Source organism: Prunus persica, chromosome G4 (genome assembly GCF_000346465.2).
Source record: "Prunus persica cultivar Lovell chromosome G4, Prunus_persica_NCBIv2, whole genome shotgun sequence".
Taxonomy (NCBI): Eukaryota; Viridiplantae; Streptophyta; class Magnoliopsida; order Rosales; family Rosaceae; genus Prunus; species Prunus persica.
In genome coordinates this window covers 3423488-3528017 of record NC_034012.1, presented here as the reverse complement: position 1 = coordinate 3528017, position 104530 = coordinate 3423488, and the positions used below count along the sequence as shown (strand labels likewise).

At 36.8% G+C, this 104530-nt stretch overlaps 19 protein-coding genes and 1 pseudogene across 23 annotated transcripts in view; 10 read left to right on the top strand and 10 right to left on the bottom strand.

Moving 5' to 3' along the window:
• Nucleotides 3989-4735, bottom strand: LOC18779701. The gene has a single exon (XM_020562214.1). The coding sequence runs from the start codon at nt 4601-4603 to the stop codon at nt 4175-4177; it is 429 nt and encodes a 142-aa protein (XP_020417803.1). The 5' UTR covers nt 4604-4735; the 3' UTR covers nt 3989-4174.
• On the bottom strand, nt 8325-9097 carry LOC18780606 (annotated as a pseudogene).
• LOC18780250 lies at nt 9632-10492 on the top strand. The gene has a single exon (XM_007213808.2). It carries the CDS (start codon nt 9632-9634, stop codon nt 10490-10492), a length of 861 nt encoding a protein of 286 aa, XP_007213870.2.
• Nucleotides 10652-13796, top strand: LOC18780387 (pentatricopeptide repeat-containing protein At4g18975, chloroplastic). Of its 2 annotated transcripts, none has more exons than XM_020562116.1 (8): nt 10652-11141; nt 11266-11404; nt 11506-11577; nt 11714-11814; nt 12032-12128; nt 12321-12464; nt 12997-13209; nt 13377-13796. In XM_020562116.1, the coding sequence occupies exons 2-8, from the start codon at nt 11345-11347 to the stop codon at nt 13584-13586; spliced, it is 897 nt and encodes a 298-aa protein (XP_020417705.1). In that variant the 5' UTR covers nt 10652-11141; nt 11266-11344; the 3' UTR covers nt 13587-13796. The 2 variants fall into 2 exon arrangements, with proteins under 2 accessions (XP_020417705.1, XP_007211999.2); XM_007211937.2 differs by having other exon boundaries at nt 10652-11164.
• On the bottom strand, nt 13888-19831 carry LOC18781277 (subtilisin-like protease SBT5.6). Its single transcript, XM_007213578.2, has 9 exons — nt 19603-19831; nt 19312-19504; nt 19014-19202; nt 18592-18703; nt 15792-16353; nt 15578-15678; nt 15100-15457; nt 14799-15015; nt 13888-14663 (listed from the first exon to the last, which is right to left on the bottom strand). The coding sequence occupies exons 1-9, from the start codon at nt 19669-19671 to the stop codon at nt 14125-14127; spliced, it is 2340 nt and encodes a 779-aa protein (XP_007213640.1). The 5' UTR covers nt 19672-19831; the 3' UTR covers nt 13888-14124.
• Nucleotides 21342-30124, bottom strand: LOC18780844 (alpha,alpha-trehalose-phosphate synthase [UDP-forming] 1). Of its 2 annotated transcripts, none has more exons than XM_020561266.1 (18): nt 29984-30124; nt 28695-29091; nt 28381-28478; nt 27740-28128; nt 27116-27230; nt 26860-26961; nt 26375-26525; nt 25643-25731; nt 25288-25336; nt 24550-24650; nt 23912-24099; nt 23561-23678; nt 22963-23139; nt 22761-22883; nt 22582-22669; nt 22331-22461; nt 22136-22234; nt 21342-22038 (listed from the first exon to the last, which is right to left on the bottom strand). In XM_020561266.1, the coding sequence occupies exons 2-18, from the start codon at nt 29068-29070 to the stop codon at nt 21652-21654; spliced, it is 2781 nt and encodes a 926-aa protein (XP_020416855.1). In that variant the 5' UTR covers nt 29071-29091; nt 29984-30124; the 3' UTR covers nt 21342-21651. The 2 variants fall into 2 exon arrangements, with proteins under 2 accessions (XP_020416855.1, XP_020416854.1); XM_020561265.1 differs by lacking the exon at nt 29984-30124 and adding an exon at nt 29338-29970.
• LOC18781120 lies at nt 31939-33394 on the top strand. Its single transcript, XM_007214051.2, has 2 exons — nt 31939-32846; nt 32972-33394. Exons 1-2 carry the CDS (start codon nt 32376-32378, stop codon nt 33134-33136), a joined length of 636 nt encoding a protein of 211 aa, XP_007214113.1. The 5' UTR covers nt 31939-32375; the 3' UTR covers nt 33137-33394.
• LOC18778273 (pescadillo homolog) lies at nt 33796-38394 on the top strand. Its single transcript, XM_007214328.2, has 13 exons — nt 33796-34501; nt 34618-34703; nt 34926-35174; nt 35284-35406; nt 35533-35617; nt 35731-35841; nt 36050-36143; nt 36271-36557; nt 36727-36834; nt 36997-37118; nt 37312-37423; nt 37529-37735; nt 38083-38394. Exons 1-13 carry the CDS (start codon nt 34478-34480, stop codon nt 38152-38154), a joined length of 1680 nt encoding a protein of 559 aa, XP_007214390.1. The 5' UTR covers nt 33796-34477; the 3' UTR covers nt 38155-38394.
• Nucleotides 40907-43915, top strand: LOC18779850 (GDSL esterase/lipase At5g45670). Its single transcript, XM_007211409.2, has 5 exons — nt 40907-41401; nt 41948-42072; nt 42174-42419; nt 42823-43078; nt 43417-43915. The coding sequence occupies exons 1-5, from the start codon at nt 41158-41160 to the stop codon at nt 43638-43640; spliced, it is 1095 nt and encodes a 364-aa protein (XP_007211471.1). The 5' UTR covers nt 40907-41157; the 3' UTR covers nt 43641-43915.
• Nucleotides 47264-49466, top strand: LOC18780199 (GDSL esterase/lipase At1g29670). Its single transcript, XM_007213038.2, has 5 exons — nt 47264-47723; nt 47965-48089; nt 48181-48426; nt 48560-48806; nt 49029-49466. The coding sequence occupies exons 1-5, from the start codon at nt 47462-47464 to the stop codon at nt 49268-49270; spliced, it is 1122 nt and encodes a 373-aa protein (XP_007213100.2). The 5' UTR covers nt 47264-47461; the 3' UTR covers nt 49271-49466.
• LOC18779342 (GDSL esterase/lipase At1g29670) lies at nt 49961-51667 on the top strand. The gene is made up of 5 exons (XM_007213389.2): nt 49961-50210; nt 50540-50664; nt 50755-51000; nt 51091-51337; nt 51435-51667. Exons 1-5 carry the CDS (start codon nt 49961-49963, stop codon nt 51665-51667), a joined length of 1101 nt encoding a protein of 366 aa, XP_007213451.2.
• LOC18779729 (GDSL esterase/lipase At1g29670) lies at nt 57136-59112 on the top strand. Its single transcript, XM_020561780.1, has 5 exons — nt 57136-57385; nt 57867-57994; nt 58082-58330; nt 58440-58689; nt 58892-59112. The coding sequence occupies exons 1-5, from the start codon at nt 57136-57138 to the stop codon at nt 59110-59112; spliced, it is 1098 nt and encodes a 365-aa protein (XP_020417369.1).
• Nucleotides 62257-64122, top strand: LOC18778706 (GDSL esterase/lipase At1g29670). Its single transcript, XM_007212917.2, has 5 exons — nt 62257-62527; nt 62928-63052; nt 63177-63422; nt 63546-63717; nt 63902-64122. The coding sequence occupies exons 1-5, from the start codon at nt 62257-62259 to the stop codon at nt 64120-64122; spliced, it is 1035 nt and encodes a 344-aa protein (XP_007212979.2).
• Nucleotides 64243-71583, bottom strand: LOC18778628 (floral homeotic protein AGAMOUS). Of its 3 annotated transcripts, none has more exons than XM_020561781.1 (9): nt 71321-71581; nt 70620-70858; nt 66675-66756; nt 66060-66121; nt 65872-65971; nt 65688-65729; nt 65050-65094; nt 64732-64901; nt 64243-64595 (listed from the first exon to the last, which is right to left on the bottom strand). In XM_020561781.1, exons 2-9 carry the CDS (start codon nt 70847-70849, stop codon nt 64592-64594), a joined length of 735 nt encoding a protein of 244 aa, XP_020417370.1. In that variant the 5' UTR covers nt 70850-70858; nt 71321-71581; the 3' UTR covers nt 64243-64591. The 3 variants fall into 3 exon arrangements, with proteins under 3 accessions (XP_020417370.1, XP_007211925.1, XP_020417372.1); XM_007211863.2 differs by having other exon boundaries at nt 65050-65091; nt 71321-71577; XM_020561783.1 differs by lacking the exon at nt 64243-64595 and having other exon boundaries at nt 64728-64901; nt 65050-65091; nt 71321-71583.
• LOC18778874 (serine/threonine-protein kinase TNNI3K) lies at nt 79590-84892 on the bottom strand. The gene is made up of 12 exons (XM_020561779.1): nt 84431-84892; nt 84270-84344; nt 84025-84120; nt 83553-83638; nt 83338-83458; nt 82711-82790; nt 82043-82105; nt 81669-81775; nt 81352-81437; nt 80967-81088; nt 80477-80588; nt 79590-80087 (listed from the first exon to the last, which is right to left on the bottom strand). Exons 1-12 carry the CDS (start codon nt 84755-84757, stop codon nt 79983-79985), a joined length of 1380 nt encoding a protein of 459 aa, XP_020417368.1. The 5' UTR covers nt 84758-84892; the 3' UTR covers nt 79590-79982.
• LOC18778582 (cyclic phosphodiesterase) lies at nt 86512-87892 on the bottom strand. The gene is made up of 3 exons (XM_007212048.2): nt 87435-87892; nt 87300-87354; nt 86512-86894 (listed from the first exon to the last, which is right to left on the bottom strand). The coding sequence occupies exons 1-3, from the start codon at nt 87747-87749 to the stop codon at nt 86689-86691; spliced, it is 576 nt and encodes a 191-aa protein (XP_007212110.1). The 5' UTR covers nt 87750-87892; the 3' UTR covers nt 86512-86688.
• LOC18780343 (oil body-associated protein 2C) lies at nt 89042-90378 on the bottom strand. The gene is made up of 3 exons (XM_007211737.2): nt 89839-90378; nt 89559-89756; nt 89042-89418 (listed from the first exon to the last, which is right to left on the bottom strand). The coding sequence occupies exons 1-3, from the start codon at nt 90293-90295 to the stop codon at nt 89162-89164; spliced, it is 912 nt and encodes a 303-aa protein (XP_007211799.2). The 5' UTR covers nt 90296-90378; the 3' UTR covers nt 89042-89161.
• On the bottom strand, nt 90554-93771 carry LOC18780679 (protein NRT1/ PTR FAMILY 4.5). Its single transcript, XM_007213533.2, has 6 exons — nt 93455-93771; nt 93253-93349; nt 92945-93162; nt 92407-92850; nt 91802-91929; nt 90554-91632 (listed from the first exon to the last, which is right to left on the bottom strand). Exons 1-6 carry the CDS (start codon nt 93692-93694, stop codon nt 90747-90749), a joined length of 2013 nt encoding a protein of 670 aa, XP_007213595.1. The 5' UTR covers nt 93695-93771; the 3' UTR covers nt 90554-90746.
• Nucleotides 95475-100938, bottom strand: LOC18780843 (MACPF domain-containing protein CAD1). The gene is made up of 6 exons (XM_007213884.2): nt 100388-100938; nt 99046-99284; nt 98147-98342; nt 97769-97952; nt 96982-97136; nt 95475-96399 (listed from the first exon to the last, which is right to left on the bottom strand). Exons 1-6 carry the CDS (start codon nt 100661-100663, stop codon nt 95746-95748), a joined length of 1704 nt encoding a protein of 567 aa, XP_007213946.1. The 5' UTR covers nt 100664-100938; the 3' UTR covers nt 95475-95745.
• Nucleotides 102174-104530, top strand: part of LOC18780766 (pollen-specific leucine-rich repeat extensin-like protein 1) — a 7812-nt gene continuing 5455 nt past the window's right edge. Inside the window, exon 1 of the mRNA XM_007214050.2 lies at nt 102174-104514. Coding sequence (XP_007214112.2) covers nt 102214-104514 — 2301 coding nt within the window. The 5' untranslated portion in view covers nt 102174-102213. The remainder of the gene's footprint in view (nt 104515-104530) is intronic.

Genomic DNA, 104530 nt, shown 5'->3' with positions numbered 1-104530 from the left:
GAGCAGTGTAACTTTTGGGCATGTATAAAGGAGTTAACTTAAGTCAATTGAGATTCAAAGTATCGGGGTGTATTCTTCAAAGTATTGAAGCCTGTGAATTGATATTCATATTAAAGCGAGGGATATAAAGCCAATTGCCAATTATTTATTTGGGTAGTTGTTAATTAATTTAGAAAAGTGGAAAGTTTGCTAGGTTAATAAGGGTAAATAAGGAAAAATCTTATTGAAGTATTGTTTCTCTCTCATAATAATGTTATCAAATAAATAAAAAATAAAGAATTAACTATAGTTAAACCCATGGACATGTGTCAACTTTTGAAAGGGGTGGTGAGGGTACACCTAGGGTTAAGGTGGTGAGCAAAAATGCACCCTTCTTTAGTTCTCTCTAGGTGTAACGAGTAGCGCAAACCTTGGGGAAATTTAACTCTTGACCACATGTAATCCTCTCTGTAGAGTGTATGTATATTGTCACTTTCTTCTTCATCTCAATGTAAGTGACCATTACCACATTTATACTTTCTTCTTTTAGCTGATAGCAACAAGAACCCTATTACCAAGGATAAGGCAGGCAGATTAAGCATTCTTGTACACTTGAAAAAGCACCATATCCAAATGATTAAAGGCACTCAATCTGATTATATATATCTGCATGTTGGGTTTGTGCTTTTCTCTTCCACTCTTTCAAGTTTCATTCATGCCATTAATGGAAATGGAATGCAAGATTTCTTTTTGTAAAAGGAAAATTGCAAGTCATTGTCATAGAGCCTATAGAGTTGTAAATTTAGACTTACGCGTCCACAATTCAAACCTTCTTCAAGCATGTTTAAAACATTCGAATTTACTTAATACATGTTTATTTATGATTTGCACATATTCATAGTTGTCTTAAAAAAGTAAGAATAATCTAACTGGATTTTTAGGGCAAAGATCATATGAATGTGTTTGAACTAAAGCATATTAAAGAAAATACCAGTATGGTCAATTAATGTCGGCTTTGCTACTATATTAGCATTTAGCACCTTTGTTCTTCCATTTGGACAAATACACGAAAACAACTTCTGTTACGTATAGCTTTCAAGTCTCATAAAATATTGCTTATATACCATCTAATATATGTTGACTCGAACGTGCCCCATAGATTAACTTGGTATCTATTTTAATTTTAAGTAGAGTTCCTACCTAACTAAGTTTGACAACTTTTTAGAAGATAAACGAACCATTTGCATCCCAACAACAACCACTCATTTTGTTCAATTTATCCAAACACTTTCTTTAATTAATACTTGGATTTGCTCAAGTGTTAAAGTCATCAAGAATTTTATTATTATTTAAAAGAGAGCATCCGCAGAATTTGCTTAACTTCTCTGCTTCCCATCCCATGCCATTTTTAATTCCATAATAAATCCCTTTTTCTGGACTCTTTTATAATTTGTCGGTTTTTGAAGTCTGGAAACCACGATGCTAAGGAACAAAACCTACACGTTAACGAACTCAAGCACCATTATTAACATTTAGTTTCCTTGGGAAAGCAAGCCCCGACAGCCACTGTGAGATCTGATTTGGTTATGATTTTAAGAATCTGAGGCTCTGATGTGATCCGCGTCATTGGTTCATGAGCTGACATTGTCAGGTTTCTTCTGACATGTTGATCTCAACCATCCATGTGTCTCTGATGTTCTGATGCACACGTGGCCTCGGTGTCATGCCTCTTGTTTTTTATTTGGTTTCTTCTTTTTGGTACCAATATTTTTAGTCGGATTCGAATTACTAGTACAACCTTTTCTTTAATTAATTGAGATCAATAGATAATACTATCGAGTAATCATTTTTTCTTTTCGAAATAATCTTGGGTCATATGAAAATTGTAGGTACCATTACATTGGGAGTTATTTTTGTGTTAGAAGTTGAAGCTTTTTTCCCCTTCAAATATGATATGGGCTAAACGTTTAGGTTTATTTACCATATCAGGCATATTTTTCGTGAATGTAATATGGTGGCAGATGCTATTGCAAATCATGGACATCAACTTCCAAATATTTGTGTTTGGTTCAATCATGTTCCTCATTTGATAGCTCGTAAGATGTTGTTTGCTAATAAATCTCTTGAGATTTCTAAATGACTTTCTTTGCAATTTCCTTTTGTGTCAAATAAAGAAACCGTTTGATTTTGTTTTCTTTTTTCAATTTTAGTCATCGAAACATGTCATGTCATATTGTTAATTTAATGGTTTTTGGATATCAAACTGATCACAATCAATACATCGTTCTCACATCTATGTGCGTTTAGCTTGACATCTTCTCCAATCAAATAAAGACATAGGTGATTACTATGTATTATTGAACATGAGGTATTGATTTGAATAATAATAATGAACAATAATAATGTAATAATATTGGGGGCCGATCGTTGAAACACATGGACTGCAGGGTCGTATGGGTAGGGAACAAGATCGGCTGAGCACAGAGCTTTCATGGCCATGGTGGGGGCTGCTCTACTTTTGTGCTTGATAAGATATTGAGTTTTGGAGAAGTGGATGAGGCCATGGGGAGGGACCCCCTTGCTCCTCATTCTTAAAAGTTAGACTCACATGCTCATCATCACAACCACCAACTATGCATGAGAACAATACGAAAGGGTTTGAATCAATCCAATTCTGGGAATAAGTTTCATACTTTTATTTCTGTCACGCTAATTAATCTGATCATATGTTATATAGTCAAATAAATAGGGTAATTAAAAACAACAACATGGCAAAGAGTTTTCAATTATGTAATTTTAGGTTCACACGTTCTTTGGTTTTACATTTTTTTTTTTTTAATTAGAACACAATTGACTATGCTTGTTGTCATAAACAATGCAAGGTACGTAAAAAAAAAAAAATATATATATATAAATTATTGGTTTGAAAAAAACGGTACGGAACAAAAATTTCTCTCCTTTTATTCAATTAAGTGACTAGATCACACATGTGTTCATGTATGTAATGAGGTTATTTTCATTGCAAGGATGAGAAGACTGACTTTACACTTTGTATTCTGTTTTTATTTATAATATTTTGATTAGTCAATTGTGGGAAACGAATTATGGGAGGATCTGAATAAGTCAATCCCCCTCTCTACCCTATTGTTTAACTCTTTCCATGTTTTCAAACAAATTATGTAGCTCAATTGGTTAATATCAGTTCGTCTACACTTAGCGTGTTTGAATCCTATTCACAAAAAAAACAAAAAAAAAAAACAAAAAAACTCAAATAGTTAATCCTCTATTTGGATGAGGAAAAATAACTCGGAATTTAGTTAAAAGTATGGAATTTAAAAGGAAAAATTAACAATTCCCTTGTTTGGCGATTTTAGCACACAATTTATTAAATGATGTGCGGAAAAAAATCGTAAAAATTGGGCATCAAATTCCCAAGTTTAATTTCCACCAAAATATGTGTCATTTTACAATTTTTATAGTGCCATTTACAAAATTCAACAAATATAAATCCAAACACTGAAATATTCCATTGCTAGAAATTGAAATGTTTGAAATCTAAATTATGTCATTTTAGAATTCTATGTAATTTTCAATTCCTTTATCCAAACAGAGGGTAAAGATCTTGTGTTCAAATCTTTCCTCCTTCATTATCGCTTATATCAAAAAATAATAATAAATACACTGCGAAAGAAACAAAAGTGACAACATATATTTTCATGACCGCTACCAAATACCTGTCTGTCTCTCTCTCTTAAATTCTCACCGGAACCAGGCTGGTGATGTTGAGGTCTGCCAATACCAGACAAACCTCCACACTCGGACAGATAGAGTGTAGAAGGGGCGGTGCACTACTCACCCTTCTGCACACCACCATATCTCCATACATGAACAAAACCCACAACACTTCCTGCCCAACTTGCAATGTCAGGCTGCTGTTAGCTAACAAAAACCTTAAGCTGCCGGCAATAAATTTAAAATCAAAATATTGAAGCTCCACAAGAATTTTCAATTGCTTTTCCGAATCAACAATGAACTTTTAAATTTAAAAAAGAACCCAACAAATTCACAGTAACTGACATTTGACAGGGGAGAACCTTTGTAATTTGCTTTCCCCCCCTATTTTTCTCATCTAATGAAAAATAATTAAAGAAACGAATATTTCTAATTCGAAATTACAATTTAATTAATTAATTTATTAAGCTTCCAAGAAGCCGGTCATTCTGAGAATCGAATTCCGGACTTGACTCAAATCCCTTCCTTTAAGCGTCCGCCCGTTCCCCGTGCACACCGAGAACTCCATCTTCCCCGCAATACGACGCCGTACTATCACATGCGGCGGCACCATTTCTCCCTCGTCCCATTCCTCCTCCCTGTAATTATCGCCTTCGCTTTCGTCGTCGGCGCTGCCGAACCGGTCGAACGCGTTGTTTGGGATTTTCACCGGCACCGACTTGCTATTATCATTACTAATATTATTCCCCATTGCCTTCTTCTTCTTGGTGAAATTGGACTTGCTGTGGTGGTGAAGATGAGGCCGGAAATCCCAGCAGCTTTCGAATTCGTGATTGTCGGAGAAGATGACCTCCGATTCTTGGAACTCGTAGTCGACCACAGCCAGAGCCATAGAGCTGAGGATTTTGGAGAAATTTGATATCAAATTGAAAGTGAAAATGAAAGTTGGGTTTTATGACAAGTTTGGGGATTTGATGGGATTTATTTGTATATTTATAGAAGGAAGGAGGGAGGGAGGGAGGGAGGAAATGAAAATCGTAGCGAGTACACTTTGATTGTTATGTGTTGTCAGATGGCGTCACTGTCTAAAGGCTTTGAGTGCGGCCCCCGCCACCCTCTCTTTATTTCAATAAATTATTAATTTAATTTCATTATCTCTTTTAATTTTTAAATTTTTTTTTTAATACAAACAATATTAAAGAAGTGCACAATTAAACCTACACATCTGACGTCAGCATAATCAACTATTTGAGTTACAAACTCCTTACACGAGGAAAAAATTTAAACATAAACGCAAGAGTGCGGGCAAGAGCGCGGACTTACTACCCTAATAAACTAACTTGATTCACTTGTGCTTGATTATCTATCAGCTTTTCTAGCTTCCTCCCTGTTTTCATTATCTCACGGCTCTTCTCTCCTCTTGGCTAACTGCATATTTGACTTGGTGTGGTTTGGGTTGCGTTTTCTACTTTTTCTTTTTGGGGTCAAAATCTGGGTAGCTTTCTACTTTTTGTTCCAAATACGGATGCAGGGACTTGAATAACTGTGCACGCTTGGTCAATTGACATCCTTTTCGGTATGTCAAAATTAAAAAAAATAATTAATAATTAATAATATCTATTTATACAAATGGAAATGAGACACAGAAATATGTGGAATATATTGCTGGATTTTTTAAAATAATTTCTATTGGATAGAAAATGCAGAATGATGTCAATGCTTAGCAACACAGTGGAGAAACTTTGTGTTATGTTGTCATCCTCATTAAATATCTCAATATTTAATTCTAAGCTCAAATTATCTTTTTGGGAAATGGTTACAAAGCACAGGCTGTTTCAGAAGCATTGGAAAATAAACATGAGTCATAAATAATAAAAATACATAGCTAGATACAGAAATATGATTTAGGAAAATAAATGTCACTTTTGTATTGAATTTTGAATTTATTGGAGCTCCGCAATTTTACAACGACCCAGCAGAAACAAAAATTGATGGTGAAACATAATTGCATCAAGATCAAATAAGCGTCTAGGTTTAAATTCCAACCAAAAAAAGAAGAAGAGTAAGTCCACAAGAAAAAGAAAAAGGAATTTAAGATCTATTGTAGAAGATATTTGACGAGAGCTCGGCAACTATCAAGCATGTTTATAGGAAAAATAATATAATTACTGATTAATTAGCTACGAAAAGGCATATGTATAATAACTCTAGTATTTGGTTTAGTAATTTTCCTATGAATATAAATTACTAGATTTTAGTTTGATACGTACGGAACTAAAGATCTCAAGAGGATTTCATTTGTAATGTATAAACATAAGAAGCCACTGGACAAGCCGAGCCGAGTTGCTTGCAGTAAGTAACCACCCCTGCGGTGGTGACTTGTTGAGAGAGCTGTACCATTCAGCAATGATTGGGAGGCGGTAAAGGCGTCGGTGTAAAGCTAAGGATCAGCCAGCTCGGCGCATCCTACGGCTCATCCTGCGCTTGAGAGTGGGGCCCACTCCCGGTTCCCGAGAGCGTGGGTTGAGGTCCACCTAATTTATCCGTAATAAGGGAAGAATGATTTCGAATACGACAAGCCAGTGGAGGAGCGACACGTGGGAGATGACGTCACGGGCCACACAGGCGCAAGCTACACGAGGCGGAATCTCAATGATTTGTGCTTGGGTGCCACGTTCCCGCCGTTGTTTTCGTGTAATAATTGGGTGAAGCAATCTTTTTTAGGACTTCTAAAGTGGTAAGTCTTGGTGTTGATGTTCAGGAACCAAACAAAACCCATTAATAATGCCTATAGAGATAGAAAGAAAAAACTATTGTTGTTAACTTGTGAAAAGGAAGAAGGTGGACTTTTGAGGGGATATTCCCCTTGGTAGAGAGTAAGTTGTCATCATTTTAATCAAATATTGTTAGCCAACCTTGCACAAGTGAGGTAGGCTACTTGTATACAACAGTGAATCCGCTATCTTATACGCAAGTTCGAGTCCCATTTCTCGTATATTAGATTAATTTAGAGTAGTGTAGACTAAAAATATTATTAGCCCGCCTTTTGAAGAGTTGCAATATAAAATTAGAATCTGTTAAATTATCAAATTTGAACGAAGTGCTTAAATCGGTTAGTGATTCCAATCAAAATTTGCATTTCAATAGTTAAAATAGGAAATGGAGTTATGAACATACGATGAGAATGAATGAGACACATTTTAATCCAACTTTTGATAAAATAAATTCTATAACATATTAGTCTAATGCTTATAACCAAAACTATATAATTTGAGGTGATTTAACCAAAACAATATTATGAAAAAAACGAGAGCAATAAGCAAACAAACAAGCAATGCAAAAACCATAGGGATAGGGGCAATGTGGTCCACTAGAAAAAAAAAAAAAAAAAAAAAACCCTTTACACCATTGAGAAAGCTTTGAATGCCTTAGTTAGATAAACGTACATAACTCTTTTTAGTGAAAACGACTAGTTAAGCATAAGGTTTGGTATTGGTAGATAGATATTTGTAAGTATGTTATTCAATCTCATCTCTAATAAATGATTGAATAGGACTTCAATCTCATCTATAATAATGCGATTCAAAATATGTCATTTTTGTTAAACAAAAGTTTAAGAAGAACACACTAATGTAGTGGTTTGGAGTACTCCTAACATTCGTTTGGTATGTTATCCGCCCTTTCAATATGAAAGGTTTTTTTTTTTTTTTTTTTAAAGTGTAAGAAAGAAATGTTAAGTGGCTTGAATTAATGTAAAATAAAAAAATAAAAAATGTTGAGTGGCATTTGTTGTTATTCTTTCCTTAGAGTTATGGTAATATAGATGTACAAAGATATGAGGAGGTATAACAATGGACATACATTATGTTTTGGTCTGGCTGATATTCTACGAAACCTTATATCATATAAGCTGCATGTGATTCACTCCAGTTATGTCCAACATACGTAATATAATGCGTTCACATCATAACATTGAATCGTTTTAAAAAAAACACACACAAGATTTTGAGCTATAAATTATAAAATTTATAATTAGCTAGTTGTCACTAATTATAAACAAGAGCTTGAGTTATAAATTATAAGTTTATTAATTACAAAGCAAGCCATTAGTCCCAGAAAACCAGGAACTTTGAAGACCTTTTCTCCAACCGATTAAGGACTCGTTTGGGAGTGATTCTAGATAGGCCAATCCAAAATCACTCCCAAACGACCCTTAAATTCCCACAAAACATGGAATTTATTTGTTGTTTTGTATTTTGGGTTGAAAAACTCGTTTGGGTAAACATATAGGATGTCCAAGCCCAATACGTCTGGCTTACTCTGGACAGCTGCTAAATGTCCATAATAATATATAGCCCACATAAATTACAAATTCCAAACCACCGTTTGAGAACTTATTTTTTGGCACCATAAAGAAAAAAAGCATTTGACAAGAAATTGGCACAAGAAAAGTTGCAAAAATCCTCATACATATCTTCTCAATTTCAACACTAACATCAATGTTTTTTTTTGTTCGAAACTAACATCAATGTTTATAAGGGAAACAAAATGAAACATAAGACTTTTGAAATAAACTAGGAACATATATAACAACTAAAGGATGTGACTAAGGCTCAATAATCAGCTAGAGTGTGACGTGGGAGCACGTGTACCGGTCCAAGATCATTTAAACTATTAAACTCCTGGACGATTGGCTGCAGGGGAGGAGGTTGTGGTTTGTTCGTCTCCGGTGCCTTAGTTTTGAAATATATCTGCAATGTGAACATGTTAGAGTCTGGATCCCAGTTTGAGAAAAACTTATTGGGAGTGGTTTTGTCAATCTCTGTGCTAGGAACCCTAAAAGCAATTGTGTCGTAGGGTTCGGCTGCAAAGAGAAGATACTGGTATCTTTTGTCCACAGATTGAACTCTCTGCTCATAAGATGACATAAAACGGTGCCGTGGCTTCGCATTAAATTCAATCTCAGGATATTCAATCTGGAACAGAAGAGACCTCTGTTTTCATTCTTCCTCAAACTGCTTCGTCACTCGGTAACCAGGCCTACCAATTTTGACAGACTTTCGGACGTTCCCTTTGCGCTTTTGAGGCTGCAGGGGCTGAGGAGCAGGAGGAGCTTCTTTGGCTTCACGAGCAGCTCGCCGTGCCAAGTTAGTCTGATGGCTCTTTCCTTGCGTGTGGGCCAAGTAATTGCCCTCGTTCTTGTGCAGTGTCAAGCAAAGCTTGCACTCGTAGCTTCCGAGGTGGTTGCGCATGAAGTAGGGGTCTTTGGCGAGGTCGACGGTCTCGAGGGCGAGTCTTCGGAGACGCTCTTTGCGGTCGATGGCTTCGTTTTGGGCCGAGGCGGGGCCACCGCTGCCCGGCTTTGAACCCCATTCTCTGTCCATCTTCTCAGTTCTCAGTCACTGACTGATCCTCTCGGTCTTGACGGGTTTACGATTTGAGAGAATTATATTGGATAAGTAGTCCTTGAATATTTTGATTGTATGATGTTATGTTGATTAAAATATATAGTGCCTTAAGCTTTTTCCTAAAAGAATTATTAAAACCTAATTCTTGTAAGATTATGAATGAATTATGGTTAAAATATAGTGCCTTAAGGTTAATTATGGTTTTTCCTACAAGAATTAGGAAAGAAAAAAAAAAGCATTTCCTAATTCTTGTAGGATTATGATGAATTATGGTTAAAATACATAAGGTTTTTCCTACCAGAATTAGGAAAGCTTCTTCTCCTAATTCTTGCAGGATTACTAGGTCTATATATATAATAGTGTCACACAATCTTTTGCTTCATTCTACAACTTGTGATTAAACTCAGTTGGTCCTTGTTTGTTCTGCAAGCACAAAAAATCTTTGGTTTTCGTATTGTTGTTGTGTGCTTGATTTGTTTCTGGCCTTTGTTGTATTTCCTAGTGTTTCAATTATGAGTTGGAGAAGACAACAAGGTGAAGGTGGTAGCCACAGTGGTTACTATTCTCAACCGTGGAAGAATCATTGGAGTTCATTACAGAAGAAGAGAAAGCCACAGGATCACAGCGTGAGCGTGCCTGACTGGGAAAAGCAATTCTGTATGAGGGCTGGCTCAGTTCCATGGGGAAAACTCGTAGAAACAAAAAAGTATATGTCTCTCCACAAAAAAATTGTTCAATGGAACGATTCTGCTGGCGAGGAGGCATTCAACGATGCGAAAAGCTGGTTCTGGGCGGAGATCAACGGCCTTCCTTGCAACATATCTTTGCCGGATCCTGACGCTTATATTGATGATGTAGATTGGAGCTCGTCCAACATTGATCCTGAGGTGATTTTGGACTTGGAAAGGAGCAGGGAACCTAAACCCTACTACTATGATCATGGTCAAACCCTAGATCCTGAGGATGTTGTCATTATTGGCCTTCATCAGACGGTCTCAAATGAGACGGTTGCGTGCACATGGGGTGACTGCGATGAGGATCTGAAAAATAAAGAAAATGTTCATGAAAATCCTTGGGAGCCTGCTTCTGGTCATCAGAGCAAAGCTGCAGCCATGGGTGGAGGATGGGGCAGCAACACTTGTAACAAGTGGGAGAATAATTGCTCACGTGATGAATGGAAGTATGGTTCAAGGAAGACTAGTTATTATGGAAGAGGTGATCATGGAGTTTCTTGGGGAAATTTCAAGTCGGATGTAAATGGTGGCAGTTGGTGGCATAACTCAAGATATAAGAATTCGAGATTTCTCGGTGATGATGGTTATCAGAAAGCCGGAGGGCGGTGGAGGAAGGAGGAACAAAGTTCACGTTGGTGACGAAATGACCTGACTTGATGAGGAGACTTGGAAATGCGGCAAGTTTTGAGGTTTCAATACAGAAACCAGTTTTGTAATGTCAGCAAATTACTCACAAAGGATTATTAGTTTTGTACAAAGATTGATCATTTACAATACAATACAATATAATTTGGTGTTATTCTTTCTTGTGTTTTGTTTTTCTGATTCAGCCTAAGTTTTATATTAGAAAATTAAAATAAAATAAAATAAAAAGAAAAAAATCCCCTCTCCTTAGGCTGACTAACAGGCTCAGTGCGGTACATCTAAGTCCAGGCCCAAACTCAAATTAGCCCACACAAATGACAAATCCAATCCACATGGAAGTTCCTCTCTCTCTCTCTCTCTCTCTCTCTCTCTCTCTCTCTCTCTGTCCTTGCCTCTGTAACTTATGACCTCCACAGCTTCTAACGCTTAAAACCCAGATTTTTCAAATCCCCATGGTATGTGCGCTCTTCTATTTGCTAACAATTGAACCGACTTTTATGTTTATGCACCAAATATTCGGCTTCATCTTCAAGTTTGCTGAGTTGTTGATGCTCTCTAAGCTTCTTTCTGAATATACCCATTTCGCACCCTGCGCCGTCGCACCATCGCCGTCGCCATCTCCATCTCAGATTCATTTGGTTGGGTGGGTTTCTTACGCAGCTCAAGGTTTTCTTCTTATTCATTTGGTTGGGTGGGTTTCGTATTGCTGTACCTGTATCCGTATGGGTGCAACGATTTAAAGCGGTTACTGAGAATTTGTTTCACAGTGGGAAACTGTGTTGTGATAAAGGAGAGGAGACTAATGTGAACTGCTGAAAATATTGAAAATTAAAGAAGAGAAGACGAATGTTTGTGAGTTCCGGAAATTCTACTTCTTGTCAGTTCCCCTTACCAGGAATTGATCAGGTGAACAACTGAGCAACCTTATTCATAATTCGTCACATTTCTTTCCAACTCTACCTTATTCTACTTGGGTATTTAATTTCATTTCTTGGCTGACTCATTAGATGAAAACAACTGAAGCAGCTTTGTCATTGGGGTTTGGCTTTTCTAATTGTAGAACTTCTCTCTTGTGGAAGGTAACTCAATTTGTTGACCTCATTGTTGAGGAAAGCAAGAACAAAATTGTCATGCATTTACTTTCCCGCTTGATTTCTAAACCTTGGAAGATTTCATTTAACAGTCTTCATCTCCTTATCTTTCTTTTTCTCCTAGAGAAATTCTCTACATCACACGGTGTCTATAAATGCATTCAATGTCAAGTGCTCCTTCAAGCAAAGTAGACAACCTCTAACCAGTCCAAAAGCAATTGAGAAGTAAGTTTTCTATCTTTCTTTATAATTAACTTAATATGTGCTTTTCAATGTAAAAATTCAAATGCTTCAAGACACTGCTTTTTCGTTCAAATGCTTGGCTGCACTTTGTTTTAGTATAAACTGACATCTGTAGCTATTTACGAAATGTCATTTATGTAGTCATTGGCCTTTAGGTTGTGATAATGCTCCAAAAGGATGTACTTTGCATGAAATGTAGGAAAACAATCAAGAAGGTGGGAAGGAAAGAGCACCACTTATGGCAGAAAAGAGACTCGGCTGGGTCTGGGCAAAAGGCACTCAATCTCGTCAGAATTGTTAGTCTTCTTTCCCTTTTCTTAAGTTTCATAATCTTGCCTTTTCTCTTTCAAGCTTTATAACCTTATAAAACACGTTTATTGTTTGTATGGGATGTGTACCATGTTTTATTTCAAAGTTCCAGATTTTAGATAAAATGTTTTAGATCCTGTTGCTGCTCTGTTTTTTCTTCATTAACATTGAAATGACAGGTCTCCGGTCTTCCTAATGAGAAAGAGACAGTTTATGGAGCATTAGATAAATGGACAGCTTGGGAGACTGAGTTTCCATTGATTGCAGCTGTTAAGGCCTTGAGAATCCTAAGGAAGAGGAGTCAATGGGTGCGTGTAATTCAGGTATGGCTTCTTTAGACTGTACTTCGGATTGTGTAGAATTGGTATTGCTTTACTTTAGGTGCAACCTGCTCTTAATGACCCCTGTTATCTAATGAATGTTTTCTAGAGAATTCATGTAACTGTCAAACAAGTGGAAAATTCACTTTTTATGTAGTATACAAATAAGCTTGGTTCAACTTGAGACTTAATGTGCATAATTCCTTTATGGTATCATTGCATGTGGAATATAACTTATCCATGTTCAATCGGTGAACTAAACGTGACAAATCCACTTAACATGAAAACACAGAGGACGCCTTGAGGTGGCTTCGGATAATTAATTTATCCTTTCTAAGCCTTCTTAGGATCTTTTTTTCTTTAACCAGCCTTATTAGATGCTGGGTCTTCTCATTTTTAACTGTTCTAATGGTTTTAGGGATATAATTTTTTGTATATAGATTAACTTGTTTGATTAGCAAAAGTTTAAGTAAGGCCCCATAATAAGGCAAATGGATGGATGCATTATAGATGGCTAATCCTTAGTGCTGGTTAGGTGGCAAAGTGGATGTTGAGCAAAGGCCAAGGAGCAACAATGGGAACATATGACACCCTTCTGCTGGCATTTGATATGGATCAGAGGGTAGATGAGGCTGAATCACTGTGGAACATGATTCTGCACACGCATACACGCTCTATCTCAAAGCGGCTGTTTTCTAGGATGATATCTTTGTATGATCATCATGACAAGCAAAATAAGATAATAGAGGTAATGCAATTCCACCCCACTAGCATTTCCACCTCTTTTTTTTTTTTTTTTTTTTTTTTTCATGGTAAGGTATATTGTACAGTATTCTGGAAAAATGTCATAAGTTGAAGATGAATAGGAAATATCATCTTAATACTAAGATTTAAATCGCTTCCTGAGAAATTCAGGTATTTGCAGACATGGAGGAGCTGGGTGTAAAACCAGATGAAGATACTGTCAGGAGGGTGGCACGTGCTTTTAAGGAACTAGGCCAAGAAGAGAACAAAACACTTGTTTTAAGAAGATACCAGTGTAAATGGAAGTACATTCACTTTAAGGGTGAAAGGGTTAAAGTGAGAACTAATGCATGGGACGAAGACGACAACTTAAGCAACTGAAATGGACTTTGCTGGCATTGACTTGAGGATGCACAATCTCATCGTGATATCTGTTTTTCTTTTTTCTTTTTCTCCATTTTTTTACCCATAGATGAAGATATGTACAGATATAAGGTAAGATTCATTGCTACATGCTAAAGATAAAATTCCGTTGTAAGATCGACGATTCTGTATGCATCCATTTGAAGTAATGATAACTTTCTGAGATGAGCATATCTGGATCTTTTTATGTAAGTACATTATTTTCCTTAGATGCAGCCATTGTTGCATTTTTAAATTACGGTTTTGATACAGGGTGTTGTTAACATCAACTCTTGTTATCAGAGTTCTTCATCCTTTAGAGTTTTCTTATTATTCTTTTATCCTAAAAAGGGTGAAATAGGATTGAGACTCCATGGAGAAAATATTCCGTAAAAGCCCCTTGCTCCTGCAACCCCGTCAAGCACTCAATGCACAAAGAGTCCCCTATCTCTATTTTTGTATTCCTATGACTTGAATCAAAATCTAAAAGAGATGAAAGTGGCCACAGGAAGATTTGTTAAGCTAAAGACACTGCGATGGGACTCCTTACAGTATGGAGTCCATCAGTCCATGTGTACCACCCAAAGACATACTCATCCTTGTCATGCTTGCTAAGCATCTCTTTTCTTGCTTTTACTGTTATTGTGAAGCTCTTCTTCTGGCCAACATGATCAAAGAACAGCATGCTCGGGGAGGCCTTAACTGAGATTCCCAGAGGCGGTTTGGAAGTAAAGAAGTAAATGCTTTTGCCCTCTCCAACATTTGTGACTGTCCTCTTAATGGTGATGGCGCGATTGAGTTTGGAGATTGCAATGGAAGGGTAGTTCAGGTTGGTTGCTGTGGGTGGTGATCTTGGACACTTGAATTTCGGGTCAACGTCCTTGAATCCTCCTATGCTGCACATGTATAGAAGGTAGTCTCTGTATGAAGCATCGTATACAAGGCCAGGGTCTGCTGCCTTGGTGGGACGAAAGTGGCCAGAGCCATATGCAAAGGGAGTAGCAGCATTTCCTGATTCATCATTCAATGGCATATCCAAGTTGTTTCTTATCTCAGCTGCAAGGCAAACGATAAAAGTTGGACATCTTGGGTCATGACAATGCGATGCATACAATTATGATCAAACACAAACCGGTTTCTTTGATCAAGTGTCCTGTCATGCCTCCAAAATGTTCTAGTATTTAATTTTACCTGTGGTCATGAGAGCAGATCTTATGGCAGCACTGCTCCAACTTGGGTGGATTGCTTTGAGAAGTGCTGCTGCAGCTGCTACATGAGGGCAAGACATTGAAGTTCCAGAGTAGATATTATACTGAGCAACTCGGTGATCGATACCATTCAACTTGGTAGGTGGATCAGCCTCACTCCACGCTGCCAATATATTCAGTCCCGGAGCTGTGATATCCGGCTGCTCAGGTGAAGGAAGAGAGTATAAGTTTAAAAACCATTAGAACAAGGCTATAATCACTGCAAAAAAAGTCACAAAATTTACCTTCAGAATGTTAGAGTCAATGACATTGGGGCCTCTGCTACTGAAGGAAGCCATGAATGGAGCTGGCTTTGTATGCAAGACTGTCCTTGCTGGTATAATAGTTGCAATTGGATGCTTGGTAGAGTTGATGTATTTAAGAATTCTGTTAGCATCTTTATAAAGCACTGAAGTGGCAGGAAGAACATGAGCATCACATGCAATTTCAATCCCATTTGCTGCACTGTTGCCTAAGATAAAACCAACACCCCCTGCCCTTTTCACTTCCATGCCTTTTCCAATTCTCAGCCCACTACCTCTCATGCACAACACTATCTTCCCCTTAACCTTCTCAGGTGAGAGAGAGCCTGGAAGGCATTGTCTGCAGCCACGTTGGGTTTTACAAGTCATTAATTAGCTAATAAAAACAATTAAGTGACTACTAATCATCTCTCAAGAAACACATAAATTAATTAATTAAATTATAAATCGTAAACTTTACCCTGCCATATCTTTGGGCACACCAGTGTTGATAACATCTGCAGCATACACTAAAGGGTACATGTTATTCTCTTCCAGCTTGCTTGGGGTCACTGTTTCTCCCTGAATGTTGATTCAAAACATTTTCAGAACTACCATTTTTTTGTTTTGCTTAAAATTTTAGGAGCAAAACTAAACCAAATTATGCTTTAAAAGATATGTGCTCTTTTAATTACCTCAAGTCTGATGCCATTTCCAAGCACAACAGGTGAGACAAATGCCCGGTCGAGGCTACTAGCACCAACTGTGATGATCCATGGAGCTGGATTTGACAATGTAGCTGGGGAAGGGCCAGAGTTCCCAGCACTACATGCCACCACAATGTTCTTCTTAGTAGCATGCAATGCTCCAAGAGAAATGCCATCACTTGTGTAATTGACAGGATGACTTGTGCCAATTGATATGCTCAGTACATCAACACCATCGCCTATGGCATCGTCAATGGCTGCAAACATGTCTTCTTCAAAGCATGTGTTGCCATCCGCCTTGGACTGGCCTGGTATTGCCCAGCACACTTTGTATATGGCAAGGTGTGCCAATGGGGCACCGCCAGAGGCGGTGCCACGTGCAAAACCCCCCAGGGCCGAGGCCTTGGGAACGAGCCGTCCTGCCACGGTGGAGCTTGTGTGTGTGCCATGGCCATCCATGTCACGTGGTGATTGGTAGTCCTCTGAGGCATTTAGAGGGCCGTAGTTGTGCTCGAATCCTTTGAGGTAGTAGCGAGCTCCTATGAGCTTCCTGCAAAACGAGTCATCAGGGGTAAACTACGTGTCATATACTTGTGATTTAAGCACAATGTTTGATTATTTCTTAGCTAGTTTCACTAGCTGCAATGAAATTCCAAGTTCCACACTCAGTTAAAATTGTTATAAATAATTATACCATTGGGTCTTTCTTACAAGTTACAAACACATTATTGGCTACAAACTATGACTGTCTAACGATAAGTCAAAAAAATGGAAATGCGGGTTAGGCCAATATGTTCGTTCCCTTGAGTTTAATTTGGTCACTATAGTCTATAGTTTGTAAATTGTTTCAATTCCAGAAGATTTGTACACGAAATTACTGATAGTTGAGGGATCTTCTCGAATTAAAACAATTTGGAAACTACATGAACTAAATATGATGCAATTGAAAATATAAAGATGACAGTGAAACTTATGAAAACTACAGCCACTATAATCGTGATGTAGATGCAATGTGTAATCCAAATAGCATTACTCATATAAAGCTGAGATAACAGAAGTGAGCAAACACCACTGAACTGCCCAATTGAAGTGGTTTCTTTCTCTGAGAAGAAAAATAGTTTGAGAACTGCGCATAAATAATTGGAATCTGGCATGGGGTCCATACTGGTTTTAGGGTCACTTTCCAATCCCCTCTATAGGCTAGGGAAATGCCTGGAAGTCCAGGGTCACAGGGCAACAGCCAAAAGTTCACAAGATGTGAAACAAAAGCGTCCAAAATAGAATTAAATCAGTTATTTGTTTGATTGAAACAAACAAGCAAGGGATGATGGATGCAGGCCCAGAAATACTTTTAAAATTTCAGTTTACAATAATCCCAGACAACTATTTGTCAATTATGCAAGTCAAGTGGCCAGAAATATTTATCAATTATGCAGGGCCAGAAATACTTTAAAATTTTTATTTTCAATTATCCCAGACAAGTATCTATCAATTATGCAAGTCACTGGACAATGCTTCTTTCATGCAATGGAAGGAAAGGTACAAGAAGAACATGCATGCCAGCCAGGCCCACAAAAAATCTACTGCTATCTTCATTTGTTTGTACATAAACTAATTTTATAATTTGATATATAAAGAAGGATATATATTTTAATGCACTAATCGTTTTATTAGTTCCTGACAATAGACTCAATTTGCATTTGAGTACCTCAATTTTTAAGATGGTTCCTGTGGTCATTCAACTTCAGTTTCGTTAGGACAAATGGTCCTGTCGTTAATTTTGTTAACTTTTCTGTTAAATGCAGGGACAAAATGATCTTTTTGTATCAAAATTGATTAAAATATGAGTAAAATTTTTTAAAATAAAATTAAACTCTCTTCCCCCCCCAAATTTTTTTTTTTGGGTTGGTTTTTTATTTGATTTGATTTTATTGTTATTTTAAAGATATGATTTTTTATTTATTTTTTTATTTTTATCTAAAAATACCATTTTGCCCCTGCATTTAACAGAAAAAGTTAACTAAATTGATGATAGGACCATTTGTCCTAACGAAAGTGATGTTAAAGGATCACGAGAACTATTTTGAAAATTGATGTACTCAAATATAAATCGAGTCTAAATTTAGGAACTAATAAAATAATTAATCCTATTTTAATTTAATCAGTGATTAAAACTCTAATTCCTCGGTATCAGCAAAGGCTTCTCATTTCATTTACATTCCCAAAACTTACACTTCTGCAGAACCCATTTCTGTCAAAATATCCGGGAAATAAAAAAATCATGAACAACCCTCATTCAAAGTCAAAAGATTTGAGATATTTTTTATGGCATTTTTCATATTGTAAATTTTCCAAGTCAAAAGATTGGAACTTGGAAGGCATGCAATACTTCTATTGGCTCCTTCTTAACCCATCTCATGTTCTCTAGTGTGGTGGGGTCTAGGTCTAGGTCTAGGTCTAGCTAGGCTTCTAGGGTAAAAATCTTACCACACTAGAATCACCAAGTCAGAAAATTAAGTGGCAGCTGGAGAAGTATTTCCTCAAGACAAGAGAGAGAAAACATAGAAGACCACATGGACCCCCAAGAAATTAAAGTATTTGAAGTTAAATATGTGTTTCAAAGCGCAAAGTTAGCCATAAGTTATGGAATTAAAATCACTCCACATGTAAAAAACTCTAATTGCCTAAATGGCTGAGACCAGCACAATTAGCTGTACAGAAAAATGGCTACATATCAAAGAAAGTAGATGGAAGGAAGGAAATTAACAATTAAATTTAACAAACTCACCTGTTACAGTGAGATGAATTGAAACCAGGTCCAGATTGGCAGATTCCCTTCCATGATTTTGGAATGGGTCCCATTCCTTCATCACTAAAGCTCTTTGATTCTGGCCAGACACCTGATCACAATATCAATCACATCATCATCACATGCACCCAATCGTACCCTCTTTACCATGGGAAACACTTGTGAAGAACGAGAATAACACTATTTTGCTATTTGCAGTTAATTACAGTGTGTCACGTGTAATAACTTTTCACCTGGCATGCCGAGATAGCAAAACAGTGTTATCACTCTATCACACAAGTTTGTCTGCTTCCCGGACACACAAACACAAAGGAACTCACATGTGAAAATAGTCATTGGACAACAGAAGTCACATATGAAATTGTTTGATTATATTGATGTTTTTTTTATAGTTTCTTTACCACTGTCAAGAACCCCAACTATGATGTCCTTGCCAAATCTGGCTTTGGATAAGAAGTCTCCTCCCATCTTGTTGCTTGTCCAATGCCTCTCTTCCTCTTCCATTATGCCTACAAACTTCCATGACCTTGTGGTGTGCATAGAGTACTTTTTTGGGTGGCTAGCCCACACAGAAACAACTTCTTCCAACTCTGCACTTACCATTAATTTCTGCAGTATTAGAAACAGAGAGAGAGAGAAGAAGGGTTTTTCGTTTTAATTAAGCAAATCCTGAATGGGATTTTGATTCGTTTGGTTTACCAGATAACTGGGAAGCTTCATCTTGAGTGAGCACTGCTGCAAAGCCATTGATGCTGTGCTTGTAGCTGTAAAGCAGAGAAGCTCTGGCTTCTTCCTCTGTTTCTTTCACAGAGAGCAAATATGAGTGATGTGTGTCCTCAATTTCATGCAGAGCTTTTTCTCCACTGTGCTCACCAAAGTACACTATGTAGACCTGTCATAACCAAACTCCACCACTATAAGAATTAAAAAGGAAAAAGATGAATATAAAATGGAGCAAAAACAGATTTCCATAGCCAGAAGAAGAATGACCTGTTTTCGTTCTGCACATGAGGCTAAGAGAGGAAGGAGAAGGAGAGAGAAGATGAAAAATGTCTTCATTGGTACTGTTGAAGATTGTAGTGCATACAATCCTGGACCGACCACAAGTGCTTATATATAAGTTAAAGAATCTAAAACCAAATTCTTATCTCTATATCAAAGGTCCCTCATTTTTAGAGGAGGGACCTATATGAAATTTTGTATACATATACAATTATATTATAGATACATGTTTCCTACTAGCACTCATCTGCAGTGTTTACTTTATACTGGACTCTTCTTTCTTTACAGGATTAATTGACTATTATTAGTATGTAACGTAGAGCCCCTCATTATCAAGAATAAACAAAAAACAAAAGAAGTTTGACTCCTACCAAAACTGCTAATTACATCTTACAAGTGTTTAAAACGAATCTATCCATCCAAACTTCCAAACTAATCCAATTCAATCCAATCTAATTGTATCGATTTCAATGACTTCGAGCAAGATGGAGGTCCTATAAATTCATACACCAATATGATTGGATAGGTTTGCAGGTTTCTCCGCGAAAATTCGTTGAGTTCTGCACTTTTTTTAAGGTCTGGTTGTAAGTGTCATATTTGTGGCACAAAAGTATGTGATTTGTATTTGGTTCTCTGCAACAACAAAAAATTATGTTTCAAACTTACTTCTCTTAATCCAAGCTCGGATTAAATTTTCTTACAAAGAATAATATTCGAAACATTAGATGAAGACAAAGACAAAAGGGTAAAACCTTTTCAATCAAAGAACTTATTCTTTTTGCAATATGGACATATTAACTGTTCACTATGTCATCATTGAGTTTAATCTGTTCAAATTATAGCAATCATAATCGATGGGAAAAGGAATTGTCTTCGTGGGTCCAAATAATTTCAGTCACAAAAATGATGCAAGCAAATTTTAAAGTAAAATATATTTGTGTAGAGGGTGCTTAGGCCTTAGATGGGGGAGCTCCACTTGGTGTATAAGTCTAAAGTAAAATATATATTTGTGGGCTCAAAAGGAACCCAAAATTTCATGCACAGCCGATGGATTTGCCTGGATCATTGTACCCAATCGGCCCATGCTTACAACTAGCAGCATTGTCAATTACAAACTAATAATTCTCCCATGCCCTCCTATCTGAGAATTGGTGATCCCTTGCATCTCACGTTTCTTCTTGCCACCACTCCCCTTGTTATAACTTTTTTCCAAGGTTTGAAAATCATAGGATTTTCCAACTTTATATATATAGACGGTTTGGATCATTGAAATACAATGTCGGGTGCATCCTACAAGATGTTTATGCTGAATGACTTCTAAGATTTCACTTCTCTTTGAAATCTGCTTGTATGGATGACCTATATTATATGCATGCATGAGAAAGACATGGTACGTCCATTTCAAGAATGTCAAATGGTGGGCTGCTCCACTATGGGATTGTGGTCCTTGATTATATCAGCTCTTGCTTCACTGCTTTGCTTTGCTACTTGGTTGAAACGTGAGACCTTCTCAATGTTTATAGCTAATTACCCATAAGCTATAGGGGGTTCATGGTATATGGGAAAGCTGCCAAATTAAAGTTGGACTTAATATTTGGGGAAAAAAAGACTTGGCAAAAAAAGCCAGAGAAAATAAGATAAGAAAATCAGAGCCTGATCTATAGGCTATGCCAGCCTGCTAAAGTATGATAGCTAATCAAACAAGAAGCATAGTTGCAAAATTTGGATTAATGTGACAGGAACCATATCGATTTATTTTTTCTTCCTTTCAGCTTTGTTCAAATTTAATGAATAATCTGAATATTTATATAAGCAATACCTTGTTTTCTTCTAGCTACAGAATTAACGTTTTGTGGATCTCAAAACCCGTCTAGCTAGTCGAGTTGGAAATTGTAGGGGAAGAAATTGGTGTGTATTTGTGAAAAAAATCTTGCAATTAATGTCACAGCAAAACCATGCTATCTGGATCTCAATGCTTGGTTCTGCACCTTTTGGCTTGAGCAGCATTGGAATTAGGCTGTCATATGATGAACTCCGTTATGAACCCTCAGCCAGCGCTTTCAAGAGAGTGACAATGTCATCCGATGATCCAAGGAGATATCGTGCACTCGATCTCTTTCGTCCAACAGCACAAGAGAAGTAATTGTCACCCTTGAGGTCAAGCACTGAAGAACCTTCATGCAGAGACATTTTATCACGAGTTAGTGTTGGCCTCCAAGCATTCCCAATTCCATGAACCGTAGCTCTCTTTTCCAAAGTTGACAAGGACCGTTGTTTCTTAAGGCGAGCTGCTCTGGAACCACTTTTAGTTGTGGAAATCCTTGGCACAGATGTCATGGCAGGATTGGCTGCCGTAGGTCTAGGAACAGTTGGTGGTGCCTCAGAAGGAAGCTCTGGTTCAAAAAATGTGTAGACATCTTCGTCCTAAAGCAACGAATCCAAGTGCGTGACAAACTCTTCAACTATTAAAAATTCTATGGCAAAAATGATGATTAGGTTAATAAGTCAAGAAGAACCAGACCTTTGGTAGGAAGTGCCCAATACACAGGACATAATCAATTGGTGCTTTCATGCCTTTGTTATGGACTATTTCTCCTAAAATACGATCAATCGCTGCACCCTGAAAATACATGGAAGCAACACATAGGATCAACAAACAGGACAGGTTGATCTAAAATATGGAAATAGGACTCCCATCTAATTAAAATGCATGTACCTTTGTAACACCAACTGCTCGGACCTCCACGGATCGACCACCTTGGACAACATCAACAGATGCATTTGAGATTGGGCCTGTCCACAGATGCTGCAGCAGATCTCTTGCTTGGATCCTTCCAAACTCAATGTCTAATATTATAGAAATAGTGGCAATAAGTTTATAATGGAGGAAACAAAAATGTAGCAGTATCGCAGATTTAACCAAAATAAAAACAACTATAATAAGAAGAAAGACAACGACTCTGCTACCTGCATACTTGTAGTTCCATACAAGTGAAGTTTCACGAAGCTCAAAATGAGACCGCGGTGTTCTCTCAGTAAAATACTCAAAAACATGCTGAAATCCAGAACAAATGTCAGAAATTTCAATTTACAAATGAAATTCATTCCAAAGTCAATGAAGACTGTTATATAATTGCTAAATGAACCTTGACGCTGTCGACCCAATCCATATTTAAATTTTCTGGCATTGTTGTCATCCATTCTCCCATTGTAAGACGTAGGAACATCCCGTTTTCTGCTGCCAGCCACATGTTGTAGTCACCGAAGTTCTGCATAGCAAGCTGTTAGTCCAAAAGTATAACATGCAAGGGGCTGGAAACAAAGGATTGCTAAAGAAGGTAACGGTACATCATCCAAGACACTTCTGTCACTTCCGCTGAGGACAACAATTGTTGTCTTTGAGTCATCACAAAGCTTTTTCAAGGGTTCCTTGAGATCTGGATGCAATTTAAGTTCCATTTCTCTAATTTGACCACCCCTTCTTCCGAGGGTGTCCTTTGGTTCAGTCAAAGTGGCATTGAATCCCTGCAATGGAAACACAGTGACGATGAAGATGAAGGAGATAATCTAAATTCGGGGCCTAGAAACCCCTTCTCCAATCCAAGTCATTAATTGCTACGACCATTTCAAATTGGAGTAGATTTGTGAAAACTTGCTTGTTTTCACATATAAGCAAAAGGGGGGCAAGCACAAGCTTGTAGGGTAAGTTTGAGTTAGTAAAATTGACAGATTTTTTAACTCATTGAAAATAATGTTATTCTGACATTGTTTCAACTACTTGTACTTATGCAAGTAAAAATCAAAGTATGCTCCAAGAAAGAGTTGCCCACAAAAGAGTCTTGAATATACATTTATGTCATGACATGTCCTACTTAATTTCCACGTTCTAAATAAAAAATTCAACTTCCAGTAATGAAAAAGAAGAAAAAAAGCATTGAGAGCATACCAGTATAAGTAATCGATTGCTGGATTGCAAATAACGATCAACTGCTACTTGGATTGGAAGTAAAGGAGGAACTTGCCTCGTCCTTAGTTGAGCTTCGACAATTGTGTCATTGAGTTCGCTACATAAATGAAAAATTCACCATTAAGCATGAACTTGAAGAAACGGGGAAAGAAATAGAGTGGAAAAGCTATGTAATAGCAGAAGAACTATTTTTGAATTAAACATCTATTGCCCTTTAATCACTTTTCTTATCTAGTGTTTTCACAATTAGCTCTAAAAGGAAAATACACGAACATGAGTTATAGTATAACAATCTATATATATATTACAGCACCATGATTTGATCAACACCTTACAAAGGTTGCAGCCCACTCCTGAGACGTGTGAGTTGTTACATGCATGAAGTTATGTTGGTGACGCTTTTCTCTTTCATCAGCTGGCATATTTAAAGCATAACCTATGGAAGCAGCTACTTCTGTGACATTCCACGGGTTCACTAATATAGCCCCTGCACCAAGTGACTGTGCTGCACCTGCAAACTAGAAAAGAACAGAACGATCAGAACAGAAATTGCAACTTAAACAACTATGACTCTAATGGTTAGTGACTACAACTTGATAAATCTTGTATCCATACAATTATAAGATTTTACTGTGATGGATTAAAAGAGAAGCTAAGACACCACTAAAGTTCTTCCTCCTGCTTCCAAACAGCAAACGTCAAGTAAGATAATACTTCTACAAACCCCTGAAACAGGATTTAATCCTTTTATCCACCATCATATTGCTTACCGACATTTAAGGTCACATTTGCCTAGTTTCTGGAAACCTTAAAACGGTCTAGCTGTTACTGGAAGCGCCATATGTATCTCTCTCTCTCTCTCTCTCTCTCTCTCTCTCTCTCTCTCTCTCTCTCTCAAGTGTTTTTTTTTTTTTGAGGTTTCATTTGGAACAATATAATCAAAACTGAATCATGGGATTTTAAGTTACCTCACTTAGAATGAGAACTCCTTTCTTGGAAGCTTGGCAAGCAACAAACTCATAGCTCACAAGATTCATTCCATCCCTCAAAGATGTAACAAGGGCTACATCTGAAAATAGTAGTCAAAGAAATTAAGGAATATTACCCGTGCAAAGTCGAAGTACATAAACCATGTTAAAGCATGACAACCTAAAGTTTGGATAAAGCAAAACATAAAATCATTTTTTTCCTAAATAGAGAGGGCAGGGAAAGGTGTTTCCCCTTCTACAGAAATGGAGACGGCCAGTTGTTAATACACACCATCCATGGCCTGGGCGCCTGGTCCTAAATGGGCCACCCACAATTAGATAGACAGTGCGCCCTGTAATCAACCCTCTCCATTTCAAAGTCGGATCCAGAAGAACATGCATGCAGTGCATCCATTTTGGAGGAACTGCTACACTTAAACTATCAGTAACTGAATATTGATAGATTCCAATTAACAGTTCAGATGTACAATGTTATCTTGACAATTGAATGATTTATTCCATTATCAATATCAGCACATAGTGCATTTTTATTTTTGTTGGCTAGAAATTGAAGAAGTATTATTTCATTTAACACTTTAAATGCCTCGGCCACCTCATATTGGGGTAAACAAAGATTATCCAGTGGTTTGTCAAAAGAGGCAACACTTCAGAAAATTTATTTATCATTAAAGACAACAATGATTAATGCAGTGTGTGTTACGGCACAAAAATGAGTACCAGTAACAGCGTATAGTGCACATAATGCGTGAAAGTCAAGAGATCGATCCTGTAAATAAAGAAAAAGATGCTTTAGAAGTCTTCACATACGATACGAGTTAAGAACACTAGTTGAAAGAGGAAATTTATGAGAAAATGAGCCAAAATCTCAATCATTAGCATGATGGTAGTCTAATTTTAGCTTCACATCTCCCACACAGCTTCATAAATTTCTGGAACTGACAAACCAACTTAGACAATTCATAATTCAATCCCACACAGCCAATCAACGAAATCTCTTGTTCCATTTTATATCTAGTATTGCGAAAGATACTTTACAGATATAAAATTGGAAGTAAACAAGATAAATACAAACCAGATGATGTATTGGAACAGCAGTAAGAGTTCCAAACCTCCCATTAATGCGTCCAACAATCTCATGAACCTGGCTTGTGAGCTTTTGATCTGTGACAAAAACCACATAACATAAACGCATATCAGATTCTTCAAGGTGATATTGAATTTGAATTTTCATCGTAGGGCTATCAACAGAAGGACAAGTTATAGGGAAAAAAGGAGATCAAACCAAACATTGATGAGTAGAAATGCAACAATTTATATATAAGTTCCATGCACTTGATATTCACACAAGTTAGTGCATTTAAGTTCTAGAAAGCTTATTGAAAGATATACTCTGAATTCTTAATGTACACATTTTTCTCCGACTGTCCTACATACTCCTGTAATAACTAAAGACTTTTAAGATAATACATATACAGCAGGCCAAGTGGGCAAACAAACCTAGAAAACAATGAAAAAACTGTTAATACACATGCATTGTAAAACTCATGCTCTAAGTTGCAGAAGGTTGCACCACAGTAACAGATTAATCTGAATACTATTTATTTTACACAGTAATTAGAAATTCAGTACTTCTGCACTAATCTAGAAATTATAATAATAAAGAACAATATTACATTGTAATATGATCCATTAACTGTCCAACTTCCCCATGAAGCAAGTAGTACAATAGAATAGAATAAATATGGAACACCATAAATGAATAAATACCAACTTAAGGCTTCAAATATATTGAGAAGGAACCTACACTCAGGAACGTCTGTTCTTGTCGGTACAGCAATTTGCAGCAAGACTACTTTATCACGCCATTTCAAATTTTCCTCTAGAAATTTTTCAAACGCCAAAATCTTTTGAGGAATCCCCTTAATCATATCAAGACGATCAACGCCCAACATTACCTGTCAGTAGTTGACTGGAACAATTTAAGTATTTGAAAATGAAATGAACATGGGCAATGCAAGCTCGTAAAGGAAGGCCATGGACTCAGAATTGAAACCATTGGCACAGAACAAACTCATTTGGTCATGTGTAGAACCATGAACAGAGGACACAATCATTAAGCAGCAGGCACAAGAACTAGGGTGAACAATGGGTGTGTTTCATGAGTATGCCTTTCATAATAAATTTAATGTAGAAGTTAAGATATAATGGCATAGGATGCAGTTCAATTAAAATCAGCAAAATAACGAAATGGTGATTTTAAATTTTAAGGGAAAATGTAGTAGTTCTCACCTTTCTGCCAGCAAATCTTTCTTTCAGTTCTTTCATGTGCTCCTGGACTTGAGGGAGTTCTAGAGCTCGAATGAAGCGATCTGAGTCTATCCCAATTGGAAACTATAGTTTCAAGGGGGTAAAAATGGGGTATCATGAGGATGATTAAGTGATGGAGAGTTCATATTGATAAATTTTTATATGCTGATAAAACATCTGATTAACCAGGTGAACAGATAACCATCTGGAAAATGAAAAAGTGAAAGCTTATACATACAGCAGCCACGCGAGTCAGCTTTCCTTGATCCTCTACTCCTTCAGGTGTACCCTCTAAACCGAGAATACGAGTGCAAGCACTAACGAAATGCCTTGCATAATCATAGGTATGGAAACTGGAAGTTGAAAAATCCGCCCATCAAAACTGGCGTGGTCTTCAGACATAACATAATATGATACCATACAGAACACATTTCACAACAGAATACTGACAGAATTTTATTGTGTAATGACAGCGCAAAAAATAGGCTGCTTAAAATTTATTCACTATGCAAATTAAGGGCTATTGAATTTTCAGTATTAAAGAAAATAAAATTGGGGTGCCTGACAATAGGAAAACACTTCAATTAACTGTGAAATCTTAGGAAGGGTATGTGCAATGTAATCGTAAGTTACAACTTGGATCAAGCTCCTTGAGAAACTTGACACGAGGCCTTGGATGTCACCATTGCAACAATTCTATTATTTCCAATTTCAAAACTGGAGGAAATCTGAAGAACTATAGGTATAAGACCTCAAGCATCACATATGTAACTAATTAATTGTATGAGATATTATGCAGAAGAAGTAATAATAACATGTGACAAGCATTTTGAAACACTTTTGTGGAAAATACATGTCTTACCCAACCAAATCAGCAGCAAGAACAGATCGCAACAATTCTGATCGAGATGGCAGTGTCCTATGTATTTCTGAGGAAGGAAAAGGTGTGTGGAGAAACCAACCAACTTTCATTTTGTTGTTATGTTCTTTTAGGCATTTAGGAAGAAACATGAGGTGGTAATCGTGGCACCAAACAACATCTCCATCCAGGTAGTGTTTGTGCACAACATCAGCAAACATTTGGTTTGCCTTCTTATATGCATCAAACTGAGATTGGAAACTTCGGGTGGTTGCAAGGCGGTCTTCTTGTGGAAGTCCAAGATAATGGAAAAGTGGCCACAAGATGTTGTTACAATAACCATTGTAATATTGATGAACAATTTCTTCGTCAAGAAACACTGGGATGCACCTCTGCAATAAATAAATTAAAGTTTTTCTTCCTTGATGCATAATCAAACAGCTTGTATATGTGTGTGTGTGTGTGTGTGTGTGTGTGTGTGTGTGTGTGTGTGTGTGTGTGTGTCTGTGTGTGTGTGTGCACTTCACATGCCAGTGTGTCCGTGTTTTGAGGTATGTGGAAGGGGGCAGAGGTGACATTATAGATGGCCAGCTTATTAGCTTGAATTCTATGAAAATTTCAAGAGGAGATCAAGAGTTTTGAACCTTTTCAGCTAAAGCTTTAGTCAGTGCTTTTTGTCCAACACTATCAGGTACATTTACACCAGCCCAACCAATCCATCTTGCATCAAACTCCTTCACGCCTTCAAGAAAACAACAAAGCCTAATATAACCTTTGATGCCATTATGGAATTTAACACATGCATTAAACAAATGAAGGAAAGACAAATGATGCAAACACTATTATCTGTAAACCTAAAGTAAGCTCTTTGAGGTACTAAAAAGAACGCAAATAAAACAAAAAGGACAGCATGCACTGAAAACAAGAAGGATAAGACCAGATGATTATTATCATTTACCTAAAAGTGCACTGACTAGCCCTCCTACACTCATCTCAAGCTGCCATGAGTCCTCACCCTTCCTAACTGCAGAGACAGGTAACCTGTTAGCCACCACCAATAAACGTTGCTTAGGAGCCCGTCCCTCTTTCCATTCACATCCATCGGCAAAAGCTTTTGCCGCAGCAACCCCTTCCGGAAAATCTTCCTCACTAAATAGACCAAAATTTTCACCCTCAGTCAAAAAATTATCATTCCCTAAGAGTTCTGCCTGTCTGTTTCCATCTTCAATTGGATGCAAAACGCGGTTTGATCTCCTTAGCTCTCTTTCCCTGAGAAGCCTTTCCAATCTACTTCTGGGTGTGGAAGGATTGCAGTTATAATTGTTTCCTGGCATATGCTTGTCCTGCAGAGAAGGCTGCAAGCAATTTGCAAATTGTTATAGGTGATTCCTGCAATATTCATCTACTCATTCATGTTGTATATCAGCTCTCATACAACAAACGTTTCTAGCTGATCATTTATTCATACTCAAATCACTTCAACACAGATACAACTAAAACTGAAAGCACTCAAATTGATACAACATATTTGTTAAGTGTGTAAGTCTCACAAACAACATGCATATATGCAAGCACAAGCAATCATCTTTCTTCTGTATTACCTATTTTCGAGCACATTTTCTATATTCAACCACACATGTCAAATACTGCAATGGATGAAAGTGCTTGCCATAGTTTTGTTCGATTGTCTCCCTAGCTTAAAATAATCTTCAATATAGTTTTGTGGACAACAATTATGAACCAAGTAATAACAATTTAGCAGCAGGAGGATACTGCAGTAATTCAGATACTGTAAAGGAATTGACACTTCAGTGAATATCAGTGGACAGTGAAATCAAAATGGTAAAAGGAAATAGAATAAGAAAAGTTACACTATACACATTATCCAGAGTCCAAGAAATTGCAGAGATAAAAGACTCTTGATCCCAGCTAAAGTGATAACATGAATATGATTGTTATACTTCTGCACAGTAAATAAACTCAAGTAACAAACAAAAAACAAAAATGCCCACAATAAAATATCACTTAAAAAAGAAAGAAAGAAAAAAAATCGCATGATCAAATTAAGGGCGCATGTCACGACAAAAATTAAATCCCGTCAAAATTACACAATGGTGCATATAATAAAATATAAAAAAAACACAAGCCAAGAATCCTGGGAAAAAAAACAATGCAACAATTCCAGGAAAGACAAAAACTTTATGAAATAAAATAGAAAATGGAAGAAACCCAATAGAGGAGTCTGACCGGAGAGTTATGCAGAATGCAGATCTCAGTTGGATTCAGATAGTGTGAGTCTCTCTCGCATTCAAGACGAAAATGTTAGAGTGACCCTTACCCTGCTTTTTTTGGTTTTTGAAAAAAGCAGAGGAGAGAGGCCAAGTGGATATAAACGTGGGAGCAAGTTGGCCAACCGATATTTTTGGGGGTGGCTGTGGTCACACCAAAAAATGCAGAAAAATCTCAAAAAATCAATCCGATTGTGATGAAGATGATTTTAGATGAAGATTATCCATATATAGCTCTAGTCACCGAAACGAAAAGGAAAAGAGGCAGAGCATAGATTGTTTTTGTTTTGTTTTGTCTTTGGTTAGGCCATGCAGTGCACTGCAGATGAACTATGTTATATATATGTGCAGCTTAGGAGTTAGGACTTAGCAGTGAACTATGTTTCTATGTGAATATAGCACAATATCTTATTATTATTATTATTATTATTATTATTATTATTATTATTTTTGGGTACATTTATTCTCTTGATTTAATGCAGAAATTAAGGTAATAGTTTAAAGTATATGAAGGAAGATGTTATCGTACTCTAAAATAGTCATCATCCCCTCCTTTTTTTCAAAATTTCTTTGAAATAAAATAACAACATAAAAACGTAAATTAAATATAATTTTTTAAAATACAAGCGATAATATTCCAAGAAAATATTAGAACCTCTAAAATCTTTCTTTTGATTGAAACCCTTGGTCTGGTTTCACTGTTCACGGAATGCAGGTAGCAAATCTCACAAGTTCCACGTGTGAATAGGTCATTATCATAAACTTTTCAATTAGCGGTAGTACAGATAAATGCGTACTTAGGGTGCAAAAAAAAACCTTAGCCATAAGCTTTTAGCCTCTAATGATTTTAGATATTCTTTTTGTTCTTATTATACAAATTACAAAACCGACGAAAGCAACATAAAAAAAATTATTATTGTCATTATCGTCTTTAAGTGTCCAAATTTCAATCGCTTTCAAAGCTTTACAATTATTAAAGATCATTTATTTATTTATTTATATAAACGATATTAAAATAGGAGTATTTTTACGCAACTACTCCAAATCACTTGAGCTACAAACTCCTTTCATTAACAATTAATTCTAAAAAAACCAAATTATTTATAACATAAAATTCTACCATATGGACCACAACATATATAATCCAATCCAACTTCAAAAGTAGTTCATTGGCAACCAAGTTAATCCCCTTCACTTTGTGGACTTGAATCATCAATACGATATTTCCAAAAAAAATCAACTCAACCACAAAAAAAATAGAACGGAAAAGTTGGTGGGAATATCCTCGTCCAGATCTATATCGCATATTCTGTTGGTTGTGTTGTGAACCATACCAACATGGCAACATGGCAACATTGTCTAACGTAATGAGAATTTACAAGTTAAGAGAAAAATAAATGGTTGAAACCACGCGTTAGTCGAGAGTGAAAATTTGAGAAATTCTTCGGTGATGATAGTTAAATAAATGGTTAAAAACAATTAAAGTAAACTATGTATGTAAATGTTCATCTATAAATAAATAAAAACACTACGTACAGAAATGTTAATGTGATGTTATATATTTTCTCTTAAAGTGTAACCATACTTACCACCTACTAATTAAAATTCAAGTCAATTTGATAATGCAGTAACACCACGTGCCAGTATGAGTATGGCCTTAACACCACACATAATATTTTTGTTGTGAATAATGTAAAATAGTTATGCTATCTTCAATTTGTTATCTACTATCAAAATTACTTTTTCTTTTTCTTTCCATCTCCACAAAGCCCAATAATGTAACTTTCCTTTGGGCTCATCACCAGCCCACAACCCGCCCTTCAGATTGTACCTAGGCCGTCCAGGCTACCACCGGTGGGACCTGTCGGCCTTTCTTCGTTCTCTTCCGTCCACTTCAGATACAGCGGAATTCAAAGTCCCAAGGATGGAACATAGTTTGGCTAACTTGGCCTACAGCCCAGGTGGCTTTTAAAATCCAAAAAAATATTATAGCCCAGCCATCCAAATGAATATCCTTTCTACCTTTCTAAGGCATTCTTTGCTTGCACTGCCTTGCACGTGGAGAATAAAGGGAGAATAGAAAAGCTACATAGGAAGAAAAAAAAAAAGAGAAAAAAGAGAATGCACACAATCGATGGAAAAAACAGAAAGAAAAGTAGAAGAAATTGTTTAACTGTTTCTTAGAGTTGTCGACTTTGTCACTAAACTTATATTGCACCTTTGCACTCACCTTCAAGGCTTAATTCAAGAAGTGAACCAAGCTTATTTAACCCCATCAAGCTTGAAATCCTGAGTCCGCAACATTCTCAACCGATCGATCAAGTTGCTCCCCGAAACTTCAACAACCCAACATGGAGAAAACCACACCGTCGCATCCAACCCTTCTCTTCCTCACCGTCGTCCTCCTGATAACCGCGCAGCCATCACAGTCGTTCGCCTACTCGCAGTACCGAACCCTCTTCTCCCTCTCCCACTCGCTCATGACGCGAGTGGCCAACCTCCGCGAGGCACGTGGCGACGTTTCGGGGGCTGACCGGGCCAGGCTCGTCGCGGCAAAGCTGGAAGGGGGGCTCGTGGGCGGGTGGGGGTTCATGTGGTCGGCGGCCTGGGACTACATGAAGAACTACGCATGGAGGGAGTTGCCCTATTCGGAGGTATACGGTGCCGTTTCGGACGCGAACGAATTGCTCAGGTGGCTGGGTGAGTTGGGTCGAAAGGAATCGGACTCGGAGAGAGCCGCTTGGGTGGGACAGAATTACCGAAGTGTCCTCAGAGTCTCAAATTCGCTACTCCGTAGGCTCCTCACGGTGTTCTATCACTCGGTACGCACCGTTTCACTTATTACCAAATACTTTTTCCTCGTCTTTTTTTTCATAATGAATTATTTTAATTTAATTGACTGATTTAATTAATTTTGGGTTTGGGGATTGCGGTGACACCGTGACAGGGAACGTTGAGAGAATTGGTGAAGGCAGTGCAAAACGAGGTGGAGGAGGGGGAGCTGTTGAAGGATTTTCTTGAATTGGGCACCAATGATTTCAAAGGTTTGATCCAAATTCTCAAGGATTTGGGATTAAAATACGGTTCCTCTACTATGCACCAAGATTTATGACATATATGTAGTTAATTTGTAATTTGTAATCCTTTTACTACACAGAAAAGAAAACGAGACCATTAAATTTTTTGTCTGTTGGGTTATTTGTATTTTCTTCTTGTATGTTTGATGAACTTGAAATGAAAAGCTCCTTTATTTTAGAAATAATGAATAATTATAGTGTTATCTCCATTTGGAAAATTCATCATTTTTTTTTTATCACATCACTAACACATTTTTTTACCCTCTTAGTTGTATCTCCCTTCTAATTTGACCTCTTCGGGCTTTCTTGACTTAGAGGTTTTGCTTTGTAACTTTCGTTTCTGTGTTAAAAAAAAGTACACATTTTTTGGACAGTGTACTTGCTCACCCCACTTAATCTTATGTTACATTTGGATGGATGAATTTGACAAAAATGGTAAATTTGCTATTGAAAAAACAAGAACAAAATAAGATTGAACGTGTTTGAAATAACTAGATGTAGTGTATTTGAAATCCATTTGTTTTCTTTCTTCTTGTTCAAATCTTGGCATAAATGAAAATTTTGTGGATAGTTTGGGCCCCAACTTCATTATCAACAGACAAGCTTACTCTGCAGAGTACTGGAAAAGGCCAAAAAAGAATTGATTAATGAGATCCAGCAGCTGCAATTTTTGCCAGCTTATAACTTATCTGTGAAAGGTGAAGGCCAGAATCAAACTAAGGCCGTAAATACAGTAACATAAACACAAAGCAGAGGTGATCATTACGGTAATCAAATTTGACAGCACTGTACAGTCAAGTTCCTCTCTTTAAGCACCCAACAAGGTAAGCAATGAAGCAAAAGACTGCTGGCAAGCCATAGAAAGGAAAAATGAATTTTTTAATGAAAACTAATGTTTAGTCTGAGCATCAATGCGGTGTTAGTTGGATTGGCTCATGCCTTTGGTGTGCTTCTAAGTGGTTATAAGTTCAAGCTTCCATGATACCTGTGTATTTGAATTTCCTCCCCCCCCCCCCACCCTCACTTTGGACAAAAAAAAAATTTCAGTCTGCCATATATCCAAAATTCCACTCGAGTAGAATTGTGCCTGCCATTTATTAATGTTCAGTCTGAGCCATACTAACGGAAGCTCAAGTTCATGCTAAAATACTATGATTAAGCTCCGCACAATTTTTGACCCCAAAAAAAAAAAAAACTCCGCACAATTGGGCCAATAACCAACAAAGCAAGCGAATGTTAACTTGCGTACCAAGAAGACCCGGCCCGCTTCCCTCCGCTTAAAACCCTGAAGACCCGGCCCGCTCCCCTCCGCTTAAAACCCTAACTCTCTCTCTCTCTCTCTCTCTCTCTCTCAGAGTTTCCTTCCACAGCTAGCCATGGTGAAGCACTACAGGCCTCCCGTAAGTTCTAAAGTCTCTTCGATAAGTTGTTCGGCTATATCATCAATCACTATTCACTAACACTCAGACGCACGCACGCAGCTGGTTAATTTTTTTTTTTTCTTATCTTCTTTCAGGGCAAGAAAAACGAAGGTAATGCTGCAAGGTTCATCACCAGGTCAAAAGCCATCAAGCAACTTCAAGTCAGTCTACCTCTCTTCAGGTCTGTATTTCTTTCTCTCCATCTTCCCTTCCCCATATATACCTACCTTCAGATCATGGACATATTAAACTTGTAATTCGTATATTTATTCACTCTCATATGAGTTTATATGTAACTTCCGCATGTTTGTTGGAAATCAAAAAGAAAATAATTTTCCGGTCTTGTACATATTACGCAATAGTATTTCGTGATTATTTTTATGGCTATGCATGCAAATTTTAGGAAAGTATGTATTCTGAAGGGGATATTCCCTCGGGAGCCAAAGAAGAAGGTGAAAGGAAATCACCATACTTATTATCACTTAAAGGATGTTTCATACATCCAACATGAACCATTACTCGAGCGCTTGAGAGAGATCAGGGCTTATCAACACAAAGTAAAGAAAGCCGAGGCCAAGAAGAACCCGGATCGTGCTACTCTTCTCAGACAAAGAAGTCCTGCTTACAAATTAGACAAAATTGTTTTGCAGAGGTTAACTTTTAATTATTCTTATTCAAAATAAATAAAAAGTATGCTGATTTTGTTTCTCTCTCTCTCTCTCTCTCATTGTATGTAATTGTTATGTTCCATGAAATTGCAGGTATCCGAAATTCCTTGATGCTCTTAGAGATTTGGATGACTGTCTCACAATGGTTCACCTCTTTGCCGCCTTACCTGCTATTGAGGGCTGTATTGAAGTGAAACGCATCCATAACTGTCGGAGGTGAGGCTGGAGTTGGAGCATATGAAATAACAATTATGTTGAACTGCATCATTCCATGCACCATTTCATGTTTCCGAGTCTGATTATCTTAGGCCTTTTGTTGCTTTAATTTTTTTTTTTTTCCAGGTTGGCTCATGAATGGCAGGCTTACATATCTCGTACGCATAGATTGCGTAAAGTCTTTGTATCTGTTAAAGGCATATATTATCAGGTGCAGTAGCATACTGTATATATCACTGCTTCTTTAAATGTTTAACTGTGGCATCTTTCCTTAGTCGGGTAAGGAGGATTTATACGGTAGCGTTGTGTTTTTTGTCTGTGCAGGCCGAGGTTAAAGGGCAAAAGGTCACATGGTTGGCTCCTCACCCTTTGCAGCAAGTTGTGACGGATGATGATGACTTCAATATCATGCTAAACTTTTTGGAGTTTTACGAGGTTTCATTCTTTTATTCCTCTATTTTAGTTTTTTCTTCAATCCGTATATGTGCTAGCCGTAAATGTTAGTTGGTATCCATTAAGCTTCTTCTTTTGCTTTCCTTCCAATGAACCGATTACTTGATCATCTTGATCATACACGAGTTGTAATATTCATCAAGCTTCTTCTTTCCTTTTCTTATAAGAAGTTTTTGCTCACTCGGTGCAGGCTCTTCTTGCCTTTGCGAATTGTCATTTATATCATTCAATAAATGTGAAGTATCCACCCATTCTTGATCCTCGATTGGAAGCTTTAGCAGCAGGTATGCAATTCATTTTTACTAGTTGCTTAAGAGAAGCTACGAGGTCCTTATCTTCTCTCTTGGCCATGTTGAGTTGTGGATCTTTTGTGTGTTAATGGAGCATGAGTATGATTTAGTTTGATTGTAGATCATTATGCTCTATCAAGGTATTTCGATGCAAACTCTCGATCCTCTGCGTGGGATCGCCAAGATTCAAGTTTGTCTGGATCTGGGAAAGTTGAGAGCCAGCAGATTGGGCCTTTGGTGGATGAGTCTGAACCAAGACTTGCCCAACTGCAGCATCAACTCTCCTCAAATGAACCTGGTGCATTGATGCACCTTGTGGAGGATGTTCCAGGTGAGGATGAAGAGGATAATAATACGAGGGAGTGCAAGAAATTCTTCAAAGATATGAAATTTTTCTTGAACCGTGAGGTAAGTCCTAAAGTCTTACATCAGAGATTTCAGAATCTTAATTTTTTTTTTCTTTTTTGAAACTTATTTTCTTACCTTTAATATGTGTCACTCAATTTTCTAATGCTATTTCTTTCTTTTAGTTGATCGGCAGTAGAATAACTTGTGCGTGTAATTTATCTATGTTCAGGTTTACAGAGATTCTCTGCTTTTTGTCATACCTGCTTTCGGTGGAATTGTTTCCTGGCAAGGAGATGGGGCTCCCTTTGAGGAAGATGATGACAGCATCACCCATCAGGTATTCTGCTACATTATCTTTATGCCGAGTCATTGATTTGTTAAGACATCACACTCGGACAACATGTATGTAATGTCTCTTGCCAAAAAAGAAAAAAGAAAAAACCAAAATGGGTCTTTAGTATAACAATTCTGACAGCTAGACTGCTTGTGTGTTCTGCAGATTATTGACAGGCCAAGGCAGGATGGGAAGATCTGTGGTAGAGAATATGTTCACCCACAGTGGGTTTATGATTGTGTAAATGCTCGGATCATTTTACCAACTGGGGATTATTTGGTGGGAAGGTAATCATGAAGGACAATTTTTCTTATTTGCATGTGTTGTTAATCTATCTGCCTTGCACCATGATGAAATGACTGGTTATAAGACTCATTTTCTATGGTGTGCTTCCTTTCCTAGCTGTGTTTTTCATTTCTATAATTGGCTAATAAAAGTTCATGACTTGTAAGATGATTGATTTAGTGCTCTTTTTAACAGGGATCCTCCTCCACACTTGTCACCTTTTGTTGACAATGACTCTTTCGAGACCGAAGGTGTTATTAACCCAGCAGAAGCAGAAGCAGAAGCTGCAAGGGAAAAGCGGAAGAAGGTAGGCAGGTTTTAAATTTCTGCTATTTTATTTTATGATGTGATCATATGACAGCATTACTTGTCCTTGATTGATGTTAACTAGATTCTGGCGTGATGCATGCAGATGAAGGCTCATGAGAAGCAGCATCATCATGAATTAATTATGGAACTTGAGGGTGTCACAGATTCATCATCTATCTCGAATATAGATAATCTGAGCGCTGATAGGGAAGAATCTGATCATGATTATGAGCAAGTTGAGGAGGATAACAGAATTATGTCTGAAATTGAATGGTCACGTCGGTTCAGGGGGAGTATTGAAAGCATTAGGGTAAGTTTGTTAGTGCTATCATGCAACATTTATTGGTCTCTCAAGTGTGACATTAATAATTAAACAGGTCAAACAAGCCGTTCGAAAACAGATCGGAAAACTTATGTTTGGTTTGATTCCATTGTGAACCCCTGTTTTGAGATTTGAATTCCCGGCTTGAACAAGAGTTATGTGTGAATTCAAATGCTGTGTTTTCTTTAATAGAAAATTGTGTCTCACTTGCCATTAATTTTTAGAAGTTTTATGTTTCTTTAGAACTCCAGAAGCTACCTCTTTGTTTGATCTTGTAAATGCAATAGATAATATTTTGTCCTGGATATCTGATTCTTGGATGTTTCTTCATTCAGATAAACAGGCAACGAAAGAAGCGCCTTGATGATGTTATTAGGCAACGGAGGAGAAACCTTAGAAGAACATGAAGTATCTGAACTTCTTTTGTCACGTCGGATCAGGAGGGTTATTAAAGATAATCACTATCTAGGAATTGCATGATATTAAGAGCCCTATGGTTAAATTTGGTAGTTTTGCAATTCATATATATAATAACTATATAGGATTTGCTTGAATATTCCTTTATTTACAGCTTTCACTCATCTAATCAGAAGCCTTTTTGCTATAAACTTATTTATTAATAAGAATTCAAGTGCTTCCTGAAAAAATACAAGCCAGGTAGGCACTATGTGTTTTCATTTTTTTTGTTTTTATTTTTGTTTTTAAGTACAAGCGATAGTTTAAAGTACTCACACACGCACAACTATGATGCCATTCAAACATGAGACCTCTGATCTGCAAGTTAAGACCCTTTTTCATTGGGCTAGATCCCATTGACATGTGTTTTCACTTTTAGATATGGAGAGTTTAGCAGTGCTTATCAATCCTGGCGTAGCAAGCATAGCCAACATATGATGAGACAGTGTGAGTGCCTCTGGACCCAGGCTTCCCAAAAACCTATCTTTTGGTAATCAATAGAAGATTTGAAGGAGACAGTTGAGTTGATTGTGCTGGACATATCCTGGCCTTAATAGGTGAATAGAGACCCATACACAGTGTTGCTCATAAATAGGTCATGTGGTGGGTGATGAAATTCAAGTCTTTCAAGACAAATATTTGATAGTGATGATGAGCTAAGTAATGCCTACCTCAACCACCTTTCTTCAATTGTGTCACTCCTTTCGACCAAAAACTCTTCTCTTAGTGCTAAATATCACGTGATTTTTAATGCTATCATTTCCTCATCTTATCCCTTCTGAGATTGGCCCATAGTTCCATTTGATGTATTAAGTTTTAGCAATGAAATGAGGTCTTGGACTGGTGCTGCTCTCATTCAAATTCTGATCTCTTGTTTACTATTTCAAGATTTAGCTATTTGTCCCAAGCTACAAGCAAGTTTTAGAATAACAAAATGTGTTAAACAAACAGTAATTCATACTTACAATAACAAGAAATAGACAAATTTTTTGACTTACACAAATCCACAACCAAACTCCCAACTTGACAATATCTTTCGCCTAAATCGCACGAGGCATTGTTCCAAAAAGAGATGCAATGCCTCGGCTTTGATTCACTATAGAATGAATGAATTTGCTGAAAAGATAAAGCGATCATACAAGTTCTATCTTTCTTTTCTTTTTTTTAGGCCCTATATTAAAGCAGAATTATAATGTCTTTGACTGATTTGCGGTGCACACCTATATATGCCCAACTGCTCCGGGACCATTGTGGATTGATGAGAAAAATCATGATAAAAATAGTTGGTTTCAATGGAGGTGAGGGTTTTCAACTTATGCCACCTTTCTTTCCCTTCTGAGTCAACTTAAAAAGGTTGACTTTAAAACCCAAAAAAAAAAGAGCTTAAAAAGGTTTGACTCAACACCCCCTTCAAGTTGACCAGAAAAACGTGTCCAGACTCCAGTTGACTCACGGTATCTGCATCATGAATACCCCTTTCAAATTTCACTATGGTTTGCTTCTCTTTTATGGGTTCAAATTTTAAAAAGGAAAAATTTGACAGACTTGTTTTGGGGTTACTCGGCTTATTTGTAGTTAGGTGTTTACTGTTTTGGCCAAAAAAAGAAGTTAGATTCATACTGCTCCTCACGTTTTGAGTAGCTGGGTTTGCTTCTTTTGTAGTTGGCCTTCACTACATTGTTCATTTGTTTGTCTTCTCCTCCGCATGAAATGGAAACCACCGACGCCATAAGTCAATGACAACTTAGCTAGCAGAGACATCCTTTCTTACCAACTGCGTTTCTTATTTCTTCTTGATCATGTTATAGGGAGATGGTGGTAAAGGCTTTTTTCTTTACACGGTATGCAATGACTTGGTCCCCCCCAAAAAACATTTAATTTGGCCACCCTCCCACATTAAATGGCATGTGGGTTGGTACATTTTTGTATAACATGTTCAACACCAATGTCATTGCTCGACAGCTTCTTTGCTCTCTGCACACCATTCAATTATGTCACTGTAGTCTTGAATCTCAGCCCTTGAAATGATCTGTTCCCCATGACCCTTTTTCAAAGATCATAATACATAGCTCTCTCTCTCTCTCTCTCTCTCTCTCTCTCTCTCTCTCTCTCTTCCAGTTTGCTTCATCAGCTCTGTAATGCACTAATTGGTGTTGAGCCAAAGTAAACGATGGACAGAAAGACTGTCTCAGAGGGGCCACAGAGCTCTAGAGAAGATTGACTGTGCACATCGAATTAATTTCTTTGATACAAATTACAGTCTAAATTACTCTAAATTATATCTAAATTACGGAAGAGATACTCTAATTTGAATGCCAGGGCGCTGCACATATAATTAGTTACATACTCATTTAGGATTAAACATTAATTATTTATCATTGATGAACATATATGGTGGTCCCTTTCAACGTCCAAATTGGTCTCCAATTTCTGTCGTCAATGGCTCACCTTCACCTTTGGTAAAAATAGGTTAGAGAACAAACCTAACTAGAAGCCAATGGTGTCTAAATTTAGCTAGGGTCCTAGGAACTACACAAATTTGCATGGAAAGCCAGTGGTGCCTTCCTGATTAATTACAGATTGGATGTCATTGAGATTAGTTACAACACTGTGATGAAATGCAAGAGCAATAAGTTATTGGAATTCAAAAACTTATGAGAATTCAGAGCAGAGAGCAGAGAGGAGAGAGAGAGAGAGAGGTGTCAGAGCTGGCCTTTGCCATAGACAGTCTCACATTATATCCGCGTGAAATTAATGCATCGAACTAACTCTCTCAACTGTAAAAGCTATGTCGACATATCCAATCTCATTTGCTTTGGCTGGCCTCCCACTATTATATATTCTCATGCACCTTGCTTTTAAGTTCCTCACACGCACATCATATCTACCTTTCCATCTTCTTGGTCATTTTCATTGCTTGCTATCTTTAAGTTTTTATTGCTAAATTTGGGCCAATGGTGAACAAAATGTGGGCGGTGTGTGTGGTTGTGGTTTTGGCGTTGAACTTGTGGTGCAATATTGGGGTTAGAGCTGCACCACAAGTGCCTTGCTACTTCATATTTGGAGACTCCTTGGTCGATAATGGCAATAATAACCAGCTTCAGTCCTTGGCCAGAGCTGATTATTTGCCTTATGGGATCGACTTTGGTGGACCTACTGGAAGATTTTCCAACGGCAAAACCACTGTTGATGTTGTTGGTGAGCTCCCACCGCCTCTCTCTCTCTCTCTCTCTCTCTCTCTCTCTCCATAATATCATTTTCTGCTAACTTGTTAATGATCACTTAATCTCTTTAGTTTCCTCATCTAATCATGCTCTAGGAAGTAGCTAAGCGTTTTGGTAATGGAATTTTGAAACTAAGACTTCTCTGTGTGTCATGGATTTTGGATACATGCAGCCTTTATGATTATCATCTGCATTCTGAGGGACCATTTGTTAAAGTACCATGCCTCTCCTATTCATTTCGTTGAAAATTAAAATAACAATAAAGAATGCTACAGTAGTTCTCAACCCATCTGCCTTCCTCATTTATGACATTAAAGAGTGAAATTTATTTCTCTGAGCCTTTCATCTGTTGCTTTCTAAAAAACCCAGAAATCCCAAAAATAAACTACATGGTCACATAATTCATGACCAGGAAAAGAAAACTGCTTGTGTAAAAAGTAAAAAACCAAAACATTAAAATTCAGCATAACTCTATATGATATATGTACTGATGATCAAGTGTCCTTCAAATTATCTGCAGCTGAGCTTTTGGGTTTTGATGATTATATTCCACCCTATGCAACTGCTAGAGGCCAAGACATACTCAAAGGAGTAAACTTTGCATCTGCAGCTGCTGGGATTAGAGAGGAAACTGGACGTCAATTGGTAATTACAACTTTTTTCATGACACATATATTCACTAAAACATAATTATGCATGTGTTTATAATGTTAATTATATTCTAATCATGTTTTTGAATGTTGCAGGGAGGCCGGATTACATTTAGTGGTCAGGTAAAGAATTACCAGAACGTAGTGTCCCAAGTTGTAAACTTACTTGGCGATGAGGACCAAGCTGCAAATTATCTGGGCAAATGCATATACTCAGTTGGGTTAGGCAGCAACGATTACCTCAACAACTATTTCATGCCACAATTTTACTCCACCGGCAACCAATTTACTACCGAGGAATATGCTACTTCTCTTATCCAAGATTACAGTCAGCAACTAAGGGTTAGTCTTTCTCCCCATTCCATTCATTTTTTGTGCATTTAGGTTCATCTAAAACATTTTTCATGGTGACATCTTATATTGTTCGACAATTTGATGAGAGAACATTTCTTATTAATCTCAAATGAATTTTGATAACTATGAGCCCAAATCTTGCCCATGTTTAAAATAGGCCTTAAGTTATTCTCTCACCAGGCCTATCTTTGAGTTGACATTTGGGCCTTCTTGGGGTCGAGTTCTATTTGTGTATACGGTGGTAGATGCGTATGTACTTGAGTACTTGTTTCGTGTGCATGCATACATTATACATACATACATATATACCTATACACAGCCAGTTCCCATTGGTTTTCTTTACAAGAATTGTATTTTTAATTGTTGAATGCTGTTGGCGTGTGTTGTATAGATTTTGTACAATTATGGAGCAAGGAAGATTGTGTTGTTTGGAATTGGTCAAATAGGTTGCAGTCCAAATGAATTGGCCCAAAATAGCCCAGATGGTGCATCATGCGTAGAAAAAATAAACTCCGCAAACCAAATTTTCAATAGCAAGCTGAAGGCACTTGCCAATGAATTCAACACTAATCTATCAGATGCAAGAGTTATCTTCGTAGACTCTTATGGCATTTTCCAGGACATAATAACCAGCCCTGCACAATATGGTAAATACAGGGGCTAATTTCAAAACCCCCTCTTTTATTCAACTTCAAAATAAAACTGTTTTATTCTGTGACATTTCTACCCTATTTGTTCTTCTTTTAGTTCATTCCGTTCAAATTAACGAAAAAGCGGTCACATAACGAGTTAAGTAATGAAGTAGCTTGGACGACTTCTCGCTTTTTCGTTAATTTTTACAGAATCAATTAAAGGTACATTTGTCACAAAAACAAATATTACTTAAAACTTAGTGGTAATTTTTATTTCACTTTTTAACTTTTAGGAGAACAATTATGTGACGCGATTGGAACGTTCTTTTTTTCTTTGTTTGTTTTGATTTCAGGATTTAGAGTTACAAACGCAGGGTGCTGTGGGGTAGGGAGGAACAATGGCCAAATTACATGTCTTCCTCTCCAAACTCCATGCCAAAATAGGAATGAGTATCTGTTTTGGGATGCATTTCATCCAACTGAGGCCGGAAACAACGTCGTAGCAAGGAGAGCATACAGCGCTGTTCGTCCCTCGGACGCTTACCCTGTCGATATTCGCCGGCTCGCTCTGCTTTAATCAAAAACTCCTCCTGCACATTTTGAATCAATGGTTGCAGTGACATATAATCATGCATGCGCCATAAGATTCAAAAGAGAAAAATAACTTAGCTACTATATATATAAACATATATATTATATATATCATGCATTACGTCATGGTATTCTTTGTTGCAGTGATCTTGTTTGGTCTTTAGAATTTTGAGATGTTCATCAAATTTGTGATCTTCTTCTTCTTGTGTACTGAAAGGTTTAAATTATATCAATACGAAAATGAGTTTGTTTGGCTGTGAATATGAGTTTGCATGGACGTACGGCACCGACCTTGTCTCAATTATTTTTTTCCCACAAAAAGACAAAGAGAACATATATATACAGTATATAGATGTAGGTTGATGTAGGTTGAATAGGTGATTTGCAATATCACAGCGTTATCCCCACCACTGTGATGTCATGTCATGTCATTGTCGAAAGACAATCACTTGTCTTTGCTTTTGAAAAAATTTCTTGGCACACCGTTCACGTTTTTACGTACACAGAATAAGTTAAACCTTTTTTGTTCAAAACATCCTACAATAACATTTATGTAAGCCACAACTTTTTACTTTTAGATTAACTTTTTGACACACATTATATTTCCAAAGATTTCATTTTGTTTGAAAAAAAATAAATAAATGTATATAAATCAAATCCAATCTCAACCATTGAAAGTTTTTAAATCCAATGATCTAAAATGTGTGTGAAAAATGTGTCCCGTGATTCTGACGCTATATATATAAAATGGTGACATTATTATTAGCTAGGGTTTTGGAGTGTGAGAAGACAAATAGATATTTCCTTGTATATATGTGGAGCCAAAATTACTGTACTCGTGGAGCTTTCACGCATCCGGCAGAAGCTGGAAAGGCTGTTATTTTGCCTGCTAGCTGCAAAGATAAGTAGGGCATGCTTGCATGATCTCAATTATGGATTGTTTGTCGTCCTGTTAGTTTTGGCTAAAGGCACCAGGCAATGTGGGAAACGTGAAAACTATTTTAATAATAAGAGCTAATAATTCACTTTCTTTTATCTAATCAGCATAAATCAGAGCCACATATATATTTACTAGTACTTGCATATACTGCAGTGTAGTCAGCAACCCATATGCTTTATGGGTGCGGCTCTTGAAAACCGGATACTATTCTGATTGTGACTTCAAGGATGCTGTGCTGGGAAGTAGATCCTCTTGGATCTGGTCGAGCATTTTCGGTTGCAAAGATGTTGCTATGAGTAAACCTGGAAGGCTTATTATGAATGGTGAAAGCACCAACATTTGGTCTGATAATTGGGTCCCCTCTCTATCCTCACGGTTTTGTTTCTAGGAGCTCAGGAACAACTTCCCAGTGAGTCACCCATTTTGGGATTGCTCTAGCCCCCAACTCGCTTAACTTCGGAGTTTCCATGACTCCGAAGCCAGTGAGCTCCCAAAAAGTCTCATACCAGATGGAAGTGGGCATGTACATATAAGGCATATTACCCATTCTCTGTTGGTCGATGTGGGATGTTACACGTATAGTATCGAATACAATTTTGACGAGATTGCATTTATTTAAGAGAAAGATTTGTGAGTCTCCTATTGTGTTCTATGTGAGCAGTTCGAGGAATCCATTGAACATGTTCTTTTCCTTTGTCCTTGGACTCATGCAATGTGGTTTGGCTCTCCTCTCTATCTCTGTATTGATACCCAAAGCTTTCGTACGTACTATTGATATTTGGTTGAGTGAGCTGCTTAATATCAGATCCTGCACGAAAGATATGAGAAGAAGAACATGCTCATTCTTGTGAGTTTTCTGGTGTGGGAAATCTGGAAGTCCAGATGCAAAGCTATGATTGAGGGGCGCATAATTAAGCCAATTGTGGTGATTGAGAAAGCATTATGGCCCCGTTTGGTTCATAAAAAAGGAGGCTTGGGAATGAGAATTCAATTGTTTTCCCATGTTTAGTAAGTCCACGCATGGGAAGTGGTTGCTTGGCACATGGAAAAGTAGGGGGGAAAGTGAAGTCATCTTCTTACCCTCCTCATGGGAAAGTTTGGGAAAATGAGCCAACATTCAATGTACAATTTTCATGATTATTTTGTCCTTATGAACAATTTATAATTACAACGTATCATTAAATGCGTTCTTTTTTTATTTGATTTAATATGGGTATAATTGAAAAATTATACAAACTTTGTTTCCATTTCTACTCAAAACAAACATGGGAAAGGAAACAAAGTGAAATCTCGTGGTTACTTTCCCGACATTACCAAACGTGGGAAATGAATCTTTCATTCCCATTCTTTAGAAAATGACATGGGAAATAGTTTCCTCTCAAATCCATTACGTGAACCAAACTGGGCCTACGTGCCAAAAGAGAGTTTATTGATGTGTGGCTGAAGCCTGACGTGGATGATGTTACAGAACTAACAACAAGTGCTGACCCCGCTTCCTGGATACCCCCTCATGAAAATTTTGTAAAAATTAATATAGATAGAGGGTGGGTGAGTGATTCGTTCAAATAAGGCTTTGGGGTAATTATCTGGAATGCTAATGGGGACTTTGAAGTGGGTTTGGCTGACCCTATTATATGTGATTCTATGCTTGCTGCCGAGGCCAATGCGGACATCCAAGGTCTTGTGTTTGCTACTAACCTTGGGCATAGAGAAGTTATTGTGGAAACCGATTCAAGACTCCTTATAAATGGAGTGAAGGGAGATGTGAGGAACAAGGTGTGGTGTGTTTTTCCCCTGCTCGAAGAAATATCCAAGACTTGTTGCTCTTTTAGGGAGTGAGATGGAACTGGATTAGCAGGCGTCTTAATTAGGCTGCTCATGAGGCAGCCTTGATTGGTGTTAGAGTAGTGGAGCTGGAAAGCGGGGTTTCACGACCACCACTGTCTCTGGTTCAGGTGTTAGTGTCTGATGGGCTACCACGCCCCCCTATTTGATAACTTTGTTTGCGGGAGTATTCAGTTGATAGGCTTTCTTAATTGGTTCTTTATCTCCTTTCTTTTGTATCTTTCGTGCCTTGTTTGGCTTGAAATAAAATTCAGTATTGACAACAACAAAAATTCAAATCTAAAAAATGTGTAATGGCGATTAAAGAGTTAAAAAAGGGAACTAATTACCTTCCCTTGATGAAGAGCTGTCTGTCCACCTCTTTTCAAGGACATGTGATATTTTGGTGTGAAAAAGGACATTCCAATTTAGAAGTCTAGGAAGCATGTGAAGATTTACTTCTTTTTTTGTTTTCTAATATTACTGCATGTGGCAGCTACTTTCTCTTGGAGCTACCGTTTGTCAAGAATACTATTTCGATTCTTTCTGCCAACAAGACACAGCAAGGCTTGTTATTTATTCTTACCTAACTTTATAATGTCAATTTAGGCATAAGGCTTAAAATTGCCTATGTGGTTTAGACAATTTTGCTAGAAAAACTCTTGTGGTGTTCTGTCAAATCTTCAATTTTCGTTAATTTTGTGTAAGGTGAAGTTCACGTATGCGTTGCGTCACGTGCAAAAGTATTATTTTGTACCCATTTCATTATTGGGTCTCCATAATTGTGAAAAATAAGCGCCAAATGATCATACCCTTCATTTGGGTAATTTAAAAAAAATAAAAACTACACAACTGATTTTTACCAACCATTTGTGGTATTAAGCCTTTTCATAATGCAGTTGGTCCTTAGTCTGACAGTTCCATTATCCTAGCCTATAAAAGTAGCCACTCTGGCTTTCGTTTTCTGCCTCCTTCTTTTCCATTCCTTAATCTTGACTTAAAATAATTTTTCCAAATTCGTTCTTCTGTTTTCTGTGTTCAAAATGGCTTGTGGCATGAAACTATTGTTGGTAGCAACTGCTCTATCTTTGGCGTTGAGCACTCAACATTTTGTCCAGGGAAAGCCACAGGTGCGTGAGCCACAGGTGCCCTGCTTTTTCATATTTGGAGACTCTGTGTCTGATAATGGCAACAACAACTTGCTTCCCACATTTGCCAAAGTCAACTACAGTCCCTATGGCGTTGACTTTCCTCAGGGCCCAACAGGAAGGTTCTGCAATGGCCGAAACATAGTTGATGTGCTTGGTCTGGACCTCTTCTTTACCTTCATCTTCTTATTTGGTTTTTGCTTCAATATGCAAATTGCTTTGAGATAAGATTGTTCACATTGTAGTTTATGTTCTGTTTTCAAAAGGGTAGCTGTATAAAATTACATTCTCCTGCATTTTGGTAGAAAAACTTGTGTGAAACGGGGATAGCCAATCATGGTATGCCAAGTGCAAAACACATGACTGGTTTGTGCTAATTGAACATTTTCTCATTACAGCTGAGCTTCTGGGATTTGAAAACTACATTCCACCATTTGCTTATGCCAATGGCTCTGAAATAGTAAAAGGTGTGAATTATGCATCTGGTGCAGCAGGAATTCGAAAAGAAAGTGGGAGGCAGTTGGTATATACTTAAATCACTTGATTAACTTTTGCATTTGACAGGTTAATTTCCAGTGTCTAATTATCAGGCACTTAAAAATTTGCTCTTGCAGGGTGCACGTATCAGCATGGGAGAACAGCTGAAGAATCACAGAACCACAGTCTTGCGAATTATCGACATACTTGGGAAGAGAAGCTTAGCCAAAAAGCACTTAAACAAGTGCTTATATTCAGTTGGGATGGGCAGCAATGACTACATTAACAATTACTTCCTGCCTCAGTATTACCAGACCAGTAAAAAATATACCCTTGAGGAATATGCAGAAGTTCTTATCAAACAATACACCCAGCAAATACTGGTTAGTAAGTTCTAACATTAACACATGCATGAATTGTTTTTCCAAATTTCATTGAGATTAAATGAATTTGATTGCAACAACCAAAACAACAACAAAATTTGATTCATTTGTTTGATGTGTTATGTTTTGAAAGAGGTTGCGCAAGTATGGAGCAAGGAAGGTTTCTTTGGTTGGCCTGGGGCTAATTGGCTGCACCCCAGATGCAATTAAGACCTATGGCACCAATGGATCTTCTTGTGTGGAAAAATTGAACAATGCATCCCAACAATTTAATCAAAAGCTGGTGGCTCTTGTTGATGAGCTCAACACCAATTTTACTGATTCAAAATTCATCTATGTCAACAGCTATGAAATGGGCTCAGGGGACCCTACATTAGTTGGTACATATAATTCAATTCTGAATCTCTCTCCTTTTTCTGTTTTTTTTCTTCCATATTAAGTATGGAATTGAACCCAACAGGGTCTAGCCTAGTGGTCTGAGATTCAAACCCCTAGGGTACTTTATCAGTGTGTGATAAACCCCCACCCCTTTTTAACTTCGGAAAAAAATAGTATGAAATTGAATATTTGTTTTTGTTTTGGTTTTGGTTTTATAATTTCAGGGTTCAAGGTTTTGGATGCTGGGTGCTGTGAAGTGGATCAATATGGTCAATGTGCTCCTAACAAAACTCCATGCCAGAATAGGACTGATTATGTTTTCTGGGACGGATTTCATCCTAGTGAGGCCTCCAATTTAATCAGTGCCAGCAGAACCTACTCAGCTTATAACGCTTCAGACACTTATCCAATGGATATCAGTCACTTAGTTCAGCTACAACTTGAGCCTCAAGTCACAGCGATCTAGTTACCCAGAAGCCTAGAATCCTTGCAAATAAAATTCATGTGAAATCTTTTCTTCATCTAAGCAACAAATATGTTTGTTGCTAGATAAGAATGTAATTGTCACATATCGTATGCATTTTTTCCGTTGATAAGTTGAGTTTTACCAACTAACTTTTGATCTAATGGTACTTCAATTTCTAATTTTGGACACGATATTAAGTTCGAATCTTCCTCCCAACAATTGAAATAGAAAAAGAAAAAAAAAAGTGAGTTTGGTTATTGGTACCTAGCTATTTGATTAATATTTCTCTCAAAAAGGAAGAAGTTCTAGGGCTTTGGGTGGACTTTAGCAAAAGTCAATGGACCATGGGCTGGCTCAAACCTATGCATGGGCTGAACAAACACATGAGACTCGTTCATGATCTCTTTTCCATTTTGGCCCATTTTAAAGGGCTTTACCCGAGTGAACAAATTGTCGGGTCGGGTCAATAGCTTAGGTATTTCTGTTTCTCTTAAAAATTAAAATAAGAATATAGTTGACGAACCATGAACTGGCAAGTCTGAGTTGACCAATTAGTAATCAATCAATCATAACCTCCACAGCACATTCTTTTGATGGGTTACAATTACAAAACTGATATCTGAAAGGACAAAACTGGCTCCCCTCTATAAATGCTTTCTCCTGCCTCCTTTGCTTTGTAATGATTTCATAATGGCAAAAGAGATAACGTTAGGGTTCATCCTGATTGTTGTTTTGGTGGTTTCAATTTCACAATCTCGTCTTGTTAATGGAGCTCCACAAGTACCTTGTTTTTTCATTTTTGGTGATTCATTGGCTGATAATGGCAATAATAACAACCTCCTGAGCTTTGCTAACGCCAACTACCAACCTTACGGGATTGATTTTCCAATTGGACCGACGGGAAGATTTTGCAATGGCCGGACCACCGTTGACATACTAGGTTTTGTATTGCATCATTCTTTTCTATATCTCTTTAACGTGCTCGCTATAATTGTTGTTTTTTCACGTATATTCTCCTCTTGTTTTGTTTGCTTATTGGTTTGAGCATGAGCATATATGTTTTCTAGGTCGTGCTAGGTTTAAACTTTCATGGTCACAAAATATTTAAGTTTACTTAATACGTGTGGTTTGCAAATGATAACACGTATTTAGAACCATTTTTACCTTAAAAAAAAGTGGACCATATTAACTTTCCTCGATTTGCAAATATAAGTATGGTTGCAAGCATGCAGGAATGAGGCTAATTACTATGACATGTTTACATTACAGCTCAACTGTTGGGTTTTGAGAACCCCATCCCATCATTTGCAGCTACTAGAGGCCAAGACATTTTAAAAGGTCTGAACTACGCATCAGGCTCAGCAGGAATTCGAGCAGAAACTGGCTTCCAAGTGGTACGTAATAACTAATTAATCTCAATAACATGACTTATTATATACATGCAAACCCTAGCTAATTAAAAAAAAAAATTAACCTCCATGCAGGGTGCTCGTATCAGCTTAGATCAGCAGCTACAAAATCACCAAGTTACAGTCTCACGCATTGCTTCCACACTTGGACATAACCAATCGGCTTTGCAGTATTTAAACAAATGCTTATATTCAGTGGGAATGGGCAGCAATGACTACATAAACAACTATTTCCTGCCTCAATTTTATGACACCAGTCGCATATATAATCATGAACAATACGCTACAGTTCTTATTCATCAATATTCTCGTCAAATAGCGGTTAGTAGTTATTAATTTGACTTTAAAAAGACTATATTATCAAATTTAATTTAAAATTTATTGTTAAATTGTTTCATATTGTTTTAACAGAGCTTGTACAAGAATGGAGCGAGGAAGGTGGCCTTGATTGGATTGGGAGCAATTGGCTGCACCCCAAATGCAATCTCAACATTTGGCACAGAAGGGTCCGCATGTGTGGACAATATGAACAGTGCGGTCCAACTTTTTAACCAAAAGCTTTTAGCTCTAGTCAATCAGCTAAACACCAATCTGACCGATGCAAAATTCATCTATGTCAACAGCTTTGGAATGGCTTCAGGGGACCCAGCAGCTGCGGGTACAAATATATTAATTCTTGGGGGGACTAATTAAATATGCTTAATACAAGTGACATTTAATTAACAAATTAATTAATTCTTTTTGTTCGTTTTCAGGTTTCAAGGTTGTGAATGTTGGGTGCTGCCCAGTGAATAAATTTGGTCAATGTGCTGCTGACCAAACTCCATGCCAGAATAGGAGTGAGTATGCGTTCTGGGACGGATTTCATCCTACTGAGGCTTTGAATCAAATCACTGCAAGAAGAACATACACCGAGTTTGATCCGTCCGACACTTATCCGTTGGATATCAGTCACCTTGTTCAGCTTAGTCTATCATCATGCATGTAGCCCTAGAAGCCAAGCAAATAAATTTCACTGGGAAATTCATCTTCCCCATAGAATCTGATCAATGAATTGTTACCTGACATCGGATTAATTTTTTATTGTAATTGTAGAAGAAGTACAAATGTGATCATATCTCAATTAGTAGTAGAAGTGGTCAAAATCTTTTTTTTTTTTTTTTTTTTTAAGAACTATATTATTATCGATCGACGATCGGTGAAAATCTAATTAAAAGGATGCATTTGTAATTATGCCTTCAATCTTGATGTCATGAATTAGTTTCAACTTTTTATACTTGAGGAAGTACTATGATTTACAAAAATACAAAATCAAACGAAAAAAAATAAGTGCTTTATATCTTTAGGTAGGCAATTTGATTTCTATATCACACACACATGCTTTTGTAAAACTTGCCAAAAATAATTTGCATGTAGACATCATCATGTCCCTCTTTTAGACATGATTGGAGTTGGTTAGAGCTGGCTTCAATATTCTTTGCCAATCTTGACTCAAATCATATCCATACCATACCATATGGGAGAATATTGGAAATAAAATCCTTTGCCCATGCCATCTCTGGTTCCCCAAAAATAAATAAAAAATTCATCCACAACCCTTTACCCTGTTAATTTCTCATCGATTATGGTTTCGACCAAAATAAAATAAAATAAGCGTTATGGCATTTTCTTGTATTTGTGTCAATGACATTTAAATAAATAAAAAAGGGCAAACCTATCAATCTTGACTATACAGTTTGAGGAGCCCTCCATTTGGCTTCACATATGCATGTAACATTTCCAATCCCCTCTCTCTATAAATACTCCCCCTCCTGTCTCCATTTTCTTCACTTCTTAATTTGTATACTTCCTCCTCCCCTTTCAGTGTTAGAATTTCCATAATGGCAAAAGTGCCAACAATATTGTTCATGATGGTCGTCGTTTTGGTGGATCCAATTCATGGAGCACCACAAGTTCCTTGTTTTTTCATTTTTGGTGATTCATTGGTCGATAATGGCAACAATAACAACCTCCTCACCAGAGCCAAAGTGAACTACCAGCCATACGGGATCGGGATTGATTTTCTCACTGGACCAACCGGAAGGTTTTGCAACGGCCGGACCACCGTTGACATATTAGGTCTTATATATTTCCTCTCCCCTTCTAAATTTCTTTTATGTCTTTGGCCATACATTGTTCTGTAATACTTCACATATATATATATATATATATATATATATATATATATCACAGCTCAACTTCTGGGTTTTGAGAATCTCATCCCACCATTTGCAACTAGCAATAAGGGTCCAGACATTTTAAAAGGACTGAATTATGCATCTGGCGCAACAGGAATTCGAGTCGAAACTGGCTCCCAATTGGTAACTAAAACTAATATCATTGCAAATCAGCTTAATTAAATAAGTTATTAACATATCAAATTATATATTTTCTCCTTGCAGGGTGGTCATATCAGCTTAGATCAGCAATTACTTAATCACCAAGTCACAGCCATATTATACACGTACGTACGTATTTTTTAATAGTACTTCCGTATACGTCTTAAAGACTCGGTATAATGAAAGCAAACGTATTGTACACGTACACACGTATTTTAATGATTATTTAATTCAAAACAATTAATTACTATTTACCAAGTAATTTACGAAATTGAGTAAAATATTTAAATATTCACTAAAGAAATAATAATTAAAACATAATCACTAATTAAAGTAATTAAAAAACGGCTAAGGTATACCTAATTACATGTATTGAATTGAAGAAGTTGGCCCAAAAACAAAAGCAAAGAAACAAATTTTATATTTTAAAATTTAAAAAAAATTAAATTAAATTAAATATTATTATATTTTTAAATTTAAAAAAAAAAAAAAAAAAAAGTAACACAACCTCTCCCGACGAACTTTCGTCGGCACAAGTGCATAGACCTCTCCCGACGAACAAATCTATGCCGACGAAATTGCGTCGGGGGAAACCTACTCCGGTAAATTTTGTCGGCATAGACCTATGCCGACGAAATTTTGTCGCAAGAGATTTTTATTTTTCTTTTTTATTTATATTTAAAAAAATTTGAAAATTAATATTATTTTTTCTCTTCGTAATTAAATAATATCTTAGCTTGATTTAATTACATTCATTAGTAATTATGTTATACAAATTATTTCTCTAGTGAATAATTAGTATTAAATATTTAAATTAACATCATAAGTGATATTACTTAATAAATAGTATTTAGTTGTTAACATTTTTGAATTTGATAAAATTCTTAATACCCATATTATACACGTACGTACGTATTTTTTAATAGTACCTCTGTATACATCTTAATGACTCGGTATAATGAAAGCAAACGTATTGTACACGTACGCATGTATTTTAATGATTATTTAATTCAAAACAATTAATTACTATTTACCAAGTAATTTACGAAATTGAGTAAAATATTTAAATATTCACTATTAAAACATAATCACTAATTAAAGTAATTAAAAAAGGGCTAAGGTATACCTAATTACATGTATTGAAATGAAGAAGTTGGCCCAAAAGCAAAAGCAAAGAAACAAATTTTATATTTTAAATTCTTTTTAAAAAAAAAAAAATATTATTTTAAAAAAAAAAGAAAAAAAAAAAGAACACAACCTCTCCCGACGAAATTTCGTCGGCACAGGTGCATAGACCTATGCCGACGAAAAAATCTATGCCGACGAAATTTCGTCGGGGGAAACCTAATCCGGCAAATTTCGTCGGCATAGACCTATGCCGACGAAATTTTGTCGCGAGAGGTTTTTACTTTTATTTTTTATTTATATTTAAAAAAATTTGAAAATTAGTATTATTTTTTCTTTTCATAATTAAATAATATCTTAGCTTGAGTAATTATGTTCTAACAATTATTTCTCTAGTGAATAATTAGTATTAAATATTTTAATTAACATCATAAGTGATATTACTTAATAAATAGTATTTAGTTGTTAAAATTTTTGAATTTGATAAAATTCTTAATACCCATATTATACACGTACGTACGTATTTTTCAATAGTACTTCCGTATACGTCTTAAAGACTCGGTATAATGAAAGCAAACGTATTGTACACGTACGCACGTATTTCAATGATTATTTAATTCAAAACAATTAATTACTATTTACCAAGTAATTTACGAAATTGAGTAAAATATTTAAATATTCACTATTAAAACATAATCACTAATTAAAGTAATTAAAAAAGGGCTAAGGTATACCTAATTACATGTATTGAATTGAAGAAGTTGGCCCAAAAGCAAAAGCAAAGAAACAAATTTTATATTTTAAAAATAAAATAAAATAAAATAAAATAAAATAAAAATTATTATATTTGAAAAAAAAAAAAAAGGAGGAACACAACCTCTCCCGACGACATTTTGTCGGCAGAAGTGCATAGACCTCTCCCAATGAAAAAATCTATGCCGACGAAATTTTGTCGGGGGAAACTTAATCCGGCAAATTTTGTCGGCATAGACCTATGCCGACGAAAGTTTGTCACGAGAGTTTTTTATTTTTATTTTTTATTTATAATAAAAAATTTTGAAAATTATTATTATTTTTTATTTTCATAATTAAATAATATCTTAGCTTGATTTAATTACATTCATTAGTAATTATGTTCTAACAATTATTTCTCTAGTGAATAATTAGTATTTAATATTTTAATTAACATCATAATTGATATTACTTAATAAATAGTATTTAGTTGTTAAAATTTTTGAATTTGATAAAATTCTTAATACCCATATTATACACGTACGTACGTATTTTTCAATAGTACTTCCGTATACGTCTTAAAGACTCGATATAATGAAAACAAACGTATTGTACACATACGCACGTATTTTAATGATTATTTAATTCAAAACAATTAATTACTATTTACCAAGTAATTTACGAAATTGAGTAAAATATTTAAATATTCACTAAAGAAATAATAATTAAAACATAATCACTAATTAAAGTAATTAGAAAAGGGCTAAGATATACCTAATTACATGTATTGAATTGAATAAGTTGGCACAAAAGCAAAAGCAAAGAAACAAATTTTATATTTTAAAATTAAAAAAAAAATTTAAATTAAATATTATTAAAACCCATGGGTGCTGCTCAGTGAACAATATTGGTCAATGTGCTGCTGGCCAAACTCCATGCCAAAATAGGAGTGAATATGTGTTTTGGGATGGATTTCATCCTACTGAGGCCTTGAACCAGATCACTGGAATAAGAACTTACACTGCTTTTGATCCGTCCGATGCTTACCCAATGGGTATCAGCCACCTTGTTCAGCTTAGGTTATAATCATGGAGCTTTTATGAGAAGACATGCAAATAAACTTCACATAGAAATTGACCTTCCCCACATAATCTGATCAATAAATTGTTATTTGTAGGAATCTTTATATGGTGTGCCGCGCCTTTAGGTTTCATAACATTTTTTTAGTCTCGGTTGATTTGGAATAACAACTTCCATAATGTATTAATCCAAATTGAATTTGGTTATATGAATTGTAGCATACATCATATCCGTCTAGCTTTTTAGTTATAAGTATAAAGATTTTGTAGTTTAAGTAGTTAAAAGCATTTACTCCTGGACTCGATATACTAAATTCAATTCCCCCTGCATAAAAACAAAAATGTTTCATTTAAGTTGGAAGAAAATTTGATTGGAAATCCTTTTTTTTTTTTTTGGTGTCAATTGGAACTCTCCTTTTGATGAACACATTGCCCATGGGTTTTATGGGCTCTAGCAGAACTCAGTAGACCATGGGCTGACTCAAACCTAGTCATGGACTGACCCAACTCATTTATTAAGGAGTTGACCCATGTTCAATTTTTATTTTTTTCAGCTTGGCCCAGCCTTAAGGGCTGATACAAAATGACTTGTCTTCAGCAAGTTTCTGTACATGCCATGTTTTCGCCCCTCCCAAAATTTCTCTAGTGTGGGCTCTAGACATAGTTCTTAGGCGATGCCCTATTTCTGAGCCGTTGAATTAAATTGCCAAACAAGTAGATGCTGTCAAAATTTTATTTAAAATAATGAATTTGTAATTATGTTATCAGTTTCAACTTTGTACTATTCACCACTATTGTAATTAAAACCCATTTACCATGATGGCCCTAATTAGTCAATAACGACCATTATCTATTTTCTTTGGTTTCTGAAAAAACAGAGGAAAAGAACTATAACCTCCATTCTGTTATTATGGCGAGTTTTACTTAGGGTTAATTTGTTTTGTAACGAAATTGACTCAAACAAGTCTTTGTGTCTCTAATTAGTAAGTTTTTCATTGTATTTGTGTGGTCAAGAGCACAACATGTTTGGCCTCAAGAACATCCCAAGTATTTAATAGGAAAAGAAAAACACTAAAAAAAACCCAAGTTTACAATCCCTTTCTTTCTAATCCTTATAATTAGCAGCTTACAATTCTTTGATAATGGCGACGAATGATACAGTAATATGGACGTTGATGATTGTTGTTTTGGTGGTTTTCATATCACAATCTTGTGTTCATGGAGAATCACGAGTGCCTTGTTTTTTCATTTTTGGTGATTCATTGGCGGATAATGGCAACAACAACCACCTCAAGACCCCGGCTAAAGCCAATTACCTGCCTTATGGAATTGATTTTCCCAAGGGACCAACAGGAAGATTTACCAACGGTCGAACCTTCGTTGATATAGTAGGTATTTTCCTATAGCCTTTTCTTTCTCTGCATACTATATATGAGAATCAAACAGTTTGTAGATGTGTTTTATTGGTATGGTGCATTTGGCTTTAATGATCCCCAGATTGGAACTAGTGAGCTGTAAATTAACTCACGATCAATCAATTTTAACTACAACCTTCATACATGCAAATTTACCTGATATGCGTGGTTTGTAGATGATTGTACGTATAAATTTGAGGCTCGCTTAGGTTAAAGCCCTTTTATGCCCCGGGGCATGCATTTTGTAAGATATTTTGTTATGTGAGTAGTATAGATATCTACAGTCTTGATCTCTTGGACCAGTGATCCAAGAGATCGGGACTGTAAATATCTATATGTGGAAGCAAATATTGAATTTTTGCACAAACACTATACATATTAATTAATAATAAATATATAAGTTTGCAAGGCATTCACAAAATGAGGCTAAAATTAGAACATGGATCGTTACATCACAGCTGAACTTTTGGGTTTTGAGAACCCCATCCCATGCTTTGCAACTACCAGGCGGCCCAAGGACATGGTTAGAGGTCTGAATTATGCATCTGGCTCAGCAGGACTTCGAGATGAAACTGGCACCCATATGGTAATTAATCAAGAGTTAAATAATTTACACAACTTAATTATACAATTAAGCAAATTTATCTGTATATATAATTGTCTCCTTTTGCAGGGCGCTAATGTCAACTTAAATAAGCAGCTGCTGAATCACAAAGCTACAGTCAAGCACATTGCTTCTGTAATGGGACATAAACAATCATCTAATAAGCACTATTTAAACAAGTGCTTATATTCAGTTGGAATGGGTAGCAATGACTACATGAACAATTACTTCCAGCCCAAGTTTTATCCCACCAGTACCAAATATAACCCTGAACAATATGCTACACTTCTCATTAAACAATATTCTCGCCAAATAAAGGTTAGCAATTAATTAACACCATGCACTTGTTTAATTAGTCTTTGAGACTTTGAAAGCAACTATATCAATACTAAATTTATTTTAAACACAAGACTTGTTTGTTATAAAGACTTTGTACATGTATGGAGCAAGGAAGGTGGCCTTGGTTGGATTGGGACAAGTAGGTTGCGCTCCGTATTCAATTTCGACTGGAACTAATGGGTCTGCGTGCGTGGATAAAATGAACGATGCAGTTCAATTTTTCAACGAAAAGCTTAAGTCTCTCGTCGATCAGCTCAACACCAATCTCACAGATGCAAAATTCATCTATGTTAACACTTATGGAATGTCTGGAAGTTCAGCGGAGCGTACAACAACTGGTTTGTGGACTCTCTTTTAATTTCAATGTTTTCAATGTTTTCGAACCGCTCACTTGTGACGTTTTCACATAATATCTATATATGATGTGAAAAATAGGTCATATATGAGCAGCTCGTATATACAAATGAAATTCCTAGCTATATAGGATGGTTTCAGAAAGAATAAAAATGACATGAATTAATTTGTTTTGTTTGATTTCAGGATTGAAGGTTTCGGACGTTAATTGTTGTCCAGTAAATGAAATAGGTCAATGTGTTCCTTCCGCAGCTCCATGCAAGAATAGGAGCGAGCATATGTTCTGGGACTTATTCCATCCTACTGAGATGGCCAATTTAGTCACTGCAAGACGAGCATACAATTCTTCTAACCAGTCTGACACTTACCCAATGAATATAGGTCACCTAGCTAAACTTAGGCTATAACCAAGGAGTTCTAGTAGCCAAGCACATAAATTTCAGATGGAAATTAATAGGGCACAAATGTTTTTTTGTGTTTTGTTTTTGCCTTTAGGATTAATAAATTATTATTTTAAAGACCAAACAAGTGAGGCTTCGCATATTGTTTGTGTATTTTTTGGATAGTTTGTACTCAGATTTACTTTCTTCTTCATCTCCTTGCCGTTTCTTTGCCCTTTTACCCCTCTCTTTGCTCTTCTCATCTTCTTGTTTGCTTCTTTCCTCTTATCAGTTATTTTTTCCTTGGTTTTCGTTCCCTGCAGGTAAGAATTTTCATATCTTTTTAAAAAAAATATATATAATACATATGAAATATTTTGGTTAATTTTTTGCATGTAGTGTTTTGAATGAAGGAGGTCAAAGACTTTTAAATCAAGGGAGCTGATTTTTTCACTTCTTTTTGCTTTTTAATATTTTTTAATCAATTTTGTTCTTTTTTGTTTTTTTTCTTTCATTTTCTACCCTTACCCTACATTAATTTATTTTTACTTCAATTTTATATTATGAATGAAGGAGGTCAAAGACTTTTAAATCAAGGGAGCTGATTTTCCCACTCCCTTTTACTTTTTAATACTTTTTAATCAATTTTGTTCTTTTTTGTTTTTCTCTTTCATTTTCTACCCTTACCCTACATTAATTTATTTTTACTTCAATTTTATATTATATATATATATATATATATATTTTAATACTTAATTTTTCAACTTGCACTCTATTTTCAGTTTTTTTTTTTTACCTTTAATCGAGTAAGAAATAATTAACACTATATATTTGTTTAGAAAAAATTACATGGTCCACCTACAAAAACTCATGCCCCACGAATAAACCTTGCCATAGTTTTTTTGAAGGAAACAAATTTTAGGTGGCCACAAAGAAACAGAAATGCATCTAACTATACATATTTTTACATTTTCTTTTTCCATGTTCTTCTCCCTCTCTTCTTCGTCATAACCATTCGGAAAACATATATTGAATGGAAATTTCTTTTTATGAACTTGTGGACATGAATCGGAAAATGAAATTGAGTTTGAGACTATGAGTTTCAAATTTACATTAATGGAGTTCTCTTTGTTTCCTATGAGATCATTTCATCCCTTCATTTTGTTTGGGTACTTTCTTAGAAAGTGCTAACAGCTAGGGATTGAAGAGAAAGAAAAAATAAAAAGAATGGAAAAGAATTCTTCTCATATAAATATTTCGGCATTTCAAGTCTGTAGGGGAATCCAAAAGCCTGGGTTTTGTTGTGTTACAATGATGATGGAGAAATCCTAAAGCTTAGGTTTTATTCACTCTCATTGATTGAGTACCCATATCAAAATATTAATGTAGGGTGAGGGTAGAATAGGAAAGAGAAAGAACAAAAAAGAACAAAATTGATTAAAAAGTATTAAAAAGCAAAAGGGAGTGAGAGTGGAGAAAAGGGGAGTGGGAAAATCAGCTCCCTAAATCAATTGTGTGTTCGTATCAGTAGACGGAGTCGTGATTAGATATTGGTTTTGTTAAAGTACGCTTTTGTACTTGGGTGGATTTGTATTTCTTCCTAATACTTGTATGATGTATTGTTTTGATGTTTTATACGAAATTGATGTTTTGCTTAATTGTGTTTATCTAACTGAGCTCCCATGTTTTGTTATTAAAATACTTTTGTTTTGATAATATCACAAAATTTGAAGAATTTCTGTTGAATATGAACCATGGTGGAATGAAAACAATTGATTCATCGAAATAATTTAAAAACAATCGAGGCGGATACTTGATGAATTTGAAAAGCAATTTAAAAACATTAGCCGGTGAAGCTCTTTGTACATGTACAAAATCATCAAGCAGGCCTGCCTTAACTCTTGCCTAGAAGAGAAATATCCAAGCTACAGAGAATCGATGACATCAAAGTGCCGTAAAAATCAAGAGCAAAATTTAAGAGAACTTAACTCATGAGATTTTGAAGCAAATTAAGTTCCCACGAGGACTCAGTTCATAAAGACAATTGATGCTGGACATGTAAAATATTTCTAACAAGGTAAAACATTTTGAGAATTTGATCGATCAAATATATGTTGCGAAAAATCGATGTAATGTGTGTAAGATTTAAAGTAATTTTAGGAATGAGCAAAGTCTAAGAAGAGTACCCTTATACTCCCATGCCTTAGGCCTTTGCCTTTGCCCATGCCATCTGTTAGTCCCCAACCAAGCACACCATTCATTTGCTTAATTTGGTTGCCAAGACAATTCATCTGTGAGATAATAGAGTAATTTTAGAAAGCACACATATCTTAGTCCCCAATCTTAGAAACATATCAGAATATGAACTGCTTAAGTTGGTTAACATTGAAAAATTTGATACACAAACAAACTTTTCAAACACATGTGAAAAATATAATGTGGATGACAGAGCATAATTTTATAAATGATGAGTAAAGTCTAAGAAGAGTACCCTCTCTCGTGCCCTACCTTTGCCCATGCCACCTTAATTACGGTCATTCATTTTCATTTTTACTTTTCTTTTTATCAATGCGAAAGAGGGAGTCGAATTTGGGATCTCATCTAAATATTAGAAAGAGAAGTAATACGAGACTAATAGCTAGTTGGTAACCGCCGTTCATTTCCCTTTAGTTGCAAGATCAATGATCGTATATAATACAGTAATTCTAGAAAATCTGAATCTTGTATTTTTAACAAATAATTAGATAGTATCATATGCTCATCATTTGATGAATAAAAATTTGGAATACTTTTGGTGTCATTAATTAGTTAGTATTAGATCCCACTGGGATTGTAATCCGCCAAGATCGATTCTGTTAATCAGTTTCTCCTCGTGAGCATTCTATGGCAGATGAGGGCTTCATTGTATTTGTGTGAACCAAAATGCTTGGCCCCCACGACACATATTCATTCGACCAAACTCAATATTCACAGTATTAAATAAAAATAAAACAAAAACAAGACCCATTAATTCAATCCTCTCACTATATAGACATTCCCTCGGCATGCGCTCCATTCTGGCCTTCCACGTCTTTGTTTTCATAATCAATACGTCTCTTTCTTTGTTCACTTTTCTTTTCAGTGTTACTAGCTAGGGCTATATATATATATATATATATTCTTTGATAACCAATGGCAACAAATTATGAGATGGGTGTTAGATGGTTCAAGATGATACTTGGTGTTTTGGTGTTTTCAATATTATTATCACAATATTCTTGTGTTTATGGAGAAGCACCGCAAGTACCATGTTTCTTCATTTTTGGTGATTCGTTGGTCGACAGTGGCAATAATAACTACCTCCCGACCTTGGCTAAAGTGAATTACCTTCCCTATGGGGTTGATTTTCCCATTGGAGCAACAGGAAGATTTTGCAATGGCAGAACCTCAGTCGATATACTTGGTCTTGCTTCTCTCTCTCTCTCTGTCTCTCTCTATGAATTTCTTTTAGTACATTATATTGTTGATATCTCTCAATAGCTTAGGAACTATACATGTCACAAAGAGGAATTTGTAGTTTGTTGATGTATTTACTATTGATACGATTAAGTTGAGGATGAAGTATGCTTTAAACTTCCATTCAGGGTCCAAATTCACAAGGTGGCTAGACGGTACGAAAGTTCAGAGTTATGTTGTCAGATTATAAATTTAGGCCACATGTGATCAATGGTCCAAAACATCTAGCAAGAAAATATTTCCCTTAATTTTGTTATAATTAAGTATGTTGGTAAGATATGCACACAACACATGGAGGCTATAATTAATTAGGACAATTTTTTTTTTGGTTACTTTACACATTACAGCTGAACTTCTGGGTTTTAAGAAACCCATCCCACCATTTGCAACTACTTGGGGCCTGGTCATACTTAGAGGTCTGAATTACGCATCTGGGGCTTCAGGAATTCGAGCTGAATCTGGCACTGAGATGGTAACTAATCACACCAAATTAACATGACTTATATACATACATATCTGCAAAGTTAGTATTAATTATAATTAATTTAAACAATTTATATGAAAATTTAATTTCTGTCCTCTATATACATATGCAGGGTGTTAATGTCAACTTAGAACAGCAGTTACGAAATCACCATGTTACAGTCTTGCGCATTGCTTCCATTCTGCGACATAAAGCATTAGCTCTCAAGTACTTAAACAAGTGCTTTTATTTTATGGGAATCGGCAACAACGATTACATTAACAATTACTTCCAGACTCAGTATTTTAACACCAGTCGAATATATACACTTGAACAATATGCTTCAGTTCTTATTGAACAATATTCTCAACAAATTATGGTAATTATTAGTTATTAATTAATTAATTAACACCAAGCACTTGTTTAGTTTACTAATCTTTATCGTCGATTTTGAGACCTACTCGAAAAGGACTTATTTGTTTGATGTTGGTTTTGATTGAAGACTTTGTATAGGTATGGAGCAAGGAAGGTGGCCTTGGTTGGAGTGGCACCAATAGGCAACGCAACCGAACCTTTTAATGAAAAGCTTAGAGCTCTGGTGGACAAGCTCAACGCCGATCTGGAAGATGCACAATTCATCTATGTTAACTCTTCTTCAGTGTCACGTCCTGCTGGTACTTGGTTACACTTTTGTGCCTCTCTTTTCTGCTGTGATCCTGTCATATGCGACATTTCTCTCGTAAATATGTACGTGAGATCCACTGTTATATGAGGAGAGAGATATATGACGGGTCGCACAAACTAAAATTACTACCCGTGATACTAAAAGTGACATTAATTTTGTTTTGTTGATTTCAGATTTCAAGGTTCCGAACATTAGCTGCTGTGCAGTAAATGAACTTGGGCTATGCAATCCTTTCGAACCTGTATGCCAGAATAGAAGTGACTATGCATTATGGGACTCATTCCATCCGACTGAGGCAGCCAATATAGCCAGTGCAGGAAGAGCATACAGTTCTCAAGACCCATCGGACACTTATCCCATGGATATCAGTCACCTAGTTCAGCTTAGTCTATGATTATTGTTGGGCTCTAAAGCCAGGCATATAAAAATTTCATATGGCAAACAGAAACATCGAGAGAGAGAGAGAGAGAGAGAGAGAGAGAGAGAGAGAGAGAGAGAGAGAGAGAGAGAGAGAGAGAGAGAATTAATATACTATATGTACGCTTGGATGTATGAGACATATAATAATAGATGTTCAAACCAACATTATAAAAGATTCAATCACATGAGAGAGTTGGAGGAACTTGTTAGTGTAACGTCTCACAGAGTTTTAGTAGTACACATTGCTGCAGGCACATATTTAAAATACAGACAAAGAAATCCCCTTCTACTGATGTACTTGGTACCAACGTCTTCCACAAAGCCAAGTTGATGATTTATGCTTCCTACTACTTGACAAAGTGCCCGTAGCTATCATCATCTGGTGTCTTTACATACCCACCATAGAAAATTAATTTGGCTGAGACGACGGTCGTCCAAGCACATTAACTGCACATGAATGTAAAAGGAAACTGTTTCAAGGGATGCATGTAAAGGTGCTTGCATCTAATATATGTGCAGTCAAATTACAATGTGAATAGTGATTTGTTATGAGGTTGATAATTTGGGATATATGCGTACTTACACTAATTGAAGGGCCATCGGATCTTGGCGTGAATTGTACTGATGATTGGGTTGTAATGCATTCACTTGAAAATAGTTCCGAGAGTCATATGGCTGAGACTGCATGATCTCATAACTTCCCCCTCCAGCCATCACATTTATGTTTTGCTGGCTCCTCTCATTCTCAGCTATCTATATATCCCATTCACAAGCCCCATGAATCACTACTAATTAAGTACTACATACTACTAACACAAACACAAATACAATATACACGCGATCGAGCGCACATCACATGCATATTTTTCTAGAGAGGGAGAGAGAGAGAGAGAGGGATCACCTTTGCTCGTAGGAGCTGGTTGTTGTTATGCAAGTCAATTTCCTGCTAGGTACATTTTAATGTTAATGAAAACCAAGAAAAATTAGTTTCATTAACAGAACAAAACTTATATGAATGATTTTGAGCAGTGTGAGTGCAACTTCTTGTGGTAACCTCAAATACCAATTTTTGGTAACATGTAAAGAATTCACTGTTAGTCAACTTATAGAAGCTAAAAGAACCATATTGAACATTACCTAATGACAACAAAATGTTTAAGAGTGGTTTTTGTTAAAAATCAAAAGAAAATTTAAGAAAGCTTAACCAGAAATTTTAAGCTTCAATCAAGTTTTCATGAGAACTTTTGACCAAATTAAACATTCAGCAAACAAGTCATAACTTTTAACACTAGCTTCTAACATGCATGATAAAGACAATTTGATGCCGGCCTACAGTCTCCAAATGCATATGATCGTGAACCCCATTTACAATAGATCAAACATACCAGTACATGCATATGTAAGTAAATTGTTTACTTGATAAGTTGGTAAACATGGATTGAGCAGTGATACTCAACAAACTTTTCAAATATGATGAGAAATAGTACTGCATGTAAGAGAATGCAATTTTATAAATGAGGAAGAGTCAAAGAGTGGTACCCTTTTCTGCATGTACTCAATTTCGGCAAACAAGAGTTCATTCTGAGAGAGAGATCAAAGATTAATAAGAAAGAAATATAAGAAAACAGAAAAGGAAAAACTTGTCAATGTCTATGCAAAAGCTATCAAAATACAAGTAAATAATTCAGATCGCAAAAATCCATCATAAATATAGAAGAGATACCTTCTTGGATCTGATTCTGTTGATTCCTTTCTCTAGTTTACTCTCCAGATTCTTCAGGTCTTTCATATTCATAGAACTCAATGACTCGCCCATCATATGCCTGTCAAAGAAAAGGCTGCCAATTTGAAAATCTAGGATCTGGGAAAGATTTTGGTAACTAAGGTTGAACTTGATCCCTTGAAGATTACCTGCTTGAGTTCTGCAAATTCCCTATCTGAGCGCGCAGTTTCGCAGCTTCTTGTTGGTAGTACTGAGAATTACATCCATAAATCAATGGTTAAAACATCTCATTGAAAATATGATCAAAATCAATAAACACTGCTTTACTAGTTATTATGATGCATGCATTTGTGTGTGTAATATGTAATATATACAATTATATAAATTAGGGCTCATATATGTAAAGCAATTCCATCAATTAATATATTAACTTCTTACCAAGGCATTCAACTAAAAGCTTTAGCTTTACCGGTATTTTTGGTTGTAATAGAATGAACAGAACAACTGGATTTATATGGCTCACCCAAATTCCAGGATTGATATTGGAAATGATTATGATGAGACTAAAGAGATCCAAAAATACTAAAGGAAAACAAGACTTGTCTTAGTCATGGATTGGTTTTGTTCAAGATCTACATAACTGAAATCAATTTCTAATAAGTAGTTCAATATTCACACCCTTAAGAGGAGAAAGTATATGATAATGAAATCCAGAGACCAGAAAGAGCTAATCTCGCTTTCAAAATCATACTCCAAACTTACGAACTTTTGTGTCAAGAATCTGTCATCAGGGCAAATAATACCTGAGTACTAGCTTCGGAAACAGATCCGGTATTTGTAGACTCTGCGCATGCCTTCTTGTACCTCTCAATTGTTTCTTTAACACTGCATGGTATGCAATCATAGCATTAATATATTAATATATGAATCTATAAAAGACTAGAAAGTAATAATACATAACACTTCTAGTTACCACAAAAGAAAGTCATCTATTGATACATGGATATATACACCTAATATTAGACATGTAGTCCAACCAATATGCATGAGACTAGTGCTCAAGGAAGAACACCAAGTTAAATATGTACCAAATCCTCAAATGCTGTAAGTGGGCTGCATTTATAGCATAGCTTAAACATATATCAAATATTTAAAGAATCTCCAAAAACTGAAAAGTTTTCAGATAATATATTCAAATTGAAAAGCGAATTTGAGTGTATAAGATGAACTTTAATAGACAAAGAAGTTTTTGAGTGTAAAGTTTCTAAAATATGACCTTGTAATTTCTCTAAATCATTATGATAGTTTGAACCTAATAAAAAAAGCTTACCATGAGAAAAGCTACCTAGCAAAGGATTGTTTCTATTTCTGTGGCTTATTTCATCAAACTTTCAACAACAAGATTCTTGAAATAAGTTCCTCACTACTTTCTTCCTAAAGAGAAACTATGGAATTAAAGAGAAAAATATTAATAAACTTTTAGGGGACATAAAATTCTAAAACTTTATGTACATGGTGTGGGACCCTATGGTTGCTGTGATGAATTAATTATCTAGTTAGTGACTTTAATTACCAAGGAATAATATATGAACCATCATGATGCCACTAGTTCTTTTCTAAACCATAAGATATTAATTACCATTTTCATTGCCTTAAGTAGTAATCTTCCTATCAACGGGTCTAGCCTAGTGGAAAAAGACATTGACTTACAAGAGGTCTCATATTCGAATCTCCAAGGCATCTTAGTTTTGTGTGAGAAATCCCCCTCCCATTTAGGTAGACTCGCTTGTACCCAAAAAAAAAAAAAAAAAAAGTAATCTTCCTTGAAGTAATGGATATTTTACTTTCTTTTTTTTTAAAATTTAAAATTTGAAATATTTGCTTTACCCCTTAAATAATAGGAGTAATTGGCTTAAGATCTTTCTCAACTAATTAACATATTGTAGAAATATAAAGAAGAAACTTACTAGCTTTTGCTCATCCAAAGTAATGAATAGATGCATTATAGTGATCCCATTTCATGATACTTACAATTGTGTCAATTGCTTATCAACTAATTAAGCAGGATCCAAATACTATTAGGCTTGGCCATTAATAGTGGAGCTCTCTTCATAACTAGCTTCTTGTGTATGTTAATTAGACTAGACATAAACTTCTAATGTGCATGTCGGTTTACTGAAGAACATATCGTGTAAAGGGGGTTTCCAACCAAAGCCAAATTTCCTGTGTTGGGAAAAGGGAAAGAGACACAGACACAGAGAAAGAAATATTCATTGGACTATTTATAAATGGTAATTAAAGTTGTTTCCACAAAAGGTATGCTTGAAATTGAACAAAGCATGATGCTTGTTAATTTCATCAGCTTATTATCCTCTCTAGGAGGATGAAGTCTTTTATCCACAGCAGAAATTCTGACTCAGATTCTACCTGCAGTGATATAAATTGGAATTTCTTTTCCCAAGCTCTAGCCTTTTGCCTCCCCTTAATTCTTTTTCCTAGGTACATATGCTATTGATATACATTAAGGGCAAATAATGCTACTGAGTTAAGTTGAGATTATGGTTAACCTCAAAATTAGGCAAAGACTGACGGTCAAATTAAACTAACTCTTTCAGTTAACTGAACCTAAATAATGCATGATAAAACATCTCAGTTTCGTTGAGATCAAAACGAAAACTCAGTTGTCTGAGTTAGACCTGCTGACCTAGTCAATCAGTCTCAAATGACGGATGTGATGCAAAACCACATATCATATATCATAATAAAAAATTGAATGAATTTATTATTATGAAAACACAACCTAAGATTTCACTCTTTCCAATGGCATCTGATACCTTAAAATCCTCGACCTTGTGATTGGTTGCCTGTGCCACGATGGCGCAGCTCCCCAATATGATTGGTTCAACCATATTACAGGCCATAACTGTTGCCACTCATTACACAAGGGACATTGGCCTCAAGTTTACCCTATTACCCACCTCGAGTAATTCACAAGCAATTAAAAATTCGGGTTTATTTATACTTTAAAGAAGTGAAAGTAAATATATTAATATAAAATTTGATATTTTCTGTCTGAAACTCTGAGAACATCAAAGCCGTCTGTTTTAGCAGAGCAGGGAGCGACATATAAGCCAAATGCTCAGAACTCTCCCATTGGCTTGCAGTTGTCGTACGTTGTCTCTGCTCACTTATATCTCTCCCACACTAAAAACTTGCATAAATATATCTATGCAAGATCTTTAGCAAATGCAAAGGCCATTCTCCAATACCCAGCAGTGACATCTTCATGATGACCCACTTGAGCTATGATCTCATACATACTCTCCTTCACTTCAAGAGCAATAATTTGGAAAAATAATTCATAAAAGAATTTACCTTTGTGATAAAACCCAGGTAGGAAAAAAATAAAATAAAATAAAAATTGCCCAGAAAGGTTAAAATTTAGGGTTGAAGAAACTGAGAAAAGGGAAGAGAACGCAGAGTAGGAAAATGACATAAAGCTCTTTTGTCAGAAGTCAAGAACCGAAAAATCGCGTGTGACGTGACCAAAGATTCTATTAACCGAGACAAAAAAAAGACCCAACACCTAACCCTAACCAGACCTCACCCATTTCCAAAGAAATGTGAAAATTGAGAAAAAAGAAGACATTTTGACATTTGGGTTTTGATTGGCTATGGAAAAATGTCTCCTTTACTCGATTTAAGGGTTACACACTAAAAGATTTTGGACAAATTGATTACCCAATGTAGTTCCTAATGAACCCTAATTTGGTTATGTGGAATATTCCACGAAAAGAAAGTGAGATTTGGGAAATTTTAAGGGAGGTTAGGGGAAAACTCTTCTGGGTATGAGTGGTTGTGGCCTGATTTGGGTGTACAAGGGAGACTAACATATTTCAAGCAAAACCCATCTGGGTGTATTGGAACCCTAATATGTGCTTTTTTCAGAGAAGGTCTTGTCATTTTTATTTTATATATTGAATTGTACTTTTATTTTCCTGGTGTCCATAACTGACGTGGTATTTAGGAAGTGTCAAGGTGATTGGAGGTTGGGCTTATGGGGGCATGACAGCTTGTGTGTTGTAGGCCTTCTTAGCCTAATAGATGACATAGAGTCATGCAGAGAGAGAGAGAGAGAGAGAGAGAGAGAGAGAGAGAGAACAGCAGAAAATTAACAACAATGGAGGGAGGTAAGGAGCTGATCTCAGAGGCCTGCATACATTCCCAAAACCACTACTTGTTGCTATTTACATCCATGATATGCCTCTTTTCCTATCTATTAGACCAGATCTATGTTTGCACCAAACCAAGAGCTAAGAAAATGATCATAAACAGAAAAGAAAAATTAATAAAAATACCCATTAAAAGCACATACATGGAAAAAAACAAAAGATAAGAAAGAAAGACAAGTGAATCTTGTAAGTTAGAGAGATAGAGAGAGAGAAAGAACTCAATCTCAACTCAACTGAGTACCATTACAATGATTATGTTTTCCTGCTTAAATCCACCCAAAGATCTACTGCAGAAGCAAAAGTCTTGAACACAGAAACACCAATAGCTTCTTAAAAATGCAAATTTGTAGCCAAATTTTGCACAAAAAAAACAAACTTTAAGAACAACATCCAAAAAAAAAGGGCCTTTTAAAAGGTAAACTAAAACTACATTAGAAAACTTGGGCGGAAAGAAATTTTAAGAGCCTTCAGTAAGAAATCGAAAAGAAAATAAAAGAAGGAAATTAAAAGCAATACCTGTTGTTGGCATACTCATAAAGTCGGCCACGGTTAGAGAAGACTATGAGAGCAACCTCTGCATCACAGAGTACAGAGAGTTCATAGGCCTTCTTGAGCAACCCATTGCGCCTTTTGCAGAAGGTGACTTGACGGTTTGTTGTGTTTTCGATCCGCTTGATCTCGATCTTTCCCCTACCCAATTTTCTTTGGGGAGAGTCCAGAGACATGGATTTGTTTTCATAGGCCATAGTTGCAAGCTGAATCAAGCACAAAGAGATCAATCAAGGAGCTAATTAGTTAAAAGACCCAGTACTTCAGTTACTCTCTATCTACTTGATCATGAACAAAAAAGTTGAAGCAAGAAACATATGAAATGAAAACTTGGTGCAGTACTACTACTACAACAACAACAACAACTAGCTAGCTCTAGCTAGGTAGCTAATTAAGCTAGCATCCCCATGTTCAAGAAATTGTGAACTGAACAGAACTAAGTTTTGAATTGTTAACTTTTCTTTTGGATTCTTGGGGAACAAACAGAAACAGGTGGTAATTAAATAAATCTGGCTGAGAAGCCAAAAAGATTGATGGGACTAAAAGAAGTGAGGCAACTGAAGATGATTTATGAGATAATGTTTGAGTATTTTGCTCAATGACATGGTAAGAAAACAAAGAAAAGATCATGGATGGTGATAATTAAGGACAGAAACAGAGGTTTCTACCTTTTGGGTTTTCTTAGCTGTTTTTCTTTCTCACAAATCTAAACAAGAAGATATGCAGAAAATGGAAGCGAGGTGGGCTAAGAGGTGGCTATTTATAAAGGAATAAATGACATTTCCTCCGTTATGCCAATTTCCCAAACCACTTCAATTTTTACTCTGCAAATTTTCAGATATTATTAATTATAAGCAAATTCTTTATAAAAAAAAGAAAAAAGAAAAAAGTATGTATTGGAGATGAAGCAAAAGAGATGCTAAATGGGAAATGGGAATGATTCAGACTCTATCAACCATTCATTTTATTAATTTGACAAAAAAAAAAAAAAATCATTTTATTAATTATTTAATTATCAAATGTATTTTCTTACCTGTGAGAGAGAGAGAGAGAGAGAGAGAGAGAGAGAGAGAGAGAGAGAGAGGAAAGGTACTTTCTGAAAGAGACTATTAATGTGGTGAATGAGACGTTGGGCTAGGCAGCTAGCGAAGCTAGCACACCTGCCTTTAGGTTAAAATCTTTATATATATATATATTGTATAAATAGTAAATATAGGAGCAAAAATTTGAGGAAATTTGTCCCATTTATTTTGTTTTTGTTTTTTTATTTGCTCTGACTTTTTTTTAATTACTTTTACTTATGAAGTATTGGTTTTTATTTATTTAATGAAATGAATAATTGTTATTTTTAATGTAAAGTACATAGGTCGGTGGGACTTCACTACTGCTGGCTATAACTTTACCTTTCATTTGTTGTCATTTCTAGTAATTAGTTGAATTAGTTTCTAAATATGGCATGCTTAATATATGACTTTTTCTACGCCTTAGCCTTAGATAACAAAAGGCCAAGGTTTTACCAAATAGAAAAGGATTTGATATGTTAGTAAATGTTGTTCATAAGCTTATTTGAACTGTATAACTCTGTCTGCCATATTTCTAGCCATATATGCAGCTCCATAATCTTGCTGAGCAATATAGTCTTGATATATGTAGTGTATTGTAGCTCTTGCTCTGCAGTAGTCTAAACAACTATAAATTAATCTAATTTATAGGAGGAGAGATTCGATGCAAGGATGCGGATTCACTGCCGTAATTAACTGGCCAAACCCACGTCTGCCTTTTTATTATGACTTTACCATCTCATCATGCACGCACTCATATACTAATTAATTTGAACCTTAGGATATGGGGGACACAACATTTGATATCTGATTCGACCTAGCAAAAGGGGCAGCGCCCACCTGTGTACTGGTGGTTCTATTTGGTTTGTTATGCCATGTCACTCATGGTTTGTATGTTGAGGACATGTCACTTTTCCTTTACCCACCTTGTTGCAAACATAGGGATGAAAACAAGCTACCGATGAGGAAATGTGTAATGTTGGCCATGCTCTACCATTGGCAAAAACACAATCATCCATCTTTCTCTTAATGTTGCCACATAGTACAATCTACTTCATACTTGTGCACTTAACTCAGATGCTTGTATTTCCACCCTAGCTAATTGTTTTAAATTCATATATTTGATTAGAGTGTGAATTTTTGGTTCCTAGTATACCTTTATATATTTCAAGCATGAAGATAAGGCATTGAAAGTAGATGTGAACTTGAGATTTTTGTTCTCGAAAGTCAAAAGTCATTGTGAGATCGAGTTGAAATATAGTCGCCCGTTAGTTGAAAGGAGATCATAAGTCCAAATCCCATTGGAAAACCGGAAACTTGTGTTCATTTGAATCGAGAATTGTGAAATTAAGAATGATTGTACTTGTGTTTTCTTGTAAGCAAATTAATATTAACCTTTGATACATGCCATCATTCTCGACCTATATAAGAGGACCTTGCCGTGTAAAACGATATGCCTCATTTTGACAAATCATATATGGAGACGTACTTTAAATAGGGTTGGAATGATGTAAGTTTTGGCAAGCTCTACCATATTTTCGTAGAAAATCACAACCTTGATTTTCAAATTGGAAGAAGAAGATGATTCAACGACACAAAGATTTTTCAATAGAAAATATGAGTGAAAATGACTAGTACATGTATAAAACTAAGAAGATCGAGAGAGTAATGTTCAAGAAATTATTGTATGTGACAGTAACATCACGTGACATGCTAACGTGGCGTATACTGACTGACCAAAAGATTACTTGTAATGTTATAACTTGTTTTAAAATCAATAAGGTAAACTTTTGGTATGTTTCTTCTCTTGTCTCTTGTACATATTTTACTGTGGTGACGCCATATATATATCATCAACCTTTATTGAAACATCAATATCATACTCAACCAAATGCCGTGATTCGATTACATGAATATATCATATAATTTTTCTTATTCCTCTGTAGATATCATGTGTATGAACTTTCTCAAAATGTTCCAATACACCTTTTAAAATCATTTCTCCATGTCTGAATTTGCTTAGTTATAATATAGAAAGTCCATGGTAATTATCCATGTCCTCATAGGTCAAAACTCTTTAGCTTCAAAACAAGAAAATCTCCCCCGTATCTACAACGAGGACCACATTGAGGGCAACTGGTACCATAAATCCCTGCTCACATATATATGCATCCACACATGGTAAATGTTAAAAAGAGTTTTCAGTAAATTAGACTCTTGATCGAGATCGAACTCACGACCTATCCTAGTCCTAATTTAGTGATTCTTCGAATGTAAATGAATCGTGCAAACTAGGATGTAGGAAGAAAAAATGAAAACCGAAGAGACTGGTAAAAAGGAAACTTTATATATAGCCCCTTGTTGACATTGGCCTACGAAAAGGAACAATATAGCTAACCTATATATGAACATATTCTTCTATTGTGAAAACAAATTTCAGCAGAAAGGAAAACAAAAGTGAATTTGGCGTTATGAAATTCCCAAATTTAGTTTGATAGGACCCTAGGATTTTCCTAACGGCTCAAACATATTCTTATTAGTTTTCATTATATACTAGCTATATGTTTCACGAAAACACTGTCAAGCCATTGTAAATCCAGAAACCAGGCAGCTTTGAATTGTTTAGCTAAGAAGGGAAAGGAACTAGTTTAGTTCATAGATGATAACCTTTATAATACCACTTTAGTGGTAAGTTCTACTTAACATATATTTGTAAACCTACACTAATTAAGTTAATTACTACATAATTAAACACTGAAATGTTGAAAAGTAATTCCAAGTACAAGCCCCAAAGTCTTATGATTTTAATATATATTCTCTGGAAAAGGGACCACAAAAGCAACAATATACATTTCTTTCAAATGATGTTGAGAGGTGCCATTGAAGGTGCAAGTCTTCAATGCAAGACCTAAGACCATAAATGCATCTCATAGTCCATTGCAGTAGTCACCTTCTTAATTCATTGCTTTTGTTTGTGGTTTTTATGGGTTTTCTTAATTTGTGAACAAATTACTACTCGTTCTAATTAAGCTCTAAAAATATATACATACAAGAGCGTTCAATCGCTAACCAGTTAGACCAAGAGAGAAAACTATAGTTCATATACTCGTCTTAAAGTTGAAAGTCCCAATTAAAATTATAATATAAAAAAAAAATTATTTGGTCCCATGAATTTCCACCTAATTACGGTTGCTTTGTACAACTTTAAGTGACACATTTAGTATAGAATGGGTCACTCTTTCAAAAGCTTACCAAAAATGGTTATAAAAGCTGATCTCAAGCTAGGTGGATGGTGAGAACCCTCTCCTGCTACATGGCAGCTAGCAATGTTCAATGTATATGATACTATTGACCTTTCGGAACAATTAGCCGTGGGAGAAAAGGTGACCTTCTATGCTTTGTTTTCTAGTCTTGCAACGGTTTGTAGTTGTAGAATTCTTTTTTTTTTTTCTTTTTTTTTCTTTTAATGAAATAGGGGGGTAGAACCCCAAACAATGGTAGAATTCGAACTTGAGTGCAAAGTCATCCGCTCTAGCTAAGTCCATGTCTGCGTCACTGGCCTTAACAGTGGTAGAATTTACTTGCCTCCCAGTGTATTAATTAAAGGTCATAATTCATGGACATAGAGGTACTGTTATCCTTTTTAAATACTCTCTAATGTTAGAAGCACATAATACTAGCTTGCGGCTTAATGCATGCCCCCTACGAAATAGAGATATTTTGGATGGAGGATAGTTTATAACTCGAGCAAAAATATTAGGGTTTTCTTTGAAAGCCATTGCCTTTGTTTTTGTTTTTGTTTTTTTCCAATCATGAAAGCAAAGCCTTTAGTCACCCAAATAGGAATGTAATTGAAAGAGAAAGAGAGTGAAAGGTTATGTTGAATTTGTGGTTGTGGTCCTTTTCAAAGGCTTATGTAATCCCCACTTGTTACTAAAGGTTCACATCATTAGCACAAGCACTCCAATGCTAATCCGATTGTGATGGGAAAAACTTAGAGGATCCTACCCCCATTATATTCTCAATTTACTGTAATGTATATATATACTAGCCTCTTGCACACGCATGAGTGCCTTTTTTGTGTGTTCAATTTTACATTAATACGCCCTTAGGCTGTGTGGTGGTTCTTTCATATTCTACTTTAATATAATCTAAACTAATGGGAGGGAAGCACATCCGCTCTAGCCAACTTGGCTAAACCTGCAAATGGGTATTTATGATATATTGATTTTAAAACAACAAAATTAGAGCATGTAAAGAAATGATAGGTTTTCCACTGAATTTCATATGACTTGTACATCACATATATAGCATTCAACTTTCTCCTTGCGCCCTTCTCTCTTACTTCCTTATGTGACCAAACAAATTGGATCATCCCAAGTCCTTGCAATATGATAACGAATAATATGTCATCTAGTTCTACACAAAGCAATATAATTAGGGTATTAACTCATTGTCAACTCGCAATTAAGTAATCTCAGAATTTGCTTTTCCCCCCCAACAACAAGTTAAAACAAAGAAAATGCCTGAGCTAAACTTGGCAGGTTGTCCTAATCAATCTTAATTATTCTTCCTTGTCTCAAATTAACCCAAGTTAGTTTAATTTGTAAGTATTAATAAGTACCCATCACTAAGGCAAGAGTAACATATATGCATGCCCAAAACCCATCTAGATGCTCATATCATATATGGCAATGAACTCTATATGTCACCAACTAGCAAATGAGATCTGATTCGTGATTCTCATGGACTCCAATTTATTGCAACGCTTTCCAAAAAGTTCTAGCTCTATAAGTTTCACCCAAAAAATTATTTAAAAAGAAAGTAATCTACCTATATGTAGCTTTTGTGTATGGAGGAATATATGTGTTCTGGTGCATGTCTATTGTCTGCCATACGACCCATGCCAAAATAGAAATAGCCAAGCACAAGATTTACCTTTCACATTTGAAATTTTCCAGATTGGGAACTTGATTTTAATGTTTTAACTCTTAAGTACTCTCTTTTTTATTTGAAACGCAGAAAAAAAGGGTTATGGATGGTCAGGATTCTTGCAAAATTAAATAGTTTTTTGTATAATTTTAGTTTCTTGTATTCTCCATGAAATATAGATCTCCCGAGATTGCAGTGTCACTACCCCTGTTCCAATGAAGGAGACATGTAATCATAACTATTAATTTTGTTTTTTTCTTTATGAAACCACAGTTCAAAAACCAATCATGATTCAGTTTCTCTTCTTTTTTTCTTTTGGGTGGTCTGCAAGTACAATTATTATTTCAATTTCCAACTCCATGGTCACTTTGTTTCAAAGGTATTGAGTTGCAAGTTGCAACTGTGGAAGCTTCTACTAGTACCCAAAACACAAAACGGAGAAGGTACATGTTTTTCCAACTGTCAAATTTTAAGACCCTTAGGATCAAGTGACATACATTATTCCTACACTTTTTAAAAACAATTCGAGTCTCTAGGATCAAGTGATTATCTAACATTGTATCAAATTTTGGTAATAAAAAGTCCTAAATTTGAAATCACTAATCTCCTTCTTTACTTGTTGGTCTCTATATATATCTTTTTAAGGGTTTTTAATGCAAATGGTCCTTAAATTTATACATGAGTTGCATTTTGGTTCCTCAACTAAATTATTCGTTCAAATTGTCCACCAACTCTTTATTATTCAGCGAACTAGTCATACCGTTATATTTTCCGTGAGTTTTAGTTATGTGAACGGCACGTGAGGGGAACATGATGAAGGGCATATGCATCTTTTTCATAGCTCATTTAAAAAATATATATATTCTTAAAATTCATTATATAAAATGATAAAATAACATTTCTTGAAGAAAAAAAAAACATAAAAATAGAAAAAGCTCTTAAGAACAAAAAAACCTCTCCAATCAACCCGTATGATATATGCACCTTGCAGTGCTAGTTCAACGGCAAGACGATCAGTCACTTCACCATGAGGATTGAAGATGAGGACATGGCGAATATCATCGTGCGGCTATATTAATATGAAAAAAAGACCAACCCATCGCCTAGGTGTCACGTGTCAAAACCGTAAAGCTAGACGGCTATACTATTTTTATAATTTTTTTTATATAAAAAAAGAAAAAACCGATATTTCTTCAAAAAAAATTAAAAAAATCTAGTATAGCCGAGTTGCTATACTAATTATAAAATAAAAAAGAGAACCCACCTAACGACGTGTCAAAATAAGCATAGGCCGCGTGACTGTACTATTTTTTTAGAAACTTTAATAAAACCAAGTGCAGCTGCGAGGCTATACTATTTATAAAAAAATTTAAAAGGGGGTATAGCCGCGCGGCTATACTATATATGGACCCACCCAGTGACTAGATCCCACTTGTCAAAACAGTAAAGCCAAGCAGCTATACTATTTTTTTTAAAAAAAATAAAGAAAAAATGGTTATAGTTGCGAGGCTATGCTATTTTAAAAAAATTAAAAAATCCGAGTATAGTCGCACGGCTATACTTTATAAAATAAAAAAAGACCGGCCTAGTGCCTATCGCCACGTGTCAAAAAGTATAGCCGTGCGGCTATACTATTTTTATATAATAAAAACCGTAGTATAGCCAGGCGGCTATACTATTTTTTTTTTTAAAAAGGGACCCGACAAGCGCCCAGCTGTCAAAAACAGTATAGCCGGTCGGCTATACTTCAGAGGCTCCTACTGCAAGATAATTCTCCACCACTGGATCGAAAGTAAGACGCACAATTTCAAATCGAACACCATTCTTGGAAAGGGGCTTAACATTGGTTTTGTCTGCTGTCATCGTTGCAACATCAAATATAGCAACTTTATCACCTCCACCAACAACAAGTCGCCCATGAATACTGACATTGAGCAAGGATTTGACAAGAGAACCACTAGCTAAATTTAAGTTCCTTGGCATTGGAATAGTCTGCACTGCACTGCACTTAGAGTTCAATTTGGGGAAGATGAGGAAGCTTGGTTGTTTAAGAGACTTGTGGACGGTTTTATTCTTATATTTGACGACAACATTGACAGAATGTAACGATGGGGACCAATTCGTTGAATAATAAAGAGTTGGTAGACCATTTAAATGAATAATTTAGTCGAGGGATCAAAATGCAACTCGGGTATAAGTTTGAGGACCATTTAAGTTAAAACCCCATCTTTTTAATTTAGAATTTAATGTCTGTCCAACAAGGGATCCGAGTCTCTGTGCTTGAACCATATTTTATAGGAATATGTTGCTTGAACCCAACTTTAATATAAGAAAAAGAAAACCCCAATTATGGCAATTAAGAGCCGGAAGTTATCCTCCAATTTCTCACTCCTTCCAAAAGATCCTCGCATTCTTCACTAACTAGACGTAATTTGGTCTAACTAGTTAGTTATGTGGATACTTATTTGAGTTCATTAAGTTGGTCAATCAAGTCATTCAAAAGTTAATTCAGTCTAACCAGTTGCTTAGGCTCTTTCTTGTTGCCTAATTAAGTCATAATTAGGTGCAACGGCTAGTTTGACCCCATAATGAGAATATGAGTCCAATACTAAGCTGTTCCTCAAAAGATTTTGGTTAAACATAAAGTAACACGACCAACCACAAAAACGAAGAGATTTTGTTGTATAAGCAAACGAATTTGTGACCTCAATACATGCAAGGCCAAAAGGTACCCAACTTATGTTGGGGTACTTGGGGAAAGTAGGCTCCCATCTGCATGTGGCTGTAGGCCATCAACGTCTCTCTGTTTTCAACACTTTTCATAATGAGTTATATGTGATTCAAGTGTCATCTTATCTCTGTGATTCTGTGTGGCATGGGGCATGTTATAGGTTACCTCTACCAGTTCTTTGCTTCCTGCTCTTAAATCATGTTGACAATGGCATCAACCTAAATCGAGTCAAACAATATCATTTCATCCAAAGGTTACATACAGTTTACAAGGATTTATCTTACAAATTCAAAAGTTCGGCATCAGCATGAAGTTCACTCGACTCATGGGGATGCAAAGAAAAAAAAATTATTGGAAACAAATATTATGATTACAGATAAAATGTACTTATATGCAAAACATATTATACACGAGGTGATTCTCAGCCCAGGATATCAAAGGGAGAGCTAAAAAAATTTGGAAGCATTCAAATTGAAGGACTAATTAGTGAATTACACACGCAAGGAACAACCATGCTCTGCTGCTTTGATAACTTTCTTTCTGTCACCAAGCTGGAAATAGCAACTTCTACTGGCTGTTAAGACAAATGCAGAAAAGATTTCCATTTTATATGCTGCTGGTAGAACGTGATGAACGACTTCTGCTGCCCCGACCGGAGCGATCTTTCCTTAACATGGCTTCTATGTTTTGAAAGCATTTCAACGGTCTAACCTGTACATGTTGCGTGGAGGGAAAAGAGAGAAGGAAATCTCAGCTATATATAACTAACTAGTCATGCAGAAACGCACAAGCAAACAAAGTAAATAGAAAACCACCATAAACAATGCCCTGACTAACTATATCAATTAACTTAGTAACAGCCTTTCAGGCTTTACAGCCATTCAACAACATTAGATGGACCAAATCTAAAGTTACATCCAGTACTCAGCTTCTTGAATTAGTTTGCTAAAATGTATATCCAGAAAGATAGTTTGATTGCTACTATTGTGATATATTCTGCACAAAGTTTACATTTTGTACACCATAATAATATCAACATTTACACACACACAGAGAGAGAGAGAGAGAGAGAGAGAGAGAGAGAGAGAGAGAGAGAGCACCTTCCAACGCCTTTTATGACCAAGAGAGTTATGAATAGATTCCAGCCTCAATATTATTTGCCTAAAAGCTGGTCTTTTAGCTGGATTCTCATTCCAGCACTCCTCAATCAACCTGTGAGCGGGTATCACATTTACAAGATCAGCTACATTTCTATGAGCACACAGAAGTATAAGAAGAAAAAAAAAATCATATTTTCTGAAGGAATATGAATTTTGACTAGCATCCCAAAAGACATATGCTACATTAGCTAGTTCTCTGAGGAAGAACTACACAAAACAGATTGGTAAAGAAGTTAACGAATAACTGGCAGTTGCATTTTCAAGACAAAACACCAGCAGTCATGACAGAGTGCCACGAGTATTCAGTATTTTCCAGGATATAAACGGAAATGTTGTTTTGACCAAAATAAAGAAAAGAAAACAGAGATTGAACATTAATCTTAATTGACAACATCTGGGACAGTTGTTCTTAGAAACATATAGCACTTACTCTCTCAGACCATGTCCATAAAGCTTTGGTGGAGCTCTAAAAGGTGGGCGCTCTTTTTCAACATATGCTTTTGGAACTTCCTTATCTTTCTTGGCAGAAAATGGTGGGCAGCCTTCTATCATCTACAATACAGCATCTTAGAAAGTCACTAATGAAGCCCAATAAATCAACTGATTGGTCATGTCAAGAAATTCTCATCTTCTTCAAAATAAACCAAATCAGGTAGTGATAACTTGGTATATGCACAAAGCATTTAATATTACGCTCTTCAATAATAACTTATTAAAAAAGAAAGTTCACTTAGAACGGGGGTACACACTAAGATGGCATAGCAATAACTTCATAAATATTGTCGGTCAAGTATTAAAAATTGAGCCGTATTTACCTCTTGTAGAATTAGAGCAAAAGAGAATACATCTACTTTGGTATCATATTCTTCATTCTTGGAAACCTCAGGAGCTATGTATCGACCTGTCAATGACAATTAACATATTCCACTCAGAAACTAAATATTAATCTGGTGGCATGTAGATTTACAGCATAAAGGACTACTAAACGAAGGAAAACTATATCCACCTTAAAATAGCACCCAAAAAAAAATATTTTTCCTTTTCCAATGAAACTACAAATGCATACAACCCTAAACGTATTATTTCGGTTAGGATCAATGCAACATATTAACTACAATGGACAAATACTCACATGAAGTGTCTTGACAAATCAAAGGTTTATCCTCTTTAACTGTCAACAACTTGCTAACTCCAAAATCCGCAACTTTCAGGTGCCCGGAATCATCCCGCAATATATTCCTGTTATCTTACTCGTGAGAAACATAAAAATAAAACGCCGACTGTTTCACACTACCATGCAAAATAACGATTCATGTTTTTAAAATTTTAGTGCTAATATGAGCATATGCTTCTTCAAGGGATAGATCACGTAAAACGCGGAAAGAGAAGGAGGAAAAGACCACTTGGGCTTTGCCTCACGTAAGTGCTAACCGGAATGGGTATTGGATTGTCTTAGGTTCAATTCTTGCTATAAAAAACTGAAATGAAGAAGGACAAGAAACTTACGATGGCTCAAGATCACGATGAATTATTGCTTCTGGCTTATTCTCATGCAAATAACTCATTCCCCTGCAAGATATCCAAAGAAAATGTAGTAAGGAAAAATATCCAAGCAACAATACATGATCTTTCGCTCTTCTTTTGAAGTATGTATTGTAGAATAATCAAATTAGTATATAATTTCTTTCTTAAAAATCACAAAATTGAAGATGAAATCTTGCGCCTACAAATCTGATGAATCTTGTATGCAGAGCATCCAAGCATCACAACTTCTAAATAGTTGTACCAGCTTTTAAAGGTTGCAGCAAAGGATAATTTCAGGAGTTGGAATGATTTCGGCTATATGTGCCTTTTGGCACTCCAAAAAATCTAGTTATTGACCTCAGGGATTGAGTATTCTTGATAGGTAGTTCATAGTAAAACAAAATTCTCAGCGATATTTGCCAATGAAATCAAAATTTAGACCTTGAGTGGGAAAAATAAATTAAATTTCTTTCCCACTTTGAGTAATCTATTCCGACATTCACAGGAAAATGATTAATAACTAATTTCAATTATAAATGTCATCTGTCCCATACCCAAATTGTTAATTTATAAATAAATAAAATAGATAATTTGTTAGCCAAAGATATTTGGAATCTGATAATCAAGACCAATTCAAAGTAGTACCAGACCTTGCAATATCAAGTGCCAATCTTACAGCTGTAGTTGGCCGTAATGCTCCTTTTCTTTTCAAAAATGCACAAAGGTCTCCCTGCAATGAAAATACAGAATTATGGATCAAAATAAAAATCTTTATCTGCTCTTGTTTTAAGCTTTAAACTAAATATTATCCTCTCCAATTTTTCTCTCCATGCACCTTGGAGGAGGAATGCCAACTGAACAAAGTAAAAAGCTTTACGAGTATTATTGTTTCACACAACCATGTCATCAATGACATCATGCCTATTTGATTCTGCAATAGTCAACGGAATCCTAAAACCAAATTTGGACACTGACATAGACCAAAGAGGATGGTAATGGAAGAGCAAATAAGCACCTCAAACATTGCACTTCACACTATAAAATTAGAACTTCATCTTTTACAAGTAAACATTATGAAATATGCTCATCCCGCCTACTATTTCACAATACAGAGAGATACAAAGACCACAAATACAAGGCAAAGAGTAAGAGGGCCAAATATAAGCACAGAAAAGAGAAAGAAAAAAAAAAAGGGAATGATAATTCAGGAAACAGCATGAGAGATTTAATCATGTAATGAATATCCCATATTAAAAAATCAAAGGAATGGGAAAAACCTTAGGCAAATATTCTGTTACAATCATCATTGGACTGCTTTGAGTCACTGCACCCAAAAATTGGACTACGTTCGGATGTCGTATCTTTTGAAGAAATTCAAGCTCATCCCTGAATGCCTTCCTGAAGAAACACGAAATTGACCTATAAATTCAAAGAGAGTAAAGCAAGGAAATAGTGAATTGGAAAAACCATTAGTAGTTTATGAACAACCCACACTTTATCCTCATCAATAAGCACTTCCTCCCCCAGCCTTTTCACAGCAACCTGTATTCCTCGCCAGGATGCTATACGGTATGTTCCCTGGGCCACAACATTTTAACATATACAAATGAAGGCGAGTGACAAGACAATAGGCAGTTACTGATGCAAGATGAAGAGGATAATGGTTTCAAAATATTAAAAGAGGCACAACACCAATTAAACAACTAATCAAAAGTTTCAGTCCAACCAAAAAAAGAGGTTCTAGTTAAAATAGCAGGGAGGTGGGAACCTGTAGTTTTCTTCGGGACTGAAAACAGAAATCAATAAAAAGAAAAAGAAAAAAAAACGAGACAAGATGATAACATAAAAAATTGGCTTTAAACATTCATTACAAAATGCAAGGACAGTTCCAAGATAACAGAGGAAACAAGAAATGACAATACCATAATCAATGTCATGGAAAAGAAAAAAAAATAAAAACTTACCTTGGTTATTTCAACACTGTCGGTAAAGTCAAGTTCTTTGGGATCAATTTCATATTCTGGGACTTCTCTGGCATACCTAACGTGCATGGGAGCCATCTGAAAATGAAAGCCATAAACTTCAGATATATAACAAGCATAATATCAACAAACCAAACAAAACCAGATCAGCTAAGCAAGAACACTCATATAATAAGCAATGAAAGTTTCAAATCAACCAAGTACGCATCCACAAATTCAGAAAGTACCAGAGGCTTTGCCCCACGCTTCTCCAAAAGCTTGATCACATCGTTATGCTTGTAGTATATAGCATCTGCAAGAGGCTGTTCAAGCAACATTATCACCAATTAGCACATTTATTTCCCCCCAATTTACAATTCTTCACATTGGAAATTGAGTTTTTACTTACGGTGCTTCCCCATCGGTCTTTGGGGTCAACGTCAGCTCCGCGCTCGAGCAGTAGCGAAACGACGTCGGTGAGGCCCTGACACGCGGCGACATGGAGAGCCGTCCGATCATCGATGTCCTTGAAATTCACATCGATCCCGGAGTCCAACAGCTCCTTGACCCCATCCAAATCGGCTTCATTGGCCAAATACATGAGCTTCACTCGGGGATCGATCCCCTCCGGATCATCCTCCCCCTCGCCCACCACGAGCTTCTCCCATTCACACTCCGGCGCCAACGACGACTGCTTCCCCAAAGTGAACCTCAGCGGCGTCGTTTTCACATCCATTGTCAGCTTCTCAGACAAGCACAAATTTCCTTCGCTGAGCTGTAGACAGTAGCAGCTGAAGTGCTTTTCTCTATTTGCAAATTTTTTGCTATATACGCGACGGTTTCGTTGGGAAAGTGTTTTTGGTAGTAACGTTCACAATTTCCGTTTTATATTTTTATCCTTAGGTTTGTTTCACTTGTTGGAAGCGCGTGGAGGGAAACTTCGACGGAACGCCAAGGGGGTGCATGTTAAGAAGGATTCGACTAACGTGAGCGGGTGCGGTCACTGCGCCACCAACGATCTGGTCGGTATGTGGCTATCAGCCACCCCCTTGGGACCGTTGCGCGTGAATTGTGTGAACTGTCAATGTCATGGTCCGACACTCACGGGAATTATTTTTCTAATTGGCCTCCTAAAACACGTCCTTAAAACGGAATACTTTTGTGAAGATTTTTTTGTTTTTTTTCATACAAAGCGACAGTCTTGACACCATTGATCCCCAGACAAATACGAAAGGTGTGAAAATGTGAAAATGTGAAAAAATGTCTCATATTGAAAAATTGTAACACATATAGAACGACGAATAGTATAAAGAAATATCACGCATTTGAAAGTTAAAAAATCTTACTATGACTTATAAGGAGTCAAGCTAAATATTAAATTTCTTTTTTTTTTTCCCCAAAAACAACCTTTTTTCCCTTTTTTTGGCCCAACAATTTTTCTCTTATCTATTAACAAGGAGGGAGAATTATCTGGGAGACCAAATGAACATGCTGACAACGACGTCGTATTTGCATTATTCTGGCACGTGTTTATCTAGGCATAGGATTAGTATAACATTGTACCATACATCGGTTTCAAGCTTTGTTCAGAAGAAACAAAAAAAGAAGAAACAACAAATCTGGTTTTGGTCATCAATTTACTTCTGTGTCCAAATGGTGAATTGTTTTGTTGCAAGAAGAAACAAAAAAGGAAAGAAAGAGAGAAGATGAGATGATATTGGCATTGGCTAGGTCGACAGCTGCCACTTGTGATGGTGAAGTCGATTCACATTCATTGTGCTTAGCACAAGCCCACCCAATTAATGGCAAGTGGGTTTACAAATTAAAATTAAAACTTTCTTCTTGTTGGCTTGTTCAACGAACCATTAATGAGTAAATTAAAATTAAGAATAATTAATTATTATAATAATAAAAAGGCAAGCTTTGGGATGGGAATTTTGAGAGAGAGAGTCCTCCCTCTGTTGAGTTTTGCAAGTCATGATTATCCAGATAAATGAGGTTGGCTGCCGTTGACAAGTTACAAAAGTAATGGGTTTGCGTTAATTTTTTTCATTTGACTCCTGTGATTATGGATAAGATCACATGGAGGCTTTCGCTTATGATCTAAGCTACATTCTCACTGCATTTCTTTCTGTGCCATTTGTCATCTTGTTGACTTGCTCAAATCAGACCTCCCATCACCGTTTCTTCTCTTCACTGCAACTCTTTTTTTCTTTTTGGGTTTTTCATCAAGGGAAACAAGGACTTGGGCCTTTTTTAATTTTGCTTTAGAGTAGTTCCATTAGCCCAAAACAAAAGGGCAACAAGAACTTGGGCCGTTTTGTAACTTTCCCTTCCATTAGTCGAGTAGTTTCATTGGCCCAAAGAAAACGGAAAAAAAAGAAAGGAAAGGAGGCAACAAGTACCCTTTGTATCATTGGGATAGGTTTGATTAGGGTAATCAAACACTCTTATCTCGATTTGGTTTAATCTCATTTGGATCGGATCGGAGAAATGGTAACCTTAGCCGGAATTCCCATTAAATTCATGTCAAAAGGCTCATGTGCTTAAAGTCTCATAGAAAAAAGAAAGAACATACACTTTCCAACCCAAGCGTTTATTTAAAACATATGACAGGGACACTGGCCATAAGTTATAAGCCTATAAACATGCACTATGACAAGAGAACTAGTTGGCTTCAAGGGTGCACTCAGCAATCTTCTCCCATGATTTGAGAGTTCTATCTCCGGTGTCGGTTTTGTACAATGCAAGGCGAGTTACCGGGAAGCTCAGGCTGCCAATGCTCTCATCAAGAATGTTGGCTTTTTCTTGAGCTTTCTTCTTCTCTTCTTCTGTCAGGTCCGCGTAAAGGAGGCTCAAGTGTGGAAAATAAGCTGCACCACAAAACCACACCCCATCCCATGCAACAACACAATCATTAATTCTAAAACAAGAACAATACTTTTGGTTGGTCCATCAAAATATGTTGTTTCAAATTTTCAGAACCATTACAAGATTGGCTTTTATGAAATGGGCAATGATCTATATGTTTGTTAAACATAAAAGGGGCAATCTACAAAAGCTAATATATCGGAAAAAGATGTAATCATGAGAAATGCCATCAAAATGTAGTAACATATATACATCCCAATTTAGTATATTATCGCTCATCTCAATCGATAATAACATATCCTTTACAACTTAATATTTGATCAATTTTAATTAACAGAGAAGAAAAATTGGCAGAAACCCGTATAAAATAAATAAAATAAAAGAAATTATAGTGTATTACAACTTACGAGTGGCGCTATTGAAACCGAAATGCGCACAGCAGTGTGCACTAGTTTCCACCACCTGAGAAAAAATAAAATCACAACATAATTATAAATCCATATAAAATTGTAAAAGAGAAAATAGAAACTAACAAAAAATACCTGAGGGGTTGGATTTATGAGGAGAAAAACACACTGGTAAAAGAAAGTGCCGGTAGCCACACGATCAACTTTGGCATCGTAGGCTTTGAGGCCCCGAGAAGCCGATTTGAACTTGTTGAGGGCGTCCTCAGGGGTCAGGCTGATGGCCCCCACAACGGTGATGTGGGGCTCGAACTCGGGCCCACTGAACTCGTCCCGGAGGCCCTGCATCAGCTTCTTCAGCCTGGGCGCCACGTCATCCGGGGGGAGGGCCCACACTGAATACACGTTGTTCTCCGCCGGAGCAGTAGATTTTGGTTCTGCTGGCTTCGCCATGGGAAATGAGAAGGATTGAATGAAGAGGAAGAGAGATGAGCCCAAGAGTCCAACGCTGGTTATTGGGATTCAATTTAAGGGTAATTTTTATTTCATATTTTTCCGGGGTCATATCATCATAAAATAAATAGAATATTCTCGAGCATCATTCGACATTAATTAATAGACTTTTGAGTCGGTCCAAAAATATAAAGAACGAATAAACTCTTGGGTCAGTAGTTTTAATTTTTTTATTTAATATTATTAGAAAAAAAGAGTAAAAAAATAATTAGAGGAGGTGTAACGATAAGTCTTTTAGAAAAAGATAAAAAGAAAAGTTTGCGGTGCTCTTGATCCTCCTTTTTGTACGATACTAGAAGTCCAACATGTAGCATTTTTCGTATTAGAATACAATGTATTTGGAGCTAAGTAATGCATTTTCCTATGAATAAGAATGAAGTCTTTCGTTATAATGTAATGGCCAAGTACTCGAGTGGCTAATAAATAATAAAGATTTGGAGGCACCGTATTCTATTCTCATACCTTTTTTTTTTATAACCTGAAAAAAAAAAAAGAAAAAAAAAGAATTATTACAAAAGAATTGACATTTTGAATTGGGCAGGACGAATCCAGGCTATAACCCATGTCGATTGAAATTTAACTCAACTTCAACTCCTGAATTCGTCCTTGGAATTGCGGTATGCAGGTCATTTACCAAAGTATTACACTTGGTGCAAGCAGATTGCACATGCCCTGCATATTTGAACATAATTGTGCAGGGCATGTGCTACTTCACCTGCTAATAATTAATTAACAATATTGGATTTAGGCAACCTCTGATTTGCAAATCAAAGCCAGTAATTAATTAAGTAAAATATTATATAATTTAGATATATATATATATACACAGTCCCCTTCTATTGAAGGATCCCTTAAATAATTTTATTTGAAGAACGCCCTTTAGGGTACCCTACAATTCTTTTCCCAATAATCCAAACCATCTATTTTTTTAGGTATTCATTCATAGATCATCCTCACAAAAAATTAGACAAATCAGAAACTGTTTCGACATCCAATTGTGTCTTACAAAATCAATGAACACGATGCTTTAAAAAAAGTACTAAAATTTTAATAACTCAATTGAGTGATTACATGATATCGGATTCAAGTGATTTTTTTGTAGAAATGATCTTCAAATGAGTATCTACAAAATAGACGATTTGGGTTAGTAAAATACAATCCGGAGTGGGACCTACAAGAGGTGTCCCTCAAATAAGTTATTTGAGGGATCCCTCAATGGAAGCTCTCTGTATATTATATATAACATAAATATTGATACACAAACAGGTAGCCAAATTAAACACAACCCAAAACACAATTTGTACATTTAATTTAAGGTCTTATGGCTATCTAAATGATGCATGCATGCCGATTTAAGGAAAGGGTGCGATTTTCTTCATCTCAGTGTGCTTGACGTCAACGGCGAAACCCTTGCCATGCTGCTTCCAGTAATCCGCCTGCGGATTACTCCACTCCGGCTCGGCTATCTCCACCCTCGACACCCTCAAAGCATCCGTTGATATGTTGTACTTGTCATCCCTCTTCTGCACCAGCTCCGGCTTCACCATCCCCAAGTTCACCGCTTGGGGAGACATCATTAGCGCCGGCGCCCCCAGTGGAAGCCGATCACCTATTAATAAATCAAAGCAATTAATTTAATTTATATGTTAAAAAAAAAAAAAAAAAACACATCCACCAAATTTTGTCTAATTAATTAGTAATTAAGCGCTGCCTGCAAGAGGCCCTTTTTTTCGTTTCTGTTTTATTTACCTCGATCAACCTGCCATGTGCACCAGAATTTGCCATAAGTTTTGGTCAAATTCTTGAGCTCAGGCTGGCCAATCATATCGGGGATCCGAGGGCTGACCCAGAGGCCTGCTTTGATCTCGTAAGCATGGGAATGCCACAGCTTTTGCTCATCCGGAGGCAGAGTCTCAAATATCCTATCAGACACCACATACTCCACACCTGCAAAAATACCACAACTTGGAAATTAATTAAGCCTTTTTCTCGAAACAACGTCGTTTCAGTGTGGCTTTTATATCTTTACCGATGAGTCGGGCGTGGGAGTCGTCAGAGTCGTAGACGGCGCACTGGAGGAAGTCCTGGTTGAGGCGGGTGACGTAGTGGTGGGTCTCGATCTGACGTGTCATGTCGTGGCTGTAGAGGGCGAAGGTGCACACGTGCTGGCTCATCTGGTTCACCGGCGTCAGGGACTGCATCATCTCCGCTCCTTTGTCCAACACGTGTTGGGCCATCGTCATCGGCTTTCCCGGCGGCGTCGGATGGTCGCCCTGGAAGGCCGGGTTCGGAGTCGGTGTCTTGTCACTTGAAGCCATCTCAAACGACGTCGTTCGTACTATCTCTCTTTCTCTGTGACTATGGTCAGTGCAAGTGTGTAGACTGTCTCTGGTTGTAACTAGTTTCATATATGTGATCAGAAAAGGGGAGAGAGTTGATAAAGGAGTGGGAATACGTGGTGTGTTGTGAGGCTTCCACGTGGACATGCATGTTGCATGGGGGAGGTGTGAGGTGGCTGAGGGTTGTGAGTTGAGGTTGCCAAATGTAGATGATTTGAGGTTGAGTTGAACTTGTAAGGTGGCTACAGTGACATCTGTCCAGTTCGTTTGGTTCTTGTTTTTCACAAATTTTTACTGTTCTCAGTCTTTTATTTTATATATATAAAAAAATTAAAAAGAAATTTGAACTTGAAACCTCATATAACAATGAAAATTAAATTAAACCAATCAAATTAAGTTGGAAAATGTGGGAATAATCGAAACTCACCATGATTTTCATTGAGGATGAACACAAGAAGTAGTAGCTGGAAAGGAAAGCAAACGTCCTAGGCCTAAATCATCATATTGAAACTATCGAACTTTTCACACATGACATTACATTAAATTATCAACATATATTTAGTATTTCTTCTTGGATCCTGGTGATCAGGATGAGAAGTCATTCCTCAATTTTCTTGTTCTGTTTTGAGAGCAGGATGGGGTTCCCAGGCCTGTACTTGTACCTCTTAGCAACAAACACATAGACAATGAAGTTGATCAAGCTCATGAAAGAAAGCAACCAATAGAAAAGATTCAAGTGGTTCAAGTTGATGTTGTTCCCAGCCAACCAACCTCCACTTCTTGTCACATCCTTTGTTGCACCATTCACAATCTTCACCAATATGGTGCTGAAAAAATACCCAAGTGCCATGGAGCTCCACAGAAAGCAAGTTGAGATAGATTTCAAGCCCATAGGCGCCTCTGAGTAGAAAAACTCAAGAAGCCCCACATAAGTGAACAAGTCTGCAATTCCAAATATGAAGTACTGGAAAGAGAGCCAGAATGTGCTGATGGGCAGTGGCTGAAGCACTGGCCTTGCCAGCAGCATGTTGTGGTCTCTTGCCACATCTTTTCTCTTCACTTCCATGATGCCAGCCACAGCCATGGAGACACAGGACAGGATTAGCCCTACCCCTATGCGCTGCAGGTGGGTTATGCCTGAGGGTATGCCTGTAAATTTGCTTGCTATCGGCACAAAGATGCGATCGTAGACAGGGATTATGATGATCAGGAACAGAACTGGGATGATGGGGAGTGAGGCTGGTGGGATTTTGAAGGATTTGGTGATGCTTGTGTCCATGGTGAGGCCCTGTTGGATTGAGAAGGTTTGGAGCTGAGCCAGGCAAAGGGTCATTATAATTGTGCAGCCGAATATAGGGACCATGCCTAGTATGATTTTTGCATTTTCCACTTGGGTCACTCTGCAGAGCTTCCATGGGTTTGGAGGCTGCTGTTCATCAACTTGCCCTGTTGTTGATGGTTGGATGGCTGCTTTGTCCAAAAATCTGAACAGAAATTCAATTTGATATATTATGTTGTGAGATTGTGAATCAAGATAATATTTGAATGTGCGCATGTGATTTGCATTTTGATAACATAACATGCCGGAAATATGACATGCTTAAAATTCGAATGTAGAAGATCATGTGTTTTGGTAAAAAATTGATAAGGTACCTAAAAATGGATCTGTGAGGTAGAAATTCTTCTTCAAGAGCAGCTTCCTTGTCTTTGTTAATCTCATACAAATCTGCAGGGTCCTCAGGAAGGCTAAGGTTTCTGTTACGGATGGCTGCAACATACACCTGAAAGGACATGAGCAAGACGTCAACTAGTTAACGAATTGATCTGAAGAAACAGAGTATATTTGGAAGTATCCATTTAAGGATCTTCCTTGAGCCGTCTCCTTCTTAGATTCCCTATATCTAAGCACCAAAAGAAAACAAAACATACACGACATCTTAATGACTTAGTCAATCTATGATATTAATTTGGATTAACTTATAAAAAACCATATCTTTCCTTAACCTCCAAAGAGGGGATCTTTTCTTTTTTAGTCCACTGAAAGCAAAAACTTTAGGGTGAGACAGTCATATACATCCTCTTTTTCACATCAACACATCCTACGTGCCGTTCAAGTAAATGGATGATTGTGAGAAAAGAGCGTATACGTCCTCCTCCACTAAAAAATTATCCATGGAAAGGCATGACTAGATTACTTACTCTTTGTTAATTGCCTAAGTCTTGGAGCTAAATTTTACAGGATTAAAAAGGAAACAAACCTGTATAATTTCAACTATGGCACTAGTTCCTCTGATAGGTTGTATCCGGTACAAGGGCAATCCTGCAAAAAAGATGACCACACCCAAGAACATGGCAATTGTGGAGGACCCGAAGCCCCAATCCCATCCTCTATTATCTTGGATCCACACAATTAGTGTCAAACTGACTGCACCACCCAAGCACACTGCCAGCAACAGCAAGTTGAAGAAACTGGACATCTGCCTTGCCTCTCTTGGGTCTTTTTCATCAAACTGATCAGCACCATGTGATGGCAATGTGGCCTTGATCCCGGCAGCCCCGGCAGCCAACATGTAGAGAGCAATAAAAAGCAGTGCAGCATTTCCACCACCAACTTTCTCACACATAGCAGTTGGATCAAACACATTACAGAGTGGTGGCCTCAGTTTGGGGTAGTGAGCTTGCACAGTTAGTAGTGCTAGTCCCTGAATGAAAATTTTGCAACATTCGTTATATCCGTCAAACACTATCCAATTACAAAACCCAATTCAATTTGTGATGAGGACTAATTTGACATACCACAAACTCGAAGCATCCGGAAGTGAGAAGAGCTTTGAATCTGCCAAAGAAGGTGTCTGCAAGGATGGCCACGATAATGGAGAGAATATAACCAGTTCCCATGTAGTTGGTAAGCTGGTTAGCTGCATCTGCTAGTTCAAAGTGCATGACCCCATTGAAGTAGGTAACCAAGTTCACAGCCAGGGCAAAAGTTGCCATGTTCTCAAAACCAAATGTTGCTGCAACATGTATATACGGAACCCAAAATGGTAAATTAACTAGTAAACCAGTATAAAGGTGATCATGATGTGTGTGTACTAAAAGAGTACCTAGTATGAGCACAGCAGTTCTCATTCCTCCATGTTTATATTTCACAGCCGACCTTCCCTTCCAATCCACCTTCCCTTCAACAAGCTCAAGTTTATCCTGCAGGGTACAGAAGAATTTATGTTAATTGAAAAATAAGATAATCCCATGAGTTTGTTCAGTTTTTCGAGGAACTTGAACTGAAATAAACTGCTCTGAAATTACCATCGATCTAGCTACAAGGATATGCTGTGATCTCTGGTGCTTAAGAGAAGAGGTTACGATGTGTACTTGAGAAAATGGTTGAGAAGCAAATTGAAACTGAGGTTTGTATATATAAGGATTCACATAGAAGGACGTGAGGCTAATGGGGGAAGTTATGTAACGACCAATTGTCATGCCCATAATGCCCTTTAATTTGTTGGAATGTTGGTGCATGTTTTGCCATAACTTTGCCGACTTCATCTGTAAGAGATTCCCAAGACATTGTCAAGGATTGTCCAAGAGGAAACATGAACAAGGACAGCAGAATGAGAGCTACCCATTTAACATGTACTTCTATAGAATATAATAAAATAATCTTATTGGTGCTTAGAAAAAACTGTGTTTCAATTTTTTCAATTAAGGATATATGAAATGTGAGAACTTGTAGCTCTAGTGGTAAATGTATCTTACTCATACACATGACGAGATTAGACTCTCGTCCTCAGCTATAATATCTTTCGATTTCGTTTTTCGTGTGCTTTAACATAATAGCCTGGGAATGTCAAACTCCAAAAGCCTAACCAATTTTTGTGTCAAGTTTCCATTATCTAAATTGTTGCTTGAATGTTCTTTTTACAGGGTTGAAAATACTTCTTGTCGACTCAGGAAAATGAAGAGGAAACAAACTAGATGGGCATATGGAGGAAGTATTCGAAAGGGGTTGAGTGTAATTCCAAATTGTTGGGCACTTTCGAATTCTAATTCTAGAAATGTTACATAGAGAAACATTACAAGAAGAAGAGTTCGCACGTCCACCCAATTCCAAAAGCATCTGAACACCCAATCTGTCTTTGCCCTTGGAGGACCTTTGCTCTTGGACTTTACTATCTGCCCCTTTCTTCAATGACTGTATCTTGCAATCTCATTTTGCAGCAATCATTCACATCACAGCAGCATAGTTTTCACGTAGACATGAACGGTTGGTTGAAAGCTAAAGAACCCTTTTGTTAATGCAAATGTCAGCCTAAATATGCAAGTTAATTTGCATTTTAGTTTGTGGGCTCAACATTAAAAAGGACTTGTATGTTGTTATTGTACAAAAGTTAAAACATACAGCTGACAGATACCAGTACAGACATCTGAATAGCTCACGCTGTGTTACGTATACGAAATATTATACTCAGAAATTCAAACCCAAACACTGTTTTATACTGTGATTAACGTATAATGGGTGTGGATGATTAAGTCAGATGTGGGGCTACATAACCCTAACGCGTTTAGCAATTTGCCTGCTCCAGTTGCAGCCGGATTTTCATTTTTAATCGGAGGGTGGTGGATTCGAACTTAGAACCTCTTTCAATATTTGAAAGAAAAGCATTACTAATTGATCAGCCGGATTCTTAATCTAATCTCTCTCACAACAGGTATGTGTTGATGCAGACAATAAATTTCCCATTCGGCTTAAAAACTTGTTTAGATTACAAACTCAGCCACCATTCAATTATAGTAATAAGATACTGGTTTCTCTCTCTCCTTGGGTGGAGTAATTCTGGTTTGGTAACTAGATACTAATTATGGCACTGAAAAAAAAAAGATAAGAAACAAAGAAGACAACAAAACACAAGTGATTAGGTGCATACATAGTTTTCATCACTTGGCTGAGTCACTATTGTCTCATTATTGCAGCTACTTGCATACTTCACAAGCAAAGAAGTCTAAAATAATAAGTACATAGTTTCCACCACTGCGCAGTAGTTAGTATTGTCTCATTGCAGTTGCTTCCACAAGCAAAGAACTTCCCTACAAGTTTTCTAAGAGCCATGAGAAACTCGGCTCAAAAAGTTCAAATTGCATTCAACATGAAGTTGGGATTATATATTTTCTTATTAAACCAAAAGTCTTTTCTTGATGAGTTCTCGAGCAAATATAAAATACTAGCTGCGTGCACATCCAGACATGAAATGAAAATCGAAACATTGCATCGACAAAGAATATATGCATTGCTAGACCACTAGTCAATCATCCTATACGGGCGTTGATGTCACTGGAAAATAAATTACTTCATATATTAAGTAAACAAGTATATAATTATTCAACAACTTACAATGTCCTCCAAAACGAACAAAGAAAAAAGGAAAATCCCCAACCAATTCTAGAAGAAAACCCCTCAGATAAATAATGATGTGACTATCAATTGACGATGACTAAGAAACAAAAAGAACAAAATGTACAGAACAGGGGTTGCCTGTGCAAAGAATGCTGACTCAAATTTTGGTGGAAAGTCTACAATTACCGAAACAAAAGGGCAATGATCAGTAGTTCAGCAAGGAGTATTTTACGCGCAATACAATCTTTCCCTTGTCAACTCCAAGCTTAGCCCCTGTGACTAACCAATGACCTGGAATATCTTGAGGCCCTTTTGACATTTCTGTCAAGTCCACTAGTTTTGCTAGTTTTGCCATATGGCTTGAACTATCTTCCTTTTTATCATCAGATGTTCTGTTGTTTAAATATGAGTGTGATGAAGAAGAACCATCAGATCTCTGTGCACAAGAAGGGGCGGAGGGGCTGTGATCCCAAACAGACCGCCTAATCGTGCAGCCTGGTACTTTGGAGAAGAGGAGCTTGAGGTGCAATACATTTTTGGCACCAAAATCCCAAACACCAAGCTGACCCCCTGTGACAATGTGAACACCAGAGAGGTCACCAATAGAAGTCTCCACGTGCTCTATTGGTGCAGTGCTTACATGGGAGAAGTTCTTCCACTTGATTGGCTCAAACCAACGGCTGTCTTGCTCCTCAGGACCTTGCCACCTGGGTGCACCTATCGCCATGTGCGCATCCCAATGGGGTTGAAGGATTTTTGGAAGGGACACTAGATGTTGCAAATGTATGGCAAGTCGGTTCTGTTTGCTGCCTTCTAGGTTCAGTCTAAGCCCAGTGACAGGCTTACGTCCTACTGTTACCTGCGAGGCCAATAGATTTTTTAATATACGTACAGAAACATTCTTTATGGTTAGACAAATACTGAGATGCAGTGAAGGGATTCTTAATTTTATTTATTGATAATTAACCTCAAGAGGGCCTACCGCCTTCCCCCCCACCCCACACAAACATGTTTTAACATTAACATGACAGGCCTAAAATTATTGAAGAAAAGTTCCGTTCCAGGATTGTCTTTTTCTCGTAATAAATAAAATCAGATTCTGTCAACTCCTAGCGTTTTAGCTGTTGAATCTTGGAGCACTGTCTCAAAGAAATTTAATTTAAATTATGTAGATTATAAACCAAATACTAGATGCTGTTTTCCATCTTATTTTCTGTTACCTCAATGCTTTTTAAATTTAACATTCACATGCTTTTCATACTTTCCGCTACGACCATCCTCCGTATTTATCTTTTCTCCCCTTAATATTATTAGCTCAAAAGTTTGAAAGTCGGTTCCTAGTGAAATGGAATGTAGAAGGAAACGAAAGAGTCAATTCTTTTCCCACACAATAATTTGATAACAAAGTCATTAAAGGACTAATGACAACCAACAAGAATACCTGATCTGGACTGATATAAAGCTTGGGACCCATCAAACTGAACTGAAGGGATGAACACACAGGTTCTTTTCGTTGCAGATTATTCTGCTCCGGGGCCCAAACTTGAGCAATTTGAAAATCCAAGAAATATTGCAGATCTTCAATTGGTGGCTTATCTGGTAAAAACAATTACAAACATATAATAAATGTTAAAAACACCTGTAATGCCCAAACAGGTGGAGCTACATAGTTGTAGAAACACCTAAAAAAGACCCTGTTCCCAAAATAGTGAATGAAGCGATTTCAATTCATAGATTCTTTCTGGGTTACCACTTATCAGCATGTCAGGGAAACTTTCCACAACTTCACAAGTTTGGGTGACAGAAAAGTAAAGAAATGAATAGTATGTAATGACCAATAGACAAGGTTTAAATTCACAAGAAAGACATTGTTTTTAAAATCTTCGAAGACTTTCTAACAAGCACAATCTTTCTACTTAATACCAATGACATGCCATCTGACCCACCATCACCCAAAGCTGCCCTGGCAGTGCTACAACCAAAAACTGCATAGGTGGGTAAGTCGACCCAACCTTTTCTTTTTTTTTTGAGGGGCAGGGGGGTCACGTAGGTAAGCGTACTTTTTTTTTAATGAAAGGTTAGCATACTTTTAATATGTAACAATGTACAAGGTTCTGTATAATAATTCAAACCAACCATATATTGTTAATAATTACAATAATATATCTAATATCAGATTGCATTCAAAGCCACATTTTTAGAACAGTGAGTTTTAGATTGGGTCTTACATTCTAGATATAACTCAATCGCACGACTCAAATGCTTTATTCCAGGCACTCCTTCAAGCAAAGAAACAATGGGTGTAAATGTCATGTTAATCACATCTGGTGCTAGTTGTACAGTCTCTGCCCACTTGACATGACTCTGCTCAAGATCATCGCCCCCTCTTCTCCTAAAGATGACTGTAACATCCTGAAACGAGAAACAAAGTTTAAGGATCTTCACACACAAGAGCAATAAGCAATGAACAGAGACAACTCAAAATTTATTTCAAGAATGAGTGGAAAGTTTGAGCTGGATGATTGAAGTTCCTTGGTAAAACCACACCAAAAAAAAATAATAAATAAAGAAGGAAAAATATGTTGTGAAATGCTTATGACACAAACCTTGTCCTTGTATTTTAATGGGCCAGGAGTTGACTGGCTTTTTGAGTCCACAAACCTATGATCACCAATGTCTTTCACATAATTCTCAATGTCCGATGTTGACAAAGGAGATGACTGGTGCTGCCTGATATAGACCACATCTCTTCCCCCAATAGTTGCAGATGTGACGATATGGGTACCAAAACTCTCGATAAAACTGAATAATGAACAAGAGGAAAAAAGAAGAAGAAAACTGTCTATCAAAATTCTGGTGCTTTACAGATCAAATTGATCTAGTTACCTTATTTAAGAAACACTCAGCTCAGCAGTTATAAATCGCCAGATATTGTTGTTTAGCATTATAAATTAAAAACAATTTAATATGAATTACTGGGGGACCATGTCTAAATTCATGCAGTAAAAGATGTAACTATAAGAACAACCCAGCACAATCCAAAGATGGCATATCTTGTTCTTCTTGTTAGAACAGACCTAGTTTGTGTTTCAATAAACAGTTACTAGTATCATTACATTCATGTTTGGACATAGAATGTTTTGGATCAAGTGCCTCCATATATCATATGCAGGTTTTGATAATTAATCAATCAATTTGTCATCAGAAAGCTCTTTAATTGCATTTATCACCCATTGATCAAGGTAGGAACATACTATGACTCAAAGTACGTATTAGACTAAGTAATCAGGCACTGCCAACAAGTGAGATCGTCCTATGGAAGATCTATTAGTTTTACATATAGATAGGAAACTGAGTTATTCAAATTTGAAATTAGCCTATCAACTTTATTGATAATTGTTTTTTATTATTTATATTTGAGAGTATTAGATTTACAAAAGAAAAAAAAAAACAGACAGGATTTTCAGGTTTGAATTTTGATTCGCTATCACATATAGTTGCTTACCTTGCCAAGGCCGCAGGATCCCATGAGTAAGGAACAGCACGCTTGATTTCCTCATGCAAAACTAAATTCACTTTTTCTAATTTAACTTTGTATAGTGGAATGAAGTATCCAACCATAGCAAGGGATTTGGTTGCTGCTGCATCAACTTGCCAAGAACCAGTGAAATTAAACATGGCATTAAAGCTTCCAAGGGGAGTGCGTCCTGATATTCCTGATTTCTTGTTGAAGTATTCTGCCATCTGGAGTTTCAAGATCAAAGGCATAAGATCATAAAATTGTACTTTAACAACAAGGTAAAATGGTTTGCTATAATTAGGAGAAAGTAAGTCAAAATACCAATGCATGCATGAAATCGTAACCACATAGGTATAGATACCATTGATTCTATAAACAGAAGACATAGTTCAAAAATGAAAAATCTAATTTAAGAAAATACATCTGAACTTGGTTACTGTTGGAATATAAATTGTTGGATCACAACAGCTTAAGTTTTATGCGTAAGCATGTTCACAGGATCTCAGGACAACTTTATTCTCTAATGAACTAAACAGGTTTGGTTAAGCAAACTATACAAACTGTTTATTTCAAATAATTTATTCACACCATTCTTCTTCATTTAGCCATCTCTCTGTTGTCCAAGTATGCAACATTTTCCCAATTGTAACTTGCCTACTATCACTTGCTTATGTTTTGAACCCTCAAGAAGGAAGATAAACATTCACTAGAACTTGAAGATAAACATTCACTAGAACTTTGGCCTAACGAGCTCATAGTGCATTGTTCTGCAAGAGATGAGTAATTTATTCTCTGCATATCACAAACAATTCAAGACAACCTAGCATATAATGCTGATACTCAAGGTTTTTTCCTCTCTAAGTAGTATCTATGAAGAAAAACAATTCGGAAGCCCAGAAAAAGACAAAGACATGATCTTTTCTAACTTTCAGACTGTGCCATGGAAAACAACCATATCAAGTGTTGACGTACCTAAAGATAACTGGATTCACATATAAGCAATCGACACAAGCAAAATTGAATAAAGCCCAACAGGGCACAAAATATGAAATCCCAAAACCATGAAAACCCAGCAAAGCAACATGTACCCTTCACCATCAAATTACAAAGCTTAAAACAAACCAAGATGGCAACTTTTAGTACTCAACTAAAATAAAACCAAGAAAACTGAATTCCTAGCAAGCCCAATACAGAACTGAAGTTTCTGCAGTGACATAAGCAGCAACAAGAACCTAAGTTACCCAAATACACCAAAAAAATCATGGAATTTGAATCTAAACTCATAATAAACAAAAAACCCATCAACGAAAAGTGGATCAAAAAGCACCTCATGGAAGCTGCAGACAGGATTTCTCTCAATGGTCCTCTGGCCACGTACGCAGTCGATATCGACAGGCACATTTGGCACAACAACACCATCAGACAAAACAAGATCTTTAGCCTGATCTTCATCAAGAATCACAAGCCTGGACCCAGGTGTCCCTTTGCAGTAGAGAAGCCTAATATCGGAAGTGACATCAAAGCCACGACCCAGAGCTTGGATTGAGTTGGAGAGAGTGGTGGTCAAAGCGTCTGAGCTTGAGGTTCTGGTTGAGGTTCCCATAGAAAAAGGGTCTTTGTCTTTCACTGGCGAAGGGAAAGAAGGGAAGCAGAACAAGGAGAAGAAATTGATGTCGTTGTTGGTGCCTTGTGGTTGGCTGGGAGAATCATTTGATTTTCTTTCTTTTAAAGTATTCCCAAATAGCAAGTGTTTATGTTTATGTTTTGTTTTGGTGGTTTGCGGTGGCTCCAAAGTTTAGACTATGTAGAGAGTTGGTGGGCATTTCTTGTTGAGGCTTCTTCTTCTTGTACCAAAGCCAAAGGCAGCCTTTGACTGCAATAATGGCTAAAAACGCGTGCAAATGTGTTTATGTAGGATATATGCGTATGGACATAGACTAATCAAGAGGATTCTGAGTTGACTGGACTTGTAAGGATTTAAGTTCAAACTCAACCCAAAAGTCAAAACCAAGCCAAGTGGCCCAAGTTCCTTTTGCTTGCACTTAAAATCTGCAAGGGGAAGGTCATAACTTTGAACATTAAGCATTGTCTTACTTGCCTTTTGCTTTGTGTACAAAAAGGCCAATGATGCCATGTTCCAACTCGCATATTTTATGTGGTTATTCTATGCACAAGTATTAAATTTTATGTTTTTTTTACACAAGCGATTGGGGGATGTGAATTCCAACATGACCTCGAGTGCAAGAGTAAATGATCTTAATTATAGCCCTTTGCAGTTCGATGTTATATTTATGTAAGCTGATGTTTATGTAGAAAGAAAAACACAAATATGTAAGCAATACTTGAATTTTGAAGGGATAATAAAATGTCCTAAATTACAAAAACAGAAAGGTACATCTTGCAAATGAATCCGGCTCTTACAATCTATAATCTAAGAAGCAATTTTAATGGGAACTAGTTTAACCATACCAAAAACCTTTTTCAATAAACAAAGAGTTGATTTTTGTCTTTTCCTTTTTTTTTTTTTTGGGTGGACAGAACATGACATAGAGTTGAAAAAGAGAATTATGAGAAGGGCATAAAAACCCCACTAGGCCATCGAGTTGGACCTGTTACTATTATGTTCTTTCTTGCACATTTGTTGGGGTGGCTGGCCGGAAAGTACTGATCATGATTTACCAAAAAAAGAAGTTCTGATTTTCATGTGGTCGAAAGTACTGATCTTTCCATAAACAAATGAGAGAAATTCTGCGATCTCCATCTATCTGCATGCAAAATTCTTTACTGATATTTGGGAGGAGACCTGGTCATCAACCGTCAATCATTTAGTAACCATGACAAGCAAATTTAGGCAAAAATACCAAATTACTAAGCATTTCCATTGCCAAACAAAACTTCCCTAAATTTAGATTTGTTTTGAAAAACATGAAGAAAAGCTGTAACCAACTAATTTTGTGGTGCTTAATTTGTGAAAGCCAGATGGGCAAATTACTTGAGATTGCAAAAATAGCAGAGAAATTTTTGCACAGCCTCTCAAACAAATCAAACCAAACTGGCCCTGCCGCTCAATATAACACTCCCTATTCACCCTCTCCTCCTCATCACCTACAAGCATCCTTGGGCAAAACCTAGGAGGCAGTGGAAAAGCCAAAAATGCAGGGCTCTGGCTGCTTCCTAGTTTTCTTTCTTTTCTTTTCTTCATTCTCTTCCTTCTCCTCTGCTCTAACCAATGCCGAAGCGTCCTCTATTGCACGTAGACAGCTGTTAGCCCTCCCTGAAGGCGGTGACCTTCCTGATCATTATGAATTTGAGGTTGAGTTGAACCTGAACTTTCCCAACACCAGGCTTAGACGTGCATACATTGCACTTCAAGCATGGAAAAAGGCCATATACTCAGACCCTCTTAAAACAACAGAGAACTGGGTTGGTGCTAATGTCTGCTCTTATACCGGAGTGTTCTGTGCAAAAGCTCTTGATGACCCAGAATTAGAGGTTGTGGCTGGCATTGATCTCAACCATGCCGACATTGCAGGATACCTTCCTGTTGAATTAGGCCTGTTGACAGACATCGCCTTGTTCCACATAAACTCCAACAGGTTCTGTGGTATCATCCCCAAGAGCTTCTCTAGGCTAACTCTTCTCCATGAGTTCGATGTTAGCAACAACCGGTTCGTGGGATCGTTCCCAGAAGTTGTCCTGCATATTCCAAACCTCAAGTATCTTGACCTCAGGTTTAATAATTTTGAGGGGAAATTGCCTCCTGAGCTCTTCAACAAGAAATTGGATGGCCTGTTCTTGAACGACAACAGGTTCACATCCACCATTCCTGACACGCTTGGTAACTCCCCTGTCTCAGTTCTTGTGGTCGCCAACAATGATCTTGAGGGCTGCATCCCTAACAGCATTGGAAAGATGGTAAACACTTTGAACGAGATCATCTTGTCCAACAACAAGTTTGCTGGGTGTTTGCCTCCTGAAATCGGATATCTCTCAAAGGTGACTGTGTTTGATATTAGTTCAAACACATTCAGTGGGATCTTGTCCAAAACTTTCAAAGGCCTAGAGAAGTTGGAAGAGGTGGATATTTCACACAACATGCTAACTGGGTTTGTTCCCGAGAGTATATGCACATTGCCAAACTTAGTGAACTTCACGTTCTCTTATAATTTCTTCAATGGTGAGACCCAAGAATGTGTACCGTCTTCTCGGAAGAACGTTGTGTTTGATGACATAAGCAACTGCTTACCAGATAGGCCTCAACAAAAGTCAGCAAAAGAATGTCAAGTTGTGGTTAGCAAACCAGTGGATTGCGGTAAGGCAAAGTGTGGAGGTGGACAAGGAGGTGGACAAGGACCATCAAAACCATCTCAGCCTCCAGTTGAGAAGCCAAGGACACCAAAGCCAGAACAACCTAAACAACAACCTCCTCCACAACCTAAGCAACAACCACCAAAACCATCACCGGAATCGGTTCCAACACCTTCTACACCCAAACCACAACCCCCTAAAGAAGAACCTCCCAAGGAGGAACAACCCCCCAAAGAGGAGCCACCAAAGGAACAACCTCCAAAAGAGGAGCCACCCAAGGAACAACCTCCCAAGGAGGAGCCACCCAAGGAACAACCTCCCAAGGAGGAGCCACCAAAAGAACAACCACCCAAGGAGGAGCCACCAAAGGAAGAGCCACCAAAGGAGGAACCACCCAAGGAGGAGCCACCAAAGGAAGAACCACCTAAAGAGCAGCCACCAAAGGAAGAACCTCACAAAGAGCAGCCACCAAAAGAAGAACCACCCAAGGAGGAGCCACCAAAGGAAGAACCACCCAAGGAGGAGCCACCAAAGGAAGAACAACCCAAGGAGGAGCCACCAAAAGAAGAACCTCCCAAAGAGCAACCACCAAAGGAAGAACCTCCTAAGGAGCAGCCACCAAAAGAAGAACCACCCAAGGAGGAGCCACCAAAGGAAGAACCTCCCAAGGAGGAACCACCAAAGGAAGAACCACCTAAGGAGGAGCCACCAAAAGAAGAACCTCCCAAAGAGGAGCCACCAAAGGAAGAAACTCCCAAGGAGGAGCCACCCAAAGAACAGCCTCCTAAGGAGGAAACACCAAAAGAAGAACCTCCCAAAGAGGAGCCACCAAAGGAAGAATCTCCCAAGGAGGAGCCACCCAAAGAACAGCCTCCTAAGGAGGAAACACCCAAAGAACAGCCTCCTAAGGAGGAGCCACCCAAGGAGCAACCTCCCAAAGAAGAGCCACCAAAGGAAGCACCTTCCAAAGAGGAGCCACCTAAAGAACAGCCTCCTAAAGAGGAACCACCCAAAGAAACTCTCACACCGGAACCATCTCCAGAACCAGTTGCTAGCCCCCCTGAAATAGTTGAAGAAGGACCACCACCACCTGAGCCTACCACTACAAGTCCTAGGGTTCCAGTTCATCCTCCCCCTCCAGCACCTGTGGGAGTGTCCGGGC

Excerpts from the sequence above, each read along its gene's own strand:
- LOC18779729 (XM_020561780.1), top strand. The coding sequence starts at position 57,136 with ATGGCGACGAATGATACAGTAATATGGACGTTGATGATTGTTGTTTTG. Across the intron at positions 57,386-57,866 it reads AACCTTCGTTGATATAGTAG|CTGAACTTTTGGGTTTTGAG; the intron begins GTATTTTCCTAT and ends GTTACATCACAG. Across the intron at positions 57,995-58,081 it reads ATGAAACTGGCACCCATATG|GGCGCTAATGTCAACTTAAA; the intron begins GTAATTAATCAA and ends CTCCTTTTGCAG.
- LOC18781277 (XM_007213578.2), bottom strand. The coding sequence starts at position 19,671 with ATGAAGACATTTTTCATCTTCTCTCTCCTTCTCCTTCCTCTCTTAGCC. Across the intron at positions 19,505-19,602 it reads CATGTGCAGAACGAAAACAG|GTCTACATAGTGTACTTTGG; the intron begins GTCATTCTTCTT and ends TGGTTATGACAG. Across the intron at positions 15,016-15,099 it reads TTGACTCTAACATTCTGAAG|CCGGATATCACAGCTCCGGG; the intron begins GTAAATTTTGTG and ends TCACCTGAGCAG.
- LOC18780250 (XM_007213808.2), top strand. The coding sequence starts at position 9,632 with ATGAGTTGGAGAAGACAACAAGGTGAAGGTGGTAGCCACAGTGGTTAC.
- LOC18779342 (XM_007213389.2), top strand. The coding sequence starts at position 49,961 with ATGGCAAAAGAGATAACGTTAGGGTTCATCCTGATTGTTGTTTTGGTG. Across the intron at positions 50,211-50,539 it reads GACCACCGTTGACATACTAG|CTCAACTGTTGGGTTTTGAG; the intron begins GTTTTGTATTGC and ends TTTACATTACAG. Across the intron at positions 51,001-51,090 it reads AATATTCTCGTCAAATAGCG|AGCTTGTACAAGAATGGAGC; the intron begins GTTAGTAGTTAT and ends TTGTTTTAACAG.
- LOC18781120 (XM_007214051.2), top strand. The coding sequence starts at position 32,376 with ATGGAGAAAACCACACCGTCGCATCCAACCCTTCTCTTCCTCACCGTC. Across the intron at positions 32,847-32,971 it reads TCACGGTGTTCTATCACTCG|GGAACGTTGAGAGAATTGGT; the intron begins GTACGCACCGTT and ends ACACCGTGACAG.
- LOC18778628 (XM_020561781.1), bottom strand. The coding sequence starts at position 70,849 with ATGGCCTATGAAAACAAATCCATGTCTCTGGACTCTCCCCAAAGAAAA. Across the intron at positions 66,757-70,619 it reads TATGAGTATGCCAACAACAG|TGTTAAAGAAACAATTGAGA; the intron begins GTATTGCTTTTA and ends CATACCATGCAG. Across the intron at positions 65,730-65,871 it reads ACAGAATCAGATCCAAGAAG|AATGAACTCTTGTTTGCCGA; the intron begins GTATCTCTTCTA and ends TCTCTCTCTCAG.
- LOC18778582 (XM_007212048.2), bottom strand. The coding sequence starts at position 87,749 with ATGGCGAAGCCAGCAGAACCAAAATCTACTGCTCCGGCGGAGAACAAC. Across the intron at positions 87,355-87,434 it reads TCATAAATCCAACCCCTCAG|GTGGTGGAAACTAGTGCACA; the intron begins GTATTTTTTGTT and ends ATTTTTTCTCAG. Across the intron at positions 86,895-87,299 it reads CGGTTTCAATAGCGCCACTC|CTTATTTTCCACACTTGAGC; the intron begins GTAAGTTGTAAT and ends TTTGTGGTGCAG.
- LOC18778874 (XM_020561779.1), bottom strand. The coding sequence starts at position 84,757 with ATGGATGTGAAAACGACGCCGCTGAGGTTCACTTTGGGGAAGCAGTCG. Across the intron at positions 80,589-80,966 it reads TATGGACATGGTCTGAGAGA|GTTGATTGAGGAGTGCTGGA; the intron begins GTAAGTGCTATA and ends ACCCGCTCACAG. Across the intron at positions 80,088-80,476 it reads GTCATAAAAGGCGTTGGAAG|GTTAGACCGTTGAAATGCTT; the intron begins GTGCTCTCTCTC and ends CAACATGTACAG.
- LOC18780199 (XM_007213038.2), top strand. The coding sequence starts at position 47,462 with ATGGCTTGTGGCATGAAACTATTGTTGGTAGCAACTGCTCTATCTTTG. Across the intron at positions 47,724-47,964 it reads AAACATAGTTGATGTGCTTG|CTGAGCTTCTGGGATTTGAA; the intron begins GTCTGGACCTCT and ends TTCTCATTACAG. Across the intron at positions 48,090-48,180 it reads AAGAAAGTGGGAGGCAGTTG|GGTGCACGTATCAGCATGGG; the intron begins GTATATACTTAA and ends TTGCTCTTGCAG.
- LOC18780343 (XM_007211737.2), bottom strand. The coding sequence starts at position 90,295 with ATGTCCACGTGGAAGCCTCACAACACACCACGTATTCCCACTCCTTTA. Across the intron at positions 89,757-89,838 it reads CTCCCACGCCCGACTCATCG|GTGTGGAGTATGTGGTGTCT; the intron begins GTAAAGATATAA and ends GTATTTTTGCAG. Across the intron at positions 89,419-89,558 it reads CACATGGCAGGTTGATCGAG|GTGATCGGCTTCCACTGGGG; the intron begins GTAAATAAAACA and ends ATTTATTAATAG.
- LOC18778706 (XM_007212917.2), top strand. The coding sequence starts at position 62,257 with ATGGCAACAAATTATGAGATGGGTGTTAGATGGTTCAAGATGATACTT. Across the intron at positions 62,528-62,927 it reads AACCTCAGTCGATATACTTG|CTGAACTTCTGGGTTTTAAG; the intron begins GTCTTGCTTCTC and ends TACACATTACAG. Across the intron at positions 63,718-63,901 it reads TTCAGTGTCACGTCCTGCTG|ATTTCAAGGTTCCGAACATT; the intron begins GTACTTGGTTAC and ends TGTTGATTTCAG.
- LOC18780679 (XM_007213533.2), bottom strand. The coding sequence starts at position 93,694 with ATGAAGTCGGCAAAGTTATGGCAAAACATGCACCAACATTCCAACAAA. Across the intron at positions 93,163-93,252 it reads AACTGCTGTGCTCATACTAG|CAACATTTGGTTTTGAGAAC; the intron begins GTACTCTTTTAG and ends TACATGTTGCAG. Across the intron at positions 91,930-92,406 it reads CCATAGTTGAAATTATACAG|GTGTATGTTGCAGCCATCCG; the intron begins GTTTGTTTCCTT and ends ATGTCCTTTCAG.
- LOC18780387 (XM_020562116.1), top strand. The coding sequence starts at position 11,345 with ATGTTTGTGAGTTCCGGAAATTCTACTTCTTGTCAGTTCCCCTTACCA. Across the intron at positions 11,405-11,505 it reads CCTTACCAGGAATTGATCAG|ATGAAAACAACTGAAGCAGC; the intron begins GTGAACAACTGA and ends CTGACTCATTAG. Across the intron at positions 11,578-11,713 it reads GAACTTCTCTCTTGTGGAAG|AGAAATTCTCTACATCACAC; the intron begins GTAACTCAATTT and ends TTTTTCTCCTAG.
- LOC18778273 (XM_007214328.2), top strand. The coding sequence starts at position 34,478 with ATGGTGAAGCACTACAGGCCTCCC. Across the intron at positions 36,144-36,270 it reads ATTGGAAGCTTTAGCAGCAG|ATCATTATGCTCTATCAAGG; the intron begins GTATGCAATTCA and ends GTTTGATTGTAG. Across the intron at positions 37,736-38,082 it reads GGAGTATTGAAAGCATTAGG|ATAAACAGGCAACGAAAGAA; the intron begins GTAAGTTTGTTA and ends TTCTTCATTCAG.
- LOC18780844 (XM_020561266.1), bottom strand. The coding sequence starts at position 29,070 with ATGCCAGGAAACAATTATAACTGCAATCCTTCCACACCCAGAAGTAGA. Across the intron at positions 26,526-26,859 it reads AAAGATTTGCTGGCAGAAAG|GTAATGTTGGGCGTTGATCG; the intron begins GTGAGAACTACT and ends AACTACTGACAG. Across the intron at positions 23,679-23,911 it reads TGGGCTGCAACCTTTGTAAG|CGAACTCAATGACACAATTG; the intron begins GTGTTGATCAAA and ends TCATTTATGTAG.
- LOC18779850 (XM_007211409.2), top strand. The coding sequence starts at position 41,158 with ATGGTGAACAAAATGTGGGCGGTGTGTGTGGTTGTGGTTTTGGCGTTG. Across the intron at positions 41,402-41,947 it reads AACCACTGTTGATGTTGTTG|CTGAGCTTTTGGGTTTTGAT; the intron begins GTGAGCTCCCAC and ends AATTATCTGCAG. Across the intron at positions 43,079-43,416 it reads AACCAGCCCTGCACAATATG|GATTTAGAGTTACAAACGCA; the intron begins GTAAATACAGGG and ends TTTTGATTTCAG.
- LOC18779701 (XM_020562214.1), bottom strand. The coding sequence starts at position 4,603 with ATGGCTCTGGCTGTGGTCGACTACGAGTTCCAAGAATCGGAGGTCATC.
- LOC18780843 (XM_007213884.2), bottom strand. The coding sequence starts at position 100,663 with ATGGGAACCTCAACCAGAACCTCAAGCTCAGACGCTTTGACCACCACT. Across the intron at positions 99,285-100,387 it reads CTGTCTGCAGCTTCCATGAG|ATGGCAGAATACTTCAACAA; the intron begins GTGCTTTTTGAT and ends TTGAAACTCCAG. Across the intron at positions 97,137-97,768 it reads GATTGAGTTATATCTAGAAT|ATAAGCCACCAATTGAAGAT; the intron begins GTAAGACCCAAT and ends TGTTTTTACCAG.